We start from the raw sequence: 144,179 nt of genomic DNA, 5'->3' as shown, positions 1-144,179 counted from the left end.
TTTGTCCTGAGTTCATTTATCTGTTTATTCATCATGTTCTCTCTTTCACTTTGGTGTTTATACAGTGCTTCTATGGTTTCCTTTATTTCTTCTTTTGCTTTTTCAAATTCTCTATTTTTGTTGTCTTGGAATTTCTTGAGTGTCTCCTGTACATGTTGATTGACCCTATCCAGTATCATCTCTATAAAATTCTCATTGAGTACCTGTAGTATATCTTCTTTTAAATTATTCTTGTGGACTTCATTGGGTCCTTTGGCATAGTTTATCTTCATTTTTTTGGAGTCTGGATCTGAGTACCTGGTTTCTTCATTCCCCTCTGGTTCCTGTACTAATTTTTTGCTGTGGGGAACCTGGTTTCCCTGTTTTTTCTGTCTTCCCATCATTGTCTTTGGTGTTGTTACTGTCCCTGTACTGTGTGCAATTAAGTATTTTCTAGCTTGTAATAATAACAATGGTAATATTTAGAATGGAAAGGTGAGCTGAGATGGAAAGCAAGAAGTTAAAGAAATGGGAAAAACAAATACACAGACTGGAAGGAGAAAACAGAACAAGGTATCAGACAAGAAGGTTTCAAAGGTATAAACAGGGAGCTTTAGTGTACTAGTCGACAGTAAGCTGAACAGACATTAGAGGGACAGAGGATTGAAAATCAAAAATAAAAAAAAAGATAAGAATAAAAATAAAAATAAGTAAATGAAAGAAAAATCTATATATAAAAATGTATTAAAATAAAATGAAAAAAAAGAAAAGTTTTAAAAACCCAAAAAACCAAAAAACCAAAAAACCTCCAAGTTCAAATGCAATGAAGTTTCAGTCTGAATAATTTAGGTGTCCGTCTCAGTCTCCAATCCTGGAGATGGTGCCTCAGATGTTGTTCTGTAGTTGTCTCATCAAAGGGGACGCATAAAGTAGAACAAAACTACACACACACGCACAAAAAAAAAAAACCCACCAAGTGTCCAAAGTTCAAATGCAATACAGTTTCAGTAAGTTTTTTGGCATGCGGGTGTAATTCAGTTGTTCTCTCATCAAAGGTAGGGAGAAAAAGAAAAAAAAGAGTCTGGAGACAGTTCTGAGAATGTTATCTGCAGCTGTGGCTTGCCTGCCCACTGCTGTCAGCCTGCTGTTGCTGGAGGCGTTATTTATGCAGCTCTCAGGGGTGAGCTTAGCACTCACCTGGTCCTGCAGGCTTTGTTTGCTCAGATTTCTCCTGTGCGTGAGCCTCTGCTACAAGCTTTCCCCTTTCCAAGCACTGGGAAAAGTCACACTGCACCCACGTTGTCAGGCCTGCATGTTTATTTACAGTTCATGTGGGAGGTGGGTCTTGCCCCCTCTCCTGTGCACTGTTCCTCCCACTGCCACTTTCACAAGCTTTCCTGCTTCTGATTACAGGGCGGTGCTTCTGCTCCTCCAGCTGCCATGTTTGTTTACAGTTCACGTGGGAAGTGGGTCTTCCCTCCTCTCCTGTGAAGTTTTCCTCCTTCCACCACTCTCACAAGCTTTCCCGCTCCTTGTTGCTGGGCGTGCACCCCCTCTCCTGCTAGAGGCTCTCCGGCCAGGCCGGCTTGTTTATTTACTGTTCCGGGAAGGATTCCCTTCCCCCAATCTTTGGCACTCAGTGTGCCCCATCCTCTTTCCCGCATGTGTTTATTGCTCTTATTGCTTATTACTCAGTTTCTCTTTTTTCCCCGGGTGGAGGTTGGTCTGTCCAGGAGGCTATGCTGCCCTGGCCCAGGCTTGTCTGCGAAGCTCACCTGGTCCTCGTCTTCACAAGCTGTCTGGGCACGGGCGACTGGTGGCCTGGGGGCCCTCCTTGTTTCTCCGTTTAATGTAAAGTGGAGATTCTCTGCGCTGGCTGGAGGTGTGGAGGGGTCAAAGTTATGCCTCTTCTCAGTGATTATGCATGCAAAATGTGTCTCCAGCGTCTCTCCAAGATTTCAGTATAGGAAGCTTGCTTTCTGCTTCCTCCCTCTAGCCACCATCTTGGAATCCTCCTCGAGGAAAATATCTTAACTTCTGGGGTTCTTTTCCAGAGACTTGGAGGAGTCCAGCATCACACATCCCTGTGAATTTCTCAAATGCTACAGAAAAACTTCCAGTAATGTGACGTTACTATCTATGGCCACTGGAGGGCAATATTACTACTGCTAGCACCATTGTATAGCTGACCTGTGAGGACTGCTTTTATAGTTACTTACAATTCATAGCTATAAATTCTCACAGTGCAGAGCACCTGATAAACAAAAAGAAGTCCCTTCTGTATTTTGAGGATATGGAGGAAAAGACAGAGATTACACCCATCCTGCCTCTGCCCCATTTCCCTATCCATGGTCCCCTGGTAAACTGGAATCCCAGGGGTCCTGGAATGCTTCCTATCCACACTGGCATGTGACTACATGGGGCAACAATTGTAATGATTTCTCTTAAAACACAGCTTATCTCTCCAGGTTCCTGAGCATCTTGTTCCAGAGAGAGGATAAGATTAGAGGATGAGTGTATTATCATAAGTGTTTTAGAGATGAGGACACTGAAACTGAGGTGTGAATAGGTTCATTAGTTTGTCTAAAAATAGAGGCCTTGCCAGATAAGAGGACCTATGCCTGTAGTACAGCCACTCAGGAGGGAGAGGCAAGAGAATTTCCTAGGCCTAGCACTGGGCGGCCACGATTGGCTGTATATCAAGAGCCTATCTGAAAAACTAATAAGTGAATAGGGGCCTCATGTCCCTTTTCCCACAACACGCTGCTCTTTGCCTAGTCAAACTAAGGTATAGGTTAAGGTCAATCCCTCTCAGCCACAGGATGGAGATTATAGGGGCCTAGACTGGGTTTTGCTCATGGCTCTGTGCTAGCACAGAGTGCCAGGCAATGGTGGAGGCATGAAATAAGGATAAGCAGGAGAGAGAAAAGATCACCTCTTCTTTCTGGGCAACCTGGGACAAAACCCCCAAAGATACCCTGTAACACCTCCTCCTTTTCCTTACTGGTGTAAACAGCTCAGTGCTTCTGTGTACCTCCAATTACACATCCTCAGGCACTGTGAAGGTCATGACCCCCAACCCACTCCCACCCTCATTAATTTTTCCCAGAACAGCAAGCACAATCTTACAAATGGAAACCAGCCTAGGAGCCAAAATTTGCATGACAAGTTAAAATTGTTGTCTGAAGGACTTGGACATGGGTTTTTGACATCACAAATTTATGAAGTATTTACACATCACATAACAAAGTTAACATTCATCAATATTTGTTTTGAGACAAAGTCATAGTTTGCTTTGTATAAAGAGAAAAATTCTAGACACAGGAAATTCTTTGCACAGAAACCTTATTGATGGGGTGATCCCACGTGTGTGGTGATGATTGCTGAGAAGTTTGTCACATGAAATTGAAGAATGAAAGTCATGGGCGACAGGGTGAGCAAAAGAGCAGTGTTTTATTAAGTACAGAGGAAAAGAGCAGAAAAACTCCTGCAAAGCAGGCATCTCAGAAAGAAGGAGCCTCTTGAGGTTCTTTTTCTATGGGCTTTATAAGGATTCTTATTCCCTGGTTGAAGTAATGGGCATCAAGGGGACACTCTGCATATCCCCCTTTCTTCTCCCAATTAGCCAGCACATCATTCTAGCAACCTAACAAGGCATAGATCGTGAACTGTTCACATGTTGTGACAGGTGCAAGGCTTGGGTGAGCGGCTTCAAGATTCCCCACTTCCTGTTTATCTCCTCTTTGTGTCCTTGGTAAATTTCCATCCAGTTCCCATTGTCCCTGCCCTGCCTGACCAGTCTCTAAGTCCTAGCTTCCAGTCTCATTAGCACAGAGAAGCATGAGTTGTTGAGCCATTTCTTTCTCTTTCTAATATGAATCCTTAACAAATTTTAAAACATATCATTTAAAAACATAACAAAAGGTGGCTGAAAATAACTCCTACTTTGAGAAGTAGTGGATATGTGTCTGCTTGAAACTCAGGATCCATAGAAAGGTTTGTTCACAATCCTACACCCCAATGCACACATTGCAAACAATCCATTTGTCTCCTGGTATTTCAGGGTGGCATCCACCTTGCTCTCCTCACCATAGGGTGTTTGCTGAAGTACAGCTGAAAGATCTGGGTGTTAATATGAGGTTTGAACACACCATAATTTTAAGGCAGATGTGAGAAGGCATGCATCTGTGGGGAGACCAGACCCAAAAAGCCTGCGAGCAGCTTCCTGGTTGCCCTCCTTGCCACCAGGCACAGTATGCACTGGGCAGTGCCTCTAGGCCTCCTACAGTCTTCAGGCTTCTTGGCTCCTGGAGAAAAAAAAATACATCCCAGAGCTGAGCTTGGTGTCTGAGAACCATCTGAAACTTTGTATCGTTTGAACATGTCTATTCCCTTCACCCAGCTTCCACTACCACCATTCTACTGCTTCTTTCTGAGTCCCCAGAGTGAATTTTTAAGTGACACACGTAGCTGGGTATGGTAGCACATGACTGTAATCCCAGCACATGAGAGGCTGAGGTTGAGTGGGCTGTATGTGAGACACTGCTTCAGGAAAAAACTGACCCAGATATAGGCTTCTAATACAAACATGAATTTCAAACAGAAGTACACAGGTACATTGAAAAGAGGCTCATGGGAAAATATATCATACTAACGTTGATTTTTTTTAAACAGCAGTTGTATTTACTTAACACCACTTCAGAGGAAAGTAATTACTAGGCTCAGGTGGGATGTGGCATATCAGTATTTGTCTTCAAATTTTAATTGCTACCTCCTGGGATGACTTTCACTGGTGGGAGTGTCGCACATAGCTATTGAACTTAATCATGTATATAGGACTTACCTTGGTGTAAGTCACATGTAATCCAAATATAAAATCTTTTAAAAATAGGCCAATTGAGAGAGATTCCAAGATGGCGACTAGAGGGAGGAAGCAGAAAGCGTGCTTCCTAAAGTAAAATCTTGGAGAGATGCCAGAGATACACCTTGCAGGAAAAACCACCAAGAAGAGGCAAAACTCTGACACCTCCACACCCCTAGCCCACACATATCATCCCCACTCCACGGTAAATGGAGAAACCAGGTGGGCTTCCACACCGCCAGACACCAGCTCCTACCAGCTGGAGAGAAGCAGACCACCAGGTGAGCTAAGCGGCACACGGTACTCCCACAAACAACCCTGGCCCAGATCAGCACAGCCCCCTGGACAGACTGACCCCCACCCAGGGAAAACAGAGAAAAAACCAAACTGAATAATAAACAACAACAAAAACAAAAGACACGTAGCAAAGAGGGCGGGGAGCCCTGAGCACTGAAGGGGGGAGAGGCAATCCCCCATGGAACTGTAAATAAACAAGCCAGCCAGAGAAGGCAGGAGTGGCAGCCCCCGCCCAGCAACCTTGGAGCAGGAAAGCTTGTAAAAGTGGCGGTGGGAGGAAAACTCCACTGGAGAGTCGGGAAGGGGCACTTCCCACATGAACTGTAAATAAACATGCTGGCCAGAGAAGGCGGGTGTAGTGCCACCTCCCCAAGTGTGCTTGCAGAAGGGAAGGCTTGTAACAGTGGCTATTGCTCCCAGGAGAACTCTAAATAAACAAAGCCTGCAGGGCTAGGTGAGTGTTAAGCTCACTCCTGAGATCTGCAATCAATAAAGCCTCCAGCAACAGCTGCCTGACAGTAGCGGACAGATGAGCCACAGCCTCAGACATTCATAGAACTGTCTCGAGACCCTTTTTTTTTTCTCTTCCTTTGATGAGACAATGACAGAACTAGAACTGGAAGCTGAAGGACTAACCAAAACTGTATTGCATTTGAACTTCGGAGTTTTGTCTTGTTTTGTTTTTGTTTTTTCTTTTTGTGTTTGTTTTGTTTTTTGGTTTTTTCCCCTTTGATGAGACAATGACCAAAATACTTCTGAGACATTATCTCCAGAAAGGAGGGTGAGGGACTAACAGCAAAATTATTAAGACTGAAACTTTACTGCATTTGAACTTCGGGATTTTTTTTAATACTCTCTCTGTCTCTCTAATGCCTGTTTAGCTTACCATTGATTAGTACACTATCTCTCCCTATTTATTTCTTTGGCACTGCTTTTTTTTGTTTTGTTTGTTTGTTTTTAGCTATTTATTTGTTTGTTTTCCTCTTTTTCTTTACCTTCCTTACTTTCCCTCTCTTCTCACCCTTCCATTCTAGATATCATCATTGTTATTATTACAAGCTAGACAATACTCAATCACACACAGTACAGGGACAGTAACAATAGCAAGGGCAATGATGGGAAGATGGAAAAAAGAGGTAAACCATTTTCTGGCCAGTAATAAATTAGTTCAGGAACCAGAGGGAAATGAAGAAAACAGATACCCAGATCCAGACTCCAACAAAATGAAGATAAACTATTCCAAAGAACCCGATGAAGCCCACAAGAACACTCTAAAAGAAGAACTCCTGCAAGTAAGCAATGAGAATTTTATGGAGATGATACTGGATATGGTCAACCAAAATGTACAGGAGAAACTCAAGAAATTTCAAGACAGCAAAAATAGAGAATATGAGAAAGCACAAGAACAAATAAAAGAAACTATAGAAGCACTGTATAAACACCAAAGTGAAACAAAGAACATGATAAATAAAGAGATAAATGAACTCAGGCCAAAAATAGACAATATTAAAGGGGAAGGGAATCAGGATATGGAAAACCTCAGAAAAAAGAATGAAACAGAAATGCAAAACAAAATGGAAGGCCAATCCAGCAGAATAAAGCAAACAGAAGACAGACTCTCAAAACTCGAAGATGAAATGGTAATTAAAGGAAAAACCCGAAGAATTATTAGTTAAACAACTCAAGACCTGTGAAAAGAAAATGCAAGAACTCACTGACTCCATCAAAAGACCAAACCTGAGAATCATTGGTATTGAAGAAAGAGAAGAGGTGCAAGCAAAGGAATGTGTAATATATTCAACAAAATAATTACGAAAATTTCCCAAATCTAGAGAAAGATAGTCCCATACAGATTCAAGAGGCCTCCAGAACACCAAACAGACAGGACGAAAATAGATCTATCCCATGGCATATTATCATTAAAACAACAAATAAAGAGACCTGAGAAAGAATATTGAAGGCTGTAAGAGAGAAAAAACAAATAACATACAAAGGTAAACCCATCAAAATCACAGTTTAGTTCTCAACAGAAACATTAAAAGCAAGAAGAGCTTGGGGTGAGATCTTCCAAACACTGACTGAAAATAACTTCAACCCTAGGATACTCTACCCCGCAAAAATATCATTCAAAAAAATGAAGCAATAAAAGTCTTCCATGACAAGCAGAAACTAAAACAATATGTGACCACAAAGCCACCACTACAAAAGATTCTTCAAGGGATTCTGCACACAGAAAGTGAAACCCAACATAACCACGAAAGGGCAGGCAGCACCAAACTACAGGAAAAGAAAAAGCAAGACAGTAGAGAGTAACCTCAACTTAGGTACACACAATCAAACCTTCAAACAACTAAGACAACTAAATGACAGGAATCACCACATATCTATCAGTACTAACACTTAATATTAATGGACTTAATTCCCCCATCTAAAGGCACCGTTTGACAAACTGGATTAAAAAGGAAAACCCAACAATTTATTGCTTACAGGAGACCCATCTCACCGACAGAAATAAGCATAGGCTTAGGATGAAAGGCTGGAAGAACATTGACCAAGCCAATGCCCCCAAAAACAGGCAGGAGTAGCAATACTTATCTCTGACAAAGTAGACTTCAAATGTACATTGATTAAATGAGATAAAGAAGGACATTCCATACTAATAAAAGGGGAAATAGACCAAAAGGAAATAATAATTATCAACCTATATGCACCAAATGTCAATGCACCCACCTTCATCAAACATACCCTGAAGGACCTAAAGCATATATTAACTCCAACACAGTGGTTGTGGGAGACTTTAGCACCCCACTATCATCAATAGATAGGTCATCCAAACAAAATCAATAAAGAAATCCTAGATCTAAAATATACCATAGATCAAATGGACCCAGTTGAAGTCCACAGATCATTTCATCCAACTTCTACACAATATACATTTTTCTCAGCAGCCCACAGATTCTTCTCCAAAATAGATCGTATCCTAGGGCAAAAGGAAGCCTCAGAAATTTATGAAAATAGAAACTATACCATGCATTCTATCTGATCACAATGCAATAAAACTAGAACTCAACAACAAACATAATGACAAAAAACATGCAAACAGCTGGAAACAATAACTCATTGCTTAATGAACAATGGGTCACTGATGAAATAAAAGAGGAAATTAAAAACTTCCTGGAAGGCAATGAAAATGAAAACACTACCTACTGGAACCTATGGGACAGAGCAAAGGCAGTCCTGAGAGGAAAGTTTATAGCATTGAGTGCATATATTAAAATGACAGAAAGATCCCAAATGAATGACCTAATGATACATCTCAAACTCCTACAAAAACAAGAACAAGCAAATCCCAAAAGAAGTAGAAGGAGTCAAATAATAAAAATAAGAGCTGAAGTCAATGAAATAGAAACCAAAAAAACCATACAAAGAATTAATGAAACAAAAAGTTGGTTCTTTGACAAAAATACAAGATATATAGACCTCTGGCAAACCTGACTAAAATGAGGAGAGAAAAAACCCAAATTAGTAAAATCAGGAATGCAAAAGGGGAGATAACAACAAACACCATGGAAGTGCAGGAAATCATCAGAGACTACTTCAAGAATCTATATTCAAATAAATTTGAAAATCTTAAAGAAATGGACAGATTTCTAGATACATTTGAGCATCCAAAACTGAACCAATAGGAAATTAATCACCTGAATAGATCTTGAATACAAAATGAAATTGAAGCAGCAATCAAGAGTCTCCCCAAAAAGAAGAATCCAGGACCTGATGGAATCTCTGCTGAACACTATCAGACCTTTAAAGAACTGATACCAACCCTCCTTAAACTGTTCCACGAAATAGAAAGGGAAGGAAAACTGCCTAACACATTTTATGAAGCCAGTATTACACTTATCCCAAAACCAGGCAAAGACACCTCCAAAAAACAGAACTATATGCCAATCTCCTAATGGACATTGATGCAAAAATGCTCAATAAAATAATGGCAAACCAAATTCAACAACACATCAAAGAGATTATTCACCACGACCAAGTAGACTTCATCCCAGGAATGCAGGGGTGGTTCAACATATGAAAATCAATAAACGTAACAAACCACATTAACAGAAGCAAAGACAAAAACCACTTGATCATCTCAATAGATGCAGAAAAAGCCTTTGATAAGATCCAACACCATTTCATGATAAAAGCTCTAAGAAAACTAGGAATAGAAGGAAAGTACCTCAACATTATAAAGGCTATATATGACAAACCTACAGCCAGCATTATACTTAATGGAGAAAAACTGAAACCATTCCCTCTAAAATGAGGAACCGGAGAAGGATGCCCACTATCTCCACTCCTATTCAACATAGTACTGGAATTCCTAGCCAGAGCAATTAGGCAAGAAGAAGGAATAAAAGGAATACAAATAGGTAAAGAAACTGTCAAAATATCCCTATACATAGAAAAATCATTAGTATTTCTATACACTAATAATGAACAGATAGAGAATGAATATATGAAAACAATTCCATTTACAATAGCCTCAAAAAAATCAAATACCTAGGTGTAAACTTAACAAAGTATATGAATGACCACAAGAAAACTATAAACTTGTGAAGAAAGAGATTGAGGAAGACTATAGAAAGTGGAGAGATCTCCCATGCTCATGGATTAGTAGAATCAGCATAGTAAAAATGTCTATGCTTCCAAAAGTAATATACGTGTTTAATGCAATTCCCACCAAAATCCTAATGACATTCATCAAAGAGGTTGAGAAATCTATCGTTAAATTTATATGGAGACACAAGAGGCCATTAATAGCCAAGGCAATGCTCAGTGAAAAGAACAACGCTGGAGGTATCACAATACCCAACTTCAAACTATATTACAAAGCAATAACAGTAAAAACAGCATGGTACTGGCACAAAAACAGACATGAAGACCAGTGGAACAGAATAGAAGACCCAGATATGAAGCCACACAACTATAACCAACTTATCTTGACAAAAGGGGTTAAAATACAAGGTGGAGAAAAGACAGCCTCTTCAACAAAAACTGCTGGGAAAACTGGTTAGCAGTGTGCAAAAAAATGAATCTAGATCCATGTTTATCACCCTATACCAATATTTACTCTAAATGGGTCAAGGATCTTTATATCAGTCCCCAAACTCTAAAGTTGGTACATGAAAGAGTAGGAAATACTTTGGAACTGATAGATATAGGCAAGAACTTTCTCAGTGGAACCACAGCAGCTCAGCAACTGAGAGATAGCATAGATAAATGGGACTTCATAAAACTAAAAAGTTTCTGCTCAACAAAAATGGTCTCTAAACTGAAGAGACCACTCACAGAGTGGGAGAAAATATTTACCAGCTACACATCAGACAAAGGACTGATAACCAGAATATACAGGGAACTCAAAAAACTAAATTCTCCCAAAATTGATGAACCACTAAAGAAATGGGCAAGTGAACTAAACAGAACTTTCTCAAAAGAAGAAATTCAAATGGCCAAAAAACACATGAAAAATGCTCACCATCCCTAGCAATAAAGGAAATGCAAATTAAAACCACACTAAGATTCCACCTCACTCCTGTTAGAATAGCCATCATTAGCAACACCACTAACAACAGGTGTTGGTGAGGATGCAGGGAAAAAGGAACCCTCTTACACTGCTGGTGGGAATGTAAACTAATACAACCACTCTGGAAATAAATTTGGAGGCTTCTTAAATATCTATACATTGATCTACCATATGATCCAGCAATAACACTCTTGGGGATATAACCAAAAAATCCGACTCAGGTTGCTCCAGAGGCATCTGCACACCCATGTTTATTGCAGCACTATTCACAATAGCCAAGTTATGGAAACAGCCAAGATGCCCCACTACTAAAGAATGGATTAAGAAAATGTGATGTTTATGCACAATGGAATTTCATGCAGCCATGAAGAGGAATGAAATATTATCATTCACAGGTAAATGGATGGAACTGGAGAACATTATTCTGAGTGAGGTTAGCTTGGCCCAAAAGACCAAAAATCATATGTTCTCCCTCAAATGTGGACATTAGATCAAGGTCAATCACAACTAGGGGATTGGACTTTGATCACATGATGAAGTGAGAGCACACATGGGAGGTATGAGGATAGGTAAGACACCTAAAAAACTAGATAGCATTTGTTGCCATCAATGCAGAGAAACTTATGCAGATACTTTAAAGCAATGAGGCCAATAGGAGAAGGGGACCAGGAAGTAGAGAAAAGATTAGTTTGAGAAGAATTAATTTAGAAGGTAACACACATGTACAGGAAAGCAATGCGAGTCAACACCCTGTGTAGTTATCCTTATCTCATCTAGCAAAAACCCTTGCTCCTTCCTATTATTGCTTATACTCTCTTTTCAAGCAAATTAGAGATAAGGACAAAATAATTTCTGCCTGGAAGCCAGGGGGTAGAGGGGAGAGGGCAGGAGTGAGGTGGTAAGCGAGGGGGCCGGGGGCAGGGGGAGGAATGACCCAAACATTGCATGCACCTATGAATAAAAAAAGTTTTTTAAGATAAAAAATTGGCCAATTATGCCACTCGCACTTGTAGCTGTGCCAGGCACAGTTCATCCTTGGCATTCTGAATGACATTCTGAAACTCTTTCTCTCACCTCCAAGCAAAGGCTGTATGAGCATAGCATTGCAGATGGAAAATATGAGGATTGAGTTCATGGCGGCTGCTGCATAAACCCAACAACCTTTGTGGAAAATAACCAAAACTGAAAGTATTTGGAGGTGTGGCTCAAGTGCTAGAGTGCCTTGCCTAGCAAGCAGAAGGCTCTGAGTTCCAATCCCATTACAACAAAGAAAAATGACCTGCATTTGTCTGTAGTATCAGTCAGGCCAGGCTAGAAAACAGTAACATACGTAGTCCGTTCAATTTTTGCCCACAATTAGGCCGTGGCTGTGCTCCATAGCATAAGAATTTGGGATTAAAATTGCATTTATGTTATGGGCAGCTCATAACCCCTTTGCTTGGACATAAAATAGAATTTCAGAATGTTATTCAGAATGCCTAGAATGAAATATATCTGGCATACTTATAAGTGTGAGTGGCATAATATGACCTATTTTAAAATTTGGATTACATGTGACTTACACCAAAGTAAGTCACATGCACTTGTTTAAGGTCAACAGCTATGTGTAGCACTCCATTTCTGTTGGGGCCAGCTTGCCTATTTTCCTGGGACTTACTGTGTCTGGTATTCACCCTGGTTTCCCCTCTCTGAGCCTACAAGCAGCTTTCTGGTTGCTCTGCAAAGTTGCAAGCCTCCAGCAAGCTCTGCAGTGTTTCCTATAACTGTGAGCACATTCTGTAGGGGATTGGGGGACAAACTCTGTAAGTATTTAGCCGAGCTCCTGACACAGACTGGGGCTCAGGGCTTTGAGAAATTATCTCCCCTGAGTCCGCTAGTGTAAAAAACTCCCTGCTTCCTGTGAAAATGGTCTCAGTGACTTGTTTCCCTTGCCATTTCCCACAATATTGACAGGCACTTCGAAGGAGGGGGGATTCATATTTGAAGACTAATTCAACCTATAGATTTGGTATACTTTCACCTTTTCAGTTCAGTATTTATGAATCATCTGTTACAGAGTAGTGTTGGGAATACATCCACAGAGGTGAACTTTGCTTTGCAATCCGATCAGAAAATAAAACACTAGTGCTGAGAGTGGAGTATTAATGTCTTTCTTTTCTAATATGATCCATTTTTGTTTCTTGTATTTTTTGTCCTTGTTTTGGCTACATACACATTTATGATTGATAGGATTTCTTGATCAACTTATCCTTATATTGATGTCACATTTGAGCTGTGCCCTTTTTTAGCTTTGAAATGGTGTTTGACAAATACCACCTCTGCTGTTTAAAAAGATCAATGCTAGCATGATATACTTTTCCCATCATCTTCCTTTCAAAGCCCCTGTGCACTTGTGTTGTGTTTGAAATGCATTCTTATGACATGGCATTTACTTGACTTTTCTTCTGACAGGGTCTTGTTGCATGCCAGAGGCTGTGAGGGGAAATAGAGATGTTCTTTAGAAGATACAAAGTTTCAGGCTCAGCTCCTGGTTGTTTGTGCTCAAGATGACAAGAATCCTGACTGCTACAGCAGCACCACCTGTGTCTCAAGCAGGAAGATGTCCCCAGGGTTGCAGGCATCTGTGCTCCCCACAGATGCACAGCCTCCCAGACCTGCTTCACAAGTATGGTGCCCTGTAGCTGCACGTTAACACATATCTTCAAGTTTGACCTTGGCCAGCACCCCATTGCCCAGGTGGACAACTTGAACATCACTGTGAGTCACCAGGAATTAACAGGATTGCTTTTGACACGTTTTGGGGGTGTAGAATTGCTACATCTAGTTTTCTAAATTAACTTTCCCGATACTACCATGTTTTAGGTTGACTCATTTCCCCTACACTTGAGTTAGATACTGTTTTTAGATTCTTTATTTAGTGTTCTTAAATGATATGCTTTAAAATTTATTAAGGATTCCTACATCTTTGCTCTTATCTGTGAAATGTTAGTATTCTGCCTGGTGGGTGGGGAGACAGGAATGAGAAGAGTATCTGTGCCCAGGATGTCTTGTTTAATCTTTAGAAATACCTATCTTGCACATGTGTTAATTGTCAAAGATAAGAAAAAAATTAATGATACGAAAGTATCATTAATTGATATGCAATTCTTGTCAACTGAAATTCTAATCAAACAATCCCTGGTGGGTGCCTTCTCAGGTTGTGGCATAGGTATCACCATTCTTGTCATTTACTGTCTTTAGAGAATTTAAAACATTGGTTTTCCCTAACTGATCTAACCAACCTCCTCTGATGGATGTTTAGCTTTCTGCCAGCCTTTCATTATAATAATATTTCAAGGGCGAAAAGTACAAATAACTGTCTTCATTGTTGTGCTGCCTGAGAGATGGTGCCGGGACACTATTTCCATGTGTCTTTTTCACTTTTTCCACTTCTCCTCTGTTCATTGCATTTCATGCTTGTTCATATTATGTTCATTCAAATACTTAACTTGGTTTACCAATTAAACAAGTTAAAACCATGTCAATCAAGTCTCTGTGTGTTTCCATGTGAATGAGAAATAACAGGGCTGTGCCGTCACACAAAGGAGCTCTCACGCTTCAATCCCTACCTCTCATCAGGCAACTCCTGCCATAGCTGACTACAGGGAGGGGACGGACCACCTGCTGTCTCTAACATGTGCTACCACTCCCCTGATCGCTCCTTTGTTCTGTGGAATAGCTTACCTCAAACTCTCACCACCTTGGGATGAGTTTTGTTAGCAAAGGGAACAAGGGAGCATATCATGATGCATAGATCGCCCAGGAAGTTCACTCATGTTCCTACTCAGAATACCAGGTTGCAGATAGAATTTCACCTGTGTGACACTCTAGTGCATGAGCAGAACAAAAACACGGCAAGAAATTGATCAACACTTCATGCTTCCACCATGGCAATGCTTGTTTGCAAAGATATTTCTATGTCTAGAATCTTTCTCTTGTTATAAATACCGTATCTTTGCACTCAAAGCAAATACTGAAAAGAGGAACCAATGTTCATCGCGGTGCTCAGTTCCACAACTTAGACTCATTGATGTACTCTCTATCAGGTACCATGTTTAGACACTTACAACAAGACTGAGAGGAGTCTAGCAGCAGAGTGGGAGGAGAAACAAGCCCTAAGAGCACAAGGTGCCGAATGCTCTTCCTCCTAAAGGATTCACTAGACAGTATCTCTGTCTCCTCCCTATCTTCCTGGATGTGCCTGTCCTCATTTATGGAAGCTGGTGACAGAGGACTCGGCCCAGGGGCAAGAGGGGATCTCTTCTCTCTTCTGCCTATGCTCATTTCATGCCTCTCCATGGCCCAGCACTCTTCTCAGTGCTAGCATGGAGTCAGGAGCAAAACCTAGTCAACAGGCACTTATCATTTCCACCCTGTGGATGAGAGAGAAAAGCCTTCATGTACACCTCAGCGACACTAGGGAAAGAACAGCATGCTGTGGGAACACAGACAAGAGGCCCTTAGTCTGTTACTTGTTTTTTGAGAGAGACTCTTGCTATCCTGCCCAGGCCAGCTGCCATGTCCTGGGCTCAGGTGATTCTCTTACCTTAGCCTTTCAAGAGCCTCTGTCTACAGCCACGGTTCCCTTGCCTGGCAAGGTCCATATTCTTAGGCAATCTAATGAACCTCTCTAGGTCTGAGTTTTCAATGTCCTCATCTCTAAAGGAGCTATGATAATAACACTCACCCCCTAATCTTGTCCTCTCTCCAGGAGGAGATTCCCAGGAACCTGAAGAGACAAGCTGTGTTCTAAGAGAAACCATTACATCTGTGCCCAATATAGTCACATGCCAGTGTGCAGGGGAAGCATTCCAGGACCCCTGGGATTCCAGTCTGATTGGGGACCATAGGTAAGGAAATGGTGACAGAGGCATGAATAGTGACATTTCTGTCTTTTTCTCAGTCTAGGGAAAGGACTTCTTTTATTTGTCAGGTACTCTGTGCTGTAAGATTTTATAACTATGGATTGGAAGAAACTACAAAAGCAGACCTTACAGGTTCATTTTTATGTGTTTGGCAGCACTGGGGTTTGAACTCAGGGCCTCACACTTGGTAGGAAGGTGCTGTTACAGCTTGAGCTGCTCTGTCAGCCCTGTTTTGTGATGGTGTTTTCAAGATAATGTCTCCCAACCTATTGCCCATGCTAGCTTCAAACCCTGACACCTGATCTCTGCACCTCCTGAGTAGCTAGGATTATAGGCAGGATCCAACAGTGCCCACCCTCAGTCTGTCACTTCTTTAATATACACTATTTAACATATTAAGAAAAGAACCTCCATCAGACATTGTGGCACGTGCTTGAATTTCCAGTCACTTAGTACGCCAAGAGAGGAGGATTTATTGAGCAAAGGAGTTTGAGGTCAGCCTTAACAACATAGAGTGACCAGGTCTCAAGATGGACAGAAAGAGAGGCAGAGAGAGGGGCAGGGAGTGGATGAGGGAGAGAGATGGAAAGGGAGAGAGAGAGAGAGAGAGATAGAGAGAGAAAGAGAGAGAACCAAATTTAGCACACTAATGCATTCATCAAATGAATATTGACATATGTCAAGTCACCTAGACCTTGCTGTCTCCTTTCCTTTCTGCTCACAACAATGGGGGGATTCCATGTAGCTTGACATACCATGTCAAGATGGGAACAAACTATAGATTTTGTATTAGTTCATTTACTGTTTTCTATGTTAAAATTCCTCAAGCTGCGTGCTTATTAAGAAAAGCGGATCACTTAGCTCACAGTTTTGATGGGTCACAATCAAAACATGGGTAGCCCCATTGGTTTTGACTCTGATGAGCTCACTGAGACAGAGGGTGAGATTCGGGCCAAGATAATAAGCCACAGGGTGAAGAGGGACCTGCACTGCTCTTTTTATAACAGTCCACTCCTAAGGGAGTAAATGGATTCCCATGACCACTACATTAAATCACTTTCTGGGGGATCCCCAGTAACCCAATATTCTTCACTAGGCCTTGTCTCTTATCAGTTTCACCACCTCTAAATATCAAAGACACTGGGGACAAGCCTCAGCACATGAATCCTTACAGGCCAAACCTTCTCCAAAAGATAGTAGTTAAGTCACCTTCAGACACTTAACAAACAATACAAGTTAGCTAGTGAAAAGCAGAACTAGAATTTTCCAGAGAGACACAATGATATACATGAGTGCTTATAAGCTGGGGACGTCATGATGCACATGAGGAACAGACATTTGTCAATTTCAGAAACAAGCTTTATTTGTGCAGCTGCTGATGACTGTGAGAATTTTGATGACAAGAACACTATCTAATTATGGCTGAATTCCAAGTACCCGCTGTAGTATCTTATATATCATTATTCCATCAATGTATTGTATAAGTAAACAAAGATGGGCTGGGGTTATTTCTCAATGGTAGATAATTTGCCTTGCATGGAAGAGGCCCTGCATTCAACTACCAAAAAAGACAAAAGACGAGTTATAAACTAAGCGCACCCACTATGTGTCAGTCACTGGATGAGAACTGCTATTTTCTTTTTTATAACATTCAGATATATTCAGAAAACATGTAAGTTAAAATATCGTTATTTCTTGCCAATGAGGATAAATTCAGAAACTTGTGTTTACCATTTCAGTAAAAAATGTATGGGAATAATTAAGCAGAGTTTGGAAAATTCTTGAGCAGTCACTGTAAGTACATGTTGTTATTCCATGTAGTAACCTATTTAACAATGAATACATGAAATTAAGTGGCTCTATCATATTTATATGCTTGACTATCAACACAGACACACAAAGAGAAATGCATATCATTAGATATTCATAGAACATGTATTGAGATATATAATTATATCCAAATTAAATATTGTTTATTATTCTTACTCATAGAGGTGGCATAGTCTCTCCTCCTTTTCATCTTCTCCACACTCCGACTATATTTAAACCCCTTCCCACTCCCTGATCAAGGCCTTCTTTGTCTCTAACCACCCCTTCTGATGTCACCTGTGTCTTCAACTGCCTGGACAGAATGGCTAATATTAGGAGGCCAGATTGTTTACTAGGGGTGGGGGTCTGGGTATTATCAGTTATATGCACATAAATACTTAATAAGTGTTTCCTTAAATGTAGTTCTAACAGGAGTTCTGGTTTTTAACTTGTTGCCACTATGAAGAAGAATCTTAACCACTGAAGAAGTATATCCAAAAACCACAAATTTGTCAAGGGGTTCACTGACTGACTTCTCTGTGAAATTGGACAAGAGGTTTCAAAGACAAAAATACACAGTTCTTCAATTTTGAGAGCTCTTCTGTCCACAATGCAAGAGCTGCAGAAGCAAAACACAGTTAAGTATAATCTGTGTTATTAATATTTATGCCACTTCAGTAATTTCAGACAGCCAATGCAAAAATTAATCAAGCCTTGATTTCCTGATACTCAGGGTTTGTAATAAAAATCCTGACCATGCCCCACTTTAAGCAACCAGTGTGGAGTCACTATACACCTGCAAAGAGATGTGCAGTCACATACTATTCTATAATATTCCTGCAAAACTGAACTAACTTCAACAACACTGATGGTAGTAGAATGTAAGAAAATAATTAGAAAGGAATTCATTTTGAATATTTTTCTAATTGCTGTGAACACAGTTTATTTCATTTCAATTTTGTACAATTTAACAATTCTCGGTTCTTATGAGTTTGCATGAATGCCTACAGCACAACCTTGGTCTTGATCTCCTTTCTCCACACATCCATGTAACTCTGAAACTGAATTGAAACAGTCTATCACAAGAGGACTAGATCTTCTGTACTCCTCCTCCAGCTGATCTCCAACAATAAGACTAATGTCCGGGTTCCTTAACATTACCTTTCCTTTAAACCTCAAATCCATTGTCCTAATCTGCAAATTAACCGTTTTCTAGAAATCTCTGTCTCCAGTCACCTTCATCTCTGAGTATGTTTACCAGGGCAGAAACACTAGTATGCTTGAAGCACTGCTCTTCTCTAAGATGTGAAGCCTTTTCCTTGCAGGAACAACTCTTTTTCTTCAGGAGAAATAAGTTAAAGTACCCTTTGGTATCATTCTATTGCCTGGATGTGAATGGGGGAGGACTAGAGTCAGAAGGAGAAAAGGAAGAGTAGGAGAGAGTAAAATGGGGAAAGGGGAAGAGTAGTAAAGAAGAGTGTAGGAAGAGAGGAGGAGAAGGGAGAGGGGGAAGAGAGGAAGACAAATTGAAGCTCTAAGAAGAGAAGGCATTTATAACTTTTCCTATAACTTGTGATGTCAGTATTTCTGGATTTGATCATTTTTGAATGCAGATAATTCTTCATTACTGGATGAACATTTTAACAAAGAATTGTGTAGTGGTCACATGTTTTCATTCATATGTGGAAGCTAAACCTATAAGTTAAATATATATACATATATATATATATGATCACACACAGACACACATATATACATACATACATACATACATACATACATATATATACTGAAAGACAGAACAAAATTGTATTAGTGAGTCTTACTGAAGGAACCATGGGAGGTTGGAGTGGGAAGAAAATTTTAGAGAATGAAAAATATTGAAACAACCTATCCATATTTTAACATAATATAATATACTGTATTGTAAGATGTTGAATATAGGGGAGCATGGGGACAGAGAATGAGTAAATAATGGGGTATTTCTTTGACTAAAGCACAATATATACAGACTTGAAATACCATAGCCAAATCTCTTTGGCCTATCAATATAGACATAAAACTGTGAAGGCCAAGAGGGTATTTTCCAGGGGTGGGTTAAAAGTGGGGGGATAGACATAAAGATCAAGTGAATGAGGGTGAATGTGGTAGATGTATTTTGTACTCATGTATGAAAATAGAAGAATGAAACCTATTGAGATTTTTCTAAGGAAAGGGGAGTGGGGAAGAGTGAGAATGGATGGATGGGTTAAATTTAACAAAGACACATTGTAAGCGTACATGTAAATATCACAATGTATCCCCCTGTGCAGCTATTATATAATAATAAATTTTAAAGTATTGTGTACCTGTAAGGATTAAGTCAGTAGTGCTTGTCAAACACTTAAAAGACTAGTTCTTGGTATGTCTTACACAGTGGAATCAGAGTACCTGGGTTTGAACTTGACCCCTTCCTTCAGTGGTTGTATGTTTCTAGACAAGTTCATTAGCCTCTGAGTCTCACAGGTTTTACAAGTAAATGAGGAACAATGGCAGTAGTTCCCTCAAATAATTATCCTAAAATTGAAGTGGTGTGAAACATAGTTTTCTCTCATTTCCCAATGATAATTTTATCTGACCTCAGTGAATAACATTGTTACCATATACCATGTTTATAGACTAGGTGTTTCTAGACCACCATGATGCTATAATGTTAGATTAATGTTGCTAAATCTTCCTAATATGTTTGTCTTCTCTATGTGGATATGATGGATTTAATGATCTCCCTCTTCAGTTTGCTGTCCATAAAATTGTAGATGAGTAATTGTTCTTAATTTATAAGAAGACCACTATGGTAATCCCTGATGCTCACATGATGTACAAGCATGATAATATTGATTCTACTATGCATAGGTGTCCTTGCTCAACATCGGTGGTAATGTTACCAGAAAGCTGGTCTCCTGGCCTCAATGCCAACTCACAAATAATCTGAGTAGGGGAAAGGGAAATAAGGTTCATTATTCACTAGACAAAGCTGAGGAAGAAGAGAGTCAACCTCTCAAAGCTTAGTGGTCCCCCTTCTGAGAGAAAATGTCCACTTTTTAAATGGAGTTTAGGGACTTAGCTTGAGTATGTGACGAAACACTTTTCCCAAAACTTTGACTCTCATCTTTGATGTTGTCTTTCTCAGTTGACAGGTTTATTCCTCAGTGATCAGAGAGAAACAAGGGACAGTTTATTGCCTGGCTTAATTGAAAAGAGTGTTAACCTTGGTCTCTCCAGCAGGAGAGAGAGAGAGACAAAGACAGAGACAGAGATAGAGACAGAGAGATGGAAAAATGTCAGTTTGAATAACAAACAGACTCAACTGGCCAGCATGCAAGCTAGCTACACCAAAAGTTTTTCCCTTTGTAGTCCCAAGTTACACTTTCCACACTATTTGCTTCTTCCATTTTCATGGAAAAGGAATGTCAAAATTATGTGTTTCCTGCTTGTAATTTGTGGGTCCAAGTAAGGAGTCAGTGTTCCTCACAAAAAGCAACTTCTAAGCACCATAGGAAGTCGGTTTTATCATCTCTAATTTAACCAGTAGGAAAGAAACTCAGAGGGGTTCAGAATCGTATACAGAGCCCTAATCCCAAAGCATTGATCAAAAATATTTATGAATCTAGATCACATGATATGCACCATGATCCAAAATGGCCTGGTTTTCACCAGTCTACGAGGTCTATAAGCACTCTCTTCACAACGGGGATCATTGAAGGCAAAACTCAAGACTTAGCATTCTTTTGTGTTTCTGGTACTCTATCTAAGTGGTACAGAATATCTGTACACTAGTTTATGAGGAGTCAGTTTGTATTTAATTTAAGTAGGCTGAATTTGTAATGCTAATAGAGTTAGGAAAAGCTGTGTCAGTCAAAATACTCTCCCAAGGAGTTTTTTCCTGCTCTCAGAAGCTATGTGAGTTGGTGCGGGAGACTTGCAAATGTAACTGTTTTTCAGATGTTTGGCCCCAAATCTCAGGAATTCTTTCATTGTCTGGCCTGTATGATCTTCTATTTAATTAAACTATCACTAGCAATTAACTACAGGGATAAGATAAATAAGACAGAAAATCATGGTATTTACTTTGATTTATTTAGTTCATCTGTAATGTGCTAAGCACATGCCTTATGATGACAGCTTGTCCCCACGTAGCATTGCTAAATGACTATTGTCAGGCATCTGTATATTTTCTGCCCCTCTGACTAGAATACAAGTGCCCACAGAGCAAGAGAAATATCAGTTTTCCTCAAATGAGTCTCCAGCACATAGCGGGATTCCTGGTCATATACAGCTAGTAAAAGTACTTAGTGAATGAATCTGTGAACCAGCCTTGGACATAAGGACCTTCCTGTACAGGGCGCTTTTCTGAATTCAGAGTGGCATGGGCAATGCTCCAGTGAAGATGCAGAGAGATCCAGAATCTAGGAAAGCCAGTCAACCAAGGCTGCAGGCTTGTTTTCAGTGCCGGGGATGGAACGAAGGGACTAGTGCATTCTAGACAAGCAGTCTACCAAGGAAGTACACCTGTGTATATCCACAACAGCAGGCTTCTTCATTCATGGAGTCCTCAGATGGAATTCTGAGTATATCATTTAGAAGCTGTGTGACATGGGGATGGTGTAAGTACCACCCTTAGTCTGCTACCTAGTCTGGATAAAATTCACAGATGCTCTCGTTCATTCATACAGGAAGCATTTATTGAATGTCCTCGGTCACATGGATGTGCTAATACAAAGATGGCTTCAAAACTCAGATAATGGAAAGAAATCAGGATTCCACAAGGAATCATGAAAATGGGGAGGAGCCATCCGTTATATTGTCAGATGAACTGGAAGCTTTTCTCAAATTTAAATATTAAGGAACTTCCATATATTTTTAATTATTTTGAAATGGGAAAAATTTCATTGAGATGCTAAATGTATTTTTTGTCGTGCAGTTAATCTGAGTACTGCGAACCACTTTCTATTTTTTACAGCATGATTATAAGGGATCAATTTTGGAGGAAAAAATCACAGTTCCAAAATGGTGAAGTTGTTGAGATATAGATTGTTTATTTCTGTGATATTCACTGGTAATAAATATTTCACAGAAAACTGCTTGTTCCTCACAGGGCATACCACTCATGAAAAGGTACTGTATCAAAGCTCAGAGGGTATCTCTGAAACCAACAAGATGTGTTTCTATATTTCTAAATGCCTATTGTTGAGAATGGAGTATGCATCTAAACAATGGGCTAAAGACAAAGTAGGACAGGGTGACTACCCTAGAGAATTGATAGGGCTCAGGAAATGGAGCTGCTCCTTTTAGCCTGCCACCCAACATTTGGGGAAAGAGAGAAAGAGACAGACAGACAGGCAGAATTAGAAAGCAGTTTCCTCAGAAAGAGGTGTTACCTGAAAAAACAGGAAGGAAAGCTTCTGTGCCACTCACAGGTAGAGAACTCTTTCATCCACAGAGTTCCCCTGTAATGACATGCATAATTAAAATGCAAGAGAATCCATCTTTCTGGACAGAGGAAGTGAAAGGGGCCCAGGAGGACAATTTTGGAGAGGAAACAGCTTGAGAAGAAAATCTTTTGGTTCTGTGAATGAAACTGTATACATTCTAGGCTGCAAGTTAAGTTGCACATTCACAGGATTGACTCAAACCACATAGCAAAATATCTTGAACTCAACTGTGGCGGAAACCACCAACCAAGTCTCACACTAAACTCTGAGAGTAGTGTGTGCAGGACACTCAAGGTGGCATAGAAATTTCTTTTTTAAAATGAAGTGTAAATAGAACAATCATCCAAACAATATGAAACAGAACTTTTTGTTTGAACCTAACCAGGATGGCAGCGCTAAACCAGTCCAAACCAACACCACCACAACAAAAGCTGCGTTCTCCAGTGGCTATCATTAGGGACCCAGATGCTAACAACATAAAATTACAAATGCCAAAAAATGTGGTCCAAAACTATACTACATAACAAGAACTAGGAAGATTTCAAACACACTGCTAGGTTAGAGGCAACATCTGCCTAGGTGACTCAGAATTTGGAATTATCTAAGATTCTAAAGAAGCTAGTATAATTGTGCTCCAAAGAAGGAAACCAGAGTAAAGCAAACACTGTCGAAAAAGAAAAGACAGGTAGAAGTTCCAAGCTGAGGAAAAGAACGTTTTATTAAGTGAACGGGAAATTTTATAAATGAAGCATACTGTGTCTGATATTTTAAAATTCACTGCTTTTGCTAGGTGGAAGAAGGATGGTACAGATTCAGTCACTTAGAGTAGGGTAAATGGAACTTATTTAATCACATGAACAGACAGAAACCAGACTGAATACACATGCCTAGTCCTGCACACCTATATTCCCAGTGCTAGTGAGATTTAGGCAAGAGGATCTAGAGTTGGAGCACAGCCTGGGCTACATAAGTGAGACTGTCTGAAAAACACAAATAAAGAACAAATACACAGATTGATATAAAAAGAGCAGGCACTCAGAAATCATGCAGTGTGTCTGTTTTCCAAAAGGAGAGGAAAGAAAGATATTAGTGCAGAGAATATTTAAGAAATAATTGCCAACACTTCCTGAATTAGGGAAAAGAACAAAATAACAGAAAACACATGATTAAATTTCTAAAAACTAGACATCGAGCCAAAACCTTGAAAGTGACCAGCTAAAAAGTAAGAGAGTGCACATAAGGAGATAATGATTTGGATATTCATGCAGTGTACCTCAGAAACCATGAAGGCCAGAAGATTGTAGAGAAAGAAATATCCTTTAAAAGCTGAAAGAAAATATTTGTCACCCTGCAATAGTATGTTCAACAAGACATACCCTTCAGGAATTGTGATGAAATAAATCGTGGCATTCTAAGGTGAAGGAAATGCTAAGACAGTTTGTTGCTCAGAGATCTAGTCTAAAATAAGTGCTAAAACAGATGTTTTCCAGACTGAAGAAAATGTAAGAGAAGGAGATGCAGAATTTCAAGCAGAGAAAAGAAAAAGAAATGACAAGTGTCTGGATACATGTAATAGCTCTTTTTCCCTTATAATTTTCAAAGTATATGTGCATGTAGAAAGCAGAATATTTAACATTGATGGCTGTGTGGAGAAAGTCTGTGAATATAATACATAGGACAATTGTAACAAAAAAGAGAAATGACTTCTATTAGTAGTAACATATTAATAGAAGTACATGTTGAAATTTAATTAAGGTATATAAATTTCAATCCTAGGAAAACAATCCAAAAAATTACTGTGAGGAGTAATATTATGAGAGAAAAATAAAATAGCATTCTAAAAACAGTCTCCAGTCCTGGAGATGGTGCCTCAGATGTTGTTCTGCAGTTTTCTCATCAAAGGGGACACATAAAGTAGAACAAAACTGCACACAAAAAAAAAACAAAAACAAAAAACAAAAAACAAAAACCCACAAAGTGTCCCAAGTTCAAATGCAATACAGTTTCAGTAAGTTTTTCAGCATGCAGGTGTAGTTCGGTTGTTTTCTCATCAGAGGTAGGGAGAGAGAAAAAAAAAGTTTGGAGACAGTTCTGTGAATGGTATCTGTGGCTGTGGCTTGCCTGCCCGCTGCTGTCAGCCTGCTGTTGCTGGAGGCGTTATTTATGCAGATCTCAGGGGTGAGCTTAGCACTCACCTGGCCCCACAGGCTTTGTTTACTCAGAGTTCTCCTGTGCATGATCCTCTGCTACAAGCTTTCCCCTTTCCAAGCACACTGGGGGAGGTGACACTGCTCCCACTCTCCCAGGCCTGCGTGTTTGTTTACATCTCACATGGGAAGTGGGTCTTCCCCCCTCTCCTATACAGTTTTCCTCCCACCGCCACTTTTACAAGCTTTCCTGCTTCTGATTACTGGGCAATGCTGCTGCTCCTGCCAGCCGCCATGTTTGTTTACAGCTGACATGGGAAGTGGGTCTTCCCCCCTCTCCTGTGGAGTTTTCCTCCCTCTGCCACTCTCACAAGCTTTCCCGCTCCTGGTTGCTGGGCGCATGCCCCTTCACCTGCCGGAATCTCTCCGGCCTGCCCGGCTTGTTTATTTACAGTTCCTGGAAGGATTCCCTTCCCCCAATCTTTGGTGCTCAGTGCACCCCACCCTCTTTCCCGTGTGTCTTTATTGTTCTTATTGCTTATTACTCAGTTTCTCTTTTTCCCTGGGTGGAGGTCAGTCTGTCCAGGGGGCTATGCTGCCCTAGCCTGGGTTGTCTGTGGGAGTACCACGTACCGCTAAGCTCACCTTGTCCGCGTCTTCCCAAGCCTTCTGGGCGTGGGTGACTGGTGGCCCGGGGGCCCTCCTGGTTTCTCCATTTAACGTGAATTGGAGATGCTCTGCACAGGCTGGAGGTGTGGAGGGGTCAAAGTTTTGTCTCTTCTAGGTGGTTTTGCCTGCAAGGTGTATCTCCAGCGTCTCTTCAAGATTTCACTATAGGAGAAACACTTTCTGCTTACTCCTTCTAGCCGCCATCTTGGAATCTCTACTATTATTTTTATTCCATTTTTCTTTCTGTACTATCAACTTTACCATCACTATCTTCTCAACCCTATTCTGAACCCCTTCACTCTCTCTCCTTCTCCTGTGCTACAATCCATTGTTCTCCTTCTCAACTACTCTTTCTGCCCCTTCTCATCCACTCTCGCCCCCTGCCTTCACCTCTCCCTCCCATCCTCCCCCAATCTGTCACCACACTATCCTTCCCTCCTACACACTCACTACTTGCTGACCAACCTACTGTCCCAACTTTACACAACCCCAACGCCCTGTAATCCTTGACACAAGCACCCTACACTACAGCAGAAATACACCCAAACAACACAAGGACCACAGAACTCAGCAGCCCACACATTGCTTCCCCAACTCACCCATCTCATGTCTTGCCTCCCCTTTTAGTGCCACCCTAACCAATTTCCCAAATTTCTGTAACTAGCCTAACAAACAATAACCACCCCCCCACACTCCCACTGTTTATAGATAATACCATCAAGGGGTCTTCTATATAATATATGGAGTTCAACTAGTGAATTAGTTATTGCAAAATTACACCTCCAGGCCAGAGACATAAATAGCACACCAACCTAGCCAACAACCAAGACAGTCACAACACAAAAATTAAATCAAGAGAAAGAACACAGGCACTTAAAAACCACAAAGTAGCCTCTCAACGACTCAGTTGCACAGCACCAAAAGGAGTGATGGGAAGAAGAAGAGGAGATGGAAACCATTGTCTTCCAAAAAAATAATTTGGTACAGGACTCAGAGGGAAATGAATAAAATGGATACCCAGTTCCTGACCCCAATAAAACAATGATAAATGACAATAAGTAACCCAGTGATGCCCACAAAAACACCCTCAAAGAAGAAAGTTTAAAAGAAATCACTGAGAATTTCATGTAGAAAATACTAGACATGGTTAACCAAAATGTAAAAATGCACTCAAGAAATTTCAATACGCAAATCATAAAGAACAAGAGAGGACACAGAAGCAAATAAATAAACTCAGAGGTGACCTAAACAAACACTGAAGTGAAACAGAGGACACCATAAAAAATGAGATAAATTAATTAAAGGTGAAAAGAAAAATATTAAAGAGGAGGGACCAAAGATATGGAAAACCTCAGAAAAAAAGAATCAAACAGAAACACAAAACACAGTGGAAGGCCACTGCAGCAGACTAGAATGAGTGGGAGATAGAATCTCAGAACTGCAAGATAAAATATAAATTAAAGAAAAAAACTGAAGAAATGTTACTCAAATCATTCAAGAACTGTGAAAGGAATATGCACATACTCACCAAAGTACAAGCAAAAGGAATTTGTAATATATTCAATAAAATAATAACAGAATATTTCCCAAATCTCAAGAGAATTTTGCCCATTCAGGTACAGGAAACCTCAAGGACACCAAACCAACCTAACCAAAATAGAACCTCCCAAAGGCATATTAGCATTGAAACCACAAGCACAGAGAATACTGAAAGAATACTGAAGGCTGTAAGAGAGAAAAAACAACATAGAAAGGTAAACCCATGAAAATTATAGCCGCCTTCTCAATGGAAACCTTAAAAGCTAGAAGGGCATGGAGTGAGGTATTTTGGACACTGAATGAAAATAACTTCAAGCCTAGGATACTCTAACCAGCAAAACTATAATTCAAAATAGACAGAGCAATAAAAATCTTCCACAATAAGCAGAAACTAAAACAATATATAACCACCAAGCCACCACTACAGAAGATTCTACAAAGAATTCTGCACATAGAAGATGAAAGCAAACAAAACCATGAGAGGATGGGAAGTATGAAACCATAGGAGAAGAAATGACAAGTAATCAGAGAGTAGCATTGAGTCAGCTGCACATACTCAATCCTTTAAACAACAGAAACAACTAAATGGCAGGAATCACCACATATGTATCAATATTAACACTGAATGTCAATGGACTCAACTTCCCCATCAAAAGACACCTTTTGGCAAACTGGATTAAAAAGAAAGATCCAACAATCTGTTGTTTACACGAGACCCATCTCATTGACAGAAACAAGCACTGGCTTAGGGTGAAAGGCTGGAAGAAGAAGATTTACCAAGCCAGGGAGATTCCAAGATGGCGGCTAGAGGGAGGAAGCAGAAAGCGAGCCTCCTATAGTGAAATCTTGGAAAGACACTAGAGACACATTTTGCAGGCATAATCACTGAGAAAAGGCATAACTTTGACCCCTCCACACCTCCAGCCGGCGCAGAGAATCTCCACCTCACGTTAAACGGAGAAACCAGGAGGACCCCCGGGCCACCAGTCGCCGGCGCCCAGATGGCTTGGGAAGATGCAAACCAGGTGAGCTTCACGGTACCGTGGTACTCCTACAGACAAGCCGGGCCAGAGCAGCATAGCCCCCTGGACAGACTGAGTAAAAAGCAATAAGAACAAATAAGACACGCAGGAAAGAGGGTGGGGTGCACTGAGCGCTGAAGATTGGGGGAAGGGCATCCTTCCCGGGACTGTAAATAAACAAGCCGGGCGGGCCGGAGAGCCTCTGGCGGGAGCAGGGGTGCGTGCCCAGCAACCAGGAGCGGGAAAGCTTGTGAGAGTTTTGTTCTACTTTATGCGTCCCATTTAATGAGACAACTACAGAATAACATCTGAGGCACCATCTCCAGGATTGGAGACTGAGACTTCACTGCATTTGAACTTGGAGGTTTTTTGGTTTTTTAAAATTTTCTATTTTTTCATTTTATTTTAATGCATTTTTATAAATAGATTTTTCTTTCATTTACTTACTTTTTATTTTTATTCTTATCTTTATTTTTTTTATCTTTGATTTTCAATCCTTTCTCTGTCTCTCTAATGTCTGTTCAGCTCACTGTCGACTAGTACACTAAAGCTCCCTGTTTATACCTTTGAAATCTTCTTGTTTGATACCTTCTTCTGTTTTCTCCCTCCAGTCTGTGTATTTGTTTTTCCCATTTCTTTAACTTCTTGCTTTCCATCTCAGCTCACCCTTCCATTCTAAATATTACCGTTGTTATAATTACAAGCTAGAAAATACTTAATTGCACACAGTACAGGGACAGTAACAACATCAAAGACAATGATGGGAAGACAGAAAAAACAGGGAAACCAGGTTCCCCACAGCAAAAAATTAGTACAGGAACCAGAGGGGAATGAAGAAAGCAGGTACTCAGATCCAGACTCCAACAAAACGAAGATAAACTATGCCAAAGGATCCAATGAAGCCCACAAGAATAATTTAAAAGAAGACATACTACATGTACTCAATGAGAATTTTATAGAGATGATAATGGATAGGGTCAATCAACATGTACAGGAGACACTCAAGAAATTCCAAGACAACAAAAATAGAGAATTTGAAAAAGCAAAAGAAGAAATAAAGGAAACCATAGAAGCACTGTATAAACACCAAAATGAAAGAGAGAACACGATGAATAAACAGATAAATGAACTCAGGACAAAAATAGACAACATTAAAGAGGAAAACAGCCTGGATATGCAAAACCTCAGAAAAAAAAAACGAAACAGAACTGCAAAACAAAACGGAAGGCCAATCCAGCAGAATAGAACAAACAGAAGACAGAATCTCAGAACTTCAAGATGAAATGGTAAATAAAGGAAAAACTGAAGAACTATTAATTAAACAACTCAAGACCTGTGAAAAGAAAATGCAAGAACTCATTGACTCCATCAAAAGACCAAACCTGAGAATCATGGGCTTCGAAGAACAAAAGAGGTGCAAGCAAAGGGAATGCGTAATATATTTAACAAAATAATAACGGAAAATTTCTCAAATCTAGAGAAAGTTATACCCATACAGATGCAAGAGACCACCAGGTCACCAAACAGACCAGATCAAAATAGAACTACCCCACGACATATCATCATTAAAACAACAAGTTCAGAAACTAAGAAATATTGAAGGCTGTAAGAGAGAAAAAACAAATAACATACAAAGGTAAACCCATCAAAATCACAGCAGACATCTCAACAGAAACATTAAAAGCAAGAAGAGCATGGGGTGAGATCTTCCGGGCACTGAATGAAAATAACTTTAACCCCAGGATACTCTACCCAGCAAAACTATCATTCAAAATAGATGGAGCAATACAAGTCTTCCATGATAAGCAGAAACTAAAACAATATGTGACCACAAAGCCACCACTACAAAAGATTCTTCAAGGGATTCTGTACACAGAAAGTGAAACCCAACTTAACCGTGAAAAGACAGGCAGCACCAAACCACAGGAAAAGAAAAAGCAAGACAGTAGAGAGTAACCTCAACTTAGGTACACACAATCAAACCTTCAAACAACTAAGAAAACTAAATGACAGGAATCACCACATACCTATCAGTACTAACGCTTAATGTTAACGGACTTAATTCACCCATCAAAAGGCACAGCTTGAGGAAATGGATTAAAACGGAAGATCCAATAATTTGTTGCTTACAGGAGACCCACCTCACCAACAGAAATAAGCATAGGCTAAGGATGAAAGGCTGGAAGAAGATTTACCAAGCCAATGGCCCCCGAAAACAGGCAGGAGTAGCAATACTTATCTCTGACAAAGTAGACTTCAAACCTACATTGATCAAACGAGATAAAGAAGGACATTCCATACTAAATAAAAGGGGAAATAGACCAAAAAGAAATAATAATTATCAACCTGTATGCACCCAATGTCAACACACCCAATTTCATCAAACATACCCTGAAAGACCTAAAAGCATATATAAACACCAACACAGTGGTTTTGGGAGACTTTAACACCCCATTATCATCAATAGATAGGCCATCCAAACAAAAAATCAATAAAGAAATCCAAGACCTAAAATATGCAATAGATCAAATGGACCTAGTAGATGTCTACAGAACATTTCATCCAACTTCTTCTACACAATGTACATTCTTCTCAGCAGCCCATGGAACCTTCTCCAAAATAGATCATATCCTAGGGCACAAAGCAAGTCTCAGCAAATATAAGAAAATAGAAATTATACCATGCATACTATCTGATAACAATGCAGTAAAAGTAGAACTCAACAACAAAAGTAAAGACAAAAAACATGCAAACAGCTGGAAAATAAATAACTCATTACTTAATGAAGAATGGCTCATCGATGAAATAAAAGAGAAAGTTTAAAAGTTCCTGGAAGTCAATGAAATTGAAAACACAACCTACCGGAACCTATGGGACACAGCTAAGGCAGTCCTGAGAGGAAAGTTTATAGCATGAGTGCATATATTAAAAAGACTGAAAGATCCCAAATCAATCACCTAATGATACATCTCAAACTCCTAGAAAAACAAGAACAAGCAAATCCCAAAACAAATAGAAGGAGAGAAATAATAAAAATAACAGCTGAAATCAATGAAATAGAAACCAAAAAAACCATACAAAGAAGTAATGAAACAAAAAGTTGGTTCTTTGAAAAAATAAAGAAGTTCGATAGACCCCTGGCAAACCTGACTAAAATGAGGAGAGAAAAAACCCAAACTAGTAGAATCAGGAATGCAAAAAGGGAGATAGCAACAAACACAATGGAAGTCCAGGAAGTCATCAGAGACTACTTTGAGAACCTATATTCAAATAAATTTGAAAATCTTAAAGAAATGGACAGATTTCTAGATACATATGACCATCCAAAACTGAACCAAGAGGAAATTAATCACTTGAATAGATCTATAACACAAAATGAAATTGAAGCAGCAATCAAGAGTCTCCCCAAAAAGAAAAGTCCAGGACCTGATGGATTCTCTGGTGAATTCTATCAGACCTTTAAAGAAGAACTGATACCAACACTTCTTAAACCATTCCACGAAATAGAAAGGGAAGAAAATCTGCCAAACACATTTTATGAAGCCAGTATTACACTTATCCCCAAACCAGGCAAAGACACCTCCAAAAAGGAGAACTACAGGCCAATATCCTTAATGAACTTTGACACAAAAATCCTCAAAAAAATAATGGCAAACCAGATTCAGCAACATATCAAAAAGATTATTCACCACGACCAAGTAGGCTTCATCCCAGGAATCCAGGGGTGGTTCACCATACGAAAATCAATAAACGTAATAAACCACATTAACAGAAGCAAAGACAAAAACCACTTGATCATCTCAATAGACGCAGAAAAAGCCTTTGATAAGATCCAACACCATTTCATGATAAAAGCTCTAAGAAAACTAGGAATAGAAGGAAAGTACCTCAACATTATAAAAGCTATATATGACAAACCTACAGCCAGCATTACACTTAACAGAGAAAAACTGAAACCATTCCCTCTAAAATCAGGAACCAGACAAGGATGCCCACTATCTCCACTCCTATTCAACATAGTACTGGAATTCCTAGCCAGAGCAATTAGGCAAGAAGAAGGAATAAAAGGAATACAAATAGGTAAAGAAACTGTCAAAATATCCCTATTTGCAGATGACATGATCCTATACCTCAAAGACCCAAAAAATTCTACTCAGAAGATTCTAGACATCATCAATAGCTATAGCAAGGTAGCAGGATATAAAATCAACATAGAAAAATCATTAGCATTTCTATACACTAACAATGAGCAAACTGAAAAAGAATGTATGAAAACAATTCCATTTACAATAGCCCCCCAAAAAATCAAATACCTAGGTGTAAACCTAACAAAAGATGTGAAAGACCTCTACAAGGAAAACTATACACTTCTGAAGAAAGAGATTGAGGAAGACTATAGAAAGTGGAGAGATCTCCCATGCTCATGGATTGGTAGAATCAACATAGTAAAATTGTTGATACTCCCAAAAGTAATCTACATGTTTAATGCAATTCCCATCAAAATTCTAATGACATTCATTAAAGAGATCGAAAAATCTACCATGATATTTATATGGAAACACAGGAAGCCACGAATAGCTAAGGCAATACTCAGTCAAAAGACCAATGTAGAGGTATCACAATACGTGACTTCAAACTATATTACAAAGCAGTAGCAATAAAAACAGCATGGTACTGGCACAAAAACAGACACGAAGACCAGTGGAACAGAATAGAGGACCCAGATATGAAGCCACAAAACTATAACCAACTTGTCTTTGACAAAGGAGCTAAAAATATACGATGGGGAAATCGCAGCCTCTTCAACAAAAACTGCTGGGAAAACTGGTTAGCAGTCTGCAAAAAACTGAAACTAGATCCATGTATATCACCCTATACCAACATTAACTCAAAATGGATTAAGGATCTTAATATCAAACCACAAACTCTAAAGTTGATACAGGAAAGAGTAGGAAATACTCTGGAATTAGTAGGTATAGGCAAGAACTTTCTCAACGAAACCCCAGCAGCACAGCAACTAAGAGATAGCAGAGATAAATGGGACCTCATAAAGCTAAAAAGCTTCTGTTCATCAAAAGAAATGGTCTCTAAACTGAAGAGAACACCCACAGAGTGGGAGAAAATATTTGGTAGCTACACATCAGACAAAGGACTGATAACCAGAATATACAGGGAACTCAAAAAACTAAATTCTCCCAAAACTAATGAACCAATAAAGAAATGGGCAAGTGAACTAAACAGAACTTTGTCAAAAGAAGAAATTCAAATGGCCAAGAAACACATGAAAAAATGCTCACCATCTCTAGCAATAAAGGAAATGCAAATTAATACCATGCTAAGGTTCCACCTCACCCCTGTTAGAATAGCCATCATCAACAACAACACCAACAACAGGTGTTGGCGAGGATGCGGGAAAAAGGAACCCTTTTACACTGTTGGTGGGAATGTAAACTAGTACAACCACTCTGGAAAAAAATTTGGAGGTTACTTAAAAAGCTAGACATTGATCTACCACTTGATCCAGCAATACCACTCTTGGGGATATACCCAAAAGACTGTGACACAGGTTACTCCAGAGGCACCTGCACACCCATGTTTATTGCAACACTATTCACAATAGCCAAGTTATGGAAACAGCCAAGATGCCCCACCACTGATGAATGGACTAAGAAAATGTGGTATCTATACACAATGGAATTTTATGCAGCCATGAAGAACGAAATGTTATCATTTGCTGGTAAATGGATGAAATTGGAGAACATCAATGTGAGTGAGGTTAGCCTGGCCCAAAAGACCAAAAATCGTATGTTCTCCCTCATATGTGGACATTAGATCAAGGGCAAACACAACAAGGGGATTGGACTTTGAGCACATGATAAAAGCGAGAGCACACAAGGGAGGGGTGAGGATAGGTAAGACACCTAAAAAACTAGCTAGCATTTGTTGCCCTCAACGCAGAGAAACTAAAGCAGATACCTTAAAAGCAAGTGAGGCCAATAGGAAAAGGGGACCAGGAACTAGAGAAAAGGTGAGATCAAAAAGAATTAACCTAGAAGGTAATACAGAAGCACAGGAAATCAATGTGAGTCAATGCCCTGTATAGCTATCCTTATCTCAACTAGCAAAAACCCTTGTTCCTTCCTATTATGGCTTATACTCTCTCTACAACAAAGTTAGAGATAAGGGCAAAATAGTTTCTGCTGGGCATTGAAGGGGTGGGGGGGAGAGGGATGGGGCAGAGTGGGTGGTAAGGGAGGTGGTGGGGGCAGGGGGGAGAAATGACCCAAGCCTTGTATGCACATATGAATAATAAAAAATATAGGACTGTATTAATGAAACTCAAAATTATAGATTGTTTTCAGCAATATGGCTGTCAACATGTTTTGTCAATCCACAAACATGGGAGATCTTTCCATATTACAATGCTTTCTAAAACTTCTTCATTCCATACATTATAGCTTTCATTTTAGAAGGCTTCTCTTTTTTTTTTAGCAGTAACATCATAATCATTACAACTTTAATTTCTCATTTTCTTTTTTTTTATTCATATGTGCATACATTGTTTGGGTCATTTCTCCCCCCACCCCCTCCCTTACCTCCCCGCCCCCTTCCTCTCCCTCCCAACCCCCTCCATATCTGGCAGAAACTATTTTCCTTTATCTCTAATTTTGTTGAAGAGAGAGTATAAGCAATAATAGGAAGGAACAAGGGTTTTTGCTGGTTGAGATAAGGATAGCTATACAGGGAGTTGACTCGCATTGATTTCCTGTGCATGTGTGTTACCTTCTAGGTTAATTCTTTTTGATTTAACCTTTTCTCTAGTTCCTGGTCCCCTTCCCCTATTGGCCTGTGTCGCTTTAAAGTATCTGCATTAGTTTCTCTGCGTTGAGGGCAACAAATGCTATCTAGTTTTTTAGGTGTCTTACTTATCCTCATACCTTCCTTGTGTGCTCTCGCTTTATCATGTGATCAAAGTCCAATCCCCTTGTTGTGTTTGCCCTTGATCTAATGTCCACATATGAGGGAGAACATACGATTTTTGGTCTTTTGGGCCAGGCTAACCTCACTCACATTGATGTTCTCCAATTCCATCCATTTACCAGAATGATAATGTTTCGTTCTTCTTCATGGCTGCATAAAATTCCACTGTGTATAAATACCACATTTTCTTGATCCATTTGTCAGTAGTGGGGCACCTTTGCTGTTTCTGTAACTTGGCTATTGTTATAGTGCTGCAATAAACATGAGTGTATAGGTGACTCTGGAGTAACCTGTGTCACAGTCTTTTGGGTATATCCCCAAGAGTGGTATTGCTGGACCAAATGGTAGATCAATGTTTAGCTTTTTAAGTAACCTCCAAATTTTTTTCCAGAGTGGTTGTACTAGTTTACATTACCACCAGCAGTGTAAGAGGCTTCCTTTTTCACCACATCCTCGCCAATACCTGTTGTTAGTGGTGTTGCTAATGATGGCTATTCTAACAGGGGTGACGTGGAACCTTAGCATGCTTTTAATTTGCATTTCCTTTATTGCTAGAGATGGTGAGCATTTTTTCATGTGTTTTGTGGCCATTTGAATTTCTTCTTTTGAGAAAGTTCTGTTTAGTTCACTTACCCATTTCTTTATTGGTTCATTAATTTTGGGAGAATTTAGTTTTTTAAATTCCCTGTATATTCTGGTTATCAGTCCTTTGTCTGATGTGTAGCTGGCAAATATTTTCTCCCACTCTGTGGGTGTTCTCTTCAGTTTAGAGACCATTTGTTTTGTTGAGCAGAAGCTTTTTAGTTTTATGAAGTCCCATTTATCTCTGCAGCAGCTGTGCTGCTTGGCTTCCATTGAGAAAGTTCTCACCTATACCTATTAATTCCAGAGTATTTCCTACTGTTTCCAATATCAACTTTAGAGTTTGGATTATGATATTAAGATCCTTGATCCATTTTGAGTTAATATTGATATAGGGTGATATACATGGATCTAGTTTCAGTTTTTTGCAGACTGCTAACCAGTTTTCCCAGCAGTTTTTGTTGAAGAGGACGCTTTTTCTCCATTGTATATTTTTAGCTCCTTTGTCAAAGACAAGTTGGTTACACTTGTGTGGCTTAATAACTGGGTTTTTCTGCATTAAGTATGATGCTGGCTATAGGTTTGTCATATATAGCCTTTATAATATTGAGGTACATTCCTTCTATTCCTAGTTTTCTTAGAGCTTTTATCATGAAGTGGTGTTGAATTTTATCAAAGGCCTTTTTTTTTTATTCATATGTGCATACAAGGCTTGGTTCATTTCTCCCCCCTGCCCCCGCCCCCTCCCTTACCACCCACTCCGCCCCCTCCCTCTCCCCCCCCTCAATACCCAGCAGAAACTATTTTGCCCTTATTTCTAATTTTGTTGAAGAGAGAGTATAAGCAATCATAGGAAGGAACAAGGATTTTTGCTAGTTGAGATAAGGATAGCTATACAGGGAGTTGACTCGCATTGCTTTCTGTACATACATGTTACATTAATTCTTCTCGAACCAACCTTTTCTTTAGTTCCTGGTCAAGTTTGTGTTATTTTACTGATTTTTTTTTTCAGTTATGGTGGAAGAAATGTTACCACTTCCATATAGTTAGTTGTTTTAGAAATGACCAGAGAAAAGAACATTTGCCATTTTATTTACAGGTGTTATCCTAATCCCCAAATCAGATAAAGGTATTAGAAAAAGTGTTTATTTGTCTAATGTGCCTCAAATGAGCATAAAGCAAAAGTGTGTAAGAAAATAACTGTTAATTTGATACAAGATTATACAAAAAGTTTAGTTAACTATGTTGCAGAGACATTTGTTCCAGGATGTCAAAATTAACATTTGTACAGCAATCAATACAGCTAATCTTTTTTTTTTTCTTCCCTGTTGGGCTGTTGTTTGAACTTATGGCTTTATGGTTGCAAAACAAGTACTTGCAAAGCAAGCTTGAGCCATACCTCCAGTCCATTTTGCTCTGGTTATTTAGAGTGGGGTCTTGAGAACTGTTTGCTTAGATTGGTCTTGAACCACAATCCTTCCGATCTCAGCTTCCAAGTAGCAAGGATTACAGGTGTGAGGTACCACTGTCCTGCCAATTTTGCAGTTTAGAAAATTGTCATCTGATGAACATATGCAAATAACATTTCTTGAAGTTCAACATTGATTTTTAAAAAGTTAATCTAAAAACCAAGCACAAAAGGGATTTTTTTAGCTTATATGTTAAAATTTATAGTAATCATCATACTTAATCCTGAAAGTTTCATAAGTTTGTGACCAATGAGAGAAATATCTTTACTTAATGCTCCTGGAAGCATTGATCTCATATACTACAAAACACTGTAATCTTAGATAGTGCTATAAGGTAAGAAAGAAAAATATGCATATAGATTGGAAACAAATGAAATATTTTATTCTCAGCTGACTTAATTGTAATATTGCTGAAGAATCCTGAACACTTTGTGGCTCATGCTTGTACTCGTAGCTACTTGGGAGGCTGAGATTGAGAGAATTGTGATTCAAGGCCAGCCCAATTCATGAGAGACTCTACCTTCAAGATATCCAGAGCAGAATGTTGGAAGGTGTGGCTCAAGGATAGAGTGCCTGTGCTGCAAATGTGGAGTCCTGAGTTTGCACCCCATTCCCTGCTCCCTGTCACACAAATAATAATAATAATGCTGAAGAATCTATAAAACCAAAGGAAACAATCCTGACTGTAAGTATTCATAGTGGTAGTGGGGTCAAAGAATAAAAGATCAATATGCAAGCAAGTCACAAATGCTTTTCATTTTCTGAGCAATGCATACTTGGAATTAAATAGAAGAAAACACTGACTTTTGTATATATCATTTTTTGTAAGTAATATTTGGAATTTGAAATTGAAAAATAATTTACTTCAGCAACCCAGAAAAGCAAGTAGGTATTTAGAAAAATTTAAAAGTACATAGGATGCCTATATGGTTCTGCCAAAATATACTGATGAAAACATGCAAAGATATAAGTAGAAAGATAAACCTTTATATGGATTAGAAGACTGTATTAAGAATTCAGTTTTTTTAACTGATTCTTTATAAAATCATTACAATCTCAGTTGAATACCACCATTTTTTTTTCAGTTACTGACAGAGTTTTTTATACAAATACCACTGTTTCAGTTCCTGTAGCTTATAGTTAGGTGTGAAATTGTGCCTTAATTTTGTTCACCAATTTTCAAGATTGTTTTGGGTATTCTACCTTCCTAGGAAATCCATATTAATTTGGGAATAGTTTTTTCCACCTCGGCAAAATATGACTTGGGATTGCATTGAATATGTGGGTCACTTTGGGAAGTACTGTTATCCCAACAATGTTAAGTTCTTCAGTCTAGTGTTTTGTATTTTAGTCTAATCCTAGATGTTTTATTCATTTGAGTATTATTGTAAATGAAATTGTTCTTAACTTCTTTTTAGAATTGTTCATTGTAAGTGTATAGAAGCAGGTCCTTGAGTGTTCATCTTGTGTCACATAACATTGCCAAAATTTGAAGTCATTTTTAATATACTCTGCCAATTCTGCCTGTGAATACTTTGATGCATTCATATTTAAAATAATAATAAAGGGGGCTGGGATGTAGCTCGGTGGTACAGCGCTTGCCTAGCATGCGTGAGACCCTGGGTTCGATCCCAGCACCAAAAAAGACAAAAAAAAAAAAAAAAAAAAAAAAAAAAAAAAAATAATAATAATAAAGGACATCTTTTATCATATGTTTTCTTATGTTTCAGTTTTTTTGGTGTCTTATTTCTCTATAATTTTTTTCTTTTGTGTTTATTATTTATTTTTTGGAGTGAAAGATTTCAAGCTTTTTTTAAATTTTAAGCACAACCTTTTAATTTTATTTACTTTTCATTTTTAATCTTTTTTTTTTGTCAAATTTTGGTGGTACTTGATTTTGAATTCAGAAATCCATGCTTGTGAGGCAGGCACTCTACCACTTGAGCCATGCTTCCAGCCCTTTTTTCTCTGATTATTCTGGATGTGAGAATCTCATTTTTTGCCCAGGCCAACTTGGACCATAATTCTCTTATTTTTTGCTTCCTCTGTAGCTGGGATGACAGGTATGCACCATCATGCTCAGCTTTTTTCTGTTGAGATGGGGTCTTGGAAATTTTTTTTTTTTTGCCTAGGCAGGCCTGTAACTATGATCCTCCTGATCTCTGCATCCCCTAAACCTTTGGTTAATAGGAGGAAACCAGTGCATCCAGCTATTGGTTGAGATGGGAGTCCTGCATACTTCCATGTTATGCTGGTCTTGAATTGCAATCCTCCAAATCTCAGTCTCTAAGCAGCTAGAATTACAGACTTGAGCCACCAGTACAGGGTTTGTGTTTAGTGCTTTTTTTTTTTTTAGTGTATATGTTTATTCTGTCCCTGTTCTTTTCTGTTTATTGTATGAATGGTTGTATGAATGGTTTAGGATGTTTTGCTTAAATCTATAGTAATAGTTTGAATTGACGCAAACTTGCTGAAGTGCATGAGTTTTTCAGTGGAAAATTTTTTTTCTATAGATCGATTCTTATGTTGTTATTGTCATAAATTTACTTTATATATTCTGTGTCTGTTAACTTTTTGGTTTTGTTCTGGGATTGAAGTCAGAGCCTCATGCTTGCTTTGCAAGCACTCTTAATACTTGAACCATACCCCTAACCCTTTGCTTTTTGTATGTTTTCAGATAGGATCTGACACTAATTGGCCAGGCTGCCTTCTAAATGTGATCCTATTTCTACCTTATGAGTTGCTAGGACCACAGGCCTGTGCCATCACAACCACGTTTATGAAATAGGGTCTCACTTACTTTCATCTTATCTGGCCATAGACTGTGATCCTCCTGTTTTTGCATCTAGAGTATTTTCTTTTTTAAAACTCAGCTTCACACTTGCTAGGTTTAGCTTCTTAACATATTGATAATTATTTTTTAGCAAATATGAAGTACATATAGATAAAATATTAATTGATTTTTAAAAATGTGCCTGCATAATTAATTACCTTTATCAAATTACGTAATTTTTTGGAGACCTTTGAGTTTTTCTTCAGCATCCTTTCATTTGAACCTGAAGAACCCTATATTTTTTTCATATATGCCAGGTATATTTTGGTTATCTTGAGATTTTAAATTTCTCCCTCATTCTTGAAGGATAGTTTTACAATCTAGCATTCTTTTTTCCTCTTTGATTTTGGCAGTAGTGGGATTTGAACTCGCAGCCTCATGTTTCCTAGTACAGATATCCCCAAGCCTCATATTTAGAATTCTAATTTGAACGGATTTTCGTTTGTGTGTGCACTCACATATAAGTGTATAAACAATCTTTTTCAGATTTCAAGTTTAAAATTTTCTTTCTTTATGTGAAAATTCAGCTGCTTTGATTGATTTAACTTATTTTCAACTTTTCTAATTCATCTGTCTGCTTAAATCTTTTTAAAAAATTTTATTGGCATATATTACTTTTATAGGTATGTTTCATTTTGACAATTCCATATGTGTTGACATATGAAATTTTTCCTCCTGCCTTCCCTCTTAAAACAATTTCAGTATTTTTATTGTTCTATCTTTATACAAGTATAGAAAATGTTTCAACCATATTCTTCCTTTTTTACCCTCTCCATTCATTCTTCTTCTTCTAATATTAGTGTCTTTCATTTTATTAAGTGTATATTCATTCTTCAAATGGGTTTCACTGTGGTATTTCACACATGAATACAGTGAATGTTCATTCATTATAATTTTAAGCTCTTTTTTTTGTAATTTTTATTTCTTTATTGATTTTGTTTTTTTACATACCCTTTCCAATTTACTTTTGCTCTTTTTCCATGTTTAGTCTTTGTTTTTTAGGTGCACATAAGACAATTACTAGAAAGTCTTCCTCTAGTAAGTACATTGTTTGTGCTTCCACCAAAATAATTTATTTTCAGCTTATTTATAAGTTTCAATAAACTATACTTTTTAAAGGAATTTTAGGTTCATAGCAAAACTGAAGAAGGTACAAAGATTTCCAATATACACACATCCCTTCTACATATTTTTATAACCTATATCAGTATCAGTTACCAGAGTGGTACATTCCTTTTTAATTAAAAAAAATAAGTTGTACTAGTGTAAGGTTCTCAAGGCCTTGTGGTTGCTAGATTTGTGCTTTACCTTTTGGGCCACTCCCACCTCTTTTTTGCTTTATTTTTCAGATAGGGTTTCAATTTTGCCCTGAGCTAGTGTCAGACTGTAATCCTCCTAAACTCTGCCTTTTGGATACTTAAGATGACAATTGAGCACTGGCACCTGCAGCTTGTTTTTGGCATAGGGTCTCATTGATATTTTGCCTGAGTTGTTCTTACCAAGATTATTCCATTGCTACCTCCTATTAGCTGGGATTTCTGATATATGTCCTATGCCTGACCCTACAGTGGTGCATTTATTACAGTTGATAAACTATATTAATACATCACCATCACTCAGGGTCTATATTTTAAAATGGGGTTCACTCTTGAGTTTGGAAAAATGTATAATGAGTGAAACACCAATATAATGGAATATCAAGTAGTTTTCGTGTCCTAAAAATCTGTATTCTGGCTGTGCCTCTCTCTAATTTCTGTTAATCACTGTATTTTCACTATTTCCATAGTTTTGTCTTTTACAGACTGTCATAGAAGTCAAATCAGAATATGCAGGCTTTTCAGATCAGCTTCCTTATTGTAGTAACATACATATAAATTTCTTTCCTATCTCATAAATTTTTTCTGTGGTTTGATTCTATTGTTTGAGCTGAACAATATTTCACTGAAGTGTTGCACATTGTATTCATTCGTTCTTCTGATGAAGGACATCATAGTGGTTTTTATGTTTTGGTACTGAAGAATAAAGAATATGAATACCTATGTTTAGGTTTTTAATGTGGACATAATATTTTCAGCTCCTTTGGGTAACTACTAAGAAGCATGATTGCTGGATCACATGTTAAAAGTATGTTTAGTTTTGTAAGAAAATCCTAAACTGTCTTCCAAAGTGACTTTGTGTCATTTTTCATTCCCACTAACAATAAAAGGATCTGTGTTCTGAATTTTGTCTGTTCTGACGGGTAGGTAATGATATCTCATTTTACTTTGCTATTCCCTAATGCATATCCAGAGGTAAATCTGTTCCTATGCCCATTGCATATCTTCTTTCGGACAGTCTCTGTTAAGACCTTGAAATTTTAAATCCAGATTTTGTTCTCATTGTTCAACCTTGAGTTTTTTCTCATAAATTTTAGATAGTAGTCATCTGATGTTGCTCACAAATATGTATGGCAGTGTGTGGTTTCTCTTTCTCTCTCTCTCTCTCTCTCTCTCTCTCTCTCTCTCTCTCTCTCCTCAGTATCTTTTGTTTTTTGGTGATACTGGCATTTGAAATCATTGTTTCATGTGCTAGGTAGGTGCTTGAGCCACACCTTCCAGCCCAATACTGTCAGTAAATCGTCTTTTGGTTTTATATGAGAGAATTTGGGGTTATCTAGATTTTCTCTTCCTCCCTACTTTCCTTTCCCCTTCCCTCCTTCCTTTCCCCTTCCTATCCTTCCCCTTTCTTTTTTCCTTCCTTCTTCCTGCCCTCTCTCTCCTTCCCTTTCTTCCCCCTCCTTTCCTTTCCTTCCTCCCCTCTTTCTTCTCTTCCTGCTTTCTTTCTGAATTTTGGGGTTTGAACTCAGGTCTTCATACTTGCTAGGCAGGTGCTTTACCACTTGAGCTGCTCCACCAGCCTTCTAGATTTTTTTGTATGTAATTATTTAAGACTTTTTATAGTTCTTCATTTTAAATTTTTGTATATGATCCCATTTAAATTAATTTTGTGAATTGTATAAAGTACCATCTAGGTTGCTTTCTTTTCTCCTCCCCCTCCTCATCTTTTCTTCTTTCTTCCCGTTTCTTCTTCCTTCTTGCCTTTTCTTCTTCTCTTCCCTTTGGCAGTTGGAATAACTGTCTTTATGATTGAAATAATAATAGATTTTAGTTTTATTAGTACTTCTTTAGGGAGATTTGTAGACAAATGGATTCACTTACATCATATTAATGAGAAATGTGTTTGTCTTTAAAATCACTCATATTTCTAAGATTTTGTGAATATATTTCCTAGACCATATTGTCTAAATGCATATATTTTAAAATATAAATTCAAAATTTGACTATATTTGTTCTTGTTCTTGATCCTTCTTGTCAAGTATTTCTAGGCTAGTAATGCATTTTCAGGTCATAAAAAACCCAAAAAAACAGAAAAGCCTAGAGATGATTTAAAGTATAGGGGAGTATACATGTAGTTTATATGCAAATACTACACCATCATTCCATATAAGGGATTTTAACCACGTGCAGATTCTGATATACATGAGGGTCCTAGAATTAGTCTTCAGTGGGTCTAATTAATGATCTATATTGTCTTTGTTTTTATTCTCCTTTGTTACCTAAAAAGTTAATTAAGTTGTGGCTATTATTGCATTGTTAAAAATCAAGGATTTTCCTTAAAAATCTTATCAGTTTTTTTTTCCTAAATATTCTCTTTTCCCTGTGTTCCTTAGAGGAAGTATCATTCTGCAAAAGAAGCCTATGAGCAGCTTTTACAGACAGAAAACCTTCCTGTACAAGTAAAAGCAACTGTATTGCAGCAATTAGGTACATAAAAACTTACTCTTTATTATGCATTTTTATGCATTTTTATTATGATTTGATAAGGTTTTCTTTTCATATTAGGAAGCAATTTTACCCTTCTGATTAAAAGTTCATTCCTATTTAAAGTCTGTTTTACTATTCAGTGTGACATACTCTTTTCTGACTAAATTTCATAGGATGCTTTAATTATAAAAATTTCTTTTATAAATATAGTCCTTTTCCTTCTTTTGTCCAGACTTGGGATATGTATACCTGCTATCCAGCCTCCTCTATCTCATCATCACTCACCATGCTTCAATACAGCTAATTCTTTTAAAACTTCTATATTACATTCTAATCTTAAACCAGGGGTGGAGAGGTCTTGACAATTTCAATATGCTTAGTCCTTTATGACCTAGAGTTAAGATGATTCACACAGCTTAGTATGTACTGAGCTTAGCAAGATGCTAGTGGCTCCCACCTGTAATACTAGCTATCTGAGACACTTATAACAGAAGGATCGAGGCTTGAGTCTAGCCTGGTCAAAATAGTTTGAGACACCCCTATCTCCAAAATAATGAGAAGAAAATGAATTCAAAGTGTGGCCTAAGCAGTAGCCCTGAGTTAAAAACTCAAGGTCCCATAGAAACCACAGTTTGATCCAAAATCCCAGTCTTACCAAAAAAAAGAAAAAAAAAGTACTAAGCTAGCTTTTATAGTTTTCTTGATAATATGATTAATGGGAACAGATCACCAAAAATTATAGAATATCTCATTCTTTATTTTCTCTAAGAAGTCTGTTATATACATTCTCATCCTAAAGATGAAGGAATTAATTTTAAAAATAACATGAAATAATATTTTATTATCAGTTAGGAGTTATTAAGGTTTATTTCCAGTAATTAAATTAGTGAAGACTTGTCCAAATTTAATCTTTGGATTTTGGTTTATTTGTTTGATTTTTCTTCAGTGTTTGTATTTGGTCTGAGCAAATACTTTCTAAGTTTTGGTCAATCTTGTGGTAATACAAATGCTTTCATAATGTCAGTGGTTTATAATTTCAAGATCAACAAATCAGTTTTGCTTAGGTAACATTTTTGCAAAGGAAATTTTACACACTTGAATTGAGTCACAATTGAAACTTTTTTTTTCTGTTTGAATTGATGATTAGCATACAGTGCCCCTTGTAATGTTTCAATTGTCTATGTAGTAGTTATAAGTTTAATTATTAAGCAAAATATTTCTGATATATTTGGTGGCACTCTTACAGCACATTGAGCCTACTTTTCACTGAGGTCTACCATCAGCTTTGAGATTTGTTTTTGTTGTTTTGTTGATCCATCAAATGCTGTTATATTTAAGATGTTCATGCAAGTAACAGGTCAGTAATGCCAAAGTTTAATTTAAATTAATTATATTTGATTACATAAGGTTTTATTTTTATTTGAATTTAAACATGGGATTAATAGATTGGCTGTATCATCCAAGAACAACTTGGGTTTTTTTCAAAATTATATTTAGTAAAGCCAGATTTATGGTTTATAAGTCTGTGTTAATCCAATACCCCAAATCATTTAAATATATTCTCTCTGCTCTTTAAAATTTCATAATAGATTTTATAATTTTTTTTATGGTTCAAATAGGCTTTCTTAAGGCTAGATTTGCCAGTGGTCAGTTTTCAGAAATTATGATTCCAAATAAAAGAATAAATTACTGAAAGGGTATTTTAAATTAATTTATTGAATGTCTGTCTTCCTTCATGGTATATTTTACACTAAAAAATTAGCTGAATTGTGGGTAAATGCTTGTAATTCCTTTTTTTTATTACAGGTTGGATGCATTATAACATGGATCTAGTAGGAAACAAAGTCCCCAAGGAAAGCTATGCTATTCAGTATCTTCAAAAGTCATTGGAGGCAGATCCTAATTCTGGCGAATCTTGGTATTTCCTTGGAAGGTGAGACTGAATATACTTGGATTCCCTGGAGTATAAAAGCTTAGCTTATATTTGTAGTCTGGTCTGTTTCATTTTTATCTTAAATATAGTGAAGATTCCTTGGAGATAAAATTATATAGCTCTAAATTTGTTTTCTCTTATGAAGACATTTTTATTTTGCTTATTTGTTTTTACATTGTCTTAATCTGACTTGAATTACTGTTAGTTTTTAAAGAGTCTTAAACAGTTTTAAAGTTCTATTAGGTGATAATCACTAATGCATTTTATTTATTTATTTATTTATTTGTGGTGCTGAGGCTTGAACTCAGGACCTTCACCCTGAGCCACTCCACCAGCCCCATTTTTGTGAAGGGTTTTTCCAGATAGGATCTTGTGAACTATTTGCCTGGGCTGGCTTCAAAGCGCAATCCTCCTGATCTCTGCCTCTGAGTAGCTAGGATTATAGGTGTGACCCACTAACACCCAGCGTTAATACATTTAAAATTTGTGATTAAATTGTGTTTCCTTGAGTCAGAGCAATTTTTATATATATATATCCATTTAACAGAAAATTCATTTGTATTTTACCTGGTTTCTATCATCTATGAAAAATGTTATAATCTTGTTTGGTTTGGTTCTTTGTATTGTTTGTATTTCATTAATTTTGGCCCTTATTTTTATTATTTCTCTCTTGCTTGTTTTGGGTTTTGCTTGTTCTTGTTTCTTTTTAGGAGTTTGAGATGTAGCATTAGGCATTTATTTGAGATCTTTCTGTACTTTTAATATATGCACTCATGGCTATAAACTTTCCTCTTAGGACTGCCTTTGCTGTGTCCCATAGGCTCTGGTAGGTTGTGTTTTCATTTTCATTGACTTCCGGGAACTTTTTAACTTCCTCTTTTATTTCATCAATGACCCAGTGATCATTGAGCAATGTGTTGTTCAGCTTCCAATTGTTTGCATATTTTCTGCTGTTGTTTTTGAAGTTGAGTTCTAGTTTAATGCATTGTGATCAGATAGAATGCATGTACTTTCTATTTTCTTGTATTTGCTGAGGCTTGCTTTGTGGCCTAAGATATGATCAGTTTTGGAGAAAGTTCCATGGGCTGCTGAGAAGAATGTATATTGTGTGGAAGTTGGATGAAATATTCTGTAGGACATCAGTTAGGTCCATTTGATCTATAGTATTTTTTAGGTCTAGAATTTCTTTCTTGATTTTTTGTTTGGATGACATATCTGTTGGTGATGGGGGTATTAAAGTCTCCCACTGCCGCTGTATTGGAGTCTTTATGTGCTTTTAAGTCCTTAGTGTATGTGTGATGAAATTGGGTGCACTGTATTGGGTACATATAGGTTGATAATTGTTATTTTCTTTTGATGTGTATTGCCCCTTTTGTTAGTATGAACTGTCCTTTATCTCATTTGACCATTTGATGTCTACTTTTTCTGATGTAAGTATTGCTTCCCCTGACTGTTTTCCAGGGGTCTTTAGCTTGATAAATCTTCTTCTAGCTTTTTATCCTAAGCCAGTATTTATTTTTGTCAATAAGGTGGGTCTCTTGTAAACACAGATTGTTGGATCTTCCTTTTTAAACCAGTTTGCCAAACGGTGTCTTTTAATGGGGGAGTTAAGTCCATTGACATTAATAATGATAGATGTGTGGTGATTTCTGCCATTTAGTTATTTTTGTTATTAAAGGATTTGATTGTGTGCAGCTGCATCAATGCTACTCTCTGATTACATGTCTTTTCTTCTCCTGTGGTTTGATGCTTTCTGTCCTCTATTTTTTTGTTTGCTTTCATTTTCTGTGTGCAGCATTCTTTGTAGAATTTTGGTAGTGGTGTTTGGTGGTCATATTTTGTTATAGTTTCTGTGGCATGGGAGGCTTTTCATGCTTTAGGGGTCCAGGATTTTGCAGAGTTTGATTCTGATTGATGCTCTATCTTCTGTTTTTTGAGAAAGAAGAAAGAAAGAAACACCCAGGGGCTTTTTCCCAGGGCAGGACTGACTGTTCCACCCTGTTGGGTACAGTTAAAAGCTGTTTTAAGGGTCATTCCTTGAATTTTATATGTACCTAATGTGTTCGTGGGTTATTATTTTGGGTAGAAGAAATCAGAATTACCCAAGTGTAGATCCAGCGTCTCAAGGTGGTTTCTAGAGTCATGGAGTTTAGGATTTCAGATTCTCTACCCTAACTACCATGTTGGATCTTCTCAATCACCAGTTTTTAAAAGTAGTGTTAGTTTTTGGACAGTGTGTCACTTTTTTTTTTATATTAAGTAAACCATACTTGTGAAAGGGAAACTAATATTAGGTGAATTATTTTAAAACATTGTATTATTATTAACATCTCCATGCTTCTGAAGTAGTCTAATTAGCATCACTTAATAATGCAGAACACTCAGACTTTATCTTCCACTAAATTTCAACAGCAGCCTTAGTCTTTGTATCTTTTTTGCACAAAAAAGTGCGTTGAGTAAATTGACTAAGTTACTAGTAGAATAAATGATGTAACCAAGCTGACTTTGGGTTTAGAGCTAGTACCATTACTACTATAACTTTAGCATAATGAATGTGACCATAAAAGAATCTAAAAGAGGTAGACATTGGCATCTGGTATTAAGTGCTTATACTAAGATTTCTTTTGAGCCAAGGGTAAGATTTTAGTATTGTGGGCTCTTCTTTTTTGATGGTACAAAGTTGTTGTTGCAGATAGTCACAGGCTATGTAGTGAGATATAATTTTAAAAGTTAAATTACAAAATCAGTCATAATTATGTGAGCATTTGAGAATGTGTTTTATTTTTAACCTCTTTGTACAAAAATTCCCACTTTCTTCACTTCTCAAATAGAAAATGTTAACCTGTTTTGGGGGGTCAGGGTTTTCATTTTCACTATTAAATATTTTTAATCTCTTGTTGGAATTTTGATTTTACTTTTTTTTTTACTCTTACCACAGCCTTCTAATATATTGTTTTTAACCTTTTCATGCTGGAAAAAATAATCAAGTTTGGGAAAATTATACTTTAAATGTTACTAAAGGAGCTCTGCATGAGGGCCTCAAGTGTTTACTAAGAATTATTGGGATTGATGACGGTATTATTTCTGTGACTTTTATTATGTTTGTTTTTAGTACTGTGTCGAATATTGAAGTAACTTGATTAGGATATAATTCAAAGTGAAATAGGGGTGCTTAATACATTTATTCTAATACTAGCTATTGACTCAACAATCTCTTAGAGTCACAGAACTATATAATCTTAGATTTATATAAGATCAGAGAGAAATTTGATTCACTTTCTCATTTTATAGATGTAAGAAATAATCCAGAGAAATAAAGTGTTCTTCCTAAGATTATGTTACTACATAAAGGTTATGTTACTGTCACAAAAACGGACAGAGCTTAGTTTTACCCTATGTGGGTTAGATTACATTTGACTATTGATGATTCTAGACAAGTTGTATTAGAGAAGAAGTGTTTAATGATTGAAGTCAGACACCTGTGCTTGAGCTTGTCAGTGTCAAATCTTAACATAGATGAATCTCCAATACAAGAGCTTTTGGGCAAGCAAAAACTAGGTTTGCAATCAGGGACACATACGCACTGACTGGGTTGGCCTTTGGTATGTCTAGAAGAACAAAGGAAGACTATGTTTTATTAGGACTGACAAATCTATACAAGTAGTTATAAAAGAAAACATAGTGGTATTTTTGGTGTTTGAAGGAACTGGCAAGCTCTGATTATCAAGTTGAAGCAGTTACTATGCAAAGTTAGTCTCAAAGTCATAGTGGGGAGTTGTGCCAGGAGTTAAATGCTAAGTTAAAAATTGTCTTAAAGACAGGACAGGCTGTTCTGTTGAAGTGGTTCTGTGAAATTGTCCCTGGAGCAGATTTCTGTTAACTCTTTTCCTTTTTTTTCTTGGCCCATTCTTTTTTCTGGCCCATGCTTTTTTATTTTTCTAACTCTGTTTCCTGGAACATGACAGGAATGACTCCATTTGGTTTCTATTTTCACTTTATAGAAATGGAACATTTCTATAAATATAGAAATATATATTTCTTAGGAACTACTGCTCATTTCTCCTAGCATTGAGGCAGAATTTCCTGATAATATGAAATTTTTAAAGAAAATAAAGATTAGTTTTCTTTTTCCAACAAATAACACAATTAACCAAGAATAATTGTTCTAAATATAAAATATCACATATATATAGTAGTTTGTTTACCTCCACTCCCATCATTTTGGCAAATAAGTTAATTTTTAAGTTAATGGAATTCTACTTATTATATATTTTTCCTTTTTAGGTGTTATTCAAGTATTGGGAAAGTTCAGGATGCCTTTATATCTTACAGGCAATCTATTGATAAATCAGAAGCAAGTGCAGATACATGGTGTTCAATAGGGTAAGGCTACACATATAAAAGTAATAGTATTTTAACTGATGCACAGAATCTTTGAAAGGCATATTGTTTAGTAATTTTGTGAAACTAATCAGGTAATTTTTAACAACTTGTTAATTTTCTTTCTAGTGTGCTCTATCAACAGCAAAATCAGCCTATGGATGCTTTGCAGGCCTATATTTGTGCTGTACAATTGGACCATGGACATGCAGCAGCCTGGAAGGACTTAGGCACACTATATGAGTCCTGCAATCAACCTCGGGATGCCATTAAATGCTACTTAAATGCAACTAGAAGCAAAAGTTGTAGTAATACTTCTGCACTTGCAGCAAGAATTAAGTTCTTACAGGTAAAAATTTTAAATAGCATCTTGTAAAAGATACAAATTTTCCTTAGAACAAGTGGCAGGAGAAAGGTATCAGTTTGTGTGTTGATATTAGCTGTTTCCATCCTTTATAATACTTTTTAAATTTTATTTTACTTTTCATCTTAAGTAAGAAATTTTGGTATTTAAAATAGTTTCTTTTGGACATGTATTTTGTTGATGCATATTAATTTTTGTGTTCTACATTAATATGCATGAACTTTTTCAGTGTGCTAGATACACTTTTAAGTTCTATAGGAAAGAACACAAACACTGCCTTTTCACTCTGAAATTTCATGAGAAGTATATATGAGAATTCTGAAAATCAGAACACAGTTTTGTTCTGATTCTCCTGATTATCTTTTAGTTGCCTTCTTTATATTTAGCTTCTATCTAAAACCCCAAATTTAGAATAATATGTCTGTAAAAATTAAATACCTTTAACATTGAGGAAGATTTAATGGACTTTCTCTTACTCAAATAGGCTTGTGTTAAATTTGCTTTTTACATAATTTTTCCTAGGCTCAGTTGTGTAACCTTCCACAAGGTAGTCTACAGAATAAAACTAAATTACTTCCTAGTATTGAGGAGGCATGGAGCCTCCCAATTCCCGCAGAGCTTACCTCCAGGCAGGGTTCCATGAACACAGCACAGCCGGTGAGAAGTTGGGTTATCCTCTATAGGTGCCCAGCTTTAAGGGTTTTTTCAAATCTGTAGTAGTCAAATTAATTTTACTAAATGTAGGGTTGGCTTCCTTAACATGTAGAAATTCTTTTAATTTAAAATAAAAATTCTTTTAACTTAATTATAGAGGGGTTTTAGATTAAAATAAACTCCCTCCAACATGGGAAGAAACTTGGGGTACAAGTTTAAAACCTTTGCATCTTCCATTATTTGAAAGGGATTTCTTAAGCCACTTCTGGGTAGTAGTTTACTGAATTTCAAATTTTTCTGAAGCACCTACCCATTTCTCCATTGGTAATTAGTTGATTTTGATTTTCACTCTTTGTCACCAGTGATGTCCACACAGCTTTGAAAATTTCACAGCTTATGATGTTTTTTAATCTAAAGGAATGAATTTGAAATGTAGAGAACCATATTTTTCTTTTACTTCTATGATCCTTAGGCATTTAAAGCTTATGATCCAAATACTAAACCTGTGTTAGACCTTAAGCAGACAACAATTTCACAGCAATCCTTTTCACTATATATGATTACTTCTCGCCAGATACAAGGCCTGCTTGCTTACTTACTTCTAGCTAAGTAGAAGGCCTGCTGCTTTGCTAAGAGAATACCACTACCAAATCCACTAAAAGTATAGTGTACTTGTGCCCATGCATGTGCACACATAGAAAATATACACTTTACATACACACATAATTGCACAAACTAGATACTGAAAAGTCCCTAAAAATCAGATCCCAATTCTTCCAAAATTATGTTTATTGTATATTTTAAGCTTGTGGACATCAGAAAGTGAAGCAGTATTTTTTCCCCATAATCTTTGAATCAATCTAGATTCAAGATTGTAGGGATAAGTTTATGTTTATTAATCACATCATTCATTTTTACTGCTTTTACAGTAAAGTTTTAACCATCTCTCTCTGCTGACATTGAAATACATTAAATGTTGGATATAGTAGACAGCTGCTTTAGTTCTTTGAGACATTACTTAGTTATTGCCCTTTTTTCCTAACTTTATAGGTTTGCCAATTGATATATGTTTTTTAATAGGATTTAAAATCATAAGTCCTATTTTTGTGTAAATATTCCAATTCCTAGTCACTTTATATCACCAGAATAGCTGTTAGGATTCCATATCTAAACAAATATTCCTAATTTAAAAAAATACATTTTTCTCAGAATGGTTCTGATAACTGGACTAGTGGCCAAACTGTTTCACATTATCCAGTGCAGCAACAAGTTTATTCACAGTGTTGGACACCACAGAAATTACAGGTATGGAGTATCCTTTGATGTACATTATTTAATTTCTAAGCAGAAGTAATAAGGTATTAAATCTTAAAGTCAAATGGAAGCCAATTAAGTTAATATATATATAGATAAAATGAGTCCATGTTTTTAAAGTAATAGGAATCGCAATCCATTTGATTGGTTGAGGGAGAAAGTGGAAATATTAGATGGATAAGAATATACAGAGTAAAAGTTCCTATTGGTTGCTTCCTCTGACCAGCAATAGGAAATGTTAATATTCTCTTTAAGGGATGCAGATTTTGCATGTATAAGCAAATATGTCTGTTTCAGATATTTTTTTAAAAGTAGAAATGTATGTAGAATTTTTTATGTGTATGCATACCTATATATTTCAAGATCCTGTTGTTTTTTTCTTCTCCCTTAAACTGTATCTTGTACTGGGTACTGTGGCTCAAACTCACAATACTAGCAACTCAAGAAACAGAGATAAGGGAGGATTGAAGTTCCAGTCTAGCCAAGGCAGAAAGTTTGGATGAAAGTTTGGGATGATCAGTGGTTGGATACAGTGATACACTTGTCATTCCAGCCAAGGGGGGATACTTAAATAAGAGGTTCATGGTCCAGTCTCATCTAGGAATAAAGCAAGACCTTCTCTCAAAAACAACCAAACCAAAAGGACTGGCTCAAGTGATAGAACATCTGCTTACATGCCCCTCAGTTCAACCTTCTATACTGCCTCTCCCAAAATGTCTGTTGGTGCTGGGGGAGGGGAAGAATGGCTCAAGGGACAGAGTACTTGATGAACAAGTAGAAGGCCCTGAGTACTGTCAAAAATGTACTGTGGGGGTTATTTTCATGTCATGTATTGCTTCTTTTTTCTTTCATAGCTGAATAATGTTACATTTATGGTTCTATAGAGCATACCCTTCATTTAACCAAATCTCTCTTGTTGGGCATTTAGGTCATTTCTAATCATTAACCATGCCTTCCTCTTCCTCCCCTTTTAAGCTGTTTTAAAGCACAAAGAAGTGTTAAATAGCTTTCTTTCTGAAGTTTTATTTCCCATAGCACATTTCTGTTAAAACACACTTTCTTCAGATGAATGTTTAACTTTTGTTAACTATCTTAGACTTCTAAAGACCTTCATTTAGGGATTGACTACTATTGGGTAGGAATTACTATTTTCTCTCACATGGTGGTTGTGAGTTTGTAGTCTTTTCTTTGAGAAGTAGCCTTGTAATATCTTCATTTTTAGATTACATTTTCCTTCTTGTAGCACTTGGAACATCTGCGTGCAAATAAAGATAATTTAAATCCAACACAGAGACTGATGCTGGAGCAGTTGGAAAGTCAGTTTGTCTTAATGCAGCAACAAGTATGTATAACATTTTTAGTCTTTTAAAAAATGTATTGACATATTGACTTTTTCTTGCAGAAAAGGTCATTTTAGAGAATGTAGTACTCACTTTTAGTGTCTGTATGTTCAATGAAACATATATCTGAGCCTTAAATACATATAAGGAAGAAATTTTTTAAAGGAAAATATAATCATAAATTAGTTTAGAACAGGCAGTTGACATTTTATTTATATAATGTGATAATGATGTTCTGCATATTTTCATCAGCCAAGTATCTCAAATTGAGGTAGATAGAAGTGTTTCAATTATTGTTTTGTTTGAAGGGTTTCATATAGATGAAAAAATGGAAATCTGAAATTTTCTATTTTATGATCTGAAAGGCCTAAGATTTTTTGAGTCATAATCCATAATCTTCAGTGGGTTTTGCTAACTATAGGAAAGCATTTCTTTTTCTTGCAGGCATCACATCTAAAAATTAACATGCTTTGAATGTTTTTAAAAGTGTATATTTTTTAGCCTAGAGATATGAAATGTTGTAATAAAATTACAGATGTATCAATTACACAGGTTCAAAATCACACAAGCAGGTTTTCTTTTTGTTTTTGAAGATAAGACAAACAGGAGTTGCTCAGGTACAAACTACTGGAATTTCTAATGGGCCAATAGCTGCCTCATCACTGCCTACAAACTCTATCTCTAGCCAGCAACCACATGCAGCTCTGACAAGAGCACCTAACATCTCTCAGCCTGGAGTTCGCCCTTCTTGTCTTAAAAAGCCTTTGTCCAGCAGAGATTTTCCTGCAGGCTATGTTCCTTTCGACACATCAAAAACTCTAGGGAATACAGACTCTATTTTGGTAGGAAATAATTATATAAGAGGAAGTGGAAGTAATGGAAATGTGCCTTACCTGCAGCAAAACCCACTTACTCTACCTCATAACTGCACAAACCTGACCAGCATCACAGGAGAGTCACGGAGAAAACAACTTTCTAACTCTGCTCAGGTAAAAGAAAGACTAGTTGTTTTGTTGACTTTTTACACAATTCTTCATTTGGCTCATGTATATTTTGGGAAGGAGAAGAAATAAATATTTAAGGAATGGTTTTATCTTTAGGAATTACATTGAAATAATTTGTAGCAATATGAGAATTGTAAGTGATACAGGATTATTACTACATTGTAACTCAATTCTGTACTCATGAATATACTTATCATTTCATGTACTCATGAAATGCTTATCAAGTATAAGATTAGTGTACATATAAATTTTGTTAGTGTTGAAATCAAAAGAAAAGAAAAAAAAATCATGGTCATATGTTTTCCTGAAGTTCAGTTGCTAATTAAGGCAACACAACTACAACTACAACACAACTACTATAAACAGATGTTTATTTATTTATTTTTGGTGAGACTGGATTTGTACTTGGGACCTCAGCTGCTTCTCTTACAGTTGAGTTACAACTCTAGTTCATTTTGTTCCGGTTATTTTGGAGATAGAGTTCTCATGAACTATTTTCCTGGGCTAACATCTAACCTTGATCCTCCTGATTTCAGCCTTCTGAGTACTTATAGTTACAGGTGTGAACCACATGATACACAGTCACAACTAAATTTTAAAATACAGACATTCACCAATTTGTGATGGTCCAGCTTCCAACCTTCAATTTCATGATGATGTGGAAGCTATATTCATTCAATGGAAACTGTACCTTAAACTTTGACTTTCAGTCCTTCTGCGGACTGAAATATATTGTAATATATGATTCTAGCCTCTTGCGGTACTGGAGAGCAGCAGATAGTACTAGCAGTGGTTTTGGTTTGCAGCTCCTAAGACTTTGTCATCCTGAGTTTAAACAACTGATATTTTACCATATACTATATTGCTAGCATTTTAGATTCTGTTTTGTGTTTTTCCATCCCATTATGCCTACAAAATGTCCATCTATATTTCCTTTACCCATGCATTCCTCCTGTTTTTCACTTTCAGTAGTGTACAATAAATTAAACAACTTTATAACATTTTTAATATAAAATAGGCCTTGCATTAGATGTCTTAGACTAACTTTAGGCCAATGTAGGTGTTGTCAACTCACTGGACCATTTGGCAATGTTAGGCTATGCTAAGCCTTGATGTTTGGTAGGCTAAGTATATTAAATGTATTTCTAAATTTGTTGAATTTAGTAGGTTGTAATCCCATTGTAAGTTAAGTAGTATCTGCAAATGTTCCTTTTAAAAATCAGTACTATGTCAGGAGTTATAAATGGTCATTTTAGTGTGTGGGGGGGGCAATGACTCCCTTTGCTAGTCATCTCATCAAACAGCCCCCTATTGCACTTTGATTCTGTCTTTCTGTCTGTCTGATTTGGGTCTAGATCTACCTGTGAGAGAATATGTGCAACATTTGTCTGCATCTGGCTTATTTTACTTAACATGATGATCTTCATTTCCATCCATTTTTCTGCAAATGTTATTCTTTATGGCTAAAAATACTTCATTGTATATATATACAATATTTTCGCTGTACACTCATCAATTGTTGGGCACCTACAGTGATTTCATAACTTGGCTATTGTGAATTGTGCTGTAAGAAACATAGGAGTGCATGTATCTCTAGTATGCTAACTTTGATTCCTTTGGCAGGTGCCAAGAAGTGCTATAGCAGAATCATATAGTAGTTCTGTTTTTAGGATTTTAAGAAACTTCCACATTGACTTCCATAGTGGCTACACTAATTTACATTTCCACCAACAATGTATATAAGCATTTCTTTTTCCTGCATCCTCTCCAGTATTTTAAATTTATATTATTATTACTATTATTATGCAGTCACATTTCCAGCGATTTTTCTGTTTTGTTTTTTTTTTAATAGGATCTTGTGTTTCTGCCCAGGTAGTATTCCTCTTATTTATGACTCCAGTGTAGCTGGAATGACAAGCATGTGCCATCATGCCAACTTTTTATGGATTGAAACTGGGTCTCTTTAACTTTCATTCTGATCTTTGCCTCCTAAATAGCTAGGATTATAGGTGAAAGTCACTGTACCCCTTGTTGTTGTTTGATTTCTTATTGATAGTTATTCTGATTGGGATGAGATGGAATTCAGTTTGTTTGTGTTTATTTAGTTAAAAATACTTTTTTCATGTAATTATTGGCAGTTTATACTTCTTTTGAGAATCGTGTTCATTTATTGTTCTTTTGGTGTTTAAATTTTTTTGAGTTCTTTTTATATTTTGTGTATTAATCCCTTGTCAGATGAATAGGTTTCTGTAGATTGTCTGTTCACTCTGGTAATTGTTTCCTTTGCTTTGTAGAAACTTTAATTTGATGCAACCCCACTTGTTATTTCTTCCTGTTATTTCCTGAGCTATTGCTCCTGTTTAATCCTTTGCCTATGCCTGTATCTTGAAGTGTTTTCCTGAAGTAGTTTCAAAGTTTAAATTTTGCATCAACTTCTTTGATTCATTTTTGAATTTGTTTTTGTATAATACGAGATACAGGGATCTAGTTTAGTCTTCTATAGGTGGATTAGAAGAGGCTATCTTTTTTTTCCTACAGTGTTTGTTTTTGTTGTCTTTGTTGAACCATCTGTAGCCATATAGGTTTCTTTCTGGATCCTTTATTCAAGTTCATTGGGGTATGTGTCCATTGTTTTTGTTACTACTACTGTGCAGTCAGGTATTATGATCCTTCTGTATTTTTTTACTTAGAATTGTTTTGATTATTCTTCATCTTTTAGGCTTCCATATGAATTTCTGGATTGTTTTCTCTATTTTTGTGAATAATGTATTGGACTAGTGATGGAGATGGCAGTGAATATGTAGGCATTGTCACAATCTTTTAATTTTCCCAATACATGAACATGGGAGATCTTTCTGTCTTCTATTGTTTTCTTCAGTTTACAGATTTTTTTCCCTGATTTTTTTCAGTGACCTATACATTCACAGCTCTTATTTTGTGTAGTTTCTGTTCTTCTTGTTATCTAATTTTACTCTATTATGATAAGATACAAAAAATTATTTCAGTTTTTTTGTATTTTGTTACTTGTTCTATGGGCAAAACTGTGGTCTATTTTGTAGAAAGTTTCAATTGCTGCTATAAAAAATGTATATTCTTCTGCTGTTAGAATATCCTATAGAATATCCGTAGTTATCTGTTGCATTCAATTTTGGCAGATTATAGCTTTCAAATAATTGTGCACTTTCATCTAATTTACCAAATGTTGGATATAGATCCTTTTAATATTCATGAACCAGTAATGCTGGCCTTCTTCCATTTCTTGATATTAGTGATAGTTTTTTTGCTATCTTTTATTTTATTCTTTTGACTAGGTTTCATTGATGTTTTCAAAGAACCACCATTTGGTTTTGCTGATTTTCTTAAGTGTTTTCCTATTTTTATTTAGTTGATTTCTAATTTTTCTTATTTGTGTGGGTTGGATATATTGGTTTCCTTTTTTTAATATGCTAAGGTTAATACCTAGACTGCTGATCTTATTTAGTTTAATTTTTCTTTTTTGTAAAATAAAATTTCCCTTGCTGCTTTCATGACCATCTCTTCAGTTTGAAATATGTTTGTGGTTGACTTTCTTGCTTTGAGTTTGATTGAGACATTTGACCTATTTGTACATGGGTATTTAACATCTTTCTTTAGGTTTGGATCATTTTCTACTATTTTTTCATTGAATAAACTTACTACCTCTTTGTCTTTCTTTCCTTTGAATTATAATGGGCCAACCATTAGCTCTTTTGATGTCCTGTTGTTCCTATTCTATGTGTTTCTCCTTTTACTATATAATTTTAAGTAGCCTATCTTCTAATCATTTTCTTCTTTTTATTGCTTGATCAAGTCTGCTGTTGATGTTCGCTTTTGCTTTTTTTTTTTCATTTTGTTCTGCTGTAGGATCTTTAAAAATTTTAAATTATTTCAAGCTATTAAATTTTTCATAATTTTCTGACTTCTTTTTCTTTATTTTCTTGTAGTTCTCTAGCTTTATGATAGCTTTTTTGTTTGTGATTTGTTAGGTCATCATACTTGCCTGTTATTTAGGAAACTAGCCAATGGCATCATTATTTGTTCATGCATCCTTAGTTCTTATCTTGTGGTCATTTGTCACCTGCTCATTGAACAAATATTTATTATAGTCTTGCCAAGAAATTCTAATTAGACTATCTGTTATGGTTACTAAGATTGTGATTACTGCTGCCCTTGAAGTGTGAGTTTGTACCCTACATCCAAGACCATCATTGTCAATTCAAACCAAGTTGGGATCCTGTGACATTGCAGTCTGGCTTAGAACCTAAGTATATTTGATCTAGGGAATGTAGTCCTCATCCTGTGGAGATGTTGGCTAGGAATTCATACCTCAAGCACCCATGGACTGTGTTTCTTGCAGCTTATTGTGGCTGGGCAAGCTCTTCTGTTTGTCAGTTCTGTTGGTGGAATGCAGAAAAATATCAAAATCCATTCATCATGTTCCCATTCTGTGTTTAAAATAGTTCTGGCACAGCTACAACTTAATTCATTTAGTTGCAGGATGAGATAGAAGTGAGTGTTCTATAATGGTCCCAGAATGGTGGAGAAACTGATACCTGTTTCTAATTCACATTTTCCACTGTAGACCTGTGAGTTTAGGGGAATTGCAGTTAAAGAGAACTGTTTCTTTGCTGTTCGATAGTTTTTCTCAGCTCTGCAGTTCAAGGAGCATCACAATTGAGTCCTAAGTTATTGAATATTTGGCAGTTGGGCTTGTTTGTGAAGGAAGAAAGGGAGAGTGAATCTAAAGAGAACTCTTACTCTGTCAATTTGCAGATCTCACTCTGATTTTAAGTCTTCTTCTCTAATTCAGTGGTATATATTTCCCTCTGGTTTGTTTACTGTGTTCCACAGCATACAAATCATCTTCATTTTCATTGAGAAGTCTTCTCTAACTCATAGTTTTTCTAAAGTCACTATCTAATTTCACAAATGAATATTTTGTATTTTACTTTTTTTCCTTCGTTACTGTTTTTGGCAGCACTGGGGTTTGAACTCAGGTCCTTATGCTGGCGAGGCAGGAACTCTTACTGCTTGATCCATTCCAATAGCCCTTTTTTGTTTTGGTTAAATAACACAGTTCATGAACTATTTGCCTGCACTGTGTTTAAACTCTGATCCTCCTGATCTCTGTTTCCTGAGTGGCTAGAGGATTACAGGTGTGAGCCTCCAGGGCCTGACTCTCATTTCTTTCTATTACTGATTTTTAGTTTTACTTCATCCACTGCGTAACTTATATATTTTTTATGTTTGTTTAAGTTAAATGCATTTTTGTAATTTGCCATGTGGTCTGTGAATGTTCCATATGAACTTTAGAATAATGTTTATTCTGTTTTGGTGGATGAGTATTCTATTCATGTTGATTAAAATTGATTTGGTGCTGTGTTTCAATATGCCTGTTTTAATTTTTGCTTGCTGAATCATTTTGATACAGGAGTATATAGGATCAGTCTATTTCTTTCTGCATTTCTGTCAGTTTTTGCTTACTTTGATGTGTTATTAGTATAGTGCATATTAAGGCTTGTTTTATCATGTTAAAGGAGAGAATCAAGTACTTCCATCTTTTTTTTTTTTTTGGTGGTGGTTGTGGGTTTTGAACCCAGGGCTTCATACTCCTAGGCTGCTTGAGCCACACCCTCAGGTGTTTTATGCTTTCTGTTAGGGTTGCATTTTTTTTTCCCTGGGGGTAACCTTTGACCATAATCCTCCTACCAATGCCTCTCCCATGGGTGGGATTACTGCTGTATGCCACCATGCTTGGCTTAGTGAGAGAGAGTCTTGCTAACTTTTTGCCTGGGCTACCCTCAAACCACCATCCTCCCAATATTTGCTTCTGGAGTAGCTGGGAATATAGGTGTGTTTCACTGTACTTGGCTACTTCATTTTTATGAATCCTGGTTATCCTTAGTAATTTTCCTTGATATCATTGTATGTAACAAGTTGTCTATCCAACTTTCTTTTCAATCACCTTAGCATGATTATCTTTATCACTGTTAAGAAAGTGATACATCACCTTACATTCAGAGTTGAGTTTTTTTTTATTTTTATTTTTTGTAAACCATCTGTATTTGAGACTTTGTTTTCTTATTCATTTTGATAATCTGTTTCCCCATCTGGTGTAGTTATACCTTTATTGTTTGGAATGATTATTGCTATATCTGGATTAATACCAACTAAATTTTATTATTTCTTCACACTAATTATGCTTACTTTTTTATTCCTATTTTCCATTATTCTCTGTCTCTTCTTTTTGCCTTTTTTTTGGTTTGAGATTTCTAGATAATTCTGTTTTCTCCTTTCTTATCACAATTATTATTTTTAGTGGTTTCTTTGAAGTTTGCAGTACACATTTACAATTAATCCAAATCCACTTTCAAATAACACTTTGTAAATCCATGAGCAGTGGGAGCACCTTATAATGACGGAAGCATTCTTAAGTTCTTCCCTTGTCTTTTTTGTTCGTCATTGCCACTTACTTAACTTGTAGGTATAATTATTTGATATACTGTTTGACACTACTTCAAGCATACTATTATCTTTATAACAAGTAAAGAAAATAAGGTTTCATTTTAACTTTTTAAAATTTAATGTCAAATTCATTTTTTATTATCTTGAGGGTATAATTATATCGCTTTTTTTCTTAAAACTGAACATTTCTTAAAAGACAGATATTCTGATGACAAAAAGTGTTTCATTTTTAAAGGGTAATTTTGCTTGAATTGTAGATTGTTCTCTTTTCCTTTGTTTATTTCAAATATTTTAGTCTACTTTTTAGTTGTGAACATAGAGTACAGCTTGTAATTTTAGGGTATATAGATCTAAAGAAAGAGAACCTTCTCGACATTGGTGGCTTGTGCCCTATAATTATAACTACTCAGGAGGCAGACATTTTGGGAGAAAAATAATCACAAAAAAGCATTGGTGGAGTGGTTCAAGTGTTAGTGCATCTGCTTTGCAAGCATACTGTACTTGGTTCAAACCCCAGTGCTGCTGAGAGAAAAAAAGAGAGAGGGCCTAATTTTTCATAGTTCTGGAAGCTCAGAAGTCCAGAATCAAGGTGCCAACAGATTTAGAGCCTGGTGTGGACCCATTTCCTGGTTTGTGGTTGATAAAAGGCCACTGCTGTCTTTATGGAGGGCTCTCCTCTCATAATAATCACCTCTGAAAGGTCCCATCTAATACAATCACGTTAGTGATTATATTTCAGTAGAGAATAATTTGTAGGATAGGAAGGTACCACAAATATGCAAACCATATTCAAGAAAAGTCTGCTGTGATTCTTATCCCTGGTAGTCATATAGGTAAGCTGTCCTACATCATCTGTCTTTATCTTTTTTTTTAAATTTCCTTTTGATTTTCTGCACTTTGAATATAATGTTTCAGAGATAGGGGGTGGTGGTATTTATGCTGTTTGATATTCTTTGATCTTTCTGAATCTGTGGCTTATTTCTTATCCATGATTTTTAAAATATTCTCATTAGTAATTATTTCAAATGTTTCTTTTATTTCTTTTCTCATTCCTTCTTTTGTTATTTCCATTATATGTACAATGTCTTTTGTTATTTTCCTCTAGTTCTTTAACACTCTGGCATTTTTCATTTTTTTCTTTTTGCATTTTTGGTTACTTATTTGTTACTTGGCTATATCCAGTTTCCTGATGATTCCACTAAACATATGCTTTGTTTTTGTTACAGTGGTTTTTGACTTCTTGCATTTGCTTTTGATTTCTTTCTATAGTTTATGTGTTTCTTGGAAACATTACCCATTTCTTTTTGAATTTTCCTTCTTTGTTCATTGACGCCCTTATTTAACTGATAATAATCATCTTAAATTCCCAGACTGATAATTATCAAATCTTTTTCTGACAATAACTCACCTTCCTTTATGATTTTTCAAAATTTGTCTTGGAATTTTTTTTTCCAAAACTCAACATAACAGTGGTTATAAGGAACTGAGGTAAATAAGGCATGATTTTATGTTTTATGTTCATTTAATCCATGAGTTATTCTTTTTTTTTACCAGTTTCCATTGCTGTTAATGTCAAATGCTAAAATTTTCTCTGTTCCCCTGCCCCCCCACCCACCTTTTTTGTCTTTGTTTTTCCCATAGATGACTTACTGAACACGGTCTGAATGATTTAGCTCTTTTCCTTGTACTCCCCTGTTATTTTATAGGATTCTTAAAATAAAGATGAGGTAGAAAGGTATGTGGAGAAGTACTGCATAGTTCTCTGATTAGGTCAGTGTTCCAAGTGCTGCTTAGTGATTTGTCCCATTTTATGTGAAGTTGGATGTCCACATGGGTCTGGAATTAAGTATTTCACATATTAAGTTCTGATAAGACCCCAGTTGGTTATGTTGTTATAAAATAACTAATAGTAAAACAATTTCCTTTGGGCATAGATTTTCTCCCTTATTGGAAATAATAAAGAATCATTTTGTCTTTAATGTAAGATAATGGCAGGGCTTCTGGAGATAAAACTCACTAAGGACTTTAGGAGTACATAGCAATTGGGAGTGCATCACAAGTTTAAGGCTAGCCTGGGCTACATAGTGAGTTCCAGGCTAGCCTGTGTTATATAGTGAGACTCTTGTCTCTCTGAAAGAACAAAAGTGTTTGTGGGGGTGTGTTAGGCTTCGGTCCCCTGAACTTTCTAACTGTCAAACATTGCGCTTATAACAATTTTTAATTAGTGTTTAGGTTTTCCTGTTACTGATTCCAGAAGTTTCTGTTCATGGGCTTCTGCTTGGCCATGCTGTTATATCTGTATCTTCTTGTCTATGTCTCCAATTTGGGGTGCCACAGTTTGGCTCCAGATTTCTTACAAACCCAATATGAGCTGTTGGTTTCTGTTTGTTACAGTGTTTTCTTATTGTGAATGATACTGGAGTGTTGTTACTAGGTTCATGTACTGGCAGAGTTGACGATTGAAGATGCCAGAACAGGAGTTAAGAGCCCCGGTTTTTTTGAAAGGTCAGCAAAGCACCCTGACCAATGGGACTTAGCGAAAGAGCTAAAGGAAACAGCGGCCGAAGCTTAGGAAATGATTTAGGACTTGGTCTGATTTAGGTACTCCCTTCTTTACTTTGAAGCTGCATCTATAATTGGCTGTCTAACTTTTTGTTGACCCCATCCTTATTGGACTGGACATTCTGCAAGGGCTTGTTCATCCATCCTGCCCCTGAGACCTGCCATATATATTTTATGACTTCTCATTATCTTGGTGAGACCCCTCCTATTTATTTATCTTGGGAAGGAATGCTATGCTATCTTCCTTAAGGGGTCTATATTTCATCTCTTAGATGTTTGTTTTAAATAAAGCTTCATTTTCCTTATCAAGAAGAAAGGCCATTGAGTTTTATTATCTGGGTGAGAAGCCCACTCCTCATGTCTCCTTAGGTGTTTGCTTTTAAGGATGCCTTCCTGTCTTCTTTATCTAACACAAAATTACTTTTGCTGTTTGTTTCCTGTAAATTCTCAGAGCTGTTTCTGCTGTTTATAGTTTATTCCCTTCCACTGTTTGCTCCCTTTTACTCACTTAGCATATATTTTTAAGATTTGTATTTTGGTTATTTTATTTTATGTGTCATTAACTTATTAATTACTGACAAATATTCCAGTGTATGAATATTATCCTTACTTTTTTTGATTTCTTTGCTAATTAAATATTTGGTTTATTTCCTGATCTTTGTTATTATAAATGTTATAGGTAGTGCTGCTATGAACATTCTAGTAAAAGTTCTTCTATGGACTTATGTTTCTTGTACCTGTAAGTTAGATATCTAGGAGAGGAATTACTATGTCATATAATAAAGTTTTTTTTAACTTTTAAGAATTTTTCAATCTTACTCTAACTGGTGAAGTATTTTACATTCCTACCAGTCATATCTGAGATTTTTAAATTGGATTAAATTTAGTGCATTTTGAAATGGATTTTTCCTCCTTAGTTTCCTGTTGCATTGATTTCTCTTCTGATCGACATTATTTGCTCTTCTTGTACTAATTTTTGGTTTGGTATCCTCTTTCTAGCATCTTAAGATGATGCTTTCTTTCATGTTCTTACGTCTTTCCCACCATAAGCTACACAATTCTAACTATTTCCTTAAAAATGAATTTTGATACAGGGTTTTTATTTTCACTAAGTTATCTAAGTTCTTCATTAAATTTCCTAATTTGTCTCATGCAATATTTGAAGTTTTGTACTTTATTTTGTATTTAGGTACTTATCTCATATTTTGTTGTTTTGGTATTTAATATAAATCCTTTTGCTGAGAAATCATGTGTACACATAAACACACATCACACACAAAATTTATGTGATTTAATTTCTTTTAAACTTTTATTGTAAGCTATGATGGATACGGTGTGCTGTGATAATTTGAAAATAGTATGTATTTAGTTAATGTAAAATTACATGTTGTATATGATATTAAGCAACTGATAATGTTGCTAAATTTTTTTGACTACCTGCTTTATAAATTTTTGAAAGTTGGATGTTAACACTATTGGGGTTTGTTATTTGGTACACACTCATAATTTTTTTTTCAACCTATTTGATACATTGACTTTTCCCATAATTAAGTTTTCCTCTTTTTCTTTAGATATATGTTTTTTCTTTGATTTATCCTTTAATAATATCCTATTTCCAGCTCTGTTTTGATTACTGCTTGCATTGTGTGTTGTTTATCATTCCTATACTTTGAATGTTTCTTTGTATTTGGAAGTTAAGAATATCTCTACATACAGTACCACAATAATGATCTTCATTCAACCGGACTGCTTATAAAATGTTGGTCACACTAAATTATATCATACTGTGTGTAAGGCAATGGTCATATGAAACTACATCATCTTGTAATGTAGCGGTATCTGCTTACGTAAATGCATTCTCAGTGTTCACATAACAATGAAATTGTCCAAGTTTCCATTTCTTGGACATATATCCCTATTTTTATGCAGCAGATCACTGTGGTTGGATTTTTGTGTTTTTAGCTAACATGACAAGCTGTGTCTTTTGAAAGGAATATTCAGTCAATTTGTATTTAATATAACATTATTGGACTTTCATATGCTACTTTACTCTTGTTTTCTTTTCATCATGTATCTTTCTTTTTTTTTTTTTTCAGTACTGGGGTTTGAACTCAGGGTCCTACACCTTGAGCCACTCATCCAGCCCTTATTTTGAGGGAAGGTCTTAAGAACTATTTGCCTTGGACTGGCTTTGAACCAGTATACTCCTGATTTCTATCTCCTAAGTTGCTAGTATTACAGGTGTAACCCACTGGCACCCAGCTCGTCTTTTAAAAATTTACTGTGGTTTTATAAGTGAGGAAAACTTTCTGTATACATATTTGGTGTTTTTGCAATAAAAAAAAATAACAGCTTGATCTATTTTTTCTTTTTATGGTATTTTCGCCTTTTATTTGTATTGTATTATTTGTGTCACAAGTTCAATAATAACGTATTATTAATTGCCTTAAATATTCTTATGGTTTTAAAAATAATTAAAATATGCAAACATATACACAATCTATTATAACATTTAAAATATTTCCATTGCACTCATTTTTCTTGTGGATCGAAGCTGTAGATGATCTCTGTTAGTATTTTGTTTGTGCTATATACCTATGCTAGCTTGTTTTAGTACATATAGTTTCACTTGACATAGAATTTTTCACTTGACATAGAATTTTTGTTTTCTGTTTTATGTATTTGGCAGTTTGTAATTCCACTAATAACTGGTGCCAGTTTTTATGAGCAGTCTCATTAATCAGTCATATTGTTTTTGTTTTAATATGATGCCATTTGCTTTTCTATTTTTGGGTTTGTCTTTGTCTTTATCTTTTAGCATTTTGATTATGATAGTTTGTGTACTCCTTTTGTTTTTATTCTGTTTTGGGTTAAAAGAACTTCTTGGATATGGAAGAAAGCCTTTCATCTTTTTTGAGAGTTGTTCTTCCTCTATTCTTTAGTTTTTTTTGGTAGTGTCATTGCACATTCAACAATTTTTTATAGGAAATTGGCGTTTTAAATATTAGATATTAGCTACTCTTCTGTTTTATTCTTCTGCATTGTATTCTTTCACACTTTTTTGTTTGTTTGTTTGTTTTGCTTCACTGGCATCTTTCAGGGCCACTCTTGAGCATCTACAGTACATCTACCATTCATCCTCAGCATGTACCAATATATTGATCTAACTCACCCATAATCAAGCCCATTAAATTTATTTATTTATTGACTGATTGCCATCGGTTCTTTCACACTCTTTAAAGTAACTGTCATGTATTCTCTCTCATAGTCTCCGTATTTTGTTTTTAGTCCCAGTTTTAATTTTTACTTTTATTCTGTAAGAACCTCCTTATTGTACATAACAGTTCAGATGGCATCTAATTATTAGGGCCATTTTTGTATCCATAGTTCATAAACCTCCTCTCAACTGAGCAGTAAGCTTTGTGTGAGTTAAGGAACTCTCAGACTTGAAGTCAGTTATCAAGACTGCCATACTCAAAATGCTTTTTGTTCTGACGCTTGAGAAATAATAAAATTGTTACTTTTTATCTGTCTTATTCACTTATTATTTTTGTGTGAATTGTAGTGATGATTAGTAAATTTTTATTCACCCCCCAACGACTTTAAAAAATGATATCTATATAGCAAAAATTTTATGTAAATTATAGTAATCCAAATTGCTGTAAAATTAATAACAATTTATCTAACGTAGCTTAGATTGGAAATGACTAAGTTATTGTTTTAGTATTTTGTATTACTTTAATCAGTAATACTGAGAAGTTAGTTTATTAATTATTTTGTCAGTAAAATCAAATGATAATCTTCTTAGAGAAGTTTGTAACACTAGCCATAAATTTCAGGTAAAATTTCAGTAAAATTTCCAGCCTGTAAAATAAATTTTCTCTGGATCCAGAACTTTTTATCAAGTATAGAAAATTGTTCTCTAACTAATTTATTAGCTTTACACTAGGGATATAGCTCAGAGACAGAATGCCTGTCTATCCCTTACAACGCTTTCAGCATCATGCGTATGCATGCACGTACACACAATTTTTAGCAGTATCTTTTACTATGAATTTGTAAACGTGCTTTCCCCTGTGAATTTGGGGAAAGCACTATCTACTTCCAGTTCATTAGTGTGCTTGTCTGTACGAGGAGTAGAAAGGTAGTAGTTAAAATAAGCTATTTTTAAAAATACTCTCATAGATTGGGTATTTTCTTTTCAAGATTATTGCTAGTTCTATCTCCATTATAGCTTTAGTGGTAATTTTAAAAGTTTAAAAGTTTAATTATATTAAACAATATAATCCATAGACAGTGATTTTGTGTGTATGTATGTATTTGTGACTTTGTTAGTGACATATGTTTGTTTTCCTATTTAAATTTACAGATACATTTTTCTTAAGATGAAAATGCATTTCAGAGGGGAGTAGAGTTCTCTAACTTTACATGAGAAAAAAATTGGGTAGTACTAATAAATGAAATCGAATTAAACAGTTATATTAGATCATGTATTCTATAAATACTAACCACTCTATATCATTTATGATGGGCACTTTAAAAATTTTACGATATGATTTATATTGCACATTTGGCTGTTGGTTTTTAGTGGCTTTGCTTTTCTTTAACATTTTTATCTTCAATGCTTAGTCCTCAGTGTATTCATTCTGAGTTTGTGTAACACAATATTTAAGACAACTTTCTTTTTTTTATTTTTTTTAGGGGCTTCATAAAGGTCAGCATTCACATTTGGCAGGACATAATGGTGAACAACCTCTATTTCCCCCTGAGCCTACTCAGAATCTCCAGGCAGCTAATAATGGTATTAAGAATCAGAATGGACATCATACTCTGCCTAGAAATTCAGTACCACAGGGAGATGCTCTCAGTCATCTCTCCTCTCATATGCTACCTCAGATGGACAAAAAAGTATTACCATTACCAAAGAGAGCAAGCCCTCAAGAAATGGATCCCTGGGGTCTGAAATAAGCAGGCCTGATGGAGACACATCTAGTAGCCGTGCTGGTATCAAGGGACCTTCTAATCATGTCCATCAGACGACAGCAGTTGCTATTTCCAGTCCTAACCATGGAGATTCTGTGTCACCAAATTTAATAACTGCAGACAGTCCTCAGCTCTCGGCCTTTTTGGTTGGAAAAGCCAATGACAATATAGGTACTGGCACTTGTGACAAAGTCAATAATATTCATCCATCTATTCATATAAAGACTGATAATTCTGTTGCCTCTTCACCTTCTTCAGCCACTTCTACAACACCTTCTCCAAAGTCCACTGAGCAGAAAAGCACGCATAGTGTTACCAGCCTTAACAGTCCTCCCAGTGGGTTACATACAATTAATGGAAAAGGGCTGGAGAATTCACAGAGCTATATAAATGTTGACCTGCCTGTAGTTAGCCACAAATGTAGTCCTCAGATTATACCATCAATGTCTGTGTCCATACGCTCCAATTCAACAGAAGTTCTGAAGGCATGTAGGTTAGTGTGGGGAAATTCATCAAAAAGTAAAAATGGTTGACTGCTGGCAAGATCAGAAGATTTGATATATAATTTTGATATTTTATTAGAAAAGGAAATAGAATTTTATTAAAAATGGAAAGATTGCATATTTGCATATATGAATTAATAGTTCATAATGAGCTTTCTTATGTTTGTAAGCTATTGTTATACTTCACCAGGTATAAGAAGCATAGTTTTATAAGCTGCTTTATTTGAGACATACCGTTGTCTAGCTTACTGTCTTTTGTTTATTAGGGTTGTCATTTTCTATGTGATAGATTTTAGTCTGGGACTAAAATGAGAATGAGTTTCAATCATATTTGGTAGAAAACAGCAAGGCCTAGAATATCCTACTACTTTTTTTTTCTCTTTTTTGTTTAGCGCTATTGAATGTTAGTTAGGGGTAGAATGGACTCCACTGATACTGTCTTTTTTTTTTTTTTTATTTAATTTGAGGGTATTTTGCTTCACTCTAGAAGAGGTTTTAAAATGGGCAGGAAGTGCAGGGAGAATTGAAAGATGTGATTGATTACCAACTACTCTGGTAAGATCAGTCATATTCTATTATAATTATGGGATTGAGGTTTTAGTAATTTATTTAATAGGTTTTCATTCTCCCTATAAGACTAAATAAGAATAGCAAATCAGCAACTACCTGCCCATAGTGGTATACTAGCCAGGATGAGGTGGGAGGATCTCGAGTTCTAGTCTAACCTGGGCTACTTAGGAAGTATGCCCCAAATAACCAGACCAGAAAAAAAATAGAATTAGGAATATTCCTCTGGTTTTCTGATAATATAGTAGTCACATCCCAATGATCCTAGTCCGCTTGTTTTTTTAAACAGAAATTTACATGCCATACAAATTTGCAACCTTGATATATATAATTCAGTTTTGTGTTTAATATATTACCATATATGTGCAGTTAACCAAAGTCTGTTTTATAGCATTTAAAAATAAACTGGACAGGTTAAACCAAAAAAATTTAATCTTTTTGGCTCAGAGTTGGGGTAGGGGTGTAGTGGAGATTGAACTCAGGGTATTGAACCTGCTAGGTAAGCATACTACCACTTGAAACATGACCCCTACCTTGTTTTTAGTTTGCTTCTTAGATAGGGACCCACACTTTTACCCAGTCTGGCCTTGGACCATGATCCTCCTACCTTTGTATCCTGAGTAACTAGGATTACAGATATGCTTCACAACACCCTGCTCAAATTTAATTTTAAGTAGGAACTTAACCTCACTTAAATTCTCACTCATAAATGTTGTGTTATGTATAAGCAACTAAAACCAATAAAATTTTGACAAAGATGGCAAACATAGAAAATGTCTGTAATACAGTAATGTTTTAGTATTTGAAATTTGAACAGTACTATATTGTTTTATTAGATTGCTAAAAGATCTTTCTGTTTTTTGATCAAAATAAACTAACAGAAGACAAATGTCCCATAAGTAGACAATCTTAACATTATCTTACATCTACTTTAATCATTTTGTTTTAGTTTCTGAGTTTAAAGTTTGAAAATAATTTTTGCTGATGCCTTCCTGAAGCAGAGGCCTTATAGGTTTCTTCCCTGTTTCTGTATCTAAAAATTATTTAACTTCTAAGTCACTTGGATTTTTCTTATTAGACATTATCTAGGTATGTGCTTGTAGTGACTTGAGACAATAGTATTGGGCTAATGTAACAATTACATTTTTCCTGTAATACCAGCTACTCAGGAGGTCAAGAGCAGGAAGATCATTTTGAGGTCAACTCCTGAGAAAAATTAGCAAGACCCCATCTCAGCAACAATAAAAGTCCCCAGTTTGGTGGTACGTGCCTGTGACCTCAAGTATGTGGGAGACTGTAGGAAGAAGGATTGTGGTCTGAGGTTAGCGCTGGTCAAAAAACAAAAACAAAGACAAAAAAACCCACAAGACGCTACCTGAAAAATAACAAAAAATGACCAGAGTGAAGGGGCATGGTCATGTACTTAGCAAGTGCAAGGCAATTAGTTAAAACTCCAGAACTAAAAAAAAAAAACTTAAAAATTTTTGAGTAAAAGTTGCAATTAAATGGAATGCTATTGAAATGTCTTTCATATATTTTAGTAAAGATTTAATTTTCCATTTAATTTTGAGTCATATGTAAATGTTCAGTTTATAGTAAAATAATATATTTAAAGAAATACTTTTGACTTAGATTGTTAAAAGGACTTCTGCTTATTGTTTTACTTTGAAAGTTGAAATTTACTTGCTATCTGTGGATTTGTGGCTATAGGTGTTACTTCAGTTTACCTATCTTTCAGTTACTTATCTTTCAGTTTGTTACAGAAAGACATAACCATAAAATAAACAACAACAAGTAAAAAACAAAACAGGTGCAGGGAAGGAAGAGAAGAATGAAGAGAATATGAAAAATTGATTTTTGACAGCTGGAGGTTAAATTATTCTCAGTATGAGACAAATAATTTGTCAGTTGATAGTGGCAACCTATTGTAAGTAAGAGTCTAGGCTGGTGGAATGGCTCAAATGGTAGAGCACCTGCCTAGCAAGTCTGAGGAACTGAGTTCAAACTCTACCACTACCCCCCCAAAAAAAAGAGTCTAAGAATTCAGACAAATGGAAAGAAACATTTTGTAATTTATGTTAATTTTCCTGGTTAAGAAATTTCATGAAGATCACATTAACTGATGAATGGAGAGTGCCTTTCATTTCTATACTCAATGATATTGGTAAATGTGAAAGGAAACTGAAGTGAACTGTATTTGTTTATTTATTTGGTTGCTTGTTGTTTCCTCATTCATTCATTTATTCTTACTTATTTATTACTTATTGTGGTGGTACTAGAGTTTGAAGTCAGGACTTCATGCTTGTTAGGCAGGTGCTCTACCACTTCAGCTACTTCATCAGCCCTATTTTGTGTTGACTATTTTTGAGATAGGATCTTGAGAATTATTTGCCCAGGCTGGGCTCAAATCTCAGTCCTCCTGATATATGCCACCTTTGTAGCTAGGATTATAGGAGTATGCCACCGCACCTAGGTTGTTTTTATTTTGTTTTGAGAAGAGTTATTGCTATGCTGCCCAGGCTACTCTTGAATATCTGGGCTCAGGTGATCCTTCTACCACAGCCTTCTGAGTACCTGGGATAACAGGCATGCATCACCATATTGGTTCTAGTCAGTAATTTCTAATTTGTCTACTGTATGGTTAATCTTGATAGCATTTATATCATTGCACTTCTTTTAAGATTTAAAATGTCAATTTTAACATTCAGTTGGTTATGGGTCCATTGCTTATACCTGATAATTTCTGTTTTCAAAATTCTGTGTTTGCACTGTAGAAATTGCACCTCTCTCTCTCTCTCTTTCTTTCTCTCCCTCCCTTCTGTTCCTTTCTCCTTTCCTCCTCCCTCCTTCCACCACCCTCCCCACTTTTGAATTGGGAATTGACAAGCTTAGGGCCTTACTCTTTTAGTTTGTTTTTCCAGTAGGATCTTACACTTTTGCCAGGACTCTCTTCCAACTGCAATCTACCTTCCTCAGTCTCCCAAATAGCTGGAATGACAGGCATGTACCTTCGTGCCTGGTCAGAGACATATTTCTACTACCTGCCCCTATTTTCTTTTGGTCTCAGTTTTCATATTGAAGATGCAAAAAAGCCTTTTCGTGCCACAATAAATTAAGCAACTTTTCTACTACAGTTAAACACTCGACTTCATATATCCTTATGATATATTATTTATTCTAATTATGCATTGAAATTATCATTAGGTGATTTCATCATTGTATGTACATGACAGATTGTACGCATACAAAATATGATGGTCATGTTTCAATAGTCAATATAAATCTTATGGGACCATCAGCATGAACATGGCTTATTGTTGATTGAAAAATTTTGAGATGTTAGAAATAGACTTTCTAGAGTTGGAAGTTGTCAAAAAGATATTTTGGGAATATTTATTAAGATATTATGTAGAAAAAGAGACATAATGGTATCTAAGCCTTATTTTTTTGGTTAAAGTGTATTAACATTTAACCGAGGAAATTAGAGTTCATATTCTGGAGGTGGTGAGAAAGGGATATGATGAGCCATAAGAGAAATTTTTTGTTTGTTTATTTTCTCAATACTGAGTTTAACTGATGCGTTTACCAGGCACATTCCCTACTACTTGTACCATACCCCAAGACCTTTTTGCTGTATGAATGTTTGCCTCAGTTGGCCTGGACTGCATATATGGAATACCATTATGCCCAGTTTTTATTGACTGAGATGAGATGGAGTCTTGTGACATTTTTGACCAGGCTGTCATCCTTTTGATCTCTGCCTCTTGAGTAGCTAAGATAATCTTAGGCATAAGCCACCATGCCTGGCAATAAGAGGAAGTATTAAAGGTATAAAGTACAAAATGCATAAAATATTTTAAAAAGTATAATATATATATTTTAAATATATATTTATATATTTATAAGTATATATAATTACATAAAAGTATAGGTATTTTTTAAAATATAAAATATTTAAAAATACTTTATACCTGATTCACATTTTCCATTTAAAAAATAAATATAAAGCTGACATAGTTCTTCTTTTTTTTCTGTTTTAAAAAGGAATGTAGGTAAAAATGGCTTGTCTAATAGTCACATTTTGTTGGATAAATGTCTGCCTCCAAGACCACCAGGTTCACCTTACCCTCCCTTGCCAAAGGAAAAGCTGAATCCACCCACACCTAGTATTTATGTGAGTCTCAGTTCATTGACTAGAAAGAATTCAATTGTTTGAACTAACTTATCTGATAGAAAATAGATATATTTAAAAAATCAATAATGTTTGCTTTTTAGGCAATAATAAATTTACTTTCACATGTTAAAGTATTTCAGAAATAGATTTTGTGTTCCTGATGTGACACATGAGGAACTCTTAATCTAAATGTCTCCCCCATAAAGTCCAAAATATTTAATGTATGGTAAAATATTTTTAGATTTCTTCCCAAATACTGACTGGGATTATTATGCTTACAGCAAAAGATAAACATGTTTCCAACTCTACTTGCTAGTTGCATGGACCTTAAAATTTCATTCACTTAAGTGTCATTTTTTTCTTTTCTGCAATGTAGGTTTTTGATGCAGAAAGTTGAAATGAGTTATATTAAGATAACATCTCCTGAATAATTTGTACCATTTCTACTACCTCTTTCGTTCAGGAAATAATGGAAGTACAATGCAACAGTACATTTAGGAAAAATTTGATGAGAGTTGATTCATGGGATAAGATCCTCTAAAAATGAATCAAATTTAAAGTGCTATCAAATTTATGTCACTATTTGCTCTATAACCTTTTGAAAAGACCAATAATACAATTAGCAGTACAATATTAATAATTACATATTTTAAGGTGTTAGATCAGTTTTTTAAAAAATAATACAAACTTGCAGTGTTGTATATAATCATTTTTCCTGAGACCTAACAAAATTTTTACTTTTGCAGTTGGAAAATAAGCGTGATGCTTTCTTTCCTCCATTGCATCAGTTTTGCACCAATCCAAAAAACCCTGTTACAGTAATACGTGGCCTTGCTGGAGCTCTTAAATTAGGTAAGCTTTTTAAAAAATATTTGAACATTTCTTTTACTATCTTTAAACTTATTACAGCAGTAGACTCTCACTGATTTATTTTTAGCGCTTAAGATATTTTAATCTTATCTCTGTTTTTTCCTTTTCTTTCTTTATTTGTTCCCTTATCTTTTTCATGGCTCTCCTGTATTTCTCTGTTTTTATTCTTCTTCCTCTCTATCTATGTATTTCTTACTAATTCTTTTAAATTTTGACTATTTTTTTTTTGATGGGGAGGAGCTGACATTGGGATTTGAACTTAGAGCCCCACACTTGCTAGGCAGGTGCTCTAAACTTGATCTACTCCACCATGCCTGTTTTGTGTTGGATATTTTCAGGATCCCCAACTATTTACCCAAAGCTAACTTTAAACACAGTCCTCTTGATCTCTGTCTCCCAAGTAGCTAGGAATACAGGCGTGAGCCACCAGCACTAGCTCAACTTTGTTTTAAAACTATCTATGTCTTATTTCTATTGTGTTCTGTCATCCATGTGTTTTACCCATGTTGTAAGTGATATTGGTTGTTGGTAACTTCTGTGCTGAGTTTCTACTTTAACTTAAAATTTGCTTTAAAACATGAAAGATTTAAATTAAATAATAGAAATTTTAAATCTGCAATATTCATGTTAAATCCTGCTTATAAATACCACAGCCTACTTGTTACACTCTTCCTGGTGTCTACATTCCTGGAATCTTGTATCAAGTAGCTTAGAACTATTTTAAGGAAAATTGATAGAACTTTAAAAATAAAAGTTTTAAGTACTTTGAAATTTTCATTTTACTGAATAGAGTTTTATTTATTAATAAAACATTTCTTTTTGAAGATCTTGGACTTTTCTCTACCAAACCTTTGGTAGAAGCTAACAATGAACATGTGGTAGAGGTGAGGACACAGTTGTTGCAACCAGCAGATGAAAACTGGGATCCCACTGGAACAAAGAAAATTTGGCATTGTGAAAGTAGTAAATCTCATACCACAATTGCTAAATATGCACAGTACCAAGCTTCCTCCTTCCAAGAATCATTGAGAGTAAGTTTATTTTGTATTAGAAACTGGGGAAAGTAGGGAGGGTTTTTTTTTTTTAACATATTATTGCTGTACTGGGGTTACATTGTGACATTTACAAAAATTCTTACAATATACCATAGTTGAATTCACCCCCTCTATCATTCTTCTTTATCCACCTCCATCCATTTCTGAAATTGTTTCTGTAGGTCCCATTTTCATTTTTGTACAAGAGGACATAAAATTTCCACCATACTTAACTCTCCTTCACCCTCACACTGATTCCAACTTTCAGCCAGCCTTCCTGTTCTCCATGTTGAAAAAAAGACATTTTTGTTTGTTTAAGATATTTTTTATGTTTATATGTATTATAACCCAAATTGGTTCATTCCCTCTTTTTCTCCTATCTACCTTAGTCCCCTTCTTATGATGATTCTGACAGTCTTAAAAATTCTGTATTCATTCTTGTGTAGAAAGTACATTAATCAATCAACTATATTCCCTTTCTTGGAAACTTCTGATGGCAGGTGTTTTAATAGAGATGTTATTTGTTTGTTATTTTTTTTTGTGGGAATGGGGTTTGAACTAATGACTTCACACTTGCAAAGCAGGCACTGTACTTCTTGAACCACACCTCAGTCTACACATTACTATCATTATTATTTTTTATGCCCTATTGTTTGAACTCATGGTCACATGCTTGCTAGGTAGGCATTCTTCTTGAGGCACTCCACAGAAACATTTTTTGTAACGGATTTTTCTTTGAGAGAGGGTCTCCTGAATTATTTGCCTATGACTGTCTTTGAACTGTGATCCTTCTGATCTATGCCTTGTGAGTAGGTAGTATTACAGGGTAAGAAAGCTGTTGGCACCCAGCCAAACTGAACATTTTAACAAATATTCCTACTTTAAAGCCTAACCCCATCATTTTCTCCCTTAAAATGACCCACACCCAATCTACTGAAACTGCATTTCCTTCCCAATCTTTTTATTATAATTAGGTTTTTGTTTGTTTGTTTGGCAGCACTGGGTTTGAACTCAGGTCTTCTTGCTTGCTAGGCAGGTGCTCTTCTCACTAAAGTCACTTCCCCAATAACTTTTTTTTCTGTCACTTTGATGTATCCTAGTAAACTTATGCTAGTTTACAGTTAATATTATTGTCAAAAGAACACATTTTTGTTAATAGGAAAATAAAATTGTTGTTTTGTTTATCCTATTGAAAATAATAAACTAAGATTATTTGATAAAAATAGTAACTTTTATTTAATATTTACTTTAATAAAAAAATAAAGACTATTTATATATATTAATGTGTGAATGTACTTATGTTTTTATGTATTTATTTATAGGGTGAGATGTTCATTCATTTATCCAAAGGAGATGTTTCTGTTTTGTTTTTTTCTAGAGATACTGCTACCACATGCATTAGTCATCTTTCCGAATTAATAGTAGCCTTAACTAAAATTGCAGAAGTAGAAATTTACAGAAATGCCTCAAAGTATATGAAAAGTTGAAAAACAAACAAAATGTTAAGTGAGATGTTGGTTAGTGATTTTTTTTTTTTTTTTGATGGTACTGGGGTTTGAAATCAGGGCTATGTACTTGCTGGGAGACAACATCAGAAGAATAGCTAAAGATGAGAGGAATACAATTGTTTGAATTAGTTTTCAGCACATAGCTGTTTTATGTGGTGTCTTTTTTTAGTATAAAGTTTTCAAGATATGTTCATGCTATAGTATATATCACTGCTGTGTTTCTTTTTTTTTGACAAATAATATTTCACAGTATGGGATATGCTACCTTTTTTTAATCTCTTGCCAGTTGATGAGCATCAGTTGTTTTACATTTTACCTTGTGGCTATTCTCAGTAATGCTATTATGCCTGTAATTCCAGCAACTCAGGAGGCAGAGGTAAGAGAATCAAGATCAAAGACTGGCTCAGGCAAAAACTAGAGACCTATCTCAAAAACACCAACAGCAAAAAGGCCTGGAGGCATGAATCAGGTGATAAAGTGCTTTATCAGTTCAAGCTCAGATACCTCAAAAAGAAAAAACATCCACTAACATTTCTCATCTTCCCATTTCTCTTATCTCATTTCTCCGTACTTTCGCCACCTAAGCTAAACGTGTGGGTGTGAAGTGGTATCTCCTTATGATTTTGATTTCCATTTCTCAAATGGCTATTTATTTGTTTAATTGGGCTATTTACTGTTCACTTCAAAATATATCTTATATGTATACTCTTCTAATAAATTCATTGATCAGTATTTAATGTAGCTCAGGGTAGAATCAAAGAAGCAGCCCTCCTGCCTCAGGTTCCCAAGTGTTGACCTTGTAAGTGTGTTACCACCATACCCTGTGAAAGTTTCAGTGTTGTTAGATTCTAGTTTTTTGCTTTTTTTTTCTTTCCTGCTAAAAACCTATTGTGTAATCCATGTTCATGGAGATTTACTCCTGGAAGAGTTTTATAGATTTTACTTCTGATGTTTATGTTTTCTTCCGTTTTAGGTTAAATGATATTATAGGCTAGAATCCATCTTCATTGATTTTCATTTGTATTTTACGAACCATTTCCTCTTTTATAATCTTGTCATTCTTGTCAAAAGAGTAACACACATTTTTATATCCAGCATTTAATTTTCTTACTACTATTATGGAAATACATTGCTATTTATATAGAATTCACTATGTCAAAAACCTAGCCTGTGAAGAACTTTCATATGCCCTTAACTTTATTAGTGTGAATCACAAAGGCAAAGGGAAGGATGACTGAACAAAATAATAACAGAAATAAAGGATGTTAACTTTTCTCACCCTGTATTTCTATATGGGCATGTGCACTTGCATATATAAAAGCAACATTCCTTCTGCAAGTTTAGAGTGTGTGCTGTTTGCCATTTGTAATCAACATTGAAAGCTAATCTTGTTTTAGTTTTTTTTTAGTTTCTTGTATTTGTTATAAATGTAAGCATCTACAGATTTTCTTCTTCTGGGACAGGGTATACAGAGAAAAACAAAGCAATGTTTTTTTGATATCATAGTAGAGCATTGAGCCTTAGTACTTGATGCTTTCTTCAGATTTTTTCCCCATAGTTATTTGTCCCTTTTGCACATTATTCTAATTTTATTTTTGGTTCTTTCTCAAATTTCCTTGACAAAATATAAATTAAAATTTCTTTTCTACTTACAATCTCTATTGAACCAAAGGAAAATTAAATAGGTTTCTGCTTTTCTTATAAATTAATACCTGAGTGTCAAAACAGCAATTTTGAAGTGTTAGAGGAATTTGAGTACTAAGTTCTGAGATTTGACTTTTCCTAAGTCTTAATTTAAATAATGTAATAAATTGGTGCTATGTCCTCTAAAATGTGCCAGCAGAATCTTAATTTTAAAACATAGGCAATTATTGGTCATGTAGAGAAGAGTATTTTGTTATTGATTTGTATTATAGAAATAAAATGATAGCATGTTATAGGATATTAAGTGTGAATATTTTGTTTATTGTATAGGAGGAAAATGAGAGAAAAACACAACTTAAAGACTATTCAGATAATGAGTCCACGTCTTCAGAGAAGTAAGTAACTTTTAGCATCCACTAAGTATTTCTGTCTTAAAGGCTTGGGTTTAATATTTTCTGTTCTTTTAAGTTCTGGAAGGAGAAGGAAAGGACCTTTTAAAACCATAAAATCTGGAATCAACATTTGACCTCTTTGATAACAAAAAGTAAGTATCAACAGCAATCATTTTTGCATTTACTTACACGTGTATACACTATTGCCTCCTACTCCCTCCTCTCTCTTTCAAGGCAGAACGTATTCCATGTGCAATCAGGGAAGGAGAGACAAAAGAGAGGGGTTGAGGGGGTGAATTCAAGTATGATATATTTGATACATTGTAAGAACTTTCGCAGATACTCTAGTGTATCCCCACCCAGCACACAATAATAATAGGCATTCTAAAATGCCAGTTTTAATACACGTTTCATTTCAAAATACTATGCTGATCATTCTTTCTTTTAAAATTGAGATTGCTTCTCCCTATGTTTCTTTTTTTTCTTCTGGACCTGAATATACTGATACTTTATGCATTTAATTATGTTCTGGGTGTTAATTTACTTTAGTAAATACTATGGAACTTATTAGATTTTTTCTTTTGATGATATTGATAATTGCAAGAAATATTAAATGGCAGACAAAAGTTAAAAAAAGAAGTATCACAGCTCTAGTACTATTTCCATGAACTGAAGCAGATGAGATTGCAAGATAAGGAGCTGTCTAACTTCATATTTTTTTTAAATCCCTATTTATTTTACATTGTCATCATCTGTTTTCTTTATGTTGACAAATAAGTTTCAACTGAAAACTTTAGCATTTCAACATTATTTTTATAAGAGTTTACAATTAGAATCAGCCCCAGACATACCTGTCATGGATATAAATACTAATTTACAAATTGAAAAATGAAAATGATTTGTTTCCTTTACTAAGTTATTATAAATTTTTAGTAGTTTTTTTCAGTGATATTTGTTTTAGGACTTTTTCATCCTTGGAAAAATTTAAACATTAACATGAGATTTTAACTCTCTAGGTAAAATACTTAAAGTTGTATCTGTGTTTCTGACTGTATTATAAGGATTGGGCTAATTCTCACTAATAATGGCAGAAGGTTTCAGTTTCACCTGTTATTTTATTGCAGGTGGAAGTTGCAGTTACATGAACTGACTAAACTTCCTGCTTTTGTGCGTGTTGTATCAGCAGGAAATCTTCTAAGCCACATTGGTCATACCATACTGGGCATGAATACAGTTCAGCTGTACATGAAAGTTCCAGGAAGTAGAACACCAGGTGATTTTTATGAGTAAATATATCTAGGATAGTTGAAAGAATAACCTTAAGTATGTAATACAACAGAACCAGGGTCTCCCCACTTATAATTAATAAAGCTGATCTGATTTTTAAGGGTGTTTTTAGGAGGGGTGAGAATGTATATAATTATTCTAAAGTGAAGTTAGAGTGTTAACTATTTTCCCATTGTGTCTTTAGGTTTTTAAATACACAAATAACAAAATAATCTGGAAAATTTAAAGTATAGGATTACTAAGTCATTTAATGTATGAAGGAAGCAATGATAGTAAGTTCTTATGTCATTGACTGCAGCTGATGTTTTCTGTTTTTCACCACAATTACAATGAGAAAAAGCACATTATGTAATGAAGGAGTTTATTTGAACTGTATGTTAAAAAAAATCATGGACAATACTTACAAATTATTATTTTTCAGTCTCCTTTCACTCTTTAAAACACATATTTCAAACTTTCTAATGTAGAAATCAGCAAACTTCTTTGAAGGGCTAGAGAGTAAAATGATGCTACTTTGAAAACCAAGAGGCTTAATTGGAGTATTTTGTGAGTACATACATGAAAACAGATATTAATTTCCATCACTTTCTAGTTGCTGAAAATAAAAATAAATGACAGCTTGAATACAATTTTTGTCTTCTAACAAGGATAGAATTTTCTTACACTGCTGGTGGGAATGTAAACTAGTACAACCATTCTGGAAAAAAATTTGGAGGCTACTTAAAAAGCTAAACATCGATCTACCATTTGATCCAGTAATACCACTCTTGGGGATATACCCAAAAGACTGTGACACAGGTTACTCCAGAGGCACCTGCACACCCATGTTTATTGCAACACTATTCACAATAGCCAAGTTATGGAAACAGCCAAGATGCCCCACTACTGACAAATGGATCAAGAAAATGTGGTATTTATACACAATGGAATTTTATGCAGCCATGAAGAAGAACGAAATGTTATCATTCGCTGGTCAATGGATGGAATTGGAGAACATCATTCTGAGTGAGGTTAGCCTGGCCCAAAAGAACAAAAATCGTATGTTCTTCCTCATATGTGGACATTAGATCAAGGGCAAGCACAATAAGGGGATTGGACTTTGATCACATGATAAAAGCGAGAGCACACAAGGTAGGTCTGAGGATAGGTAAGATACCCAAAAAATTAGCTAGCATTTGTTGCCCTCAACACAGAGAAACTAAAGCAGATACCTTAAAAACAGCTGAGGCCAATAGGAGAAGGGGACCAGGAACTAGAGAAAAGGTTAGTTCTAGAAGAATTAATTTAGAAGGTAACACACACGCACAGGAAATCAATGCGAGACAACTCCCTGTATAGCTATCCTTATCTCAACCAACAAAAACCCTTGTTCCTTCCCATTATTGCTTATACTCTCTCTTCAACAAAATTAGAGATAAGGGCAAAATAGTTTCTGCCGGGTAGCGAGGGGGTCGGTGGGGGGGCAGATATAGGGGGCAGAGTGGGTGGTAAGGAGGGGGCAGGGGCAGGGGGGAGAAATGACCCAAACATTGTATGCAAATATGAATAATAAAAAAAAAAGAATTATTTTTTGGACTATAACATTTTACATCACTACAGGTCAAAAGCTGTAGTCTCAGTCATTAAAGTTTATCATAAATGTACATCTGTTAAAGTTGTTCTGTAATGCCTTTTAAATGTATTTTGTCTGAATTGATACTGTTAAATACTAATGTCAACCGGTAAGCATATTTTCTTAAGCACATTAATTACTTTATTTGTCCTGTTTAGTTATCGTAACATTACAGTTTCTTTCCAATTGAAGTTTAGTTTCACCTTCAATTGGCAGGTTCCTTGGTTGCACGAATTGTTTTTAAATATGGAAAAATTTCTCTGCACTTGAAGTAAGGTTTGAAATTGCTGTAGTTTGAGCATAAAACTGTATGTTGTGTATGTGGGGATATTGGGATTTAGCTTCTTGTTTTGGATAGCATAGCAAGTGAAATGTGATGCAGCTAGATATTACCTTTGGAGAGTTTTGTTTTGCTTTTTGTTTTTCAAAAATGGCTTTATTATAGTATAAGTTTCACATGAAAGTTCTCTCTTACTTTGTAATTTTGGGTTGACTTTGTTAGTGATCATTTTAAGGAACTGCAACAAAATTTCTGTGGCCAGTTTAGTTCAGTAATAGTTGTTCCTAGAATTCAGAAAAATTCGTCTTAACTCTAAGTTCTAACAACAGCAATACATATTCTTCATTGATTGCTAAGTCATTGTCTATTTTGGGATGACAAGTAAGGGTATTTTTATTTCTGATAAAAATTCATGGAACTCATGTTCAGTAAGTCTATAAGTGGCAAGTGATGAGGAAATGCAATATCTGTTAGCTATTGTATTCCCTGTTTTAAAGGTTTATTTTTTTGCTCAGTCTTTAGAAGCCTCCAGTGCCTGAAGAGTATATTTCCCCACTAAATTTATAATGTGATTATGACTTTCATTTCCTTTTACTTTTCAGGTCACCAAGAGAATAACAACTTCTGTTCTGTTAACATAAATATTGGACCTGGAGACTGTGAGTGGTTTGTTGTACCTGAAGATTACTGGGGTGTTCTGAATGATTTCTGTGAAAAGTAAGTTTTAGAACTAAACTGCCATTTAACATATATTGTAAGAAAAGAGCTGATTGATTGATTGATTGCACTACTAGGGTTTGAATTCAGGCCTCATTGCTCTACCACTTGAGCTACTCCAAGAAAACAGTTGTTTTGAATGATAAAGTACAAATGGTATTTCTTAGTGCAAGTTTCAGTTGTTATTTAATGCTCATTAGAATTTTTTTATAAAGATATAGTTGTTCTGGGGATGTATGGTTTCATATCTTTTGTATTGTGTAGAATAGTCAATAAAAAATGACATAAAATCAGTCTTTACAATAGTAACAGGTAGGAATCGAAGGGTAGCAAATGAATTAATTTTCTGGTAATTTAAAAGTCGATGTGTGAAGACATATTTTCTTTTGGCAAATATGTTTTAAAGAAAAATAACATTCTTATTGTGTGGCAAGAATTCAAAAAATTAAATACCCTTATGTATCTTTCTAGTTTAGAATAAAAACATCAGTGTCTTAGTATGGAAATCACACGATTTCTTTTTTCAGAGATGGTGATAATATTAGTGGAAAATGCTATTGTGTACATTTAAAATGTACTATATATTTACAACATATGACAAAAATTGAATAAAATTTTCATAATCATTCACATGCAGGATTATTTTAAAACCAATTCATGTGTATATTTACAGACTAATTTCTTTATTTTTCTTCTGGTGTTTGGGACTAAACCCAGGGGGCTTCACACATAGTAGATAGTAAGCTAGTCTTGGGCTATACCCCCATCCTGGTAATTTCTTCTTTCATTAAATATAATTGTTAGTAATTTTTTTGTGTTTATGGGTTACCACATGATGCTTCAATACAAATATAATCACTCATGTTCAAATCAGGTTAACCATATCTATTTCTGCAAATACTTACTATATCTTTGTGTTGAAATTATTCAAAATCCTTGTTTGTAGGGTACTTGAAGTACAAAATAGTAGTCTTATAAAAGTTCGTGCTTTATAGTTTAAAAAGGGCTTTAATGAGTATTTGATAAGATGTTAACCATAGTAAAAAGAGAAAAAGTATACTCTTTACATAATTTTCTTATCAACTAGCAAGAAATGATCCTTTTTATTTTCTTTGGTATGTAATATATATTTTCCTCATCATAAGAAAGGTGATTTTTTTTGTCCTTTGTGTCTTGCAAAAGCACATACTCTACCACTAAAGATGAAATATTTTTAAGTTTAAAATTTTTTATTAAACACTTCAATTTGAACATGTTTTTAAACAATGGATTTAAATGTAGAGTCATGAACTATAGAAATTATCAATTTCAGAAGAATGATCTATATGCAAAATAAAGTGACAGTGAAATTGCAAAGAGGGCACATAATATTTCTGTAAATTAAGAAATATTTATCATTTAAACTTGGTGTTTACATTACTTCCAAGTTTAAACTTTTCAGGTTATTACTATCTTTGACTGCAGGATGCTTAGCCTTTTGTCTGAAAAAGGGAAGAAGCTAAGCCTTGTAATAATAGTTCCTTACTCAAATAATTAACAAACTCAGTAGTTTAACAAATACTATAATACATATCTTCATAACTTTAAGAAATGAATTCTATCTGTAGAACAATGAGAATTTCCCTATGGTTCTTCTCTTTATCTTGTGTAGCTATCAGTTTCCTGGTTGAACTTTTGAGAGGGTAACTGATTCTGCCTTGATTGATTTTGCTTTCGTTTTCTTTTCCTACTCCTACTTCGCTCTTCCTCTTTGTTCTTTCTCTTCTGATGCTTTTTCCTCTTTCTTTTTTTCCCCAGTAAAACTTTATATACTTTTATGTTTGTAGCATATTGGGTAAGTTATGGTTAAGATTTGTGTGGTATTTATAACTTCTCCCTCCTTCCATCCCTTCTTCCCTCCCTACCTCCTTTCCTTGTTTTCTTTCTTTCCTCCCCCATTCTATCTTCTCATCTTCCTGCTTTCCTTTCTCACCAATGCCTCCATCCTTCTTTTTTCTACTACTTCTTCTTTCCTTTCCTTTTTGATTTCTTTTTACTGATCGCTCTTTGGAAGATCATAGAAAACACTAATTTGTTGTTGTTGTTGTTGTGGCATTGGGGCTTGAACTCAGGGCCTCATGCTTGCTAGGCAAGTACTCTACCACTTGAGCCATTCAAACAGTCCAGAAAACACTAATTTTTTTAATCCTAAAATTTTAGTGTTTTCTAGACTTAGATGAAGAAAAGCCTTACATTTTTAGGGTTACTAATGAAAGGTAAAAAACACTTCACATAGACAATTCCAAATTATCATTTACCACATTTTTTAAAGAAAAAAATACACAAACAAAAGCTGTTTTTGAAATGTTAATAAAAATTTGTAGTATGTGAATTTCTTCTTGAGAAAACTTAATTTGAGGAAATTAAAATGTATCATTAATTCTTTTTAGAAAATTTTGTCAGTCACTAAATAATCATGGTAGCTAATATTACATTGAAAGAGATAAATAGAATCAGATTTTAAAATTAAACCTTATCAATTTAATATGTCAGTATCTATGCCTATTGTGCATAAATTTTCAGATATATATGTTTCTTTTATAAAAAATGCTCTTTTGGGAGTTTTCTCAACTATAATTAAGTCAATTAATTTTTAAAATCCAATAGAAATCTACATTCTGTTTCTTGCTCCTTCCCCTGCTTATGTTATAGCAGTAAGGAAGATTCTGGGTTCTCTCTTTTCTGGGAATTAAAGATTTTATAGTTTCTTATACCTGTCATTGTGCTTAGATTAAAATTTTAAATGACTCGACGTAGTCTTCACCCTTAACTTTCTTTATTAAGGAGACAGATATTAAAAGTTTCTTGATGAAGAAAGAATGAATTAAAATGTTCTTCTGTTTTGTTTTGTGCACTGTGGCTGGAACGCTGGGCCTTCACCTTGAGCCGCTCCACAAGCCCTTTATGTGTTAGGTATTTTTGAGATAGGGTTTTGTGGAACCCTTTGTCTGGGCTGGTTTTGAACCCGGATCCTCTTTTGGTCTCTTCCTACTGAGTAGCTAGGATTACAGGCGTGAGCCACTGGCGCCCAGCTAAAATACTCTTTATTGAAACAAAATTTAAAAATCTGTATTTAAGTGTAACTTGAAACTTTTAACTTTCAGATTTTTGAATAGGAAGTTTAATATACCTGATCTTGGGTAAGTCAACCAATGATCACTTATAGCTAATTATAGTGAGAATTGACCCTTTCACATTGAAATCTTGAAAAAATGCAATTCTTGTTGCAGTGCTTTTACAATTCAGCATTGTAATGGAATAAATATTGCTATCATTTAAACTTTTGAGATAATCTTCCCATCTTTCATAAAACACTAAAAATGATCCTCTAATTTTTTTCCCCCAGAAATAATTTGAATTTCCTAATGAGTTCTTGGTGGCCCAACCTTGAAGATCTTTATGAAGCAAATGTTCCTGTGTATAGGTTTATTCAGCGACCTGGAGATTTGGTCTGGATAAATGCTGGCACTGTGTATTGGGTTCAGGCAATGGGATGGTGCAACAATATTGCCTGGAATGTTGGTCCACTTACAGGCATTAAAAAAATACAACAGATTTTACATTTTATATGATTTTTTTCTAGTGGTTACTTTTAGAGTAGGGAAAATCTTAATTCATAGTGCAGAGACCAAATTCAACTTTCAAAATGGCAATCCCCCACAGAGGTTTCAGTAAACAGTAAATATATTTCTTTGTAGACATACAAGATATACTTTTGATGTTTTAGAGTGCTGTGGTTTGATTTTACAAAGGAAAATCTTTATGGAAGAGTAAAATGACAATATAATTTAGAATTTTTATTTCATATGCCATATTATTCAGGCAACCCTATTTATTATACAAAAGCTAAGGAGCCTGTCTTTGGAGCCAGAAGACCTCAACTGGACATTTGCTGTACATTGTTGACTTTGTGACTTTGGGCCAGTTTTTAACTTGATTTCACCATCTGCAAAATGTGGATTAGAAAATCAAGGTGGCCTTGAAAGGATGGAATAGTGTAAAGTGTAAAAACAACTAAGCATAATGCCTGACATATTGAGTACTCTTTACCTAACTTTTTAAAAGCCATCATCATTATGTAATGCAATATTTTATGTAATGCAATGTTTTCAGATGGGTGTTGAACTTGAGATGTAGTAATAACCATCTTCTTATTATTTACTACTTTGGTTGACTTTATAACTGTTGCTGTTTTTCCCTTCTAGCCTGCCAGTATAAATTGGCAGTGGAACGGTATGAATGGAATAAACTTCAGAATGTGAAATCATTAGTACCCATGGTTCATCTTTCCTGGAATATGGCACGAAATATCAAAGTCTCAGATGCAAAACTTTTTGAAATGATAAAGTAAGTGCTTTCTAAAACTGCTGTAATCCCTCTTCTGAGGGTAATGTTTAGTATACAGTATTTTTTCTTGAATGAATTATGTTGGTACAAGATATAAAATGGTTCAGAGTTTTGTCAAAATACTGTAAAAGAATGTGCACCTTAAAAATATGTTCTTCCTTTCCAAATAGTCATCCATGATATGATAAGATGAGAAATAATAACATATATGATTGTATTGAGTAAATTTACAAACTCGTATTTCCATCTCTACTTTGATAAAAGTAATTTCCTAGGAAATCATATTTTATTTTAAAATTGTTATTTTGGCTCACCCTTTTTTTTTCCAGTTGGCAGCTAAAAATTGAATGTATTTAAGGCATACAGGTTGATGATTTACTGTACATGTGCTTAAGGAAATACGCACCACAATCCCTTGATTGTATTCATATAGTTAACAATTGCATGAGCATATTTATATTGGGAATGCCACTTTCCTAGTAAGTTTTCAGTTTAAATACAATATTAGTTGTTGCCACATCCTCAGAACTTATCTTGTATAACTGATAAGTTGCACCATTGACCAACATCTTTCCAGATCACTCTAATCCAACATTCTACTCTGTGCTTCTGATTTTCATCTTAGATTGCATCTATATGAGATCGTCCATAAGAATTCTGTCTCTCTGCATCCAGTTTATTTCATTGTTAACATAATGTCCTCCGTATTCACTCATGTTGTCATTGGTGACAGAATTTTCCTTCTTTTTAAAGACAGACTTATATTCTATTTTGTACACATGCCATGATTTCTTTATTCTTTCATCCATCATCAGTGAACACACAGTTTCCATTTCTTGGCTATTGTGAATAAAGAAGAAATAAAGTGTGGATGTTTTTAATATACCAATTTCACTTCCTTTGGATATATAGTAAAGAGTAGGACTGCTGTATCATATGGCAGTTTTGTTTTTCCTTTTTAGAAATTTCTGTACTATTTCCTATACAGACAGGACCAACTTTGATTCTCACTAGCAGAGAACAAGAGTTCCTTTTTCTCACATCCTGACACTTACATAATCCTTTGTCTTTCTTTATAGTAGTCATTCTAAAATGTTTGGGGTGATACCTCACTGTGGATATGCTTGGCTGTTTCTTGATGATTAGTGTTGCTTACTTTATCACATACACATTGCATGTTAACGTGTTCTTTTGAGAAATGACTTTTTATGTGTTTTATACTTTTTGCCTTTTGAGGCCAAATGATTAGCTTGCTTTGTAGCTCAGGGTAACCTCCAGCCTCAATCTCCTGAACACTAGAATGACAGATGTGCGCAAAATGCTCACTTTGCACATTTCACAATCAGATTATTTAATTCTTTGCCAGTGAGTCATGCAATTTCCTTATATATTTATGGTATTCTTCTTACAAAGCGTATGGCTTAAATATTTTTTCCTATTCTGATTTAGTATGTTCCATAACATTTGTCCATTTCTTCTGCATTATTCAGTTCTGGGTATATTACTATTCATAAAATGGTCCGTTTGATCATTTATATTTCTGAACCTATGCTATGATTCCTTCTCTTTCATTTCTCACTTTGGTATTTGAATATTCTCATTTTTTTGGTCTAGTTGAGTATGTCAATTTTGTTAATTTAAAATACTGTTAAGTTTGCTGATTTTTTTTTTGCCTACTAAAATTCTCTATATGACATACATGTGCTCCAACCTTTGCTTCACCCTGTTCACTTTGCACTTAGTTTGTTGTAGTTTCTTTAGATATAAAGTAAAATCATTTGAGAATTCCTTTTTTTTTTGGAGATCTTTTCCATTTGTGTTTTGATACTGGGGATTGCACTTGTTACTTCTTTTTCTCTTGACTATATGCTGTGGCAAAAAGTTATACTACTATCGAATAGCAAGGTGATAGTGGACACCCTTATCTTGTTCCCTGCTTTACATGAAATGCTTTCAATGTTTCAGTGCATACTTTGCAAATAAATGTGACATCATAAATGTCTGGCTGCTGGGTCTCAGACATAAAAGCTATGACATTATTTATCAAGTCAATTAGAAAAATAGGGTTGTGGCGTCACCGACACTGGAGAGTGTAATAATCTATAGCATTATGTGCTTATCTTACAATTGCTAAGTAAATGTTTGTGGAACTAAAAATGTGAGCCTGGTTTGAGCTCAGTTATGAAGCAGTCACTTCTGGTGAGGCAGCATCAGGACATCCCAGAGCACATGGACAGAGGAACACATGGATCAAGGTGTGATTTCAGTCACATAGTGCTAAAATGAACTATATCATGAAAAACCAAAACACACTTATCTAAGATGTGGTCTAAATTAAAATGGTCCAGACTATATGACTTTCTTGTTTTATAAGGAAAAACTGAAAACTTAAAAACAAACAAAAAAACAGGAAAATGAAACAGAATCAAGCAAACAGCACCCTAAGCCAGTAAAAGAATCTCTCCAAAAATCCTGAGACCACCATTTCTGTATTTAATTCCTTGAACTGCAAAACTGTCATACTAGGATGATTGAAAAAATTTTATTTTATGTATGAATGGGATATTATATTTCATAGCATTTGTGTTATAGTGAAAATCAATGAGTCATGTTTTTAAACAAGCAGACTTTGAGCATAATTAGTTATAAAGATCTTGTCAAAGAAAAGAAAAAGCCTGGTGCTGGTGGCTCACTACTTGGGCAGCTAAGATTGGGAAAATCATGATTTAAGGCCAGGCCTGGCAAATACTTCATATATTCCCATCTCTACAATAACTAGAGCAAAATGAGCTGGCGGTGTAGCTCCAGTGGTAGGGCAACTACTTTGTAAGCACAAATCCCTGAGTTCAAACCTCAGACCCAGAAAAAAGAAAGAAAAAGTAGAAGTGGGCATTTTCAGAAGTCTGAGATAAGAGAATCATGAGTTTGTGGCCAGCCTGGGCTATATACTGAGTTCTAAGCTAGCTTGGGCTGCACAGTGAGAACCTGTCTCAACTCAGTCAGTCAGTAATCTGTACTTTCCATGAAAGCTTTTTCTATCATGGTAGGTCCACAGTAAAAACACACACAAAATTCTGGTTGCTCTGTTTCTTTCCCCAGCACTCATGACTTAGGGAAACACATAGCCCTTAAAATACCCAATACGTGGTACCCTCTGATTCTGACTTTCTTTGGCAATACTGTTTTCCCTTTATATTTAGCCATTCCTGTATAGAAAAGGTAACCACTCCAGTGCTACAGGACTGCACAGCTGACATGCAGACATTTAAAGCTGATATCATAGTATCAGTATTAACACGATAAAGATAACTCCATTCCTATAGTAACTGTCATGGCTGCCCCAAATTTGCCCCTCAGTTCTGCACTTCCAATCCTGTCTCCCTTGTCCACATAACTTCAACCCTCTATTACTGTGCTTTTCCAACATGTCATCAGCCTTCTGCAACAGAACCTTTGGTTTGCATCCACTCACCCTCCTACTTTGTACATGAAACATTCCCAGAGCTTGTCACCATGGGTGAATGACATGCCCTCAGTTTTGCCCTCATCAGAGCCCTTGCTACAATCACAAGCATTTGTCTGCATTGTGCTCTGTCTTATCACCTGATGTAGTGTTATCAGAGGTTGGCAAATGTTCTGTCAAGAGCCAGAAAGTGCTGTGCACTGGTGGTTCATGCCTGTAATTGTAACTAGTCAGGAGGCATAGCTTAGGAGGGTCACTGGGAAAAAGAAGCCAACCTTATCTTGGAAAAAAGTTATTACAGAGGAGGGCTTGTGGAGTGGGTCAGGTGGTAAGAGCACCTTCCTTGGAAGCATGAGGCCTTAAGTTCAAACTATAGCGCTGCAAAAACAAAAAAGCCAGAAAGTAAGTAGTTAAGACTTTGTACGTTATATGATCACTGTTTTAACAACTCAGCTTTGCTAATATCCTATGAAGTCACAGTAGTTCACATGTAAAGGAATGAGTGTGTCTTTTGCATAAAACTTTATTGACAAAAGCAAGTGCTGTGCAAGGTATCTAAACCCTCTGTGATATGCTTTTCTTTTCTTGCATTATATTAGCACATATTCATTGTACTGTGGGGATTCATTGTACCAATTCCTAGTAGCCTTACATTGTACATTGGTTAGATTGTCCTCACTATCACCTCACTGTAACCACTTCCCTTCTCCACTTCAAGCAATTGCAAGAGAGCTGATGGTTCTGTTCCATGAATGTATATGAAGTTCATCAACCATATTTCCTCACCTTCATCTCCTTCATTCACCCTTCCCACGCTGTCCTTGTTTTACAGTCCTGTCTTTAATTTGTGATTCCAAAGTCAATGTTCAAAGGGATCTCTCAGTGTATCCCAGCTGTAAATATATTTAAACTTGGTCAGTTCAAGTGCTCTGTTATTCCTCCTTGCCTTTTCCCCCTCACTCCTCATTCAACAGCTTTCAATACATGTTGTTATGTCCTCTACTTACAGAGGTGTAGTGCATTTTGATATTGTTGACTATCATTCTGTTTGCCTTTTCCTCCTCTCCCCGTTATGGGGTACATACAAACATTATATGATCATGTTTGTTTTTGTGTATATGTTTATCTTTTGGCTCTGTCTTCAACATATGAGAAAAAACACATGGGCTTTGTCCTTTTGACTTACTTCCGTTAACATGATGTCCTCCAATTCCATCCATTTACCATCAGATCACATGGTTTCATTCTTCTTATGACTAAATAAAATTCTATTATATATATTACATTTTCTTAATTCATTCACCCATTTTAGGGTTATTTCCATAGCCTAGCTATTGTGAACAGTGCTGCATTAACATCAGTGTGCAAGTGACTCTATTGTATCCTGCTATCCTGACTTACATTTCTTGGAATTTATGCCCAGGTGTGGTATCACTGCATTATATGGCAGTTTGATTTTTAGTTTAAGGAGTCTTTATATTGTTCTTATAATAAATGTACTAATTTACATTCCCTTACAATAGGTTTCCTATTTCATTGCATTCTCGCCAACATTTTTTGTTGTTTATGTTACTGATGATAGCTATTCTGACTGGGATGAGATGAAATCTTTGTATAGTTTTGATTTGTATTTCTTTTATGGCCAGGGAAGTTGAGCACTTTTTCATGTATTTATTAGCCATTTGTATCTCTTTTGTTGAATATTCCCAATTCAATTTATGTGCTTATTTTTTCATTGGGTTGTTTGATTCTTTTGGGGGTATTCCCTGTAGATTCTGGATATTAGTCCCTTATCAGATGAATCACTGGCAAAGATTTTTCCCATTCTGTGGGCAGTTTCTTAAGACTGTTTCTTTTGCAGTGCAGAAACTTCTAAGATTGTTCATCCTTTCTTTTATTTTCTGAGCTATTGGAGTTCCATTTAGGAAGTTGTTGTCTAGGCCTATATGTTTCATTGTATTTCCTTCCACTTACGGTAGTTGTTTCATAGTTTCAGGCCTTGTATGAAAGTTGTTAATTCACTTTAAAATGATATTTGTGCAGAGTAAGAGACAAGGATCTACTTTGAGTTTTCTGCAGCAATATTTGCTGAAGAGGCTGTTATCATCCTGTATTTTGGATTCCTTTGCAAACATGGATTCATATCTAGGTCTTCTACTCCATACCTTGTTCTTCATATCTGGTTTTTTTTGTTTGTTTGTTTCCAGTATTATGCTGTTTTTATTGCTATGGCTCTGAAGTATAGTTTGAAGTTAGGTATTGTGATACGTGTTTTTACTTAGTATTGCCTTGACTATTTGAGGTCTTTTGTGCTTCAACATAAACTGTAGGGTTAATTTTTTAATCTCTGTGATGAACATCATTGGAATTTTGATGTGGATCACTTTGAACGAGTAGATTGCTTTTGATGATGTAACCGTTTTTACAATACTGATTTTGCCAGCCTGTGAGCATCCTTCCATATTTTGTAGTCTACTTTGATTTTTTTCTGAATGGATTATAGTTTTCATTATAGAGGTCTTTTATTTCCTTTGTTAAGTTTATTACTGGAAATGGAATTGTTTTCTTATATTCTTTCTCAGTCTGTTCTTTGTTGGTGTGTAGAAAGGTTACTGAGTTTTGTGAATTGATTTTGCATCCTGCTACTTTGCTGAAGCTGTTTTATGGTGTCTAGGAATTTTTCACATCTTTTAAATATAAGATCATGTTATCAGCAAATAGGGATAGTTTGATTTTTCCTTTCCTGTCTACATTAATTTTATTTCTTCTTTCTGATTGCTCTGGCTAGGAAATCCAGGATTATGTTGAAAAAGAGTGGAAAGAGTGGATAATCTTGTTTCATTCCTGACTTGAAAGAAAACAGTTTCAGTTTTTCTCCATTTAGTATGATGTTGGCTATAGGCTTGCTGTATATAGCTTTTTTATGTTGAGGTATATTCTTTCTATTATTGGTTTCTTCAGAACTTTTATCATAAAAGAGTGTTAAATTTTGTTCAAGGATTTTTCTGAATATGTTGAGATGATCACATGGTTTTTGTCTTTACTTGTGTTAATATACTGTACTACATTTAGTGATTTGCATATATTACACTATCCCTGGGATGAAACAGACTTGATCATGACATATGATGTTTTTGATATGTTGTTGAATTTGGTTTGCCAGTATTTTGTTGAGAATTTTTGCATTTAAATTCACCGAAGAGTTTGACTTGTATTTATTTGTTGTTGTTGTGTCATTGTTTGGTTTTGAGATAAGTGTAATACAGGCTTCATAAATTGAGATTGTTAGTGGTCTTTCCCTTTCTATTACATGGAAGAGTTTGAGGAGTATTGGTATTAGTTCTTTTCTTGTCATATCTCCTGTGACAACACAGCTCACTTAGATACAGCTCTTGGGAGTTGAACATGTGATTCCTTTTGTCTGACAAGGCACTTTATGATCCACTGTTGGATTTATCTGGTTTTGGATATTTGAATTTGGTATTCTGTGAGGACAGGTAACACGATGAAAGCTACACAATTAACTACACTGGATTTTAGTTGGGGTAGGAGGAATATACCTATTGGAAATAAAATTAAATGGGATATACCTACTTAACCTAATTTGTCATAGGATTTTTTTTAAATTATTATTTTATTCATATGTGCACACATTGTTTGCGTCATTTCTCACCCCTTTCCCCCTGCCCTCTCCATTAATCTCGCCGATTCCCTCCCTGACCCACTCTTACACCTCGCTACCAGGCAGAAACTATTCTGCCCTTATCTCTAATTTTGTTGAAGAGAGAGTATAAGCAATAATAGGAAGGAGCAAGGGTGTTTGCTAGTTGAGGAAAGGATTGCTATACAGGGAGTTGACATGCATTGATTTCCTGTACATGTGTGTTATCTTCTAAGTTAATTCTTCTCGAACTACCTTTTCCCTAGCTCATGGTCCCCTTCTCCTATTGGCCTCAGTTGCTTTAAAGTATCTGCTTTAGTTTCTCTGAGTTGAGGGCAACAAATGCTAGCTAATTTTTTAGGTGTCTTACTTATCCTCATACCTCCCTTGTGTGTTCTCGCTTTATCATGTGATCAAAGTCCAGTCCGCTTGTTGTGTTTGCCCTTGATCTAATGTCCACATATGAGGGAGAACATACCATTTTTGGTCTTTTGGGCCAGGCTAACCTCACTCAGAATGATTTTCTCCAATTCCATCCATTTACCTGCAAATGGTAGCATTTCGTTCATCATGGCTGCATAAAATTCCATTGTGTATAAATATCACATTTTCTTAATCCATTTGTCAGTAGTGGGGCATCTTGGCTGTTTCCATAACTTGGCTATTGTGAATAGTGCCGCAATAAACATGGGTGTGCAGATGCCTCTGGAGTAACCTGTGTCGCAGTCTTTTGGGTATATCCCCAAGAGTGGTATTGCTGGATCAAATGGTAGATCAATGTTTAGCTCTTTAAGTAGCCTCCAAATATTTTTCCAGAGTGGTTGTATTAGTTTACATTCCCACCAACAGTGTAAGAGGGTTCCTTTTTCCTTGCATCCTCGCCAACACCTGTTGTTGGTGGTGTTGCTGATGATGGCTATTCTAACAGGGGTGAGGTGGAATCTTAGTGTAGTTTTAATTTGCATTTCCTTTATGGCTAGAGATGGTGAGCATTTTTTCATGTGTGTTTTGGCCATTTGAATTTCTTGTTTTGAGAAAGTTCTGTTTAGTTCACTTGCCCATTTCTTTATTGGTTCATTAATTTTGGGAGAATTTAGTTTTTTAAGTTCCCTATATTTTCTGGTTATCAGTCCTTTGTCTGAGGTGTTGCTGGCAAATATTTTCTCCCACTCTGTGGGTGTTCTCTTCAGTTTAGAGACCATTTCTTTTGTTGAGCAAAAGCTTTTTAGTTTTATGAAGTCCCATTTATCTATGCTATCTGTTAGTTGCTGAGCTTCTGGGGTTCCATTGAGAAAGTTCTTGCTTATACCTATTAATTCCAGAGTAGTTCCTACTATTTCCAGTACCAACTTTAGAGTTTGGAGTCTGATATTAAGGTCCTTGATCCATTTTGAGTTAGTACTGGAATAGGGTGATATACACGGATCTAGTTTCAGTGTTTTGCAGATGGCTAACCAGTTTTCCCAGCAGTTTTTGTTGAAGAGGCTGTCTTTTCTCCATCGTATATTTTTAGCACCTTTGTCGAAGACAAGTTGGTTATAGTTGTGTGGCTTCATATCTGGGTCCTCTATTCTGTTCCACTGGTCTTCATGCCTGTTTTTGTGCCAGTACCATGCTGTTTTTATTGTTATTGCTTTGTAATATAGTTTGAAGTTGTTATCGTGATACTTCCAGCATGGCCTCTTCAGTTTCCATATAAATTTAATGGTAGATTTTTTCAATTTCTTTCATGAATGTCATTGGGATTTTGACGGGAATTGCATTAAATATGTAGATTACTTTTGGGAGTATAGACATTTTTACTACCAAACCATGAGCATGGGAGATCTCTCCACTTTCTATAGTCTTCCCCAATCTCTTTCTTCAGAAGTTTATAGTTTTCCTTGTAGAGGTTGTTCACATCCCTTGTTAAGTTTACACCTAGGTATTTGATTTTTTTTTTTTTGAGACTATTGTAAATGGAATTGTTTTCATATATTCTTTCTCAGTTTGTTCATTATTAGTATATAGAAATGCTAATGATTTTTCTATGTTGATTTTATATCTGCTACCTTGCTATAGCTGTCAATGGTGTCTAGGAGCTTCTGAGTAGAGTTTTTTGGGTCTTTAAGGTATAGGATCATATCATCTGCAGATAGGGATATTTTGACAGTTTCCTTTTCTATTTGTATTCCTTTTATTCCTGTTTCTTGCTTAGTTGCTCTGGCTAAGAATTCCAGTACTATGTTGAATAGGAGTGCCAATAGTGGGCATCCTTCTCTTGTTCCTGATTTTAGAGGGAATGGTTTCAGTTTTTCGCCTTAAGTATAATGCTTGTTGTAGGTTTGTCATATATATCTTTTATGATGTTGAGGTACTTTCCTTTTATTCCTAGTTTGTTTGAGTTTTTATCATGAAATGGTGTAGGATCTTATCAAAGGCTTTTTCTGCATCTACTGAGATGATCAAGTGGTTTTTGTCTTTGCTTCTGTTAATGAGGTTTATTACATTTATTGATTTTCATATGTTGAACCACCCCTGCATTCCTGGGAATCTGGATCCGAGTATCTATTTTCTTCATTTCCCTCTGGCTCCTGTACTAATTTTTTGCTGTGGGGAAACTGGTTTCCCTGTTTTTTCTGTCTTCCCATCATTGCCCTTGGTATTATTACTGTCCCTGTACTGTGTACAATTAAGTATTTTCTAGCTTGTAATAATAACAATGATGATTTTTAGATTGGAAGGGTGAGAGGAGAGGGAAAGCAAAGAAGGTAAAGAAAAGGGAAAAACAAATGAAGAAGTAAAAAAAGACAAAACAAACAAACAAACAAAAAGATATAAATGGGGAGAGATAGTGTACTAATCAACAGTAAACTAAGCAGGCATTTTAGAGACATAGGATAAAAATAAACAAAAATAAATAAAATAAAAATTTAAAAAAATCTCCAAGTTCAAATCAATAAAGTTTTAATCTTAATAATTTTGGTGTTCCTCCCTCAGCCTCCAATCCTAGAGATGGTGTCTCAGAAGTAGTTCTGTTGTTGTCTCGTCAAAAGGAAAAAAACCAAAAGAGCAAAAAAACTCCCAAAACACAACAAAGTGTCCCGAGTTCAGATGCAGTAGAGTTTCAGTAAGTTTTTCAGTGTGCAGGTATAGTTAGGTTGTTGTCTCATCAAAGGATTAGGGAAAAAAAAGAGTCTGGAGACAGCTTTGTGAATGTCTGTCTGAGGCTGCGGCTCACCTGCCTGCTGCTGTCAGCCTGCTGTTGCTGGAGGCTTTATTTATGCAGATCTCAGGAATGAGCTTTTCACTCACCTAGCCCCTAGGATTTGTTTACTTAGAGTTCTCCTGGGTGTGACCGCCACTGTTAAAAGCGTTCCCCTTTCCAAGCACACCGGCTTTCTCAGGTCTGAGTGTTTATTTACACTTCACATGGGAAGTGGGTCTTCCCCCCTCTCCTGTGGAGTTTTCCTCTCACCACCACTTTTACAAGCTTTCCTGCTCCTGGTTGCTGGGTGGGTGCCACTACTCTTGCCTTCTCTGGCCCGCTTGTTTATTTACAGTTACTTGAGGGATTTCCCCTCCTCCCCTCTTCAGTGCTCATGGCACCCTGCCCTCTTTGGTATGTGTCTTTTTTATTGTTATTGTTTATTATTCAGTTTTTTTTTCGTTTTCCCCTGGGTGGAGGTCGGTCTGTCCAGGGGGCTATGCTGAGCTGGCCCAGGGTTGTCAGTGGGAGTACCAGATGTTGCTTAGCTCACCTGGTAGTCTGCTTCTCCCAAGCTGGTTAGGTGCTGGCATCTGGCAGTGCTAGAGCCCTCCTGGTTACTCCATTTAACATGAGTGGAGATGCTATGTGCGGGCTGTGGGTGTGGTGGTGTTGGAGTTTTACCTCTTCTTGGTGGTTTTTCCTACAAGGTTTCTCCAAGATTTTACTTTCGGAAGCACGCTTTCTGCTTCCTCCCTCTAGTCACCATCTTGGAATCACCTTGTCAGTGGATTTTATCCATGTAGAAATGTTGGAAAACAGAATTAATGAAGAGGGCTTACTCATTCTGACTGGGTCACATTTCCTTGTCTTGCATGAAAGCCAAATACAAATGTCCTTATAGTGTAGAGTTTCTACAGAGTTAGAAATTGTGGTTCCTACACCTTCCACCTGCCCACTACCTTTATGTTTTGTTTATTTAATGGGTGTTGGCCAGGTTGCCTGGGCTGGTGTCAGCCTCCTTATCTCAGGCAATCCTCCTGACTTAGCCTCCCTCTGAGATGTGAGTTGGAGCTATCGTACCTTGTTCCAACATACAGTTCTACTTGGGAATTCCACTTTCTGTCTTTTTCACTGGGAGGTCATGGTCCAAGGGTCCTCCCCCGCACCCACCACATATTCCTTAGGTTCTATTTGCTCATGCAGGTCCTTCATTTTGATCAGCAACTCAGTCTTGAGGGCCATTGTGCTATATTATGTAGAAATGGTAGCTAGGGATACAACTACTAGCACATTTGGGTCTTCTTTTCTGAGTAGAGATGGAATCTGAATTAGCTATGACTGATGCTTAGTCACTTCTCCCTTTAGAACTGTTCCTTGGGTTGTGACACATAAAATCTGGGACTAACAGAGGGTACCCACCAGAGAGAAGACATAGCCAAAATGGGAAAAAAACCCCAAATAACAAAAAACAGGATGAAGGAAATAAAACCCTGGCAAATGGATATGTAAAAGCCTAGAGAAGGAAGTCTTGTTTGTTGTCCGTTGCTTTCCTGTTTTGGTGGTAGAACCCAGGGCCTTATTCATGCTAGGAAAGAGGTCTAAAACTTCTCTGCACCCCAGACTAGTAACACAGTTTTTAATAAAGGTAAAAACTTGAATAAGGAGCACCTGAAAATATTTACAGCACAGGTGAAAGCACATCCTGCTGAGGATAAGAATGTGTGTAAATCCTGCACAATTTTCAGTATAGCCTCATTGGATCCCTCCTTGTTTGAATTGGATTTTCCTGCCTTTTCTGCTCTGTTGCCTTTCAGTAGCTGTCCTCCTTTCTGCCACTTATGAGACAAAGTACACACAAATGGTAGGAAGGATGTTGTCACACGTACCTTTGCAGTCAACTCAGTGTCTTGGTGTGCACCTTTGAAAAGAATGAAAACAAATTTGTTTACCCAGATGTTAATGGATTTTTAAAAGCCTCCTCATTAAGGAACACATACACAAAACAGGACTTCACTCCTCTTAGATACAGTTACTTCTGTCAGCATTACTAATATTGGACTGAACTTTTTGTTAGGGGGAGAGGCAAAATTGCTGTTTCTCATCCCACTAGGAATCACTAAAAATCAAGGTCATCCAGAAAATAACTTTGCTGAGTATCCTAAGGTTTTCAGATTTGCCTGAAAATTGTTACTGATTGATTAGTTGATTATTGTTTGATTGATTGATTGATTACAGCACTAGGATGGAACCCTTGAGCATGCTAGGCAAGCATTCAGCCACTGAGCTACATCCCTAAATGCCAGAAATTAAAAGGAATAAAATGTCTAATAAGTAAAGGACATTTTAGCTAACTCTGGATATGTGCTGTGTTTCATAAATGGATGGATAGATACAGATAGGCAGACAGAAGAAGATATATAGATTAAATAAGTAGTCATAGCTTGTCACAGGTAACAAACAATGGTATGTTACTTAAATAGATAAGATTTAGATATGTAGATAGAAACAGAAAGTAAACATGCAGGTAGATAAATGGACAGATGAATGGACAGTTTCATATTAAGGGAGGGTTTCTCAACTTCAATGCTAAAGATTAGGCTGGACGGTTGCCTCTGGGGGGCCTTCCTATGCACCTGGGATATTGAATAGCATCCCTGATCTTTTCCCACTAGATGTTAGAAGCAACTCTTCTCCAGTGTGATAGCCAAATCTGTCAGCAGATGTTGCCAACTATCTCCTTGGGCAGACAACAGTCCCCTGTGCAAACTCCTGTCTTAGAGGAAAGGAAACCTGAGGTCACCAAAATATCTCTGGCAAGCCAAGGAGCTTAGCTGTTGTACTGTGTATCTTCATGCCTCTGGCAGATTCCAAAACCATCACACTCAGGAGTACTTACAACAATCTCTCTTTTAAGGAAAGCAGGCATGAAAATCAATAAACAGACATGGCTCTCTAACAGATTTCAAGATGGGATCTATTTACTTTTTCCTGATCATTCTGATCGAAGGGATTTTGGAGAGCAGTTTTGTCTACTTGACACCACTCCAGGAGGTGTTACTCTTTGAGGGAAATTCCTTTTATCAGGTCTGTGATGGTTTTGGTCTTTACATTGGGGTCTATGAGACCAGCCAGAGACATGCTTTCTCACCATCTCCCTGGGCAGATTTTCCAACTTCAGTTCTTCCAAGGTCTTCTTGATCTTCACATAGCTGAGCATGGGAGGGGAGGTACAGCCATCCTTGGCAGGGAGTATAGGAGCACTGGGAGGCTGGGACCGGAATGGCTAGGTTCTGTGTGGGACCAAGGCCTCAGCACTATCCTGTATATACATGTAGAAGTGGGAGTAGCTTTGCTCCAATGTGCACAGCATCTTGATCTGGTCTCTCACTCTCTCTCTCTAACCCACAAGGCTGTATGGACAGCCTGGATGGGTGTGCCAGGTTCTGATGGCTTTCCTTCTCAGGCTGGCTATCCAGAAGCATGATCTTGCTAGGCACCATCTTCATGGTGCTGGTGTTATGTATCACCTACTCAATTCTGGAAAGAGAAGAACCACCAAAGGCAACATTCAGAATGCTGTATCTGCTTCCCCACGGGAACCTGATGCTAAGGCCCTTGGTCAATCATCCAAGTGGAAGGAGCTGCCAGGATTGCGGGTTCTACAGAAAGAGGTTGGTGGGAGCTTGAAAGTTGCCTTCAGTGGTCCAATTCAAACTGCTAGCCACAGCCAGAGCTGTGAAGGTGCTTTCCTGCTGTTTAATATTCATTTGCTTTTATTCCAATGCTAATGCAAACTTTAAGAAGTTCCTCACATTAAATTTTCTTTTGTAGTGGAAACCTTTAGCAGATAGACATTTTGCCCAGAATTCCCAACAACACCTTAGGTCAGGACCTCTCAAAATAGGTTGGTGTACAACTGTGCACTCCAGGGTGCTCCTTTTGACTGAGCATTGTAGTGTTTGGAGGCAGTGCTCAGCATCTCCATCCATTAGTCCCATTCAAAAGCTTCCTGTGTGCTCTTGTACTTTATCATATGCCTCTTCACCTGTCTCCCACCTCCCACCCCAATCCTGTCAAAGACTGAGCAGTATGATGGATGTCCTGTAATAAACAGTAACTCAACAGGTTTGTGTTATTCTTAGTGATCTATACAAAAGATATCCTTTCTTTGATGCAAGTTTCTGGGTGAAAGGAGCGAGGGAGGCACCAAAAGATCCATGGGAAAAGAAAAAGAAGGAGAGAAGACCTTCTGGCCAACACAACAGTGCCTCACTTTGGACATGCAAGGGGTAGCTGCTTTTTGATTTACTTGCTGAACATGCATTTGGGACCCTTCCCTTGAATGTTCTCAGTCAGTATCAAAAGCTTTCCAGCATTTTAAAGTTTTATCACATTTGTGTAGAAATCTGTGTTCATATCTGTGTTTATGTATTTTCCTAGGTCTTACATTAATTTTTTTCCTATTGCTAATTGGATCTCTTCTTTGATTTCTACTTCAGATAATTTGCTGTTGGTATATAGCAATGGTACTGACTTTTGCATGTGGATTTTCTAGTTTGCAGCTTTCTTGAATTCATTTATTTTTTTGGTGTAAGTTTTAGGGTTTTTCTATACATAAGATAATGTCATCTGCAAATAGTGACAATTTGACTTTTTTTCCAGTTTCTATTTTCTGTTTCTCTTAACTCTTTGCATTGAATAAAAGTGGTGGAAGTGGCATTGTGAATCAGCTTAGGCTGGGTCTTTTCTGTAAAAGGATTTAATCATTAATAACTGACTCACTAACTTCCCATATGCTTGCTTCATGGATTCTACCTAACCCTTAAAAACAAAAGGTTGTTATGCTCAGCCAGGAAAAATTCTGCTAGATGTCCTGGTTCTGGAGCTGACAAGAGGGAGTATTGCATCCCTGAACTTTTAAACTTGCCCTCAACCCCAGCCCCCTTTCCAATTAGTCAACCGAGTAGACCATGAACTCAAAACCTGCCCATCCAGGGAGGAGGCAGCATTGCATTAGCAATAAAACCCCAGTGGACTTTTCCCCTTTTGTGCCTGCTTTCCAGGCTCTTTATTGGTTGTAGAAGTAAATTTTTTTTTGTAGAAGTAAATTTTGCCTTGCCTATTGACTTCTGAGTTGTCTTATCTTTTTTGTGATACCCCAATATCTTAAAGATATTTCTAACAGGTGTATTTCTCTTATTCTGGGTCTAAGAAAGCTTTCTGCTTTTTTCCATTTGGTGTAATGTTAGCTGTTGGCTTGCTGTAAATCATCTTTGCTACAGGTGCTCCTGTGTGCCTGATTGGCTTGTATTTTTATCATGAAGGAATACTGAATTTCATTAATCTCTTTTCTGCATCAGTTGAGACGACCACAGGTATTTGTCCTTTTTCCATTTGATAATCATGTTTACTGATGTTTTATATACCTAATCATCCTTGAATCACCCTAGGTCATGGTGAAGAATTTTTTTAATGTAGTGTTGGGTTCAGTTTACTAGACTTTTTTGGTTTGTTTGTTTTTGTAAATTTTTGCATCTATGTTGAGCATATATATTAGCTTGCCGTGCTATTTTTTCATGTTTTCTTACCCTGTTTTTGTATCAGGGTAGTACTGGCCTAATACAATATGTTTGGAATAATTCTTTCCTCATCCATTTTAAAGTAACTTAAGAGAGTTTGTGATAGTTATTCAAATTTTTGGTATAATGCAGTAGTGAAGCTATACCCAGGCTTTTATTTGTTACAGATTTCATTATTACTATTGGTCTATTTTTTTAATACCCTTGGTTCAATTGTGGTAGGTCTTTTGTGTCCAATACTTTTTTAACTTCTAAGTTTTTTTTCCAGCTTATTAATATACCATTTTCTTTCCTTTATTGTTGTGCCAGGTGAGGGTACATTGTGGGATTTATAAAGGGTCCTACAATATTATCAACTATATCATACCTGAATTCACCCCCTCTGTCACTTCTCCTGTATTCTCCTCTTCCTGCTTCCCCCCCATTGCTGGATTTATATGCATTCTACATACACTGCTGTCCCTTTCCCTGCCACCTGCCTCTCCTACCTTCTGGGCAGGACCTGTTCCTGACTATTGTTGTCTGATTTTGCAGAAAAGAAAAGATAAAAAGAAAAACATGACATTTTTGTTTGAGATCAAGATATCTATACAGGGAGTATCCTTGTGCTATTTCCATGTATATATGTGTTATACCCCCAATTGATTCATTTCCTCTAATTATCTACATTCTACTTTAGTCCCTTTGTTATGATGGGTTGAGCCGGTTTAAGATTTCTGTATTTATTCTTGTATAGAGAGTATATCACCCATATACTATTTCTTAGTTTCCTTCTTTTGTCCTACCCCTCTTTTGTGATCTGCCCTTAGTGTGACCAGTGTTTTATAATATTGCTCTATTTGTATTAAGTCTGTGTTCCACATTTGAGAGAGAACATGCAGCTTAAGCCTTCTGAGTATGGCTAACTTCATTTTTAGGATGATGTTCTCCAGTTCCATCCTTTTACCTGTGAGTGACAAAATTTCATTTTTCTTTGTGGCTGAGTAAAATTCCATTTGTATATAAACACTACATTTTCTTAATCCTTTTGTCAGTTGTGGGGCGTGTTAGGTGTTTCCATAGCTTAGTTATTTATAGTGCTGTAGTAAATATGGATGTGCAGGTGTTTCTGTTGTAAATTGACTTACATTACTTTGGATATATCCCTAGGCGTGATCTTGCTGAAGGGTATGGTAGATCTATTTTTACTATTTTAAGGAGCCTCTATAATGTTTTCTTTCTTTTTATTGTTTTATTATTCATAGGTGCATATAAGGCTTGGGTCATTTCTCCCCCCTGCCCCAACCCCCTCCCTTACCACCCACTCCACCCTCTCCTTCTGCCCCCCACCCCTTCCAAATCCGGCAGAAACTATTTTGCCCTTATCTCTAATTTTGTTGAAAAGAGAGTATAAGCAATAATAGGAAGGAACAAGGGTTTTTGCTGGTTGAGATAAGGATAGCTATACAGGGAGTTGACTCACATTAATTTCCTATGCGTGTGTGTTACCTTCTAGGTTAATTCTTTTTGATCTAACCTTTTCTCTAGTTCCTGGTCCCCTTTTCCTATTGGCCTCAGTTGCTTTTAAGGTATCTGCTTTAGTTTCTCTGCATTAAGGGCAACAAATGCTAGCTAATTTTTTCCATAGTGGTTTTACAAATGTACACTTCTACCAGCAGTGTTTGAGGGTTCCTTTTCCCTGCAACCTCACCAACAGTTTGTTGTTGGTGGTGTTCTTGATAGTACCCATTGTAACAGAGTGAGGTAGAATCTTAATGTTGTTTGGATTTGCATTTCCTTTAAGGCCAGTGATACTGAGCATTTTTTCATGTGGTTTTGGCCATGAAAACTTTTTCTTTTTTTGAAAAAGTTTTGTTTAGTTCAGTTGCCCATTTGTTTATCTGTTCATTGAGGTTTGAGGAATTTAGTTTTTTGAGCTCCCTGTATATTCTGGTTATCAGTCCCTTGTCTGACATATAGCTAGCAAAGAATTTCTCCCATTCTGTGGGTGGCCTCTTCAATTTAGAAACCACTTTTTTTGTTGTGCAGAAGCCTTTTAATTTCCTGTTAATCCCTTGTCTTTGTTGCTGAGTTCTGCTGAGGAAGTCACTGCTTATGCCTCTTGCTTCCAGTGTTTTTACTCTTTTTTTTGTACTGGCTTCAAGGTTTCAGTTCTTATATTAAGGTCCTTAATCCAGTTTTTTTGATACTTGTACAGGGCAACAAACATGGATCTACTTTCAATTTTTTTTGCAGGCAGATATTCAGTTTTCCCAGTAACATTTGTTGAAGAGGCTGTCTTTTCTCTATTATCTATTTTTGGTGCCTTTGTCAAAAATTAAGTGGGTGTAACTGCATAGGTTCATATTCAGGTCCTCAGTTCTGTTCCACTGGTCTTCATATCTGTTTTTGAATGGGTACCATGCTGTTTTTATTGCTATGGCTCTGTAGTATAGTTTGAATTTGTAAGTCCACCTTTCCAGATCACTGCTCATAGACCCTGCCTGGGGGAGATGCACAATTGTGTACCACCTAGGTGACCAGCCTGTGACTACAGAGCTATCATACTATTTTCAAAATAATACCAATGCTTATTTGAGTTTCTGTGTCTTTTTTGTTTGTTTGTTTGTTTCAGTTCAGGATCTCACTATTGCTAGACAGGTGCTCTTATATTGCTTAAGCCCACTCCTCCAGTGATTTGAGTTTCTGCTGTCAGTTGTAATGTCTCCTTTTCCCATCTACAAGCCATCACCGAGGCTTGTATCTCCTTTTAGGTCTGCCTGATTATGATTTTCCCATTTATTTATTTATTTGGGCTCTTTGTGTCTCTCTTGGTGTCCATCTCTGACTTTTTGTCATTAGTCTAGCTAATCCTTTTATCGATTTTATTTCTGTCATTTAAGAACCAACTGTAAAAATGATACTTGTTGATGCTATTCCAGGAATCAGGGAAGAGGGGGATAAAGGAGAACCATGGAGAGGATGAATTCAAGTATGTGTTTGACACATGGTAAGAACCTTTGTAAATGCCACACTGTATCCCACCCAGCATAACAATAAAGGAAGAAAAAAAAATAGAACCACCTTTCTGTTTCATTAATTCTTTATATTATTCTTTTAGTTTGTATTTCATCTGTTTCTTCTCTGATCTTAATTAATTTCTTTTCCTTCTGCTAGTTTTATATTTTGTTCTTGTTTAGCTAGGCCATTGAAATGAATCATTTGATCTTTGTGTGTGTGTGTGTGTGTGTGTGTGTGTGTGTGTGATTAGGGCTTGAATTCAGGGCCTACAACTTGAGCCACTCCACCAACCCTTTTTTTGTGAAAGATTTTTGTCAAGATAGGGCCTTGTGGTAAACTGTCTGCCTGGGCTAGCTTTGAATGGCGATCCTCCTGAGTAGCTAGGATTAAAGGCATCAGCACATGCACGTGGCTTGATCATTCATTTGATATATTCCTATTTATTGGTTTCAGGTACTTACTACTTTAAACTTTGCTATTAATACTCTTTTGCTCATAGATTGTTGCATGTTGTATTTCCATTTTATTTAATTCAAGATAGTTTAAAATTTCACTTCTGATTTCTTAAATGATCATTGTTTGTTAAAAAGTATGTTGTTCTACTCCTATGTTTATATATAATTTTAATACTTTCTGTTGCTGTTGATTTTTTAATTTCATTATGATCAGGAAAGACACGCTATTATTTCATTTTTCAAAATTTATTAATCCTGTTTCCATTACCTAATGTATGGTCTATTCTAGAAAAAATGTGCAGATATATGGAATGTCTTTAAATGGCTGTTAAGTCCATTTGACATAGAATATAATTTAACTCTAATGTTTCTTTTTAAATTTTTTCTTGGATGGATGGATGATGTACTTTGTAAGGAGCCTGAGGTCACTCCTAATTATTTAAAGTTGTTGCTAATTATTGTACTGGGGCTTGTATTTTCTCCCTTTAGGTCTGCCTAGGTATGCTTTATAAATTTCAATGCTATAGATTTGTAATTGTTATGTGTTCTTGTTGAATTGATTTCTCTGCCATAGACTGATCTTCTTTTTCTGTTCTTAGTATTTTTATCTTTAGGTCCATTTTGCCATAGATAAGTATAGCTTCTGCTGCTTAGGTTATGTTTCCTTTTACTTGGATTGTAATTTTTAATCCTTCAGTTTCAGTGAGAGTCACCACATATGAAGTTATAGGCAGCACATTGACAGATTTTTTTTAATCTTTTCATTCTTTCTTTTGCTTTTGTTCTTGTGTTTTTAAATTTTTTTTTTTATGGCAGTACTGGGGTTTGAACTTAGGGATTTGTGCTTTAGTGTTTGAATCACATCTCCAGCCCTAGATGTGTCTCAGTTGGAGAAGGAAGGTCATTTACAATAGTTTTTATTCAAAAATTTTGGACTTACTCCTTTCATTTTTTTAAAAAAAATGTATTTGTTATGAATATTCTTTGGAAATCTATTCTTTCAGTGAAATTAAGTTTTTCTTCTGCTCTCGTGATGGTAGCTATCTTTCCTCTGCTTCTAGGTGTAGGATTCCATTTAATATGTTTTTTTGAGGTCAGTATAGTGACTTTGAACTCTCTTACTTTATGATTATACTGGAAGGTCTTTATTTCATTTCTTCTTCAATTATGAATCAGAGCCTTGTAATATAGATTATCAGTTACTTTCTTTCAGGATACATTATTCTCTGTACTCCTGCCTAAAGGTTTATATTGAGAAGTCTACAGTTAGTCTAATGTATTTTTCTTTCAGTGTGTATTGGTGCTTCTTTTCTTGCAGATGTTAAATTTCTTTGTCCTGTCTATACTTCTTTAATTTAACATCTGTTGATTTTACCAATTGGTGTTTTTCCCTGTGACATTTCCTTACATGTATATATCGTACTCCCTTCTTTCCTATCTTGCTGTCCTTTTCCTATCCCCGTCCCAACCTCTCCATTCTATGCTCCCCTTTTTAGTCCCTAATAATCCCTTATATACTTTCAGGTCTTTTTTGTTGTTGTTGTTAAAGAGAGAACACATGCAATATTTGTCCTTCTAATGACTTATTTTACTTAACATGATGTACTTCAGTTCTACCCATTTTCCTTGTAATGACAGAATTTCATGCTTCATTGCTGAATAATACTTCATTGTGAATTATAAAATATTGTCTTTATCTACATTTTGACTATCATAAATAGTTCCATATTAAACATGGATATGCACTTGTCTCTTTTGTATGTTGACTTTTTTTGTTTATTTGGTGGTTCTATTCTTAGTATGTTGAGGAAACTCAATACTGTTCTGTACACTGGATGTACGAAATTATACTTTCACCAGTGTATATAATGTTTACCTTTCCTCCAAATCCATACCAACATTAGTTTTTTTCACTTTGTTGTTTTGTTTTCTGATAATTACAATTTTAAGTGGGAATGTAGTTTTGATTTGTATTTACCTGAAGGTTAAGAGTATTGACTATTTTTCAAATATATTTATTGACCTTTTGTATTAGTCCTTTAACAAATGTCTACTCAGATCATTTGTCCCCCTTTTTAATTGAATCAGGTTTTTGAGTTCTTCATATGTTCTATATGTTTATCCTCTGCCAGATGAATAGCAGCAAAGATTTTCTCCCATTATGTACCTTTTCTTTTTAATTCTATGGATTGTTACTTTTCCTGTGCAGGACATGTGTCTGTTTTTGTTTCCTTTGCTTTTGGAGTCCTATTCAGAACTATTCTACTCTCCTTTTTTTGCCATATCTTAAATTGTCTTCAATCCAGTTTTTAGTACAAGGGAGAGAGAGGTAAACCTTCAAATCTCCTGGATGTATATCCAGTTTTTCCAGTATATTTTGTCAAATAGTCTATATAACTTTGTCAAAACTCAGCTGTAAATGTGTGGATTTATTTCTGTGTTCTGTATTCTATTCCATTGGCCTCAAGTTTTTTTTTGTTTGTTTGTTTTTTAATACCAATACCACAAATTTGGTTACTGGGTTCAGTAATACATTTTGAAGTCAGGTGTGATTATTTTGCTCAAAATTCTTCTGTCTACCAAGGATATTTTTTGCTTCTATGTGAAATTTAGAACTGTTTCCCTAGTTCTATGAAGATTTCATTGTTATTTGAATGGGGATTGCATTGAATTTGTAGACCACTTTGGGGAGTGCAGACATCTTCTAACAAATTCAGTCTTTTAATCCATGAATATGGGAAGTCTTTCCAAACCGATTTTTCTCAATTTTACTATTCAGTGTTTTGCAAATTTCATTGTATCTTGGTCTTTAATTAAGTTTATTCCTACGTTTTGCAAATGTGTGCACATGTGCACATGTGACTGCCTGTTGTGAATGGAGTTGCTATCTTGATTTTTTAACAAATTCATTATTAATATATGGAAAAGCTGCTGATTTTCTATGCTTTTTTGTTCTGCTACTTTATAAATGCTTTTGAAGTTATAGTGAAGTGTTTGGATTTTTCTATAGGAAATTATCCCCCTACCCTATTTATATGCCTTTTATTCCTCTTGACCAATTGTTCTGCCAGATTTATAGTACTGTTGAATAAGAGTTACGAGAGTAGATGCTCTTGTCTTATTCCTGGTCTTACAGGAAATGCATTCAGTTTTTCTTCATTCAGTATGATTTTAGGTTTGGTTTTATTATAATAGTCTTTATTTTGTTGAGGGAAATTCTTTATTTTCTGAACTTTTTCACATTTTTATCATAAAGAGATGTTGAATTATATGAAGTACTTTTTGCATCAGTTCCTATCACTATGTGATTTTTTTTTAATCCTTCATTCTGTTGATGTGCTGTAGTTTGTTTATTCATTTGCCTATGTTGAGTCATTCTTGTATCCCTAGGATTGAATCAACTTAATTATGGTATATGATCTTTTTGATATGCTGTTGTATTTGTATTTTGTGGAGGTATTTTGTGTATATTCATCAAGGATATTGGCCTGCATTTATCTATTTTTGTTGTGTCCTCAGTAGGTTATGATAAGAGGGTAGTGCTAGCCTGACAGAATGAGGTTAGAAGGTTTCCCTCTCTTTCAGTCATTCAGTATCACTTGGGAAGGATTGGTGTTCTTTAAAACTGTGGTAAAATTGAGGAATCAAACCATCTTGTCCTGTGTTTTCTTTATATTTTCTATGAACCAGTTCTATTTCATTGATTATATGTATTGTTTCTTTGTACTCTATTTTATTTATTTCTGCTCTGATCATTTATTACTTGTTTCCTTCTAATTCTTTCTGGTTTTTTTTTTTGTGGTTCTGGAACTTGAACTCAGAGTCTATACCTTGAATCACTCTACCAGTCCTTTTTTATGAAGGGTTTTTTCCAGATAGGGTCTTGTGAACTATCTGTCCTAACTGTCCCCCTTTAGTACTTCTTTCACTGTATACCACAGGTTTTGGTATGTTGTGTTTTCATTTTTAGTTAACACAAGGAAGTTTTAGATTCCCTTGGGATTTCCTCTATAGCCTTTCATTCAAAAGTATGTACTCTAATCTCCATGTATTGGTGGAATTTCTTTGAGTGACCATACAGGGGTTTGAACTCAGAGCCTTGACACTTAACCATAACACAAGCTGTTTTTGCTTTTATTTTTATTTTTTTCAAGTGGAGTCTCATATTTTTGCCCAGACCAGCCTTAGACTATCATCCTACTAATACCTATGCTGGTCTTACAGGTGTGAACCACCAAACCCAGCTTATTTGTTCACATGGAGTTTTTACTAACTCTTTTTCTTGAACTGGGGCCCTTCTTAGTAGCTGGGATTTTAGCCATGAGACACCATTCCTTGCCTCATACTTATATAATTTCTAAAGTTTCCCTTGCTGTTGATCTCTAGCTTCATTCTGTTTTGATGAGAAAACACAAGATGTGGTATCAATTTTCAGGAAAATTGTTATGATTTATGGCCTAATGTGTGGTTTATTCTAGAGAAAGTTCCATGAACTAATGAAAAGAATGTATAGTCTGTACTATTGGATGGAATAGTCTATGTATGTCTGTTTCTTCCATTTAGTCTTTAGTGTAGTTTTACTATGCTGTTTCTTTGTTTTATGTTTTGGCCTGGATCATCATTTATTCACCCACTATCACTGTATTAGAGCTGTCTTTCCTTTTAGGTGTAACAGTGTTTCATAAAATTGAGTGCTGTTATATTTAGTGCATATCATGTTACAAACATTACATCTCTTTTAGGAATTGATCCCTTGATCATAATGTAATAACCTTATTTGTCTCTGTTGTCATTGATTTATGCAAAACTAAATAACTAAGAACAAATCAACCAGTGGTTCAAGAACCATAAAGCCATGACACACAGGTTTTTTTTATGCAACAGTACAGAGTGTAAACTGTTAAATGATTTAATTCTAGGAGAAGCCAGAATGACCAAACCCTAGACAGACTAGTAATTTTCAATTAGGTAATAGCCAACAAAATTTATGACCTTGAATTCATTTAATAGTTACAAGTTTAGGTACTGGTTCTAAATTGTTTCAGATAAATATTACTGGATATTAAGGAGAAGAATAGGTTCTGATTTATATTTTTAAAACATGAATCTGTAACTTCATGGAGAATATATTGCAGGCTGAAGATTAGAAGAAGTAAAGTAAATACCATAATTTAAACTAACCTCAGTTTAGTTACTAGTGTGGAAGTTGAGTGAGCAATCATAGTATCAGCTATTATGAAAATAGATCACTTAGTACTATCCATATATTCACTGGTTAAATAAGAAAAAAGAAATCAAGAAAAGATAGTTTTTATCTTCTTTTGTTCCTACCTTGTGTTCATTATTTGGAAACAGTTCTCATTCTTTTGTCTTCCTAGATATCTTCCACATTTTTTTTTCCATACAGGGGTTTGAACTCAGGGCCTACACCTTGAGCCACCCCACCAGCCCTTTTTTGTGATGAGTTTTTTCAAGATGGGGTCTCTTGAACTGTTTGCCTGAGCCCACTTCAAACTGTGATCCTCCTGATCTCTGCTCCTGAGTAGTTAGCATTACAGGTGTGAGCCACCAGCACTTGGCTCTTTCTGCTTCTTAATGTTCGAAATCTGGGCACAAATTGTTGTCTTTCATAATATAGTATATTCTAAATATCTGTGACTCAATTTAAAATGTATTGTCTTTTCTCTTTGAATAGTTTTATTTGCATAAGTTCATTTTACAAAGGTATTTTATTGTGATATTTTACAACTTGCAAGCTGACTTCATCTATTGTTACTCTCTCTTAAATTTTCTTAAATACTTTCCCACCTTTCTCCCCTTTTTTCTTTTTTTAAGGTTTTTGGTGGGCTTCATTGTGCTACTTTCATGCATATATATATAAATATATATATATATATATATATATATAAAATGTGCTTCCATAATATTATTACCTGTCACCTCCTCCTTCCTACCCCCGCCAAACAGTCCTCCTTTTACAATTTTCTAATCTCCCTTTTGATTTCTTCTTTTTTAAGCACGTTTACTTTCCGTTTTTCTGTACATTTTCCAGTTTTATTTCTAGTTTAATTTCTTTCTCACCAGAAAAGATCTTTTCATGATTTGAAATTTTAAAACTGTGCCCTAATTTGTGGTCTGTTCTCTCTATATAAGTAAAAACACATATACTTTGATGTTGTGTGGAGAGAACTTTTAGGTTTAGTTCATAGCATTATTCAAGTTATTTGCTGCTTTGTGGATCTGTCAAGTAGATCTATCTACTCTTAAACGCATACACCAGTCACCAATTCTTATGTAAGAAATTTGTTTCTCCAATTCTGTCAGTAATTTCTGTGTACACTTAGTATTTCAGTAGTAAAGTGCCATATGGTCATACTTGTTATGTCTTATGATATTGTTTAATTTTTAATTTTTCATCAAGTTGGGTAGGCAGCAGTATTCAGACATTTGGTTAAACATTATCGTACATGTTTTTTGTGAAAGTATTTTTAAAATTAGATTAACATTAAATCAGAAGAATTTGAGCAAAGCAATTGTTACCCTTAAAACTTATGGTTTGGAAAGCTGATCCTCAATGCAACACTGTTGAGAAGGAGAACTTTTTAGGGTGAATAAAAATCCTCTTAAATGAATTTTTGTTATTTTTGAGTGAGTGAGTTTGTTATCACAAGAATTATAAAAGTACTTTGACACTAACCCACCTCCCTGCATGTACATATGCTTTTTTTGACATTCTGACTTTTTGGTGTGCAGTGAAACATGAGAAATAAATTTCTATAAATGACCCAGTCTTTAGTGTTTTGGTATGCTAGTGCAAATGTACTAAGACAGATTTGCTACAGGATAAGTAAAGTGTGACTGTAAAAAAAATCAAAATATGGAAGTAGTTTTGGAAATAAATAATGGGCATGAGGTTAGAAGAATTTGGAGGAACAGAGTATGGAATACCTGTATTGCCATGAATACAGCATTAAGGGCAGTTCTGTTAAGAGCTCAGAAGAGAACTTAAAAATAGCCTAAATGGTCATTATTTATATGATCAATAAAAGACAATTCTAATGAGATCTTGGATAGAAATGAGAATACATATTGGAAACTAGAGTGAAAGCCATTCTTGTTATAAACTGTTAAAGAACTTGGGTGAATTATGTATAAGAGGGATAAACTAGGGTATCTGCTGAATGGATATATTGAATTAGCTGAATTGCTACTGTTAACTGCAGTGTAGTAATATGTAAGAGGAGAGAAATGTCTTAAATATGGAATTTGTTATTAGAAAGGATAGAAGGATTTGGGAAAATAGCAGTTTGACCATATAAAGAATATAATAGAATGTTTGTGTCCTTGTCCAGTTTTGGAAGGAATGTGATACTGGTTTCATAGACTGTGCTTGGTGTACTGTTTGTTCCCTTTCTATATCATGAAAAATTTTGAAGAGTATTGGCATTAGTTTGTTTTTTTTTTCCAAAGTCTGGTAGAATTCAGCAGTGAATCCATTGGGTCCTGGACTTTTTTTGTTGTTGTTGGGGAGACTCTTCAATCTCATAATATTCTTGGGTTTTTGTGGGGGCCTACTAGGACTTGAACTTAAGGAATTGTGCTCGCTTGGCAGGCACACACTGTATCACTTGAGCCTCTCTGCCAGCCTAATTTTTTTGTGATGGGTATTTTTGAGGTAGAGACTTGCAAACTGTTTGTCCCGGATTTCATTGGTATTTATTGTGATAACCTATTTTTCATCTGTCCAGTGGTGAAATCATGTAGGAAAAGAGAGGAAAAATACCAGTAGGTATTAAAGATCTAGTATGATTTGTACGTTTTGATGTGATTTGATTTTTCCTTTTTTGCCTCTCCAGGCACCTCTTTCAAACAGTACAACACTTTGCTTGTCTTAAAATCCAAATGTAGACAAAGGCTTGACTTTGTTTCTTACTAAGCAATGACAACCAACTAAAGTACCTTTTTTTTTGTCAGTAGTATGGAATAAACTCAGGCTCTCACATTCATTAGGTAAGCACTGTACCACTTGAGTCACAGTCCATTATGTTTTAGTTTATTTTTTTAGGTAGGGTCTCATACTTTTGCTCCAGGAGGGATGTCTATCTGTTTCCTGCATAGCTGGAGGCCACCACCAAGTCCAGCCTTCAAAGTGATATTCTTAAGAAATTTGTCATGCTACTTTACATTTTTTCCACTTTTACTTATTTTAAATAAGTTGACAAATTTCTGTATGTTTTATTTTGCTCCATGGTTATTTATGTGAATTATGGTTTTAAAAATTAAGTGATTGTTAACTTGCCAAGTTACACATAGGAAGTTACACATAAACTGAGGAAATTAAATCTATTGTTTGTCATGTTGTAATATTTACCTAGTTGTTTTTTTATTAAGTATTTAACTAGGTCCTACATCAGTTACAAAACAGTTTGGCTTTTATGAAGCGTCTGAGAAAGAAAGATAATAAACATAACAGGAAAGAAAGATAATTTTATATACTGATAATGTGATACCAATTCTTTCAAATAGTAGGTATATAATACTAATAATTTTAAATCAATATCAATATAGAGGATAATTAAGCTACAGTTTTATTTAAATCCAGAATCTCAGGAGATTTTATGTTCAAAAATATTGTTGACAGTATTTTTGTTAATCCAATTCATGCTTTTTCAAGGTAATTGTAGAGCTGTAAAGTGCCATATAAATCTTCAAGGTTAGCTTCATTTTGAGATATTTAGAGTCACAGAAACTAAGCAGTGATAGCAAATTATATGAAAATCAGCACTATTTGTGAGAATTCATTATATTGTTAGCACTAGAATTATATATATGAATAGTACAAATTATAAGAAAAGCTTTAATATAAATTACAGATTCTGTTATACTACTTCCAAATTGGACAAACAGTATCATTTTTTCATTTTGTGCTATAGGCAAACCAGTTTTATATCTTGTAATCTCCAAATCTGTAAATAATTTTCTGTTAGGATATAATCAGTTATATAAATTGATTGTTTATGAGTTTAAACACTGTTTATGAGTGTTTAGATAGCCTTCTTTCTGTAATCATAATAATCAAGTTGGAGGTCAGGCCCTTTATGTAAAAAATGAAGCAGGTGACTCAGAAAAGTTCTCTTATTTGCCATATTAGAACAAAATTAAGAATGTGTTTTTCAGCTGGAAGTGTGGCTCAAGTGGTAGAGTGTCTGCCTAGCAAGCATGAAACCCTGAGTTCAAACCCTAGTACCACAAAAAAAAAAAAAGTATCTTTCATTAAGGGTGAGTGGGTAAGTTTATTGTAGATTAAGATCATAGTATTTTTATATTTGAATGTTAGTTATTTTCAACTTTAAATGCTTTAATATTCTCAGTGTTAGGCCTGTTACCCATGAAAAATTGATAAAAAATAAAAGTTACGAGGTGAATTGACTTTAGAACTTAGACTCTCGGTCAGTTTATAATTATGCATTATTTTATTTAACTGGTATATGGATTTTTAAAAACATTCAGTATTTACTTGCTGTCACTATTTTTCCCCTCACTAGGTATTGCCTTCTGAAAATTCTAAAGCAATGTCAGGCATTGAGAGAAGCACTTGTTGCATCAGGAAAAGAGGTTATATGGCATGGGAGAACAAATGACAAGCCAGCACCTTACTGTAACATTTGTGAGGTAAGTAACTATTTTTAAGGATAGTTGTTTTGTTTTGTATTCTCTTAAGTTTCTAAGTTTTTGCTATCTCTTTCAATTGTAATTTACACATATCTTTATTAAAATCAACTATTACAGCTATATGTTAAATTCTCTTCTGAAGGAGCCCAGCCCCAGTGGCTCTTTCCTGTAATCCTAGCTACTTGGGAGGCGGAGATAGGGAGGATTGTGGTTTGAAGCCAGCCTAGGAAATGGTTCCAGAGACCCCATTTTCAAAATAACCAGAGCAAAGTAAACTGAAGGTGTGATTCAAGCTGTAGGGCACCTGTTTTGTAGGCATGAAGGCCTGAATTCAACCCCCAGTTCCACAAAAAAAAATAGATTTTTCTTCTGAAGGTAAAATATTTTACTAATTATATATGAATCTAGGAATTTCTCCTACAGAGGCTCCATGTAGTTAGTCCTTAGCAGATGATAATTTTCTCAGATTTTAAACTAGTCACAATCCATTTAAAAACATAAATGCCAATAAACTGGTAGCAATCCACATAGATTTGTATCAAGTCCTTTTAATACATTTCATAATATACTAGGTAAGCATCCCTAATGTGAAATATGAAATGTTCCAAATAGCAGAATTTTTTGAGTGCTGTCATGGCACAAGTAGAAAATCCCATACCTGACCTTATGTGAAATGTTTTAGTCAAAATAGCAGCAGGGACTTGAGGATGTGGTTTAGAAGTATAGCATCTGCCTAGCATGTATGAGGTCCTAGGATCAGCCTCCAGCATGCCAAACTAGAACAAAATAACAACAGTAATAATAATAATAAACAGTGTACAGACTGTGTATATAATGTATATCTGAACATAAATGAATTCTGTATTTAGACTTGGCTCACATTCCCAAGGTATGTATCATTATGTATATGCAAGTATTAAAAAAATCCCAAACATTTCTATCCCAGGCAAGGGATATTTAATTACATTTGTTCATTTTTTTTCTTGTGGCTAAGACCTGTGAGAGTGTAAATATAGAAGATGTAGTACTTTCTTTGGAGGAATTTATATTCTACTTAGAGAAGACAAATTGTAATTATCTGGGTGTGATGCAAATAACTTAGATGACTATGAAGCTGGATATACATACAAACTATTATATATTAAGAAATGATTTTTATAATACTTGCATAAAAACACACAAACTTACTGACATTGAGTTTAATTCCCTAGACAAAATTAGCTGAAATAGGAGATTTGTAGAACATCATTAGGCCTGGGAAATAATTTGCTATCCAATTTCCACTAACTTCTAATAGTAAATTCTGCTACATTTTCTACTGTTTTATTTTGTTTTGGGTGCTGAGAAGAAACCCCAGGCTTTGCACATGGTTGGCAAGCACTACACCCAATCTGAGATAGATTGCCCACATAGCTACAGCCATCTGACTTTAACAAAGGTGCCAAAAGATAGTCTGTTAACAAAATGGTGTTAGGAAAACTGGATATCCACATGTAGAAGACTGAAAGTGGACCCTGGTCTTTTACCTTATATAGCAATCAATTTCAAATGGATCAAATATCTTAATGTAAGACATGAAACATTCAGGCTACCAAAAGAAACAGAGAAAACCTTTAAAGATAGAGAGACACATAATGCCTTTCTGAATAGAACTTCAGTACTTAGAATATAAAAACAAGAATTAAAATATGGGATTGCATCAAATTAAAAAACCAAAAACATCAAAAGAAAACTGAAAGAACAAGAGATAAATCTTTCCCTGTTAATTATCAAATAAAGTACTAATATCTACAATATATAAAGAGCTCAAAAAATTGAACAACAAAAATAAATCTAATTAATTGAACAGTATTCTAAAGAAGTACAATGGCTAACAAATACATAAAGAGATGTTCAGCATCCTTTGCCATAAAGGAAATACATGTTACAGGAATGTCATGTTATCATTGACATTCTTCTCAGGCCAGTTAGAATAGCTGTCATTAAGAAAACAAACAACTGGAGGGTGCTGGTGGCTCACGCCCATAATCCTAGCTACTTGGAGGCTAAGATCAAGAGAATCATGGATTAAGGCCAGCCTGGGCAAATACTTCATGAGACTTCATCTCCAATATGGCTAGACCAAAACATGATAAGGGAAGAGCACACAAGGGAGGTATGGGGATAGGTAAGAAACCCACAACAGGATAGTATTTGAGGTCCTCACTGCAGAGGAACTAATACAGAAACCTTAAAGCGACAGAGGTCAATATGAGAAGGGGATCAGGAACTAGTGAAAAGGTCAGTTTGAGATGCATCAACTTGGGATGTAACACACTTGTGTATCGAAGCAATGCTAAGAATCTTTCTGTATAGCTATCCTTATCTCAACTAGCATAAACACACTTTGTATTTCTTATTATTGCTTATCTCTTTTCCAACAAAATTAGAGATAAGGGCAGAACAGGTTCTGCCTAGAAGCAAGGGGGGGTTGGGGGAGAGGGAGGGCACGGGGAGCAGGGGGGAGAAATGGCCTAAACAATGTATACACATATGAATAAATGAATAAAAAAATATGGCTAGACCAAAATGGACTGGAGATGTGACTCAAGTGGTAGAGTACCTATTCTGCAAGCTAGTAACCCTGAGTTCAAACTCTGGTCTCCCCTCACACCCCCCCAAAAAAAATCCAACAAATACTGGCAAGCATGCCAGCTAGGAGGATTCATTTATTACAGTTCTCCACAGTACAGCCACTAAAAAGCTAAAAATAGAATTACCACAGATCCTGCTTATACCACTCCTGGGCATGTATCCTCTCTGGATACATGGAATGTAAGTAAATACAGTCAAGATACTGCACACCGATGTTTATAGCACCACTGCTCTTGATAGCCAAAATAGGCACTTAGCCTATGTGACCATCAACCAATGAAAAGATAAGGAAAATGTGGGATAAATATACAATGGAATATTATTCACCAATCCATAGGAAGGTGGATGGAACTAGAGATCATCAGACTAAGTGAAATAAACCAGACTGAGAAAGACAAATATCACATGTTCTGTCTCATATGTTCAGGGGTAGATTTTGATAGTGTGGGGGAGGGCAGGGGAAAGGAGAGAATGAAGGTAGGGTAAATATAGTCAAAGTATTTTATAGTACTATGAAATAAATTAAAATTAGTTTTAAAAGGGAGGAGAGAGTATAGAGTGGGAAAGAATAGAAGAGGGTGAATTTGATCAAGGTGTATGTATCAAATGAAATACGTTATACAAATAACATATGCTAGTTAAAAAAGGAAACAGAACAGGAAGAAGTTAAGATGTGTGAATGAAGTGCTGGGCACCAGTGGCTCACGCGTGCAATCCTAGATACTCAGAGATCAGGAAGATTGCGGTTTGAAGCCAGCTGAGGCAAATTGTTCATGAGACCCTATCGCGATAAAAAACCCCATCACAGAAAAGGGTTGATGGAGTGGCTCAAGTTGTATGCTCTAAGTTCAAACACATTATCACTGGGGGAAAAAAAAAGAAGAAAATAAAAGTATGAAACAATTAAAATAAACAAGGCAGTTGATTGAATGGGCTAGAGATTTTCAATTCTTTTTAACTCAGGCTTGTATAATATTGTTATAGTCTATTTATACACCCCAGAATTTTACAACATTTGTTGAAAGATGTTTTAAGGTGATGCAATATTACTGGAGAAGTCAAACAGAGATAGTAGGAACTCTATTGAGAAATGGAAGACAGTCTAAACAATGAAGTTCTTTAAATCTGAGATAAGCTAATCCATTGACTATTTTTACCTTGCATAAAATAGAGTATCTGGACATGAGTTAAAATAGATCCATGTTCATGTTTTGGTTCAGAAAAATTAACATCTATCTTTTTAGTATTTGAACAACTTGTTTCCCATAGTATTATTCGTTATTTTAGCTGAGCCTTTACAATTCATGAGTTTTTTGTGTAAGATGTAAATGTTATCTCTTATTATGTTAATACTCATAAAGTATACCTTGTACTTTTCATTAATATGTGAAGCAGAGACCTGAATACTGTTTGTTACTCACCTATAAGTTTTCTGATTTTGAGACTTCAGATTATTTTCCTTCAAGTCTTTTCTGTGTTAGGTCTATTTAAACAGAAAACACTATGAAATGCTCCAGAAAAGAAGAAATGAATTATATATATATATATATATACACACACACACACACACACACACACACACACACACACACACACACACACATATAAACAGTGGGACATTGTATAATTCAGAATAGAGGGAAGATGTTCAAATACAGTATATTAGGAGCACTAAATAGAGAAATAAAAGGCAAATAATGACTGCATTTATTTGCTTATATACTGCTATCTTGGGGTAAAATGAAAATAGGCTGACTTTTTTTTTTCCTGTACTAGGGACCTGGGGTTTCAAGTAGGCCTCATGCTTGCTAGGCAGGTGTTTTTCCATTTGAGCCCCTTCACCAGCTCAAAAATAAGTTTACTTTTATTAAGTTTTGGATTAAGTTTCAGCTAATGGTTGTGATGAGTACTTCGTTATCTAACATTATTCTTTCCTGAGTATGCTACAAAATAAACATGGCATCTCACTCACATGTCTATTTTTTAAAGCATTTGCACCTAAGCAAAAGCTCATTTTCCTGTAAAATAAAATTCTGTGGTTATACTAAAGTGGTACAGAATTCAACTATCTCTATCTCTGTTTTTTTTTCTCTTGTATAAAACAGGTAGAAGTTTTTAATCTGCTTTTTGTCACAAATGAAAGCAATTCTCAAAAAACCTACATAGTACATTGCCAAGATTGTGCGCAAAAAACAAGTGGAAATTTGGAAAATTTTGTGGTGCTAGAACAGTACAAAATGGAGGAGCTGATGCAAGTCTATGACCAGTTTACACTAGTAAGTAAATTTAACATATTAATACATAATTTAGCTGAATTATAAAGCAGTGGTATTTTTTTCTTCTGTTCTTTTTCTGCTGAAAAAATAGGAGTTAAGATATAAAATGTTCCACTGGCTCATATATTTTACCTAAGAAAAATATTCTTCTTTATACTTAGAAGTAGTTTATGAATTTGAAGTTAATATATTACCATTTTTCATTATAATGAGAATGTCCTACATAGAGTTATAATAATTACATTTAAAAGTCTTTTAAAATATCATCATAGATTTTATGTTGTTTGGCCTAAATGATAAAACATTTGGTGACAGGTTACTTAATTCTTCTGTAGTAATTATCCAAATAAAAATGTCTGTGTGAATGTATGTGTGTTCAAATACAATTGTGTTTTCTATGCTAACTTATTTAATGTAGTTTGACTAAATGTTATTATATATAAGGCTCCTGTAAGAATACTTACACTCTTATGGACAGTACAGCTTTTAACTTCAAAGACAAACTTTTAGGGGTAGGATTTACTTTTGGTTTTCCATGATTATATAATGAAAACAGACAATAACTTATGAGCTGTTGATACTACTCTAGGACATTTTATTTTAAATTTAAAGTTTAGTTCCTATTATTTGGTGTTGAATAGTCCTTTTGCTTGAAGAAGACAAAGTTAATATGGATGTGTAAGATACAATGATGCATAAATTAATTACTGGTAAAATTTTTATTGAAGTTTTCAGTAAGACTTTTAAGTATTTGAAGATATTGTCAACTTAATAATATCACAAATGTTTTTGAGTGAGGAAGTAGAGAAAAATGGTGATGGTGGTATTAAGGAGTTTCTCTCATTCTAGTATAGAGTATAAGAACATCTCAGTATGCTATTGAGATTTGATGTTTCTTTCAAAGCCACTTCATAAACATTCTGTATGTTGCATGTAGCTGTGAGCAACAGAAGACTTTTAGAAATTTATGTAACAAAACTATTTACATACCTTATTCTTATTTCTAGGCTTCCTCATTGTCAACTTCCTCATCTTAACCTAGTTCCAGGAACATTGAGAGCTTTCTGCTCTTCAGGAAATATCTGTACCCCTAGTTTTGGAGCTATTTCATAAAACTGCTACGTCTATGCAATTTTCCAAAAATAGAGGGTCAGGTAATTAGACAGGGAGAGCACTGCCTCTATCCAAGACTCACAAAGCTGACTCAATTGTATTTCATGAAATAATAATCATAATATACTTGTGTGTGTATCTGACAGAACTGTCAGCGTTACACAGACTACTGACTTGAAGACTTGTGCATTTCTTATCTAATGGGTCAGTTTTCATTTGTATTTTTCCCCTTCAGAAATTTTTTAAAAACAAATACTGTTTTACCTATTTTTTGTAACATAGTTAATACATTGAAGTCTTTTTTGACCAACATTTTTTTTAATGTGAAAACTAAAATGAGAAAACTTTTTACTGCTTTGTTTTTCTGTATTGTTTTAAGGCCATCATAATTATACTGTGGCTCCAAAATAAAACAAAAAAATTAATAGCCAAGACACAAAGGTAATGGATTGCATATAAAGTAATCTTGATATAGAGTTAAACTATTTATAAATATGTATTTATTGTTTGAAAGTATTTGTGAGTGGAATGTTGTTATTTCTTCCCAGATTTATTTACCATTAAATACTAAGGAGTTCTTGAATTTTAAATAATACTTCTATTACATTTTCTAAGTGTAAATAAAACTGCTTAGCATTGTACAAAAACTTTTATTAAAATTGTTTAATGTTTGATGAGTTTTCACGTTTGAGTTTTGAAAAAGATTTTCTGTAAAGACCCAGTTTTTGTTTTTTCAAATCTGAACAATATGTGCATTTTATATGTGTTTGTGTGTGTATATACATATGTGTAATATATAGAGAAATCTGAATATATAATTGCGTAAAGAAAAAAATTTAAAATTTTTTACGTCTATTATAGTTTTGAGGTGCCTGTTATAAAGTATTGCTTACAAAAAAGTATGCTTATTTTTGAAGTAAATGTCTTTCAGTTTTATTTATTAAGTTGAAATTACTGCAGTGATAGCCAGCAAATCATTGCTGGCAAAATGTATTTTATAATAATAGAAAACAAATAGAAAAAGTTATGATTTTATAGGTAACATATAGATTTGATGAGTGTTGTTTTTCATTGAGTGCTTTTATGGAAAGAGATTTAGAATGATAATTTGTAAGGAACTTATTTTTTAAAGTTCAATGACTTTGAAATTCAATTCTTTGTACAACATGGTAGGGGTGGGAGGTAAAAGTATTAATTTTCTTTATTAGTAGTAAGTTTTAAGAAATGAAGAATTCTATTTCAGATGAACATCTTTTAAAATAATATAGTCTCAGCTTATAATCATAATGCCTGGTTACTTTCTAAAGCCTTTGGCCTAGATTTTCATTTTATCACCTGTTCTCTCTTTTTCCAAGGAAGATTTAGTGAAGGATAATAAAGTACTATCAATGAAATTTTATAAATTTCAGAAGAGACTTTATAATCCTTTTTAGTAAAATCTTGATTATTACATTAAGGAAGAATGTTCCTTTAGAGAATATTGGAATATTTTGGCTTCCTAGAAATAATTTAAGGACTAAGGCTATTGGAGATATTTTATTGTTAGATAATTTTCAAGTATTGCAATCCACTCGTAGTAGTTGTCATGTACATATAATCTCAAAAGGAAATAGTTGCAATTTTTAGTTAAGAAAAAAAAGTACTAGTTATTTTCTGTTCTGCATATTTTAAATGCTAATACTCTTGAGATCTTCTTTTGAATCCTTCTATTCAAAGATCACTGAGTCAAGGGAAACCTTTTCTGAAATAAGAATTTTAAATAATTAGAAAGCAAAGATTTTAGGATACTAACATGAATTTTGCTTAACCTGTTCTGTTTATATTACTAACCCAATATCTTATTTTGTCTCAACTATTTGAAGTTCAAATTAAATGAACTGGAAATAAAAAGCATAGCATCATTAGGAACACAGTTAGATGATTGAAGTCCTCTGTAATGTAATTTCTTTTTATCAATTTATCATCCTTTATAAGGATTGTTTCTTTTACTGTGGCATAGCTAAGATTACCAAGGTAGGCCCTACCCAAGTGCCTTCCAATCAAATAAATTTGCATCAAAGCATGTACTTTTAGAAAAAGGCTGCATTCTACTAATTCTGTTTAACAGCAGATTTTTTTCTAGTATAAAATAGAAACTAAGTAAAGTGGGAAACTCAGCCATATTCTTTGCTCCTTGCAGTAAGTAAATACATACTTTATTGGATATTAGTTTCCATTTCTGCCAAGATTATTGAGTTCAAAATTCCTATTCTATTTTTTAAAAAAAATTTGGCTTCTGTGTTGTGTTATGTTTGTTTGTTTTGTTTTACATGTTAGAAAGAGGATCTTACTGTATAGCATAAGCTGGCCTAAACTTGCCATGTAGCTTGGTCGTCTAGCCTTTAGCAGCTTCATACGTGTAGGGTTACACTCATGCAACACCTTCACCACCTCATGTTTTTTTTAGTGGTATGGGGATTTGAACTCAGGGTCCACACCTTGAGTCACTCCACCAGCTGTTTTTGTGGTGGGTTCTTTCAAGATAGGATCTTGTGAACTATTTGTCCAGACTGGCTTCAAAACCCGATCCTCCTTATTTCTGCCTCCTGAGTAGCTGAGATTACGGTAGTGAGCCAACAGCATCTGGCTGGCCTCTATGCTTTAATATAAAACCTGCTGCTTTTCTAAAAATTACAAAATACAGCCTTTAAAATATGAGTGTTTGGTCAACTGAATTTTATGATTATATAACTTGAGTTTAACCTAGGTGAAGATTCTATTCTGGTTTTAAATTACCGTGATATGTATTTTGCCAACTCAAGACAATTTCTTAATTAGCTTATCCTAAAACCTATCTCTATCTATATATGTATATAAATATATATACATGTATCTATATGTATGATATGAACTTGCCACCTGTTCTCCATATCCACAGTGATTTTATGGACATTCATGATAGTATATCAAGTAACATAAAGAGTACTTGCATTTCACCCCTATAGAACATGAATAATTGGCATGACAAGGCATTGGGAGAGTTAACAGACAAATAGAGAAGGGATCTGATGGTTTATGCCTTCCTTGTTTATATTAGACTTTCAGATTTTTCTTGAAGATTGTAGTAATATAACTCTTGATTGGTTTTAAGCAAAAGTATATCATGAAATTTCCATATCTTCCTGTTTAACATTCTGCATTTTTTCTTTACATGTATGTCAGGGGTATATTTTTAAGGATAAAAGTTCAAGGAAGAATAATGGTTTGGGTTTGCACATTTGTGTTGTGGATTGAAATATAGGCATAGATGTGAGAAGCATTTTAAGAAATAAATTTCACAGATCCCAATAGATGTCCATTATTATTATTGTTGTACTGGGGCTACATTGTGACATTTACCAGTATTTTTATAATATATCATAGTTGAATTCACCCCCTCCATCATACTCCTATAGTCCATCTCCTCACATTCCTGGAATAGATTCAATAGGTCTTATTTTTCATTTTCATATTTGAGTACATAATATTTCTACCATGTTCACCCTCCCACACTCTTTCCTACATTCTCTTCCGCTGCCATCAATCCATACCCGGCCCCGGACAGGACCTCCTTGTTCTCCATTTTTGAAAAAAGACCTTTTTGTTTGTACAAGATAGCTATATAGAGATTGATTGTGACATTTCCATAGATAGATAGATAGATAGACAGACAGATAGAGATATATATACACATGTATACACACACACACACACACACACACACACACACTCAATTCAGGATAAACCTGAATTGGTTCATCCTTCTGTTTTTCTCCTTTCTACTTTAGCATTTGTTTGAACATTAATTTAAAAAAATCAGCGAACATATCTATATATACATATATGTGTGTATGTGTATATATTAGTTTATTTCTAGATTTTCAAGTCAGTTCCATTTCTGTTTCTGTTGCTACCACTTTATCTTGATTATTATAGTTATATAAAAGCCCTTACTATTGGATAAAAAAATTTGCAGGTTTTTTTTCTTTTTTTTCTTTTGTGTGGGGATTGAATTAGGGCCTTAAGCATCTACCACTGAACTATTCATCCCAGCTCTGTCATCTTTAAATTGTTTTAAAATAAAGGATTTACCTTTTCATGTAAATCCTAGAATTGGCAAGTTTACACAAAACTTTATTGGGATTTTTTTTTATCTTGCAAATCATATATCTGACAGTATTTTAGTATCTATAATAATATGCAGATTACCATATTTGCATTAAGCCTGTAGGTTAATACAATTAAGAAAATTGACATCTTTACTAAATCACAAATCTCAGTCTACCATAATGTTATATATCTCTTTAGTTATTTGTCTTCATTGAATTTTTAAATTAATAATATGTGGATTTAGATCCTATGCAGACATTATGCATATTATAAATAAACATTATGGAGTATTTTGTTTACATTGGAGACATAGTGATATTAAGTTTTTTAGTTTTGATTTCTACTTCATTATTTTTGTTTTTTTTGTTGTGATTGTGGTGGTGGTTTTTTTTTTTTTTCTTTCTTTCTTGGTTTTCTTGTTGTTTTGGTGGCAGTGGTGCTGGGGTTTGAACTCAAGGTTTTATGCTTGCTAAGCAGGTGCTCAAGTACGATACCCACATTCAGACCTTTTGGCTTTATAATTTTTGAGCCATGTCTTGTATTTTTGCCTAAGCTGCCTTTAACTGTGGTTCTTCTATTGAACTGATGGATATAATAGTGTGCTAGAGAAAACAAGATATTATAGGCTTCAGAAAACAAAACAAAAGTAGTCTGAGGCAGGTAAAAAGAAAGACCCTTAATTTCTAGCTGGGTAGTCTGATAAAATTCTCCCCTCCTTAAGGCTAATCTTCAAAGATAAAGAGAAAGAATTTTCTTTTAATGCAAAAATGCAAACATAAAATTATAATGAGCATTTTTTTAGCAAATATATCATACTTGAATTCACTCCCTCTAATACTCTCTTTCATCCTCCCTTCCCTGATTCCTGAAACAGTTTTAACAGGCATCATTTTTGCATTTACATACATGTGTATATACATTATTTGCACCATATTCATCCTCCTGCTCCTTTCTCCACCACCTCCCCCCTCTCATAGATGCCAACCCCTTCCCTCTCCAGGGAACCTGTTCCATCCTCCTGTTCTCCAATTTGTAAAAAAAAAAATAAGAGAAACATGGAGTTTTGCTAGTTTGATATAAAGATAGCTACACTTCGGGAGGGGGTGGGGGCAGGGGGGAGAAATGAACCAAGCCTTGTATGCACATATGAATAATAAAAGAAAAATGAAAAAAAAATAAAAAATAAAAAATAAATAAAGATAGCTACACAGAGAGTTACCTTATGTTGTTTCCATGCATCTATGTATTATAACCTCAATTGGTTTAGCGCTACCTGACCACTCTTACCTAGCCCCTTTCCCATAGAGGCCCTGGTCAGTTTAAGATTTCTATATTAATTTCTGTACAATGAGCACATTACCTCATTAAGTTTTTGGTTCCCTTCCCTTGTCCTATCCCTCCCATGCACAGCCTCCCTTTAGTGTGATCCATGTCCCATATTATTACTGCATTTGTTTTAGGTTTAGAATCCACATATGAGGGAGAATGTGACTTTTGGCCTTCTAAGTCTGACTAACTTCACTTAAGACAATGTTCTCCAGTTCCATCCATTTATCTACATATGACAAAATTTCATTTTTCTTTGTGGCTGAGTAAAATTCCATTGCATAAAAAGTATCATATTTTCTTGATCCATTCGTCAGTAGTGGGGCATCTTGGTTGTTTTCATAGCTTAGCTATTGTGAATAGAGCTGCAGTAAGTTTGGGTGTGCAGTTGCCTTTATAGTAACCTGACTCAACATTCCTTCAGAATGTAACCTGACTCCTACCCACATCCCTAGGAGTTGAATGAATGCTATGGCAGATCTATTTTTAGATTTTTTAAAGGAGCTTTTATATTGTTTTCCATAGTGGTGGTAATAGCTTACATTTCTACCAGCAGTGTATGAGGGTTCCTTTTTTCCCACATCCCCACCAACATTTATTGTTGGTGGTGTTCTTGATGGTGGAATCTTAGTGTGGTTTTGATTTGCATTTCCTTTAAGGCCAGGGATGGTGAACATTTTTTCCCATGTGTTTTTTGGCAATTTGGACTTCTTCCTTTAAAAATGTTTTGTTCAGTTTGGTTGCCTGTTTCTTTATTGGGTAATTGATTTTTGGGGAGTTTAGTTTTTGTAGTTCCCTGTGGAGTCTGGTTATCAGTCCCTTGTCTGATATATAGCTGGAAAAGATTTTTTCCCGTTCTGTTGCTGGTCTCTTCCATTTAGAAACCATTTCTTTTGCTGTGCAGAAGCTTTTTAATTTCATGTAGTCCCATTTGTTAGTCCTTTCTCTTAGTTGCTGAACCACTTGAGTTCTACTGAGGAAGATCTTGTCTCTAGCTATTGCTTTCATTGTATTCCTTGTTCTTTCCTGTACTAACTTCAAGGTTTTGGGTCTTATATTAAGATCTTTAATCCCCTTTGAGTTGGTACTTTTTCAGGGTGAAAGATATGGATCTAGTTTCAGTTTTCTGCAAGCAGATACCCAGTTTTCCCAGCAATATTTGTTGAAGAAGCTATCTTTTCTTCATTGTCAGAAAATTGGGTGGATGAAGCTGCATGGATTCATATCCAGGTTCTCTGTTCTGTTTCTCTGGTCTTCATATATGTTTTTGTGCATGTACCGTGTTGTTCTTATTGCTATGACTCTTAAGTATAGTTTAAATTCAGGCATTGTGATACTCCATGTGTATCACATGTTGCTCTTTTTTGCTCAGTACTTATGTGGTTATTCATGGTCTTTTGTGTTTCCAAATGAACTTTAGGGTTGTTGAATGTCATTGGGATTTTGATGGTAATTACATTGAACGTGTAGATTGATTTTGGTAGTATAGCCATTTTTACTATTTCAATTCTGCCAATTAATGAACATGAGAGATCTTTCTACCTTCTGTAGTCTCCAATTCTTTCTTCAGTGGATTGTAACTTTCCTTATAGAGGTCATTCATGTCCTTTGTTAAGTTTATTCCCAGGTATTGATTTTTTTTTGAGGCTGTTGTAAATGGAATTGTTTTCCTAAATTCTTTTTCAATCTGTTTGTTGTTGGTATACAGAAAGGCTACTGACTTCTGTAAGTTGGTTTTGTGTCCTGCTATTTTGTTGAAACTGTTATGGTGTCTAGGAGTTTTTCAGGGCTTTTAGGTATAAGATCATGGTATCTGTGAAAAGGGATAGCTTGACTTCTTCCTTACCTATTTCTATTCCTTTTATTTCCTCTTCCAGCCTTATGCTCTGACTAGGAATTCCAAGACTATATTGAATAGGAGTGGGGATATTGTGCACCCTTGTTTCATTCCTGACTTTAGGGGAAATGGTTTCAGTTTTTCCCCATTAAGTATGATGTTGGTTATAGGTTTGTAATATATATGTAGCCTTTGTTATGTTGAGGTGCATTCCTTCTATTCCTAGTTTCATCAGAGCTTTTGTCATGAAATGATGTTGAGTCTTATCAAATGCTTTTTCTGTGTCTGTTGAGATGATCAAATAGTTTTTGTCTTTGCTTTTGTTAATGTACTGTTTTACATTTAATGATTTGCATTTGTTGAACCATCCCTGCACCCCTGGGATAAAGCTGACTTAGTCATGGTATATAGTCTTTCAGATATGTTGTGGGATTTGGTTTGCCTTTATTTTATTGATGATTTTTGCATCAATATTCATTAAGGAGATTGGCCTATAGTTCTCTTTTTTGGATGTGTCCTTGTCCAGTTTTGGGGTTAGTACAATACTGGCTTCATAAAGTTAGGCAGTATTTCTTCCCTTTCTATTTTGTGGAAAAATTTGAGGATTGTTGGTGTTTGTTCTTCTTTAAAGGTCTGGTAGAATTCATCAGAGAATTCTTCAGGTCCTGGACTTCTCTTTTTGGGGAGACTCTTGATTGCTACTTCAATTTCATTGCATGCTATAGATCTGTTTAGGAGATTAGTATCCTCTGGTTCAGTTTTGGATGGTTATATATATCTAGAAATTTGTCCATTTCTTCTGGATTTTCCAATTTATTTGAATATAGCCTCTCAAAGTAGTCCCTGATTATTCTGTGGATTTTTCTTGGTATTTGTTGTTATCTCCCCTTTTTCATTTCTGATTTTACTAATTTGGGTGTTTCCCCTTCTCAGTTTAGTCAGATTAGCCAAGGGTTTATCAATCTTACTTATTTTTTTCAAAAAATCAGCTCTTTGTTTTATTGATTCTTTGTATGCCTTTTTTTCATCTCCATTTCATTAATTTCAACCCTTACTTTTTATTATTTCTCTCCTTCTGCTTGTTTTGGGTTTTGCTTGTTCTTGTTTGTCTTGGAGTTTGAGGTGTAGCATTAGATACTTTGAGATCTTTCTGTCCTTCTAATATGTGCACTCATGACTATAAACTTTCCTCTTAGGACTGCCTTTGCTGTGTCCCAGAGGTTTTGGTAGGTGGTATTTTCATTTTCATTAGCTTCCAGGAACCTTTTCCTCCTTTATTTCTTCTATGATCCTTTGATTGTTAAGCATTGTGTTATTCAGCTTTCAGTTGTTTGGTATTTTCTGCTGCTGCTTTTGTTGTTGAGTTCTAGATTTAATGCATTGTGATCAGGTAGCATGCAGGGGATTATTTCTATTTTCTTATATTTGCTGAAGCTTGCTTTGTGCCCTAAGATATAATCAGTTTTTAGAGAAAGGTCTAGGGACTGCTGATAAAAATGTATGTTATGCTGTTGCAGGATGGAATACTCTGTAGACATCTGTCAGGTCCATTTGATCTATGGTGTCATTTATTGTATTTTGTCTGGATGACCTACCTCTTGATGATAGAAGGTATTAAAATCTCCCACTACTACTGTGTTGGGATCTGTATGTGATCTTAATTCCTTTCATGCATGTTTAAAGAAATTGGGTGCATTGATGTTGGGTGCATAGAAGTTGATAATTGTTATTTCCTCTTGATGGATTGTTCCTTTTATTAATATGAAGTGACCTTCTTTGTCTCTTCTGACTAATGTAAGTTTGAAGTGCACTTTGATATAAATATTACTACTCCTACCTCTTTTGGGGGTCATTACTTTGGTAAATCTTATGGCCTTTCACTCTAAGCCAATATTTATTTCTGTCATTAAGGTAGCTTTCTTGTAAATAACAGATTGTTGGGTCTTTCTTTTAAATCTAGTTTGCCAAGCAGTGTCTTTTGATGAGGGAGTTGTCCACTGACATTCAGTGTTAAAATTGATAGGTATGTAGTGATTCCTGCCATTTAGTTGTTTTTGTTGTTTAAGGGTTTGATTGTGTGCAACCAGATTAGTGCTTCTCTCTGATTCCTTGTCTTTTCTTCTCTTGTAGTTTAGTACTTCCCATCCTCTTGTGATTTTGTTTGCTGTATCATCTGTGTGCAGGGCTCCTTTTGGCATCTTCTGTAATGGTGGCTTGATGGTCATATATTATTTTAGTTTCTGTTTATTGCAGAGGAATTTTATCCTCAATCAATTTTGAATGATAGTTTGCTGTGTAGAGTATACTAGGACTGAAATAGTCTTCTTTCAGTGATTGAAATACCTCACTCCATGCCCTTCTTGTTTTTAAGGTTTCTGTTTAGAAGTTTGCTGTTATTTTTATGGATTTACCTTTATATGTTATTTGTTTCTTCTCTCTTAAGCCTTCAATATTCTTTCTCTGTTCTTGTGCTTTTTGTTTTAATGGTAATATGCCTCAGAGTGGGTCTATTTTCGTCAAGTCTGTTTGGTGTCCTAAGGGCTTCCTATACCTGAATGGTCAACTCTTTCTCAAGATTTGGAAATTTTTCCATTATTTTGTTGAATTTATTCCATATCCCTTTGGCTTGCATCTCTTCTTCTTTAATGCCCATGATTCTCACGTTTGGAATTTTTGATGTAGTTGCTGAGGTCTTGCATATTCCTTTCACAGCTCTTGAGTGTTTTGTCTAAGAGTTCTTCTATTTTTTAAATTTATTATCTATTTTGTCTTTGAGCTCTGAAATTCTGTCTTCCACTTGTTCTTTACTGCTGGAGTGGCCTTCCACTATATGTTTTTATTTGATTTAAGGGATTTTTTATTTCCAGATTTCTGATGATCCTTTATTTTGAGGTTTTCCATATTTGTTCAATTCCTTTTTCATATTCTGCATTGTCTTCTTTATTTCATTTCTCTCTCTCTTTTTTTTAATAATCTTCTTTCTTTCACTTTGGTGTTTATTGAAGCCCTCTCTGAGTTCATTTAGTTGTTTCTGTGTCTTCTCAAGTTTTTTATTTAAGATGTCTTGGTATTGCTTGAGTTCATTCTGTACATTCTGTTTAGTCATCTCTTGTAGCTTCTCCATAAGTATCTCAATGAGCTCATCCATGATTTCCAGGTTAGAGATTTTTCTTGTGGACATCATGAGCTCATTGGTGATACTTATCATTGTTCTCTTGGAGTCAGGAGCTCGATGTTCATTTTCTTCATTTCCCACTAAATTCTCTATTGATTTTTTGTTGTTGTTGTTGCTGAGGCTTGAACTCAGGGTCTTCACCTTGAGCTACTCCACCAGCCCCCTCCTTTTTTGTGAAGGTTTTTTCAAGATAAGCATCTTTTGAATTATTTGCTCCAGCTGGCATCAAACCATGATCCTCTTGATCTCTGCATTCTGGGTAGCTAGGATTACAGGCATGAATTGTTCTTTTGAGGAGTGGAATTTCCTTGCCTCCTTCTCCTCATGCTTCAAATTAGTCCTGTGCTTCTATATTCTTGATTGGCTAGTTAGCAGTTTTAGTTGCATTTTATCTGCTTTGTGTTGTGTTTAACTATTGTGCTGTGAGTGGCTTAGTCATTAGCTAGGTTGATAACTATTTCTGTCCCTGGCCTGGATGTGTAAATTAGCAATAACAAATTCATTGGTTCAATGACAGACTGGTTGTTTACCTATTATATAGAGAACCTCTTGATGATAATGTCTATAAGTTGTGGGAATTGAGGGGGGTAGTGGTTGTTTGGATAGAGATAGAAACTTGGGTAATTTGAACTGGTGGTACTAAGGGGCAGGGCAAAAAGGGGGGATGGTATAAGTCAGGAAAGAAGTGTGGGGCTACAAGGTTTGGGGGCCCTTGTGTGTGTTAAGGTATAGCTGTTGTGGACTGTGCTTGTGTCAGGGATTGCAGAGGAATGGTGTATACAATTGGTATAATATTCTAGTCAGTGGGTGATGAGGGTAGAAGAGGGAGGGGTAGGGAGATGATAGGGGAAGGCAAGGAGGGGGAGATGAAGTTGGGTAGAGTGTGGATGAAAAGGAGCAGAAAGAATATTTGGTGGAGAGAACAATAGAATGTAGTTAAGAAAAGGAGAGAGAGTGAAGGGGTAAGAGTAGAAAATAGTAATATTTTGTAATATTAAAAATACTAAATAACATACAAGGGAAAACTAAAGAAAAATACACCACCTACAAAAAGTATGATCATTTTGGTAAAAGATCTGGACTTACTCCTTTGGTGTCTAATCCGGGTATTGGTGCTTATGACTGGGGGTTTCTTAGTGACCCCTTTTCTTATCAAGGTTGGTATTCTGGGCTATGTAGAGAAGGGTGCTATCCCTCTCATTGTACAGCTTTGGGGAAGTCACTGGAGGTTTTTTGGTTTTTTTTCCCCTGCTTTCCTTGGTCTGATGGGCTGCTGTTAACAAGCAGGAGATCAAGGTGGTCTCATCAGACAGGTGGAGCAATTCAGTTTTGTGCACCTCCCATTGTCCCAGAAGATTAGGTCAGCAATCAGCCCTCCCTCTGCTCTGGAAGGTTGGCTTGTTGCTCTGGAAGTTTGCCTTGTTGCTTTCAGCCTTTGTTTCTCACCCTGCTCCCTCATGCAGAATTTGGCTCCTTGCATCACCCCTGTTCTCCAAGGTTGGCTCAGCATTCCACCTTGCCCCCATTCTCAGTATTAGATACAATTCACTGTCAGTGTTTTTCAATTTTATTCAGGGGAGGTACAATCTGCCCATGAACTTTGCTGGATTATGTTGGGGTGGGAGAGTGTGATGTATGGCACTAACCCATTGGGTTTCATATTTATGCAGGCAGCTTTGAAATTGGCCACTTGGGACAAATGGTGGGTGGCTTTTCTCAAGGCATTTGCTTCCTGGGACTGGGTTTAGCCTGGCCAGATTGGTAGGCTTTCCATGGGTTAGGAGTTTGGGTACATTATAGGGTTTGGTTCTGTTTGAAGTTCTATCATATGCTTTTTTGCAAAAAAGATAGAAAAGAGAGAGAGGAAGGGAGGGTGGGAGGGAGGAATGAAAGATGGAAGGGAGGGAAGGAAGAAAAGGAAAGGAAGGAAGGAGAGAGGAGCAAGAAAAGGGAGACAGGACCAGAAAGAAAGAAAAGGGAGAAATGTCCAAAAGGCTTTTTCTCAGGGCAGACACGCCCTAGTTGCTGTGTCATGTAGGGATTTTCTTAGCCATTAGGTGCAGTTAAAAGCTGTCTTAAGGATCAGCCCTTGAATTTTATGAGCACCCTGTGTGTTGGCAGTTATTAGTTGGCTAAAAAGAATCAAAATTACCCAAGTGTAACTCCCATGTCTCCAAGTGGTTTCTGAAATCATGGAGCCCAGAAATTCTGATGCCTTTTCCTATCCGCTATCTTGGCCTTCCATGAACATTTTTAAAAGTTGGGAAACATGACTTATTCAAGAATAAAGTACATACTAAAAAGCAACCATAAAAGTATAGCTATCAAAATTACTAGTAACATGGTGGATTAGAAGTTTCCTCCTTGCATCTCTGAATGAGAAGACTCCTTGAATCAAAGAAGAGATGGCAGGTTAGCTAAAGAGAGAAAGAGGTGATGTGGATGAAAGTAGAAAACAATCTGCAGCTCCAGCTTCCTGGGGGTGCGAGAAGACCCTGAAGACATTAGACTGACTTCACTCAGTACTTGCAAGCTTTCAATCCAGTGTGTAGATTTGGTGTGATACTGACTCCTCCTGTGTAATAGGACAGCATTGGAGAATAAACCTGTTGTATCATTTTCCACATTTCTGAGTGATATAGCCAGTGGCCATCTTAAGAGAGTCATATTATTTGCATTTGAATTACTCTGAGACCTGAATACTAGGTACAATCAAGCTAGGAACTAGGTAGCATCAGGACACCAAGCCACCGTGCCTGGTGGGGAGATGGTCAGGAGAGGTAGTTGGGACACACACCCATTAAGAACTGTCACCAGCAAGAAGCTCAGACTGTAGAGAATGTGCTGGTTAGAGGTCCTTACCTTTCTGAGGAGGAGAGAGGCCCATTACTATTTAATTACTGTGGAAACCTTCAGCTGTAAATCCATGGGCAACAGATTGCTTGGCCTCTGGAGATGCCTTGCTGCTACATGTGTTTTGTTGCTGAGTGAAACTCCCAAGTTCTGAGCCAGGCAAGTAGGCTGCTCCATTGCTACAACTTCCTCCATCCTGCAGGGTGGTTTACAGCTGGGCAAGGTCTGAAAGTGTTAATACTGGCAGAGTGCCTAGGCCATACATGTTTCCCTCTCCAGTGCAGAATTCCATGTTCTGTTTGCTTCTCCTACTCTTTGATGAACTATGGTCAGATATCTTTCAGGAATATCAAAAATAACATCAGCAAATTAAATTTATGAATAAACGTTAGTATACGGTTTTTATAAGTAAAATTGTTTGCATGCAGGCAAGGCTAATTCAGCACTTAAAATTCACTTAACATAATCTGTTACATCCACAGACTAAATAATCATACAAATATCTACAAAAATGCATAGAACCAATCATAATATGCACAATTTTTTGACATAGTATACCATTTTAATTTTAGAAAAAAAAATACATGAGGACAGACTTGGTGGCTTATGACTGTAATCCCAACTACTCGAGAGGCATCAGTAGGAGGATTGTGGTTTGAGAACATCCTGGGCAAAAATAAAGCAAAAAAGGGCTGATGCAAAGACTGAAGTGGTAGAGCACCTGCCTAGCAAACACAGGAGTTCAAACGCCAGTACTACCATAAAGAAAAGAAGGGGAAAAACAAAGATACTGCACATAGTGGAACTGTCTTACCTGGTAAATAACATCAACAAAATTCCCCAAGCTAGGGTGTGAAAGGAAGAGGGGAGTGGATGAAAGGAGAGGAAGAAGAGGAGGACAAGGAGTTGGAAGAGGAAGGGGAGAAGGAGAAGAAGAAAAACTAAGAAAATATATACAGGGGAAAGCAGTAAAGCTGTCTTCATTTAGAGATGATCATCCATGTAGAGAATCTGAAAAATTACCAAAATATATAAATAAGACCCTAAATTTAGGGAGCAATTATATAGCAAGTTTGCAAGACACAAATAATTTCTATATATGAGCAACTGACTGTTGGAATTTAATGTTAATGATAAAGTGTTATTTACATTAGCACTAAAATTACATACTTATATGTAAATCTTAATATGTAAAAGAATATCTGATAAAAAACCTCACAAAAATTGAACATCTAAATGAATATGAATGGAAACACAATTCATATTGTACTTGGATAGGAAGACTCAACTAGTGAAGGTCCTAGTTCTTTTTCACTTAATCAATTGTTAACATAAATCCAGTCAAAATTCTATTTCTTTTGTAGATTTTGATATAGTAATTTTAAAGTTAACTTAAGAAGTAAAAAATCCCAGAGTCAATACAATATTGAAGGACTAACTAATGCAGAGGACTACTATTCTTCTTAGCTGCACTCTTCAATACAAATAGAATATAACAGAAAACAAGAGGGGAGGGAAAGATGAGGTATTGTTGTAGGAAGTTGCTAGCTGGGACACGGGACACTGAGGCAGTTTGTCAGGAAGCAAGGTTTTATTGTGCCGGCACAGACCAGCAAACTTGTATCCAAAGGCTGAGCCCCGTTACAAGCAGATTGCAGAGGCAATAAAATTAAAACTTAATTTAATTAAAATTAAAAAACAAGATTTAACCCATATATGGATACATGCAATTCTGTAGCCTTCTTCACCCTAGTTGCATAGTGCCCCTCCACCCCTAGGGCTATGTGACATTTTTCACCTTTGAATTCTTTAGATTTTATCTCTCTGCTATGCCGCCCCCACCCCCCCAGCACTTTATCAGAACTCAGGCCCAGTTTGTTTTCTTCTGATCCTCTTCCCTGCTACATTATTCCCTGCTTTGATGCTCAGACCCACCTAGGTCAAAGAGCATCATCTTGATCTAGGGGTTTGCATCATTACATGTGAGGCCATTTTCCTTTCTTAGTAGCCTCCGTAATAGTCCTTACAGACTGCAGCATCAGAGGAACTAGGCAGGGTAGTATTTAGCATACTCCTAGGATTAGGTCTACTCTCCCTATCAGAGTTTTGAATCCACCTGAGGCAGAAAACCACCCTCCAAACAGGTTATCGGGATCCCATCCTTTCCAAGCCTGGACGGGGACATGGGCAAGTTTCTCATTCTGTCTGTGGTCTCTTCTGTGACCTTCCCTTAATCATCAATCTGTAAGCAGCAGTTGCTCAGGTTACATTTTCCACAAACTCCTCCCTCAGAAGCCAACAAATAGTCTAAAGCCAAGCGGTTCAGATAGATGGCATTTTGCATCTTAGTGATTTGTTTTGCCAGCAAATTGAATGCTCCTGTACTTTTATTACTTACCATTTTAACAACAGCATGCAGTGTGGTGATGCAGTTGAGCATCATATACGTATCACATATATATATGTATGTATGTATGTATAAGGGTGCAATATCCCCAAGACTGTCTTTTCCTAGGTGGCAGGACCATGTACCGGATGGTTTACGCAGGAGGCTGTTTGTCATCTTTTTCCCAAGCCCAGTGGTCTCCCATGTTGGTCTCCCCACAAACATAGCTTGAGGTGACATTCAGTGTCTGGGCTATAGATTCAGCCAGTGAGAGGAACAACTTTTTAGCTTTGGCAGAGATGGAAAATTTATTCTTCATCTCCTCATAAAAGGAGTGAAAACCTTGGTAGGAGGAACTCTCATGAGTAATAGTTACCAATTGGAGATGTATCAGATTTTCTGGGTCAAGACACGTTTTATCTATTTTTATACTAATTTCTTTTCCCTGTGTTTAATCAGATGGCTTAAGTACAAGGAAACTTACAGGCTTACAGGTGCCACAGGTGTAGTTAGGGGCAGCTTTCCTTTGTGAACAAGGGCTTCATATTTTGTCCTTTATTAAACCAGATCAGTAACAATAAATAGTAGTTATGCATCCTGTTCCAAAGAGATAGAAGAGAGCAAATAAAAACCTTTCACCGTGAGTCCAATCAGTGCAGGTGGTTTCTGCCAAGCCTATGGTGAAGACAAGGCTGAGAACTACAGCAGCAGATACAGACGGGGTGATAATGCATTACAGTGAGATCACTGGTGTGAACACAACCCGTTTCTCCTGTTGGAGAGTAGAATCCTCAAACTTCTGCCGTGCATACACTAGTCAGCTTTCAGGGTGATTAGAACAGGGCTGTTGTCCCACTGTTCTTGGTCCCCTGTTGTTTCTTGGGAGTCCTGCCAAGGGAGGATGCACAGGTTCCTGAGGATGATCTTACACCTTGCAGCCAGATCAGGGATGCATTTCCATTTGAGAGAAGCTGGCTTGCCTCAACTGTGCTGGACCCAAGGAGCAATCTCTGCTACTTCAACTGCAGTGGGAGTAGTACACAAGAAAACAAAAGGGCCCCTCCAAAGGGCTTTAATGGGTGGAAATTTTCCTTTATTTTTTTACCCAATGTCTTTTTTTTAAAAACTGAGTAGAATTACCATGGCAACAATGTATTATCAGCATACATGTCCAAAAAATGCATTGTTTAAAAAAAAAAAGTCAAAACTACCATCTTTAAGTATCAAAGGACATATTAGGTCTCTCTTTAAGTAGAACTCATGTTTTTGTCTAAAAGTATGAGTTTGTGTCTGGAAGGGCTTTAATGTCAGCCAGCCACATGTGCATAAGACCATTTTCTTTAATCCTCTCGGCCTTGGTTGTTTTTGAGAGGTCTGGCACCAGCGATGCCATTTGATCTTTGATTGCATTCCCCTTCCTTGTCTTCAAACTGCTTGTCTCTCAGCAGCCTCTTCTGAAGATCTGTCCAAGTACTAACCAGGCCCGACCCTGCTTAGCTTTCGAGATCAGATGAGATGGGCACGTTCAGGGTGATACGGTCTCAGGCTGAAGATCTTTCTTTTTTTTTAAAGTTTTATTGTTTTATTATTCATATGTGCATACAATGCTTGGGTCATTTCTCCCCCCTGCCCCCATGCCCTCCCTTACCACCCGCTCCACCCCTTCCCTCTCCCCCTCACCGCCTCAATACCTGGCAGAAACTATTTTGCCCTTATCTCTAATTTTGTTGAAGAGAGAGTATAAGCAATAATAGGAAGGAACAAGGGTTTCTGCTAGTTGACATAGGATAGCTATACAGGGAGTTGACTCACATTAATTTCCTGTGCATGTGTTTTACCTTCTAGGTTAATTCTTTTTGATCTAAACTTTTCTCTAGTTCCTGGTCCCCTTTTCCTATTGGCCTCAGTTGCTTTTAAGGTATCTGCTTTAGTTTCTCTGTGTTGAGGGCAACAAATGCTAGCTAATTTTTTAGGTGTCTTACCTATCCTCACACCTCCCTTGTGTGCTCTCGCTTTTATCATGTGCTCAAAGTCCAGTCCCCTGGTTGTGTTTCCCCTTGTGAAGATCTTTCTTGATTGATTGCTCTTTTCTGGATTTTGTCTGTTTGATTGGTTTTGGTCCCACGTCAGGGGAGAAATAACAAACAGATCAGATCGGAGTCAGTGCCAAATAGACCCTTGTGGCCAAATTTTACCCACAAAGAGGCTTACATCGAGTGACTCTTAGGCAGTGGGCTTCTGAACAAGCACAATACAAAAGAAAATCTAACAGAAGCAGATGTCTAAAAAGCTAACCTGGTTGACATGTAATGGTTATTAGAGTCATTTTTTATGGACTTGATTATAAATGCCCCAGAAGGATCAGAATTGTAACGACAAAAACTTACAAGAGCCATGGTTAAAATATTGATGGACAATTTAGCAGCTAACAGAACAGTAAATCAGTACCACTAACTTTTTGTTACCATGTTTATCTAAATTTTGTGTATTAGAAGGCTTGATATACTTGAAAAACACAAGTATATTTAATACATAGTAACCAGCAACAACACCACAACTCTATAGAGGTTATATATACATATTAGTTTAGTTGTTCTTGAAGTAAAACCTTAGATTTTCATCAGTTGTAGGGGGAAAGAACAGTTTTAGCAAACCCAAATAGCCCTGTCATAGACACATATAGGATACCAACTGTATTAGATTCACCCAAGACAACAGTTGTCTAACCATGAGGTCATCTAGAAAGTTTTAGATAAACTGTTAGAAAATAAGAGGCATGGAAGTGGGAGAGAGATGGCTCAAACACCAGTACAGGGTTTATGGTTTAGGCAGGAGGTCTGTGGCAGGGGACCTCAGCAAGAGAGCTGGAGCCCACTGCCATACTCACAGCCTTGGGCTAGAAATAGAGGGCTAGTGGAAAAGTACTTAGTGACCTCACTAAGGGATATTGTTGCTGGATGACCAAGAAAGATAAGTTGTAATTAGGTCACTGTCTGTCCAACTGTCCTTGGCATCTATCCAGGGAAATGAAGGTAAGCTACCTGCAAGGGGGAGTGGGTCTAGTCCTAACATGGCTGTCCTCATTGTTAACCCCAACATAAACCAACTCTTACATGAACATGCCTCAGCTACCTCAGTAGTTAAAACCCCGACAAAAATCACCAGAGAACACAGGTAAATATTTACAGGGACTATGTGTAGTGTTAGGAAACAGTGGCCAAGAATCATGGCTCAGATGTTGATAAGGGATCACGTCCCAGATTGCTGACATTAACAGATGGCTCATGACATACAGCAGGATCCTATCAACCTGTAGTCAATGGAGCCCCCCCACCCAAATAACAGGCCCAATCTGGACATTCCAGGCCAAAAATTCCATCCATCTAACATGTGGAAGGAGTAGGACTAACACCTCCACCCTGTTGAGTCCAATAAAACTGGAGGTCTTGACTTCCTGTGTAGTGCTCCTTCTTGAGTTTTTTATTTTAATCCTATCTGGAGGGTGTACTTTGGCTCTGTTTTACATAACTAAATTTCTCTTAATCCTTATATCAGTGTAGCAGTATTCCCTGTGCTCAGCTGCCTCTTGTCTATCTGTGTTTTAATAAACTCTTGTTGTCTTGACAAATTTGTGGATAACCTGTAGCATCAAAAATTCCTGACAGTTATGTTGACAAAAACCATTTCTAAGAAAATTTTTTGTAAATGTTATCAAGACCAATACAATATTTTAAAGATAGACTTGTTTTGTGAGCTTAGAGAATTAGGTTACAGTTTAACATCAGTAGATTAAATTTTGACCTTACAAAACCTTTATTGTAACACTTAGATTTTAGTCAACTTAATCTCTTACATAAGCATCCATAAGCTCCATCTTTTTATGACACTTTACTCTGTATCTTTATGATAACTTATTTTGTATCCTCCAGGGGAGCTTGTCTTTATATTTTTTTAAAGTATTTTTTTATCCTTTTATTTTAAAAACCATGGTCTTATTTAAAAACCATTTTATATAGTTCTAAAAATTAATATCTATTAATGTATAATATATGACCATATATTATTATTAATATATTATATATTAATTATATATATTATATATATATTATATATATATATTATATATTAATAATAATATATATATTAGTTGTTAAAATTAACTCAGAAAACCTTTTAACTTAGGATTTTATACTTGCATGAAAATAAATAAGAAAGCAAGAAACCTTGAAATTATTTTTGAATAAAAGCCATTTTTAGAAAGTCCATTTGCTAATAGACCCACGTATTATTAGAGAGAATTAAATTCCACAATGTATTTATGGCAGAATGAAACATCCTCAGGTCATTTCTTTAACTAATCAAATTTTAAGTTTCCTGCTGCAGGCTGTACTCCCCACCCCCTTTCCTTTTTTCTTTTTTCTCCTCTGGTCTGAACTGGAGTGTTAACACTTGAATGCCTGCATCTTAGTGAGACCTGATTGAAATAAGTTTGAAAACTGGTTTTCTTACAAAGTAGCAGTAGAACAGAGTAATAATTTCTTACATTGACTCTATAATAAGAACTGTTCTAAAGATGTTTACATATTTATGTGTGAAAAGCCTAAGCAGTTTATAACAGAGATCTTTAGAATACAAACCCTGTTTTTTTGTCACCTTAAGTATCATATTAACCTTATAGTAGCAGTTTCAGAACCATTTTAAAAATGCTTACACATACACACACACTGTGAATGCTCCATCAGATGGATCATAATCTGACCAGCCATTAGCAAGGGAAACATAAGCATCTCATGACTGTCCCAACATCAGACCAAGCTTAGTACACCAAACTTTTGGAACAGTTTTTTTCTAGCAACAATCAAAGTTCCTCCTTTTTTTTTTCCTCACCCTATTAGGTAGGCTCTCCCCATTTGTACTCCCTAGAAGTAAAGGTGCCAGCAAGTGTACTATTTCTGGCATATTTTAATAATCCTAAAGTGTTTTCTAGTTACTTTTTATTTTTAAGACATAAAAACTCAAATGAAGGAGTGTATTAAACCTTTCATCTTTTTCTATCTCCAAACATTTTATGACATTTCACTTTTTCTTTCTCTTCTCTTCTCTCTTCTCTCTCTCTCTCACCTCCCTCTCTCTCTCTCTTCTCACTTCATTCATGAAGACCTCATCCCAACTTTGTTTTCATTGCTCCACTCACCCCTATGTTCACAATCCTTCTGCAACATTCCTTTTCTTCAAGTCAGACCAGATATTATGTTATCAGTGTTAATTTTTGTAAGAGCTCAGTTAGTGCTCAGGCTCAGTCCTGCTTCAGGATATCCATTTTGGCTGAAGATGTGCAAATTGGGGCACCAAAGCTACCCAACAAGACTGGAAGACTGATTTCTTATAGTTTGCCCACTAAATTGCTATCTGAATTTAAATAAACAAAAGTCTGGCTTTAGAAGACCAGTTTTAGCCTCTTGGCTTTTCCCATTCTCCTGGGTGTTAGATATTTTCTTT

General features: G+C 35.8%; 1 protein-coding gene across 1 annotated transcript; it reads left to right on the top strand.

Annotated features, from left to right (window-relative positions):
- Positions 1 to 37,923: 37,923 nt before the first annotated feature.
- On the top strand, positions 37,924 to 123,652 carry LOC141419895 (lysine-specific demethylase 6A-like). The gene is given in 23 exon segments (XM_074064084.1): positions 37,924 to 37,990; positions 43,848 to 43,941; positions 45,748 to 45,874; positions 50,159 to 50,257; positions 50,384 to 50,603; positions 52,482 to 52,577; positions 53,830 to 53,928; positions 54,520 to 54,915; positions 68,677 to 68,857; positions 68,860 to 69,451; positions 74,073 to 74,202; positions 74,949 to 75,054; positions 75,898 to 76,103; positions 79,589 to 79,653; positions 79,727 to 79,781; positions 79,783 to 79,802; positions 80,775 to 80,923; positions 83,432 to 83,546; positions 86,932 to 87,119; positions 87,791 to 87,932; positions 116,826 to 116,952; positions 121,692 to 121,862; positions 122,870 to 123,652. Coding segments are annotated over 21 exon segments (3,309 nt in total). The 5' UTR covers positions 37,924 to 37,990; positions 43,848 to 43,941; positions 45,748 to 45,752; the 3' UTR covers positions 122,900 to 123,652.
- Positions 123,653 to 144,179: the final 20,527 nt, after the last annotated feature.

This window comes from Castor canadensis, chromosome X (assembly GCF_047511655.1).
Source record: "Castor canadensis chromosome X, mCasCan1.hap1v2, whole genome shotgun sequence".
NCBI lineage: Eukaryota > Metazoa > Chordata > Mammalia > Rodentia > Castoridae > Castor > Castor canadensis.
Note: the sequence above shows the minus strand (reverse complement) of the source record. Positions and strands in the feature narration are given on the sequence as shown.